The sequence below is a fragment of the Nerophis lumbriciformis genome, linkage group LG21 (genome assembly GCF_033978685.3).
Source record: "Nerophis lumbriciformis linkage group LG21, RoL_Nlum_v2.1, whole genome shotgun sequence".
NCBI lineage: Eukaryota > Metazoa > Chordata > Actinopteri > Syngnathiformes > Syngnathidae > Nerophis > Nerophis lumbriciformis.
The window spans coordinates 13,627,501-13,747,500 of NC_084568.2; the positions used below are offsets into that span (position 1 = coordinate 13,627,501).

Here is a 120,000-nt window from a genome sequence, read left to right on the forward strand (position 1 = left end):
GTAGATTATTTTAAGTATATCTCGGATTTAAGATGGTGCAACATGCTAACATTAGCTAACTTTTGAAGCCAAATTGTGAGCGGTAGACATCATTCTTATAACATGGTACGTTACATATGCTAACTATTAGCATGGTCATTTATTCCTTGAACCTTTTGATACTTGAAGTATGATAATGTTTCCAAGGTTATCATAGTACGATTATCATGCTAACATTTTATGCTAACATTTTAGCTCATTTTCAACGTTTAAACCCAAAATCTATTGGTTTTGAGACATGTCTCTATCTTGTAAGCATACTGACTAACATTAGCTAACAATAGCATGCGCACGTTTTATGCTAGCTTTTTAGCTTCAAAAAGGTTCACAGCACAGACAGCAGGCCCATCAAAATTTATGTGGGAAATTTGATTTAATACCGGATAGAACTATAATTAAGTATGAAACCACATGATGTTCAACACTATATATTATATTTGCACGATGTAAGATCTTGTGCAACAAAAGATGGCCGACAACCCACACACTGCAAAAAACAAAAGGTTGGTAAGATTAAATATCTTAAATGAATGTTTACAATAGTTATTTTGGATAATAAGTGGCATATTTCTATTGCCAGGCACATTCTATTTAACCCCCCTGAAGTAAAAATAGTATCAAAAATAAAAAGGTGTCTGTTTTCTATCGTAATCAGTTCCAAATTATATGATAATACTTCCCCTAAGAAGTAATGTAACGCCCCAAAATATTAGCAGGCAACAAGTATTGAAAATATTTATAGTTTTAAATGTAGAGAACATTGTGAAATACATTTAAATTATTTTATTTTTTTTAAAACATGCACTTTTACTTTTATTGAAGACTCTTGTTGATGGAAACGGCAGAGAGGGAGTAAGGAACTCTGCTACAAGTTCTGACTTGAACTCGATAGTGTTTCTCACCTTCTTCATCAAAGTGCTCGCACTCGCAACTTTCTTTGACCTCGTGGCAGATTATTTTGCAGTTGTGGTCTATCAAAAGTCTTGTGGGATTCTTTGTTTGGGCACTCCAATAAAAACCGACTCGTTCGTGGACTAAAAACGGTGCAAAATTTTGGACAAAGAATTTCGTAAAGCGGTGCGTACGAAAACCGAGGTACCGTGCATGTTTTGACAAAATGTTCTCCCTTTTGTGTGCAGCGGTTCAGGAGTACAGTAGTACCTCAATTTACCAGCTTAGTTGGTTCTGGAACTGAGCTCTTAACTCTAAGCACTTGTATCTCAAATCGTCTCCCGTTGAAATTAATCAATTTAATTGGTGTTGGCCCCCAGAAAACAGCATAATTGTAACATGCAACAGGCCTTTTAAAAAGAAAAACTAACTTCTCGATAATAAATATAAGGAATCTTTGGACGCCTAACGATTCGATCCGATTCTCGATTCAAACCGATTCTCACAAAGTACCGTATTTTTCAGAGTACCGTATAAGTCGCACCGGAGTATAAGTCGCACCTGCCGGAAATGCATAATAAAGATGGAAAAAAACATAAGTCGCACTGGAGCCCGGCCAAACTGTGAAAAAAACTGCGACTTATAGTCCGAAAAATACGGTAATTTTTCATATAATAATTATAGTTAACTTTTCAAAACCTGTTGGAAAATCTCCTTCTGGTTGCATGGAGACGGCCTAAAATGTCTTGTAAAAAATAGTTTCTTATAAATAAACGATTTTTAAAAACTATAAATAAACTTAGAATTGGCATATATAAGAATCGCGATTCGGATTCGCAATTTTTTTGTGCACTGTTAATAAATATAAATATATATATATATATATATATATATATATATATACACACACACATTGGCATGTTGTGTAAATCGTAAATAAAAACAGAATACAATGATTTGCAAATCCTTTTCAACTTACATTCAATTGAATAGACTGTAAAAAATTTTTGCAAATAATCTTTAACTTAGAATTTAATGGCAGCAACACATTGCAAAAAAGTTGGCACAGGGGCATTTTTACCACTATGTTACATGGCCTTTCCTTTTAACACTCAGTAAACGTTTGGGAACTGAGGAGACCAATTTTTGAGCTTTTCAGGTGGAATTATTTCCCATTCTTGCTTGATGACTTTCAACAGGAGACAGTTCTGGACTACAGGCAGGCCAGTCTAGTACCCGCACTCTTTTACTACGAAGCCACGCTGTTGTAACACGTGCAGAATGTGGCTTGGCATTGTCTTGCTGAAATAAGCAGGGGCGTCCATGAAAAAGACGTTGCTTGAATGGCAACATATGTTGCTCCAAAACCTATATGTACCTTTCAGCATTAATGGTGCCTTCACAGATGTGTAAGTTACCCATGTCTTGGGCACTAATACACCCCCATACCATCACAGATGCTGGCTTTTCAACTTTGCGCCTATAACAATCCAGATGGTTCTTTTCCTCTTTGGTCCGGAGGACACGACGTCTACAGTTTCCAAAAACAATTTAAAATGTGGACTTGTCAGACCACAGAACACTTTTCCACTTTGCATCTGTCCATCTTAGATGAGCTCAGGCCCAGCGAAGCCGGCGGCGTTTCTGGGTGTTGTTGATAAATGGCTTTGGCTTTACATAGTAGAGTTTTAACTTGCACTTACAGATGTAGTGACTTTGTGGAGTTACTGACAGTGGTTTTCTGAAGTGTTCCTGAGCCCATGTGGTGATATCCTTTACACACTGATCGCTTTTTGATGCAGTACCGCCTGAGGGATCCAAATTCCGTAATATCATTGCTTATGTGCAGTGATTTCTCCATATTCTCTGAACCTTTTGATGAAATTACAGAACGTAGATGGTGAAATCCCTAAATTACTTGCAATATCTCGTTGAGAAATGTTGTTCTTAAACAATTTGCTCACGCATTTGTTCACAAAGTGGTGACCCTCGCCCCATCCTTGTTTGTGAATGACTGAGCATTTCATGGAAGCTGCTTTTAAACCCAATCATGGCACCCACCTCTTCCCAATTAGCCTGTTCACCTGTAGGATGTTCCAAATAAGTGTTTGATGAGCATTCCTTAACTTTCTCAGTCTTTTTTGCCACTTGTGCCAGCTTTTTTGAAACATGTTGCATGCATCAAATTCCAAATGAGCTGATATTTGCAAAAAATAACAAAGTTTTCCAGGTCGAACGTTAAGTATCTTGTCTTTGCAGTCTATTCAATTGAATATAGGTTGAAAAGGATTTGCAAATCATTGTATTCTGTTTTTATTTACAATTTACACAACTGGTTTTGGGGTTTGTAGTTAATCAGAGAACTGCTACCCAGTGTTATTTAAAAAAATATATATATATATGTTTTAATTCGTTTTGAATCGAGAATCAATTCTGAATAAAGTCGTTACCCCCAAGAATCGAATTGAATCGTGTGGTGCCCAAAGATTCACAGCCCTATTCCTACTACCCCAACTAATGCTTGTCGCTCCAATTTTTGCGTAACAATTTGCCGCGAGAATGCTCTTATCTCAAAACACTCTTAAGTTGAGGTACCACTGTAGAAGACTTCTTTTGAGTCGATCATTTCTGGTAGCTGTTTTTCTTTTTTCTTTTTTACATGTGTTATATCTTCAGATGGATTTTTGAAAAACAATTAGAATTGATTTTTTTTATGCTCTTGTTCGATCATAAAAAGCTGCTATTCTGTATTCAGCCTGTGACCTACTTGTGTGCTGCCATTCTTCTCCGTGAATGTATTCCGTGTAAACACTCATGCATGGTCACGTAAACACACACGCACGCGCACACACACACACACACACACACACACACACACACACACACACACACACACACACACGCATTATTGTGTGTGTGTGTGTGTGTGTGTGTGTGTGTGTGTGTGTGTGTGTGTGTGTGTGTGTGTGTGTGTGTGTGTGTGTGTGTGTGTGTGTGTGTGTGTGTGTGTGTGTGCGCGTGCGTGTGTGTTTACGTGACCATGTGTATTTACCTTCTTGAGACCTGAGAAAAATGCTTACCTCTTTAGGACCACCCTTTCTAGATATATAAAGATGTGTATTTACAACATTAATAATATATACATACTATGTAAATATCAAAAAGCTTGTTGTGAAAATGAGTTGGAATTTCACAAAAAAAAGGTCAAAGTTTCACAAGAATAACTTAGAATTTTGGCAGTAGTGTAATAAAAGTCGCAATTTTACTCAACGCAAGACAACATTTTACAAGATAAACTGAACATTTGTGCAATGTTACGATAAAAGTTGGAATTTGACTCAATAACAGTCGCAATTTTACAAGAAAAGCTTAACATTTTGGCAATATGATAATAATCGGAATTTTACTTGGCAAAATTATGACAAGTCGTCATTTTACTCAAAAAAAGTCACTATTTTAAAAGAACACCACAAATATTGGCAAAGCTGTGGTAAAAGTCAGAATTTCATGACAAATGTCACCATTTTGCATTAAAAAGTAACATCACATAAAGTAATATTTTTACAAGAAAATATTGCAATATTACAGAAACGGAAAGAATATGAGAAATTGTTCCCAATTTTATAAGAAAAAAGTCGACACATTGTGAGTGACTGCTTTTAGTTCATTTCCATTTTTTTTTCAATTATTTATTTATTTCAGGCAATGACATAAAAAAGTACAAAGTTGACAACACATAATAATATAAATTAATATAGAGCAAAAGGTAATGTATAATATGTAATGCATGATTGTCCAGTTTTGCCTGAAAGGGAGTGGGAAGAAGATAATTTATTTAATCCCACCCCCAGTTCTCCATTCAGTGATTATTCACATGAGTTTCACTCTTACTTTGTTCAAGGATTATAATACAGATGTTGTATCATAGTGGCATTACCACATGTAACAATTATTTCACTGTAACAATAATATGTATCAACAATGTAGGAATAATTAATATACCAACAATGGTAATAGACAACATAGCAATAATGGCAAGGAAACATTGAGCACATGTTAACACTTTGAGACAGTATAGCAGCAGGTCAAATTAAAGACCCTCATCTCTATATATGAACCAGACCCCATGTTTGTATAATAGTTTAAATCGATTACTAGTTTGGCATTGCTTGTGTTGTAAGTCCAGTTTGTTCCATAGTTTTACTCCGCATACAGACACACAAAAACGTTTACGAGTGGTTTGAGCTCTCGGCAATAAGAAATATCCAAAGCCTCTCAAGTTAATTTATTTGTTTTGAATTTTTTGTTTGTAATTGGTTTTTAATCTTCATTATTTACTTCAAGTTATTACAGTGTGTCTCTATATACATATTTATCTTTTTTTATTAATTAATTTTGGCCAAAGGGGGCACATTTCAATTTCTTACACACACTTGTTATTACATATGTTGACCAGAGAGGGAGCACTTTTAAAACCGACAGTCAATTTGAAAAATACCTCCTTTTTGGGTCCACCCTTATTTTGATAATTTCACCACCAAAGGTGCAAATGAGATCTCTATTTTTTGTTTTTTTGTAATGTGCTTAAGGCCGATGACAAACGAGTCACGGACCACAGATGGCCCCTGTGCCGCACTTTGGGCAACCCAGCTGTAGAAGCCAACTGTTAATGGCCACTATAGTCTTAATACCGTAGTGTATTTGTTCATCCTATGGTCACATATGGGACGCGGGTTGTCGTAAGTCGTAAAATCAGCTGTTCACCTGGCGGTTTTTTTGGGGGATGAATAGGGAATTCATTCTTTAGCTGCCGTCTTGTTTTATCATATATTGCTGCCAGTGTTTACTTTTGTATGCACATTAAATCAACAAAAAAAATTCTGACTTTGGAGCAATGTTCATGGACTCTAGCATTTGGCTCTCAATGGTTTTCCGTATTGGGACCATGATTTCGGTCCTAACTTGTTCACCGGTCCTCATTTGGAAGGTACTTTTCCTTGTTGATGTCTCAAGAAGGGTAGAAATACAAGAACACACACACACACACGAACATACCCGAACACACACGAACAACCAAAGTGCTCTCTCTTAGAAGGACTCCGAAAAAGAGGCGGGAGGGACAAAAGCGAGCAGGCTATGTTGACAATATTGAGGGAATAACTGTGAAAATATACGCAAGGACTTGTTAAAAAGTGCTGAACTCGAGGACTGCTTTAAAGAAAAACTGCTGTAGGTGGAACACAAATAAACCTTAAAAAGGATACATGGCCATGAAGCACGTCGGTTCTCTCCAAATGATTCATCACAATAGAAAGATATTTGACACGGCTTTCGTAGAACAAGGGGGCGTGTCTTATAGCGACACACTGTGGCCGGAGTACTGAACTACACATGCTCTGAATACAAATGTACAGTAATGCTGTTATATTGCTTAGTCCTTTCTACCTTTATGACTACTCATAGCTGATAAGTGACATCACGATAGTATTCTCCTTCATCGTGACAATTATACATATATATTAACCATGCGGTGAAAGGAAGTTTGGGCTTGAAATGATTTTGTAATTTTATTTTATCAGAGAGAATCAATAAAGTATATATCTATAAACATTACAAATAGTTTCTGTGTGTTTACAGGGAAATGTTTCATCCCAGACCAACTATTTTTGATATATGAGGGATGTGTTTGCTTTTCGGCGCTCTATAGTCAAATACTGTAAGTTTTTACTGTGCCCGAGTTTTTCCAAGTTGATGAAACAAAGTAAAATTAGGAGTTATGTTATAGTTGTAATAAAATGAGGGGATAAATTTGTGATTTTTTTCTTATAACATATTTGTGGGAAACTACAAATATTTCCTTGAGAATTTCGTCATTTTATTTTTTGGCATATTTATTTCTGTAAAAAACATTTTCTCAGTTTTGAGTTTATTTTTCTAATCGTTTTTTTTATCCCTGTAAAATGTATAAAAAATGTTGTCACAAGATTACGTTTTCCTCGTAACGCTACTTTATTCCTGTAAATTATGAATATTTCCTTTTGTTCATGTTATATTTTTATTGGCTTAACATCAGCATTTTATTTCTGTTAAATTATTCATGTTAAAGTTGTAATAAAATGAGGGAATAAAGTTGTGATTTTCATGAGTAATATTTTTTTTTTAATACAACATATTTGTGGGAAATTATAAATATTTCCTTGCAATTTTCATAATATATATTTTTTGGCATATTAGCGCCTTATTTCTGTAATATTATTCTTTTTTTTCTCAATATTTGTTTTTTTTATTCCTGGAAAATGTACAAAAAGTGTTATCACAAAATTATGTTTTCCTTATAACGTTGCTTTATTCCTGTAAATAATATTTCATTGCAATATTGGGAATATATGTTCATATTATATTTTTATTGGCCTAACATTAGCAATTTATTTCTGCAAAATTATTAAATTATGAGGGAATAAAGTTGTGATTTTCATGAGTAATATAATTTTTTTCTTAACATATTTGTGGGAATTTATAAATATTTCCTTGTGATTTGTATATATATTTTTTGCATATTAGCGCTTTATTTCTATAAAATTATTCCTTTTTTCTCACTGTTTTGAGTTTATTTTCTAAATATTAGTTTTTTTATTCATGTAAAATATATACAAAGTTTTATCACAGTATTACGTTTTCTTCATAACATTATTATTATGACTTTATTCCTGTAATAATTTTTTTTGGCATAATACCAACAATTACTTTCTGTAAAAAAAAAAAAAATGTTAAGTTTTTTTTCTTAATTTTACCGCTTTTTACTCATAAAATGGCAGCTTTAAACCTGTAAAACGTATAAAAAATGTTTTAATACATTTATAGATTTACTTTTGATATATTCTAACTCTTTTCATCCAAACAATTTCACCTTCATAATATCCCAGCTTGATTCCTGGAAAATTAAGATTTATTTAATTACGATTTTTCTCTGAATAGTAAAAAATTGTTTTTGAAAAATTACCATTTATTGTGTTTCCCTCTTACTGTATACATTGTGTATGCATCTTTAAAAAGTTAGACTTTTCCTTTTTCAATATTTAACATTACTTTGTTCTTAATATTACATCTTTACTTTTTCCTTAATATCAAATCTTTACTTCAGCAAAATTATGACTCAGGAAAGTACTATAATTTTGTGTGTAGAAAATTGTGAATATTTCCTGGAAAAATTAGGAGTTTATTCTTGTTATATTATATATTTATTGGTATAATATTAGCTCTTTATTTCTATAAAATATGTTTTTTTTCTCTATGTTGGGAGCTTATTTTCTTAACATTAAAGCTTTTTTAACCATGTTATTACAGCTTTATTCATGCAAAACGTATAAAAGGTTTATCGCGATATTAGAAGTTTATTGTTCTAATAATAATTTTTAAAAAGTGTTTCTGTAAATTTTTCTGTAGAGTAGCATGTTTTTTGTTTTAAAATTCTAACTAAATTGTTACTTACTTTTTTATACTTTTACAAATTTACTTTTGATATAATCCATTTTTGTAATATGTTTTTACTATTTATCACCACCTGCGTAATATTCTAGCTTGATTCCTGAAAAAATACAATTTATTTACTATTTTTCTTTGAATATTACCCATTTATTCTTGCAAAATTACTAATTGTTTCTCCTCTTAATGTATACATTGTATATGTATCTTTAGAAAAAATCATACTTTTCCCTTCTCAATGTATTTTTGTTAATATTACATACTGTATTTACTTCCAAATATAAGCTTATTATAAGCCTGAGTGAAAATAACATCAGAATGAACAAATTAAAAACATTTTACTTAATTGCTGGGAAATTATGAATATTTCCTTGCAAAATTTGAAGTTTATGTCCTTAAAATTACATCTTTATTGGCGTAATATTTGTGCTTTGTCTGCAAAATTACTTTTTTTCTCTCAATGTTAGGAGTGAATTTTATTTTTGTCATAGTACAGTTTTATTCCTGTAAAATGTATAAAGTTTAACCGTGATATTGAAAGTTTGTCTAAATATGAAAGTTTTTTCCCCTATAATATTAGACATTTTGCTGTAGAATTACAATTGTTTTCTTTTAAAATTCCACATACCTTATTTCTTTTTAAAATATATTTACCGATTTACTTTTGATTTGCTTTTTTGTAATCTTTATTTATATAAGATAACAATTTCACCTGCATAAAATTCAGTCTTGACTCCTAAAAAACACAACTTATTTAATTATGATTTTTATCTGAATATTACAAATGTATTCTTGCAAAATGACAAATTATTTTGTTTCTCCTTTTACTGTAACTTTAAAAATTCAGACGTTTTCGTTTTTCAATTACTTTTTGTTTATTACATACTGTATTTACTTCAGCAAAAATATAGGAATAATATAAGACTGAGTAAAAAATATATATATATTTCAGAGTGAACAATAAAAACATTTTATTGTATAATTACTTTATTCTTGGTAAATTATAAATATTTTCTTGCAATTCCAGGAGTTTATGTTCCTAATATTATATATTTATTTGCGTGATATCAGTGCTTTGTTTGTAAAAAAAAAAAATTTAAAAAAATAAAAATTACAAATTTAAAAAAATTCCTTCACAATGTTGACATTTTATTTTCCTTTTCTCATATCATTAAAATGTATAAAAAGTTGAATCGTAATATTAAGACTTTATTATCTAAATATTGTTTTTCCCTATAATTTTACAGACACATTGCTGTAGAACTACATATTTTTGTATTTTAAAATTCCACATACCATAAGTTATTTACTTTTGATATACTATTTTATAATTTTTATTTATGTAAGATAACAATTTTACCTAAATATTCCGTCTTGATTCCTGAAAAATTATGACTTATTTAATCACGATTTTTCTCTGAATAATATGAATTTATTCTTGCAAAATAACAACTTAATTTTGTTTCTCTTCTTCCTGTACACATTATTCATGTATCATTTTTCCTTTTGTAACATACCGTTTTTTTAATATTACATCTTACTTCAGCAAAATTAAAATATTAATATAGGGAAAAATAGAATTAACAAAAAAATTAACATTTTATAGTAGTATTACAAAACATTTTTTCCCCCAAAAAATTGCCTAAAATGTAACATTGTTCCTTAATACTCCTAATAATTGGAGTGTATTCACACTAAATGTTATTTTCCTGTTTCTCCTTGGTAGAATTCATTAAGTAGGCGATACGAGTGGCCTTGAAAACAAACAAAGCGGATGAGATGTGTCAATTTTGGTGAAAAAAGAGGAAAATGTTTGAATATCTTCCCACTCTCCGGCAGCTGCATTCCAACCATCCCATTAAAAGTTGTGAAATGATTTGCATCTTGTCTGTACAACGTTCAGAGCTATTAAACATCATCCAATTACTTGATAGCACTAACGTTTTCATTTGTTGTCGTGCGGCGTGACTTCATTGTTGTGATGGAGGACAATAATATTTATTTGCCAAGAAAGTGTCCTGTAAATCAACGGGGGGTTATGTCAACGAGGTCAGGTGAGCAAAGGTGTGCGTGCATGGCAGCCTGAGGCGCTGCTACCAGCAGGATGAAGATCCGCTTGCGGCTTGAAATTGAAATAATACTTTATCGTGAAGCAAAGTTGATCCCGCACATTTTCTCGCTCCTTTTGGACATAGGTAGGTAGGTCTTTATTGTCATTGCACAAGTATAACGAAACTTTGTTTACAGCACTAACCCATTCAAGATTAGACAAACAAACAGTGTTCAGGGTTACGGAACAGGAACGCTGATGGATCGCCACAAGGCGCCCCGTAAAAAATGGGAAAAAGGTTAACGCTGGGGGAGGATGAGTAAAAAAAATACAATACAATGTGGGGGAAAAAAAACTCCATAACAAAGCACATATACATATTACAACATACAACTCAAGACTTGCAACAGAGGGGAGGGAGTGGGGGCTATGGTGGAAGGCTGCAGCTCTTCAAGCGCTGCCCATCCGTCCATCACCCCTAAGAGATTCGCCTAAGCTTATTATAAGCCTGAGTGAAAATAACATAACGTCGAGGGCGTTTGATGGGGTTTGGGGTTTGTGTATGTAGCGTATATTTTTCGTGGATGCATGTGTGTGTGTGTAAGCCTGCAGCGTGTCTCTGTTCCGCGGCCTTGGTGTTCTTGCAGCCGCCAGTCAGTCCAAAGTCAACAACAGTTGTGTGTCCATGAGAGACAAGGAGTTTGTTGTCTTCCAAATTAGAATGTTTGGTATGCGAGTGAAAATAAAATTAGCTTTTCACTCTAAATTGTCTGACTGGTCCTCAAATTCATCCTGCAGGGCAGACAGTCCGATGTTATCCAAATCACAAGAGTGTCCACAGTTCTGACCGCATCCTCCAATTATTTGTGCCAGCTTTGGGGTACTTTGAAGACCGCCAGAAACTTCCAATTTGTCGAGAAACCAGAGCAACACTTACTCCAATCAGCAGATGTCCTGTTGTCATATTTCCAAATAAGTGGATATCTTCACGTCCTCTACTGAAAGGGTCGCCAGGCACGCGGCACTCCTTCTTCTACCAAGAGTCCGTTGTGTGTCCAGCAACAACCGCTCCGTCACGACACGCAGGTTTCCCCAAACACAAGATCTTGTCAATTTCGTTGAGGCCAGTTAATTAGTTCCAAAGTTTAGATTTGGAGAGCAGTGCAAAAAAAGGGCAACAAGAAAGTTAAGACAAGACAAAGAAGCAAGCAGGAGAGGAAAGGGGAGCGTCCGCCCTCAATGAGTGACAGTGAGAAATTAAAAATGCTGGGAAAATATAGAATAAATCAAGGATGCGAGGGGCCACTTTGATACACCTGTGTGACGATCGCCCCCGTTATCCTTGCAAATATTAAATTAGCCCTGCCATTCGTTTGGGCTTCTCTGCTTCGGCTGCTGCCCCCGCAACCCGACCTCAAATTAGCGGAAAAAGATGGATGGATGCAAATTGTTTGTGCCGTAAAATGTTTTCATTTTTAAGTTATTCTAAAATAAGTTTTCTGACTAGTGACGTCATCCAGCGCCTCCCCCTCTTTCCAAAATCTCCCCAAACATGTCCTTGTCGTTTGTGCTGCAAACATTTTTTTAAATATATATATATATATATATATATATATATATATATATATATATATATATATATATATATATATATATATATATATATATATATATATATATATATATATATATATATATAATTTTTATGTTAATGTTTTATTGCAGTGTTTCTTAACCATTGGGCTGGGGGGTGCTCGCGGCATTGTTGGGCCGCAAGCACCCCCGAGAGGTAAATATCGGTTTCTCAGCTGTGGTGCACATTGGCCTCAGCCGTACTCGGTTGTAATACATTTTTCCACCACTTGTGGCAGTAATGGCAATCGCATATGAAAGTCATAGAGGTTTCTTAAGTGCAAAAAATATGACTAAAGTGGTGAAGCTGTATGTTCATTTGCACTTAATTTTTTCCCCCAGTTTATTTAAGAAACATATATTATTATTTATTTAGTTAATTCATTTTAGAACTGCTTAATTGTATGTGCATGTATTTTTCATTAGTTTTTATGAGTCCCTCTTTTGCAGTATATCTTAATTGTATATATTTTTAAAATCAGTCTGATGATGATCTTCGTGATGAACACATGCTTTCATGTCATTGGACACGGTATATCCTGTTAAACTGTAAATAGGGTAGATGTAATTATTGTGTAGAATCCAAATCAAGCGTAAGATTACTAATTAACTATTAATATTTGAGTGTGCCCCAGACCCCTTTGCAGAGGAAAAGTTAGACAAAAAGGTTAAGAACCCCTGTTTAATATTTTTTATATTATTAACGTGTGATTATTCATAACGAGCACCACCCCCTTCTTATCGAAATTTCCCCAAAACTGTACCATTCGTTTGTGCTTTAAAAATGTTGGACTACTATACTTTTATTATTCATAACCAGCCCCCTACTTTGATTTAAAAAAAATCCCCCCAAATTTGTCCCAATAGTCTGTGCTGCAAATGTTTTTCTATTGTAGTTTTTATTATTGTTTTATTATGTATCATCCCCCACCACCATAACATGCAGACACCTTGTCAAAATCTCTCCAAACTTGTCTCAAACGTTTGTGTTGCAAAGTTTTTTGTCTAACTATTAGTTTGTTTGTTTTTTACATACAATTATATTTTTTAAATTATTAAAACAAACGTGGCACAAACTTTCCAGTGGAAAAGTTGGGCAAAAAGGTTAAGAGCCCTTGTTTAATGTTTTTTTATATTATTAATATGTAAATATTCATAACGCCCCCCCCCCCCTTCTTATCAAAATTAACCTAAACCTGTCCCATTCGTTTGTGCTTTAAAATGTTTTGTCTATTATACTTTTTTGTTAACGTTTTATTATTCATAACCAGCCCCCTTCTTTGATTTTTTTAAAATAAAATAAAAAATAAATAAAAAAAATCCCCCCAAAGTTGTCCTAATAGTCCGTGCTGCAAATTTTTTGTTCTATTATGGTTTTTATTATTGTTTAATTATTCATCATCCCCACCACCACCACCACCATAACAACCTTGTCAAAATCTCTCCAAACTTGTCTCAAATGTTTGTGCTACAAAGTTTTTTTGTTTATTATAGTTATTTTTTTAATATATAATTATATTTTTCAAAATGTTGCAAAACCAATGTAGCACAAACGATTGGGACAAGAGATTTTGACAAGGTGGGGGTGGTTATGAATAATAACACATTAATACCACAAAACCTATAATAGTTCATAATGTAAAAACTATAATGGACAAAACAAATGTAGCACGAAAGAGAGGCACACACTTGGGAAGACTTTAAGAAGGTGGGGGGGGGGGCCTGGTTATGAATAATTACACAATAATACAATAACCTATAGATGTTAGCATAAAAAAACTATATTAGACAAAAAAAATGTGTAGCACAAATGTTTGGAAGTTTGAGGAGATTTTGACAAGGTGGGGGAGCTGTGTTTTGTCACTAGTTTGAAAATGTATTTTAGAATTTTAATAATTGAATTAAGGAGGACCAACTTCACACGTTGATACAATTTGGGCTTTAAAGTCCCTCAAACTAATGGAATATGCCAAGACTTGGTGTCATGGTCCCATTTCACTCAATAATTGAGCCAAAAATATATTTATATTTGCAGACTGATTGCACAATAGAATACGTTTGTATAAGACATTTGTGATTTTTGTAATGTAGATTATCGGCACATAGCTTTGTGTCAAAGGTGACAAGGCAAATGACTATATCTTATTAATAAAGGATTTATTTAATTTTTAGAATATAGACAACTAAAATAGAGCTGAAAATGGGGCGCACTTTGGTCACCACTGATCTAAAACTCTTCCGTGTCAGCAGCATAACGTGGCCTGCTTCCCGTTTCCCCGGCAACCACAGTTGGCAACACGTGCAGGTCCGTACATGAATGTGCGTGTTTGGGTGCAAAGGCGAGAGTGGGCAGAAGAAGCAAGATGGAACGAGGAATGATGTTGAACAGGACAAAATAAACCCACACAGCTTTGAGGAAAGGCAATCAAACCCGAGCGCTCGTCTTCCTATGTTGACTTTATTCTTCTTTACACTTTATGATGTCATTACTGATTGACTTCCTTATGTTCAAAATGTGTCATAGCAAATAATGTAGTACAGGGTTTATTATTCTCCCCACCAAAAAAAACTGTTTTTGCAGCTGTCACAATCTCAGCTTGGACTCTTGTGTTGTGTTCCTCTGTTTCCTGTGCTGTGCTCTTAATTTGGTGGATTGGTTTCCTGTTTGGTGCCGTTTTGCAGCTGCTTTACTGCTGGCTTGGGAAGTTGCTGGAGGCAGCTGTGATTGTTGGAAAGCATGTATTTGATTTTTGTTGTGGTTTTTACTTTTTACTAATGTATACATATGTATGTATGTATGTATGTATGTGTGTGTGTCTGTGTGTACAGTTGTGGTCAAAAGTTGACATACACTTGTAAAGAACATAATGTCATGGCTGTCTTGAGTTTCCAATAATTTCTACAACTTATTTTTTTTGTGATTTGGTGATTGGTTCTTTTATGAATTTATTATGGGTCTACTGAAAATGTGAGCAAATCTGCTGGGTCAAAAGTATACATACAGCAATGTTAATATTTGCTTACATGTCCCTTGGCAAGTTTCACTGCAATAAGGCGCTTTTGGTAGCCATCCACAAGCTTCTGCTTGAATTTTTGACCACTCCTCTTGACAAAATTGGTGCAGTTCAGCTAAATTTGTTGGTTTTCTGACATGGACTTGTTTCTTCAGCATTGTCCACACGTTTAAGTCAGGACTTTGGGAAGGCCATTCTAAAACTTTAATTCTAGACTGAATTAGTCATTCCTTTGCCACTTTTGATGTGTGTTTGGGGTCATTGTCCTGTTGGAACACCCAACTGCACCCAACCCAACCCAACCTTTGACCACATAACTTTCCTCCAGAAGGTCTTATCTTTGTCCATGTGATATCAGATGGAACAAAAACTGAGCTGTTTGGCCACAATACACAGCAATATGTTTGGAGGAGAAAAGGTGAGGTCATTAATCCCAGGAACACCATCCTACCGTCAAGCATGGTGCTGGTAGTATTATGCTCTGGGCCTGTTTTGCTGCCAATTGAACTGGTGCTTTACAGAGAGTAAATGGGACAATGAAAAAGGAGGATTACCTCCAAATTCTTCAGGACAACCTAAAATCATCAGCCCGGAGGTCGGGTCTTGGGCGTAGTTGGGTGTTCCAACAGGACAATGACCCCAAACACACGTCGTCAAAAGTGGTAAAGAAATGGCTAAAACAGGCTAGAATGAAGGTTTTAGAATGGCCTTCCCAAAGTCCTGACTTAAACATGTGGACAATGCTGAAGAAACAAGTCCATGTCAGAAAACCAACAAATTTAGCTGAACTGCACCAATTTTGTCAAGAGGAGTGGTCAAAAATTCAAGCAGAAGCTTGTGGATGGCTACCAAAAGCGCCTTATTGCAGTGAAACTTGCCAAGGGACATGTAAGCAAATATTAACATTGCTGTATGTATACTTTTGACCCAGCAGATTTGCTCACATTTTCAGTAGACCCATAATAAATTCATAAAAGAACAAAACTTCATGAATGTTTTTTGTGACCAACAAGTATGTGCTCCAATCACTCTATCACCAAAAAATAAGTGTTGTGGAAATGATTGGAAACTCAAGACAGCCATGACATTATGTTCTTTACAAGTGTATGTAAACTTTTGACCACGACTATGTATGTATGCATGTATATACAGTATGTATGTATATGCCTGTATGTATATGTGTGTATATGTATGTATGTATGTATGTATGTGTATATATATATATATATATATATACTAATGTTAACAAGGATATGTTTTGCATAGGTGTTATAACAATTTTATTGACAAATTATATCAAGTATAGATGTGGCGGAGAGTTGCGGTGGGGGCACAAAATAGCCACCGGAAGAAATATAAAAAAGTTAACACAAAGACATTAGCACAGCAGCTCTGTTGGATAAGATTATAAAAAATATATATCGTGAAAAACAAAATAATGTAAACAAAAATGTACACAAACAGAGGAAACCCATGTCACAAATAATTTTTCTATCAGCCATTCAAGTGTTGTCTCTGGACAAAGTCACTAGTAAATGTGCAAGCAATGGTTAGTTTATGTTTCCACTTAAACAGTTCTACAGAAGAAGAAGAAACAGCATTATTTCATGAGTGCATGGGAGGAGACGCTCTCATTAAGAAGCTTTTGAAGAGGATGGAATTATTCTTTCCAACGAAACTCTTCATTATGTTGTACAGGATATGTACAGAAAAGCTATGAATGTATAATTGCCCATCAAATAACTGGCTGGTCTTTTTCGAAACGAATACTGAGCATTAAAATCTCACATCAGATCCACGCAGCAATGCAGAAAATCTATAAATGTTAAATTTTAATGTCAGTACGAGCCCAACAAATATTTATACATGTTTGACGCTTAATTCCATCAGCTTCAAAAATGTTATCTCCATGGAATTTCACAGGCAACAACAAACAACGATTTCAATTTAGAATGCGTAAAAAAAGAAAACGTGTGTTCTTGTCTCACATAAGGTTTATGAATGATGGGCAAAATTTTAAAAGTGACGTTCCCTTTAAGGATGAACACACTGTATTAAACATAATGCTCAAATGTTCTAATCCAGGGGTGTCAAATTCATTTTAGATGGGGGGGCCACATGGAGAAAAATCTACTCCCAAGTGGGCCGGACTGGTAAAATCACGGCACGATAACTTAAAAATAAAGACAACTTCAGATTGTTTTCTTTGTTTAAAAATAGAACAAGCACATTCTGAAAATGTACAAATCATAATGTTGTTGTTGTTTTTGTTTTTTTACATGTCGCAGTTAAATAGTATTCTCTTTATTTGTCGTTATTTATACTTTTGGATAAATTATGTGATAATGTTCATCAGTCAGCTCATTGGTGTTAATTTTCAATCTATCAAGATAAAAAAAATATCAAAATCAAATTACAGGATGTTATTTATGTAGTTTGCTTATTTTCCTCGACTGATGTTTTTGTTGTTTTTTTTACATCATCGACAAAGATACAAAGAATTGCTATTGTGACATCTACTGGACACATTTAGAACAGCAGTTTATTTCATTCAAAAATTACAGCTAATTTTTATACATAGCAAACTCATCCCACAGGTTGGATAAAACTGGCCGTACGTTTGACACCCTTGTTCTAATCATTTCAAGGGGTTGGGTGTATTGATATCCCGGACTAGCCCCCAATAATCATTACAGTAAACAGACAGACACGGGGCAAGCCTCTTGATTTCCGTGGCAATGGACGGAATCCTGGAATTGGCCAATAAAAACGGAATCTTCTATTAAACACAAAGTCAGGAACATTGACACAATGCGACTGAAATGCTGTCATTGTGAGGAGAAGGAACCTTTCGGGAAGTCAAGAGTTTACGGGATCGTGCACTTCACACAGCGGGGGACAACAGCACTCTAGCCGCAAGCCTTGTCCCCTTTTTGGGGCCAGGACACTGTCAATCAAACCTCATCTCAAACACGTGTGCGGAAAAATTAAGAATTTAACTACAAAAACAGCTCTTTGTTTTGCAAATTTAATCATAGATCAAACTATTTATAAGGCCACTTTTCATACATAGAAGAAATACTACATTAGGTGCTTTACAGACTTAAAAACATTGACCCACATCATCGATCACATAGACACACATGTAGATAAATGCATGGCCGAGTACAGAGGAGCAAGGTGAAGAAACACTATCATGATTATTTTTCGTCCAAAAGCTGCCTGACAAACTCATGCTAGCCAGTTGGCTGCTGTGGACTCGTTTTAAAGCTGGGGTACTTAAGTGATATTCTTTATCTAAAAAATAAAAAAAATCATATTAGCGTCGTAACAGTAATCATTTCTGAAAAAAATCATAGTCTGCCTGCTGTCTGTGCCGTAGAATTAGGTTTTTAAGTAAATAAAACCCTGGAAGATAAAATAATTTGGTGGTTTACCCCTACAGATCCAACCACATGCGTGCACGGTGCAAACTTGTTTTCGGTAAAGCACGGCTGCCGAACATCCACCTGCAAAGATCGTATACAAGACGTTTAAATATCCACAGAAGAGCCAAAAGTCGAATAAATATTGGTCTGACGTATTCAAGATGGAGGGCATTGCGGGCCAGTCTTGGACTAACTTTGGACGCTGAAGTGGCTGTTTTCCTTCTCAACAGGTCATCTAAAGTTCCGTTTTCCTACGTTTTGTGTGTAGCCTTTTGCATGGCGACGTGTGTTACCGATTAGTCATTTATTTTCTGAGACAAAATACGAACAATGTGGGTGGGATTTACAGTTTGACTTCTGCTTGGTGACACAAGATTTAAGTTCCCCAGTTTTAATTGGTAGTTTCAACCATCCATTTTCTACCGCTTGTCCCTTTTTGGGGTCTCAGTGTTGTTGAAATAATATCTGATGCATCTTTGTGTGCCTTGCATGGCTACATTTTGTTACTAGGCTTTTTTTTTATTTATTTCATTTGCTTCCTTTACCCAGTATGTTAACAAAATGTTGAACTAACTCGATGCTTTAAAACTGGCAGGTTAAAAACAATATGAAAAGTTGTGATATTGATATATATATGTATATATGTATGTATGTATATATATATATATATATATATATATATATATATATATATATATATGTATATATATGTATATGTGTATATATATATATATGTATATGTGTATATATATATGTATGTATGTATATGTGTATATATATATGTATGTATGTATATGTGTATATATATATGTATGTATGTATATGTGTATATATATATGTATGTATGTATATGTGTATATATGTATGTATATATATATATATATGTATGTATGTATATATATGTATATATATGTGTGTATATGTGTATATGTATGTATATATATGTATATATATGTGTGTATATGTGTATATGTATGTATATGTGTATATATATGTATATGTGTATATATATGTGTATATATATGTATATGTGTATATATATGTGTGTATATATATATGTATATATATGTATATATGTATATATATGTGTATATATATATGTATGTATATATATATGTATATATGTGTGTGTGTATATATATATATATATATATATATATATATATATGTATGTATATATATATATATATATATATATATATATATATATATATATATATATATATATATATATATATATATATATATATGTATGTATATGTATATCAGTGACGTGCGGTCACTAGAGAAATCATCATGGAAAGAAAAAAAATTTAAAAAGAAAAACAATTAATTAAATTGTTATATGTATCCAGTGATTATATTATAAAGTTATTTTCCACTTAACTTCACCAGTTTTAGATTATTTTTATTCAAAATCGCTGAATTTTCACATTTGCCGTTCAAATACTGAGAAGAGACGGTGCGGTGATCAGCAGCCAGTTGAAGCACGTCACTCAATTGTGCCTCACCATGGATTGCGCAATGACTCGGCTAACTGCTGGCCTGCTGTGCAGTGAGATCATATTGCTATATGAATTATATTATACATTTCCATAGTTTAGTTAGCTGAGGTATATAATGTACAGTGTATTTTGTCAACAACTGTATGTGTGTAACGTATTTATTGTGCTGAGCAATCATAAAACTGCTGCAAAGACGCACTGTGTGAGGCTCGCATAATCCCGCCTCCTGGTGCCGGTTAAGGCACCTCCGCCGCAGAATGCACCCCCCGACGGGAGCGCCACACCAACCAAAGCCCACACCCAAACCCTCCACGTGCAAGACCGAATCCACCCAAAAAAAGTCACTTAACAAGAAGCCAAAAAGTGCAAAAACAACATTGCTCGCGCCGGAGGAGCCGTGAACAACTGCAGGGACACCACATTAGGTACACCTGCAGACTGCAGCACGGATTTCACATTTCATTCATTCACAACTCCTCCAACACGAACACCACTGTTCCCGCACTTATAAGTAAAGGTAAGACCATAATAACGTTTTTTTTTAAATTAAATGTGCTTTTTTGTGTGCTACAGTTTGTATGTGTAAAGTTAAAGTTAAGTTAAAGTACCAATGATTGTCACACACACACTAGGTGTGGTGAAATTTGTTCTCTGCATTTGACCCATCCTCTTGTTCACCCCCTGGGATGTGAGGGCAGCAGCGGCGCCGCGCCCGGGAATCATTGTTGGTGATTTAACCCCCAATTCCAACCCTTGATGCTGAGTGCCAAGCAGGGAAGAATGCTGGTATGAGCTTTTAAACATAACCCGTTAACTGCTGCCAATCAAATGGTGAATAAGATACTCTTTAGGGTTCATATGTTTGTAAATTTGACTGTGATGAAGTCAGTGCTTCACCAGTAATGAACCTCACCGCACGTCACTGATGTATATACAGGTAAAAGCCAGTAAATTAGAATATTTTGAAAAACTTGATTTATTTCAGTAATTGCATTCAAAAGGTGTAACTTGTACATTATATTTATTCATTGCACACAGACTGATGCATTCAAATGTTTATTTCATTTAATTTTGATGATTTGAAGTGGCAACAAATGAAAATCCAAAATTCCGTGTGTCACAAAATTAGAATATTACTTAAGGCTAATACAAAAAAGGGATTTTTAGAAATGTTGGCCAACTGAAAAGTATGAAAATGAAAAATATGAGCATGTACAATACTCAATACTTGGTTGGAGCTCCTTTTGCCTCAATTACTGCGTTAATGCGGCGTGGCATGGAGTCGATGAGTTTCTGGCACTGCTCAGGTGTTATGAGAGCCCAGGTTGCTCTGATAGTGGCCTTCAACTCTTCTGCGTTTTTGGGTCTGGCATTCTGCAACTTCCTTTTCACAATACCCCACAGATTTGGCACCCCAAACCATCACTGATGGTGGAAACTTTACACTAGACTTCAGGCAACGTGGATCCTGTGCCTCTCCTGTCTTCCTCCAGACTCTGGGACCTCGATTTCCAAAGGAAATGCAAAATTTGCATGGTTGGGTGATGGTTTGGGGTGCCATGTCATCTGCTGGTGTCGGTCCACTCTGTTTCCTGAGATCCAGGGTCAACGCAGCCGTCTACCAGCAAGTTTTAGAGCACTTCATGCTTCCTGCTGCTGACCTGCTCTATGGAGATGGAGATTTAAAGTTCCAACAGGACTTGGCGCCTGCACACAGCGCAAAATCTACCCGTGCCTGGTTTACGGACCATGGTATTTCTGTTCTAAATTGGCCCGCCAAATCCCCTGACCTTAGCCCCATAGAAAATCTGTGGGGTATTGTGAAAAGGAAGATGCAGAATGCCAGACCCAAAAACGCAGAAGAGTTGAAGGCCACTATCAGAGCAACCTGGGCTCTCATAACACCTGAGCAGTGCCAGAAACTCATCGACTCCATGCCACGCCGCATTAACGCAGTAATTGAGGCAAAAGGAGCTCCAACCAAGTATTGAGTATTGTACATGCTCATATTTTTCATTTTCATACTTTTCAGTTGGCCAACATTTCTAAAAATCCCTTTTTTGTATTAGCCTTAAGTAATATTCTAATTTTGTGACACATGGAATTTTGGATTTTCATTTGTTGCCACTTCAAATCATCAAAATTAAATGAAATAAACATTTGAATGCATCAGTCTGTGTGCAATGAATAAATATAATGTACAAGTTACACCTTTTGAATGCAATTACTGAAATAAATCAAGTTTTTCAAAATATTCTAATTTACTGGCTTTTACCTGTGTGTGTGTGTGTGTGTGTGTGTGTGTGTGTGTGTGTGTGTGTGTGTGTGTGTGTATATATATATGAAATACTTGACTTGGTGAATTCTAGCTGTAAATATACTCCTCCCCTCTTAACCACGCCCCCCGCACCCATACCCCACACCCCACCTCCCGAAATTGGAGGTCTCAGGGTTGGCAAGTATGATGTATATGTATACATGTATGTGTATACATATATGTACACGTATATATTTATTTATTTATTATCTGTCTTGTCCAGCCACTCAGGCAAATCATTATGTTGTAGATGCCCATATTTGCTGTACATATTTACTTTAGAAAATAAGTGTTGGACACTTGACCTTATTAAATGTTTGGGTAGAATTGTATTAAACAAAACCAGTTGCTTTCTAAGTAATATGAGCGGTTGCTATGCTAGCTGAACATACAATGGTGACCATCATCTCCATAGCAACCAACGAGTCCCCTGCTTACAGTATATAGTAGGCTGCATGTTCGGGGACACGCCGTACCAGTGAACGTGAAAAGAGGTTTTTAATTGACCTATTTTTCAGACCACTTGAAATTACTTGAAGGGAGAAGAGGACTGCTTATTTTTAATGATGCCGCCGGGGACTTGTGTGCCACTTCTCCCCTGACAGGACTCCTACTGATGCCACTTCCACTGGCACTACCTGGAAGTCCCCTGCACAGCACAAAAAAGCACATTCCTACTCTTTGTGTCTGATGTGTGTGGCCCTGATAACTTAAATGACTTTTTGCCTGTAGTATGCGGCTTTCACCATGGAGACACTCATTTACTGCACATTCATTATCATGCTCCTCCTACCTGGGGTGTTCTGCTGTGGTTTCAGATATGCAGCAGACAAATATAGTATTTACCACTTTTTATGGGCATTTTAGATGCAGTCCTGCAGTGTATTTACAACAGAACCCCTGGTTTTAGCTCTTGGAAGATGTTGGCACTAGCTGGAATGTTCCAAACATAAGAAAATGCATATTTCAATAAGTAAAGGTTTTTGAAATTAGGGATGGGCACTGGTCACATTAGAACGGATACGGTATCAATTCTCAGTACCTGGGAATCTATACCCGTACTCAACAGTACCAATTTTTGGTACTTGTGTGTTTTAATAAATATTGTTTTTGATAATCCTTTTTTTTTTATCACATTTCCGAGTCTCATTTGCAAGTATAAGTTGTAATTATGCGATGAGGTGGCGACTTGTCCAGGGTGTACCCCGCCTTCCGCCCGATTGTAGCTGAGATAGGCTCCAGCGCCCCCCGCGACCCCAAAGGGAATAAGCGGTAGAAAATGGATGGATGGATGGAAGTTGTAATTACAGTTGCACGTCCTATATGTTAGGTGTGTTGGCTAATCAGTCTTTGCTGAGTTTTTGTTGCGCCCTAAAAAGTATGCCTACTGTAAGGATTGTACTTGTTGCGCACCAGCTGTTTGATTGTAACGTCCATCTTAGTTGTAGTTTTCATTAACAAATTGGAAGGTGTTGAAATCGCCATGTACAATCGCTAAGGCTAATCAGTAGCATGTCAAAGGCAAAGCCAATGTATATTAGCGTCAAGCTAGCGCATTTTTGGAAAAACTTAAGTTGGAGCATTTTTTTGAGTCAATTACTTTGTTGGCATTGACGATTGCAACAAAACCTAGGAGGTAGTTTGGCTGAGTCCGCTCTCAGTGCTGCTGGAGTGATCGCCAAGGGCTGAGTTATGCACAACCTAGGTATCGTTTGATTGATTGATTCTTTTACTTGTAGATTGCACAGTACAGTACATATTCCGTACAATTAACCACTAAATGGTAACACCCGAATAAGTTTTTCAACTTGTTTAAGTCGGGTTCTACGTTAATCAATTCATAGTACAAATATATACTATCAGCATAATACAGTTATCACACAAGTTAATCATCAGCAGAGTATATACATCGAATTATTTACATTTACAATCCGGGGGGTGGGGTGTGGAGGGGGTTGGGGCGGGAGGTGGGGGGGTTAGGTTGTGTTGCTATCAGCATATTTCAGTCAACAATTATATCATATGAGAAATGGACATTGTAACCATGTTGGTCTGACTTGGTAGGATATGTACAGCGAGCGGTGAACATAGTGAGCTCAGAAAGCATAAGACCAAGTATATACATTTGATTATTTACAATCCGGGGAGGTAGGATGTGGTGGGGGAGGGGGTTAGGCTAGGGTTGTAGCTGCCTGGAGGTGTAACATGGTACAGTTGAATTTTACGTGAATCGGTGCCCAGTAGGACCGGTGGGATTCAGTACCCATCTCGAATAATATCTCTTCCATATGAAGGCACCAAAACACATAAATTCAATTTTTTTAAAAGCATCCCCTGTAAGTCATCCAGCAGTGATTAAATTATAAAATTATGTTGCTGAATAAATTTGTTGAATATTTGTATTTTTGACAACCCATATATGCACAATTGCCTCCTGCCAGTTTGCACGTACTTTCAGTACGTACTAAATAAAGACGCAAAACTGCGGCCGCAGAACAGTTGTAGTCTTGATAGATCACAATGCATATGCTAAATAATTGTATTTGCATCGTCTCCTCCCAGTATTGATGATAAGCATATAGTCTGCAAGATCTAAATGGGTTGCACTCACGTTTAGTAGATTATCTTTGCGTGTGCTGTTGAGTTTGCACTTGTTTTAGTACACGCAAAACCTTATATCAGGCCCTATGTTTATCAAATGAATAACATTTTTCCGTACCAATTCATTGAAATACGATCATGTCTCACCGTAATGACTGACCTGACAATAACAGACATTAAAATTTGCACCTCGAAACACTTTAAAAAGCCTAGCTTTTAAAAGCTGATTTCCTTGCATTTTTAGTGACTCGTAACGTTCAATTTGCATTTCACGAGCAAGGCTCAGGTTCCCGGATACCCACTTACATGTGTAATTAACATAAACAACATTTTTTGCATCCCTGCCAATCAGCGTGCTTTTAAATATGGATGATAATCAGGGCTGGCAAGTGAAGCAGCTGTCATGATGGAAAATAAAAAAAACAAGAACATAATTACTCATATTGGACAATTGATGTGCTATAATGTATTTTCAAATGATTGCAATCATTATTTTTTTAACAATTGCGGAACATTTCCATTTCCAGGTTATGCTCTGAATGCACAGTCCACTACAAACTGTTTTTTTAAGTAGGTCCTCAAAATAATATGTATGTATTACAAGTACCGTATTTTTCAGAGTATAAGTCGCACCGGCCGAAAATGCATAATAAAGAAGGAAAAAAACATATATAAGTCGTATTTTTGGGGGAAATTTATTTGATAAAACCCAACACCAAGAATAGACATTTGAAAGGCAATTTAAAATAAATAAAGAATAGTGAACAACAGGCTGAATAAGTGTACGTTATGAGGCATAAATAACCAACTGAGAACGTGCCTGGTATGTTAACGTAACATAGTATGGTAAGAGTCATTCAAATAACTATAACATATAGAACATGCTATACGTTTACCAAACAATCTGTCACTCCTAATCGCTAAATCCCATGAAATCTTATACATCTAGTCTCTTACGTGAATGAGCTGAATAATATTATTTGATATTTTACGGTAATGTGTTAATAATTTCACACATAAGTCGCTCCTGAGTATAAGTCGCACCCCCTGCCAAACTATGAAAAAAACTGACTTATAGTCCAAAAAATATGGTATATCCTTTTAGATGGTTACTTGCATTATTATATCAATTTTTATTTTGGTCACAAAATAACACTGACAATATAGTTTGTCTGCAATTTGTGAAGACAATAGAGAGAAGTCAGAAAAATACCCTCACTGTATAGTTATCAGATATTTCTTCAGTTATAGAACATGATGTACACAAAAGCTCTGGGTCTTTCGGCATGAAGCCAAATATTTTTTTAAGTAAATGATTGCATATTGTTCTCATGTGTGGCACCTGAAGTCTATAAGTAACATGTCTTCCTTAAATCGTTATTTTCGCAGTTTTATGCAATTTCATGGACAAAATGTAAAAATAGCAAATCGAATCGCAATCTCGGAGAGAGAAATCGCAATGAGGTTTTTCCGCACAATCATGTAGCCCTAATGTTGACGCTAATAACAAAGTTGAAATGTAGGTTTCCTTCTTAAAAATTTTTTGTATTATTGTCTTGGTTTTGAAAATAAGAAAATGCTTTTAGCACACAAGTGGAAATGGATTAGACATGCATACAGTGGAAATAGTTACAAATTCAAACACAAACATTTTATGGGGGAAATATTCCTGTTTTTTGTATGTGCTGACACAAAGCGTGATTAATTACCATAGAAGAACTGGAAAGCATCTTAGCTATACAGCACATTATGACCTATTTGTTTAATATATCATATTTTACTAAGATGGTGTTATTGTAAATTATATATACAGTTAGAAGTATCCACAATTTCTTGCAATTCACCACTAGGTGCCAGCATTAATCCACAAGCTTCTATCATCCCTCTTCACTGGTCAAGAGACATTGGGGGGTAGTTTTACAGTTAATTAGTCCTAGACCTAGATGTTCTAATGGTGCCATCTCTACACTGGAACAGATAACATGTATCACACATTAACACACAAAATACTTTGAAAGTACAAGAGACAGAATATTTTTGTCCCACTATTGAAGTTCTACTGAGACTAGACAAGGGCACACAAACTATTAGATTCAACTTTATCCAGGTTTTATTTGGTCAATAAACATGGCACACACATACACAACATAAACAGCATAAAATATTAAGTACATTTTGTTCCTCTTATATGTTTAGCTAATGATTTTGTGCAACTGTATAAAAACTTTTCACAAGAAACTTAATTAAAAGTGGCAAACTGTTAAACAGTTAGAAAAAATTCACCACCACCAAGTCTTTGTGTCAGAGGGCAAAAAGTCACATGGCCCACCCTAAATCCAATGTTGACTTTAATGTTTACTTACTTTAATCTTCAAGAGTCATGCAATAATCCGCTTTTCATACACACAGCAATTGTAATTTAAAGTTGAGCCACAGTGTGTCTCCCTTCCCTAAAATGACTATTAGACATCTGAGTTTGTCTCATCTTTCCCTGATAGTCTGTCCACCTCCATTTAATTTATCTCATGCGCAAAACGATTTGTGACACAAAAATGTGTAAGTACGATGATTGGATAATGAGCATCACATGCTTCCCTGCACCAAATCCCCAGCAGTGACACTTGATGACAGAGCTCACGTTCTTCTCAACTCCCATCCTAGCTAGTGTTGTTTCCTCCTGAATGAACATCCTGGAAGACATGGACAAAGACCTTTATTCAGTTAGGCGCTGTATGATTGACACATATACTGTGCTTTGTGTGTGTGCGTGCTTGTGCATGAGCAAGCATTCTGTGGATGTACGTTTTGTGGTAGTTTAATATTTATTCTTATTTATGACGAAGTTGCAATGAACTGGCAGAAGGAGAGATCACATTCATTCTACGATACATCTATGTTGCATGAGTGTACTATCGGGCTTTGACTGCTTATATATTTTTCTTTAATGCAATATTTTATCAATAACTGGTGGGAGGCTAGAACTACATGAATACATCCACGCCTTGTGCGCACGTGCCTGAGCGGGCGTACTATGCATTTTCTAGTAGGGCTGGGCGAAGAAACGATAATATACATCGTAGGGATGTAACGGTACGTGTATTTGTATTGAACCGTTTCGGTACGGGGGTTTCGGTTCGGAGGTGTACCGAACGAGTTTCCACACGGACATATTAAGTAGCGTAACGTAAGTTGTGTAAACAATGCACACCGAGGCACAACACATGGCATGCTAGCAGCTAACGGGCTACGATAGACTGACCATACGTCTTCTTTTCACCTGACATGTCCTCTTTTGCGGAGCTGTCAGGGCGGGGTTTCTTATATGTCTCAAATGTCCGGCATTTTGAGTTAGGGTTGCGTGTATTTTCAATGTACGTTCAGGGTTAAGAAGGGGTTAAAAACAAAAGAAATTATGCGCGCAGCAGCATCCGTGAGGGAGGGGCAGAGACAGAGAGAGCGAGAGAGTTATAATAAACGTGCATGCGTCGCCAGGCTCTGCTTTTTATCCATAGATTTATCACATTTAATTTTTTATTATCTATAGCAGGGGTGTCAAAAGTGTGCCCCGGAGGCCATTTGCGGCCCACAGCTAATGTTTTAAAGGCCCACGGCACATTCTAAAAATACTATTAAAATAAACAAAAACATAACAAAAGTGAAATAAAAAAGCTTAAAGGTTAAATGTAATTTAGAAAAAGTTGCAATGTTGACCAATAAAACAAAGCTGTTTTTTTTCTTTCAAACTGTCATTGCGCAAAACATAATATTGAATCAAAATCAATGTTATTATGAATTATTGACCTATCCAAGGTTCCCATTACTTCCAATCAAATATTACACTAAGAAAAATATTTTTGGTGGAAGATTTTGCAAATTTGGTAAATAAATAACCCAAAAATGTATATTTTGTTGTTTTCTTACTGTACTGAAAATGAACCGAACCTCTAAACCGAGGTACGTACCGAACCAGAATTTTTGTGTACTGTTACACCCCTAATATATTGTGAGACAATCGATATAATAAAAAATGTTTTTGATGAAACATTCAATAGTTTTTTTTCTCTTCGTAGGGAGAAAGTGGAAGTTGCAAAGCAAGGTTCGGTTGCATGAACAAAGGCACTCGCTCTCTGGTAACCGAGCAAGGCAGGAAGTGACAGTGGGAGTGGCACGCTAATAGCCTAACAGATAACAGTATCAACCATCACGTTTGGTTGTGCCATCTTGTCTGATTCTTTGCATGTAGAGAGAAAAAGAAAAATGAAGCAATTGAGGATAAAACGGGAAAAGTCAGATCACCCTTTAAAGCACAGTTGTAATTTCCTGGTGCTAAACCTGCAGACAATAGTTCTTCTCAGGTTTCTATGTTTAAAGTTTCACACTTTTGTTACATTTTATTAAGCATTTTTTACATATTCCTAATTTTTGCACCTTCATTTTAAGAGGCTATTAAGTGTTCAATGTGATGTTTAAATTGAGTGTTTTCCAAGTTTGTGTTGCCATTTCCTTTCCTTTCTGCCTTGATAGCTGAGGGGATTATAATCAGATGAAGGTTACATTTGAAATGAAACATATAATATATTTTTCTCTTGGTCCTTATATTCCATGGGTCATAATTATCAATATCACCCAGCCATACTTTTTTTTTTAAGTCCATTTTAAGCATAGTTGCAGTAAATAAGTGGCAAAAGCAGAATCGCAATTATACAATACATCTATGTTGTGTGTGCATGGCAAGAAGCAGCATGTTTTTGGCATTGTGGTTTGTTTCTGCAATGCGAGGCTGTAGTCAATAACTGGCGGGAGGATCAATCACATTATGGATACATCTGGCCTTGGGATGAAACAGTTTATGTAAAAAAAAAAGTTTTATTCCTCAGTATGTCTTGCATGTATGAAAAATAGAATAATTTTGAAGTCTAGAAGTATGTGAACTTTGTCTCGGTGTTGGCCCTATGATGAGGTGGCGACCCGTCCAGGGTGTACACTGCCTTCCGCCCGAGTGCAGCTGGGATAGGCTCCAGCCCCCTTGCGACCGCGAAAAGGGAAAAGATGATGGATGAAAGTAGCAATGGTCATGTTCACACCTTTATGTAAATAATGGCATGCACCTTAATAACCCAAAGTGACAGTATGGAATTAAGTTTCAAGTGTCCTTATGTATGTAATATTAGTGTCATTTTTTGCTAGATTTAACTATTTTTTGTATGTAACTATGCCGCAAACATGGTATATTTCACACATAAGTCTATCCTACCCTTTAACTTTTTTTTGCACTGAATGTTGTGTTTACAGGACATCTTATACCAGAGGTGCCCAAATTGTGATTAATCTGCATATATGATTTGTTAATGCAATAACTTTTAGTGATTAATCACATTAGACAACTTGGTTTTTTTTAACCACCCTAGTTTTGACCTTATTTTTTGTGAATGTTTTGTATCTGCCGTGCAACCACATACCGGTAATTTCTCCATCGCGGGGTAAATTTATTCAATCAAATCCAAAGTAGGTATTGTAAAGTTCACATAATCATTGATTGCATTATTTGCAGGAAGTTTATTTGCATTTAGCAAATAAAATCACTGTTTGGCCTGTGGCTCATATTCACTTTGGCCCTTGGAAGCAAAAAGTTTGGGCACTTATATTTATCTGCGGTAATATACTTTTTGTAGTAAATTAAAACCATTAGGTCCCAAGTAATTCATGTTTTTAAATACAATTTACTGTGATAGCTTTTGAAATACGAGTTGAAATCTCGGCATGGACTCAAACGGGTACATAAAAAATACGTAATAACCGTCTGACTAATCGAAAAGATAATCGCTGACTCGTCAACTTTTAAAATAATCTTTAATTTGCATCCCAAAGTGCTCTCCCACTAAGACAAACCTGGCTTTAGAGCACAGATTGCCCTCTTGTGAGCGTGTCCTCATTCAATCTGCCTGATTACAATGCCAGCCTGACAAATGTAGTGTCTCCTTGTCACCTGTCATGGCAGCAGGATAGGAGGACAAAAACCAGGCAGGATGCTCCACAACTAACTCTGACCGGAAACTGTTTCTGAACGCCTTTATATGGCTCACAACTTAACAACAGCCTCCTGAGTACATTCCCTCCGTTCCCCCCCGTTTACCCTCGTAAACGTCGCGTCTTGTTTGTGCTTGCAGCACACGGTGTAGAAACGCATCGCTGATGATGAATTTCTGTCACAGCTGCAAGAATCAATATCTGCCTTTGTTGACACCCTGTTCACGACTGATGCATTGAAAGGGCAACACAAAGGCAATGGTTTAAAACTCTGATGATGGATTCGCCACGGATTGGCTATGTCACGCTACCCCAAAATACCACAGAATTAAAAACCTTCACACTCTTTTCCAAGGTTTTCGAATTTGCATTAACTGTAACTGTTGAGAGGTGCACACTTGGTAAACATATAAACTTTTGTATTCGAGAAAGCCAAATTATTTACAAATATATAAGTAGATATTGCCCAACTCTTAATTATCCATTCCGATATCAACCGATGCCGATATATACAGTCGTGGAATTAACACATTATTATGCCTAATTTTGTTGTGATGCCCCGCTGGATGCATTAAACAATGCAACAAGGTTTTCCAAAATAAATCAACTCAAGTTATGGAAAAAAATGCCAACAGGGCACTGCCATATTTATTATTGAAGTCACAAAGTGCATTATTTTTTTATAACATGCCTCAAAACAGCAGCTTGGAATTTGGGACATGCTCTCCCTGAGAGCATGAGGAGGTTGAGGTGGGCGGGTGGGTAGGGGGTGGCGGGGGGTGTATATTGTAGCGTCCCGGAAGAGTTAGTGCTGCAAGGGGTTCTGGGTATTTGTTCTGTTACGATGCGGATGTTCTCCCGAAATGTGTTTGTCATTCTTGTTTGGTGTGGGTTCACAGTGTGGCGCATATTTGTAACAGTGTTAAAGTTGTTTATACGGCCACCCTCAGTGTGACCTGTATGGCTGTTGCCCAAGTATGCATGACATTCACTTGTGTGTGTGAAAAGCCGTAGATATAATGTGATTGGGTCGGCACGCAAAGGCACTGCCTTTAAGGTTTATTGGCGCTCTGTCATACCTGCCAACTTTTGAAATCAGAAAAACCTAGTAGCCAGGGTCCAGGGGCCGCAGGCCCCGGTAGGTCCAGGACAAAGTCCTGGTGGGGGGTTCACTTCGCCCCCCGACGCAAAATGATTATTAGCATTCAGACAGGTTAAAATGTTGCTAAAACCATCACTTTTCTATCAGTCACAGTGACTTTTCAAAACAAAAATATTACAACAAAAATCATATGGGTTGATTGACATGTTTATTCTGTAAGCTAACTTCAATAGTTGGAAATTATTTTGACAGTTAATGCCAGTTATCCTGTCAACCTTTCACAAAACTTCAATTTGTTAATTGAAAGTATAAACAGTATAAACACTTTTTACAGTAAACAAATGGTAAAACAGTACTAAACAATTCCATTAAAAAAAAAATTGGTGTCATTAACTTTCTGTCCAAGCTTGTATAATCTACTGCCTTGTTCAATTGTTAAAAATATTCTGTGCCTAAAATTCACATTTCTATCACAATTATCATACTGTAAACATGGTAAGCTAACTTCATTAAAATTAATAGTCCTGTCAATAGCATGGAATTACAATTCAAATGTAGTTTTTTTGTAAGCCTTTCAAAAGAATTCAAAATATGAAAAATTAATGAAAATTAATTTAAGCCATCAGACACTTGAAAAGTGGCACATCACATCTCTAATGTAATCATTTTAACTTTTCAACAGAAATAGCACTGCAAAAATATTAAGGACATACTTCTGTATTTTGGTAGTTATGCTGTCAACATTTAACAAGATTTCTTCAACTTGGACTTGAAAGCATAAATAGTATAAACACTTAACAGTATAACAGTACTAAACAATTCTAATAGATAACATTGGTGTCATTACCTTTTTGTGGCTAAAATCCAAATTTATTCTAGTCCATGCTCAATTATTGCCTCCGTAAATAAAACTTCGGCATTTATCACATCCAAAGAATCTGTTTGGGCGACGAAAAACGGTGAAAGTTTTCCACTTGTATCATTAGCAACGGCATTAGACTTGTGTTTTTTTGTCCCAACGTGGTATTTTACATCGCTAATTCCTCCGTGTCCGATCGAAAAATCTTGTCTGCACAAGGTGCAATTCGCGTAGTTTTCACCCTTTTTGGAACGGATAATTATTCCCGGATAGGCTTTTGAATATTCTTCACGGAATGACTGCAGTTTTCTTTTCGGTTTTCTCCGGCTGATTCCATGATCGTTCGCTCGTTTGGAAACTCGTGCTTGGCAGCGGTGCTATAAATAGCCTCGCGCATGGCATTCGGAATGGCTCGATAGGAAGTTACGGGAAGCAGTGTCGATTGTCATTGTTGTTACGCGATTTCGTGAATAAAACTTAAAAAAAAAATTTTTTTTAATTAATGAAAAACCGTATTTTTTTATCACTGCAACCGTAACCCGGAATAGGTTGATGAAAACCGTACTAATTACGGGAAAACCGGAGTAGTTGGCAGGTATGCTCTGTACTTCTCCCTACGTCCGTGTACACAGCGGCGTTTTAAAAAGTCATACATTTTACTTTTTGAAACCGATACCGATAATTTCCGATATTACATTTTAAAGCATTTATCGGCCGATTAATATCGGCAGTCCCTAGTATCAAGATATCCCATTTTATTTAAGGACAAACTTGCAATAAGAAACATATGTTTAATGTACTGTGAGATTTTTTGTTAAAATAAAGCCAATAATGCAATTTTTGTGGGTGCCCTTTATTTAGAAAAGTACCAAATTAATTTTGGTACCGGTACCAAAATATTGGTATCGGGGACAACACTAGTTCTAACTTATATTAGAAATGGCAACAGCGAAGGACAAATGCACCACAAGAAGAGGTTAAAGAAAAAGGAGCTTATTGACTACGGCTCAGGTTACAATGGCGGACTTATGCAAATCCCAAATACACATCAGCAGGTACCAATGGGTAAGTTTTGTATAATATTACAAAACACCATATGTCTCCTAATGTGTGCCATTTTGGAGTCCTTACACACACCATAATAATAATACCGTATGTTGAAGCACAGTACGTCTGACTACAGTAGCCGTAATGCTCCGTGTTCCATCAAGCGGTGCGGTTTCGTAGCATATCAAAGCCGCACTAAAACATTGACAGACTTTTGAGCGCCATGTGTAATGTTCTAAATGAAACATCAAAGTTTTAGTGTTACTTGCTAGCGTCATTTGTTGAACACAGTCAGGGTCGGAAAGCACAACCAGAATGAATACATACATACGGCGCACCTGGTTAAAAGGCGCACTGTCGATTTATGAGAAAATCGATATCTTTGCATGGAATGAGAAGAGAAAGTAAAAACGATTGCTGCGTGAGTGATTAAATTGTGGATTAAACAGGAAAAGTAACTTCAACATTATGGCGGTTTTTCAAACGGGCCGTAGTCAGACCAACGTGGTCTAAATGATGCAAGACGCTTGTTCCCACTAATACCACACCCCCTGCAAATACTTACTTTAAATGTCGTTTACATGGAGATTGAACAAATTTGGTCCCAGTATTGATCCCTGTGGTCCGCCAAAAGATATTTGTAGCGTTGTGGACGTGTGTTCGTTGAGCTTCACATATTGCTTCCTGTTTGTTAAATAGCCTCTTACCCAGTTTAAGACCAACCCTCTAATGTCATACCATTTTAATGTCTTAAAAAAGATATAATTATAATACATTTGAAGAGTTTCATACCTTCTGTCAGACGTGCTTTACCCCCCGTAGGCTGGCAGAGGACCGTGGAGCAACCGACACACAACACCACAGTCTGTGCGTGACTGAACACGGTCGTAATTTTGTAGCAACCTGTAACACAGAATAAAACATTACATAAAAGGTACTTTAATGTTGGATGCTTATGACACATAACACATATTTGTGTGCTTGTGGCAGCACTTGTAAAGGAGTCAGGAATCAAACTCATTTTTTAATGGCAGCCACAAAGATTCTGTATGCCTTATTTGACACCCTCACCACTACTGACATAAATGAGAGGGCAACACATAAAGGCAAAGTAACCTCAGTAGTAGGGCTGGGCGATACATTGAGTGTGTATCGATATATTTTTAAGCAAGATAACAATTAAGAAAATATCGTAATATCGATATAATTAATGTAATGTTAAAATTACAAACGCCGCTTATTTGTTGTGTTCCTTGTTCTGCCCCGCTCCCCCTCCATTGGCTACTAGACCCCTACCCTTCCTCCTTCCAAGATGTGCTTGCACATATAAGAACATCCATGATTGGTTGCTTGTTTACTATGATGAGTCACGAATAGTAAGGGACAGGCCTATCAAGAGGCAGGTTAGGGCGGGTCATCGAACCAGGAAGGGAAATCACAAAGTGCCTGCCTGCAAATGTATTTTTTTATCTTGATTTGTATACATTTTGTATTATTTCCACAGCTATGTTATTTATTTTACATAGAAATAATATTTTTCTATTTTATTTATGTTATGTAATTCTGTACTACTTAAACAGTTTATTTTCTGTGCTGCTATTACCCATCTCGACTAACTGGGTAAAAAAAGGTGCCATTGACTGTTTACAGAACAGTTGTCATTCACTTCAATTTTACTGAATATCGCTCAAAAATGAATTGAACTTTATACTGTATGTATACTTTCACCGAGATATATATCAAATATCGAGTTTGAGTAAAAATATATCGGGATATACTTTTTCGTCCATATCGCCCAGCCCTACTCTGTATTAAATTTCCGCTATATTTTGTAATGTAAAAATATGGGACATGAAAAACATAAGTAGGGCTGGGCGATATATCGAGTTTGTAAGATATATTGATATTTTTTAAACAAGATAGTACTTAAGAAAATACCGTAATATCGATATAATTTATTTCACTTTAAAATGACCAAACGCCACTTATTTGTTGTGTTCCTTGTTTTCCCCCGCAACACACCATGGGCTTTTAACCCCCCTTCCCCCTTCCAAGACGTGCGTGCCATTCCCCCCCCCACTGCAATGACCCATAACCACACATAAGCAAATATGGAGTCTGACTGTGCCACGAGCGACGCGTGTGCCAGTCACAAACTAGTAAGTAAAAACGCCAACTTCTGCATACTCGCCAACAACTCTGGTTTTCCCGTAATTAGTGCAGTTTTTGATAATCCATTCCGGTTCACGGCTGCAGTGGTAAAAAATACAATTTTACTTAAAATCGAAGCTACGGAGCTAAACTACATTTCCCAGTAGCTTCGCTACTTTTTAGACAAGTAGCGATTTCCACAGCTTAGCTATTTTTAGACCCATGTAGCGGTTAGTTAAGCTACATGCTACAAAAGTAGAGAGAGGGAGAAGAGAAAGAAGTGGACTAGTGTAACTCAAATTCTTACCATGAATTGATTAATGTGGACCCCGACTTAAACAAGTTGAAAAACTTATTCTGGGGTGTTACCATTTAGTGGTCAATTGTACGGAATATGTACTCTACTGTGCAATCTACTAATAAAAGTTTCAATCAATCAAAAATCCACGGGCAAAGGACAACATATACGGGAAAGATCAATGATGATTGGTTGGTTTACGTATTAGAACACCCATGATTGGTTGGTTGTTTACTAAGATGAGTCACGGTTGATTGAGATTTGGGCGAAACATTAGGGACAGGCCAATCAGAGGCAAGATAGGGCGGGTCATGGAACCAGGATGAAAAATCACAACAGAGACCTACCGTATTTTCCGCACTATAAGGCGCACCTAAAAACCACAATTTTTCTCAAAAGCTGACAGTGCGCCTAATAACCCGGTGCGCTTTATTACGATTCATTTTCATAAAGTTTCGGTCTCGCAACTTCGGTAAACAGCCGCCATCTTTTTTCCCGGTAGAACAGGAAGCGCTTCTTCTTCTACGCAAGCAACCGCCAAGGAAAGCACCCGCCCCCATAGAACAGGAAGCGCTTCACCCGCCCCCGGAAGAAGAAGAAAAAACGCGCGGATATCACCGTACGTTTCATTTCCTGTTTACATCTGTAAAGACCACAAAATGGCTCCTACTACGCGACAAGGATCCGGATCATAAAAAGACGCAATCTCTCCATCCGCACACGGATTACTACCGTATTTCACAGCAACTGATATTCCTGTGAACTGCACTGTGGAACGGGAGCACGTACGGTGAATATTCGCACCACAGGGAATGAGGAGTCATCCTTCACTGTGGTTCTAGCTTGCCATGCTAACTTCCACCCATCCAAAAGAGACCTTTCCAGCCGGCGTCATCATAAAAGCTAACTCGAAGGGATGGATGGATGAAGAAAAGATGAGCGAGTGGTTAAGGGAAGTTTACGCGAAGAGGCCGGGTGGCTTTTTTCACACAGCTCCGAAGGCGAACACACCTTCACTAAGACGGGCAGATAGCGCCGGTCGACATACGCCAACATCTGCCAGTGGATCGTAAATGCCTGGGCAGATAGTTTCGGTCACAACTGTGGTCCGAGCTTTCCGGAAGGCAGGATTCACAGAACTGCTGCACAACAACAGCGACACTGACTCCCGATGACTTCTACGAGACGGAACCGGCCATTTTTGGATCCCACGCTTGCGCAACTTTTCAATTCGGACACCGAAGACGAAGAATTCGAAGGATTTACGAATGAAGAATAACTTCAGAAGGTGAGCGCTATGTTTATTTTGTGTGTTGTGACATTAACGTTCGAGCAACATTATGTTGCTATTTATTGCTCGACACCATTTTGAATTTTACTATGTTTGTGATTGCACATTTGCGTACATTTTGGGACAGAGTTGTTAGAACGCTGGTTTTCAATATATTATTAAAGTTTGACTGAACTATCTGACTGTTTTTTTGACATTCACTTTAGCGCAGCGTTTTTTTGACATTCACTTTAGCGCAGCGTAGGCGCGGCTTTTAGTCCGGGGCGGCTTATTGGTGGACAAAATTATGAAATATGTAATTCATAGAAGGTGCGGCTAATAATCCGGTGCGCCTTATAGTGCGGAAAATACGGTACATCCAAAATGACGACGAGAGTCGGTGAATAGATGACAGAATTTTCACCCATCTATTTTCTACCGCTTGTCCCTTAGTGGGCAATTTATATATTCAGGAAAAACTAGTGGAATACAGCAGAGAGATTCTTAGATTGTACTTTTAGCGATGCAGACGACGTCCAGGAAATCCACAATGCGTCTTCTTGGCCACATTTGGACAAATGTATGCGTCTGGATGACTCAGTCATTTGAGTTGTTTACCATGTAAGCCCAAATAAAAACTGCTCTCGATATGGAATACACATGATTGTGGCAGACATGATGACTTTTACTACAGTATAGCCTGTCTAAATGCTACATTTCATTTTCATTGGTGTTTAAGAACAAAACCTTAGCTGGGAATTAAAAAGTGCCTGCCTGCAAATATATTTTTTATCCGAGTTTGATAATTTTTTATTATATACACAGCTATGTTATTTATTTTATGTAGAAAGAATATTTTCTATTTTATGTATACATTGTGTTTTTCTATTTTATTTGTTATGTAATGATGTGCTACTTAAACAGTTTATTTTTTGTGACGTCAATATCCATCTTGACTAACTGGGTTAATAAAAGTGCCACTGACAAACATGAATATATTTTATATTTATATTTTCACGGGGAGATATTTATAGAATATCGAGTTTAAGTAAAAATATGTAGAGATATACCTTTTCGTCCATATCGCCCAACCCTAAACATATGTAATATTTATAAGGGGAATGTATCAGTTTTAATAGGAATAGTATAAGTATTAAACATAATATACACTTTTTTTTTTTTTACCAACCTGGACATTTAACATCCATAAAGTATGAATTCGGACACTGGACGAGACGTTTTTTCTTGTGTGTCCTCCGCTCCTCCTCGGGGCTGGGATGCAACAGATCCTTTGCAAGCTGAAAAACAAAGAAAACGACGTGGAAACACAAAATCCTGCCACCACGCAACGTGGGCCGCTTTGTTGGCTGTCCACGTGTTACGCCATGTTGCGTCCAATCTCCGTGATTTAGTTCCACACTTTTGTGCACGCCAACTCGACGGCAACACAAAAGAACAGACGTCGTTGCTCAAAATGAAATAAAATACCAGTTTAGACACTTTTAAAAGGTGGATTCGTACTTCAGCGAACGTTAAGGTACTTACGGGCATGTCTGGGCTTGTTTGGACTCTCACCGGAAAGGGACGCGGCAATGACGTAACGGAAGTTGGTCGTGGGATAGGCACCGCCTCCTGTCACATGACCCAGAAATAGCAGTTATTTTAACGCGCTTGGTTTCAAAGCAGGAATCGTTGGGACCGCTATCTAAAGTAGTAAAACCTAACTATGTGGGTGTAATTGTGTTTTAACAAGAATAGGTAGCGAGGCTTGCAACGAACTTTATTTTTATTTTTTTTAGCAATTTTAGCATCAAACGTTTAGGTAACTAGCCAAAGGAGGCTAGCACAACCATAGACATCTTATAAGTAAACGCATCATTAGCTTCTGTGACGTGAGAATTTCGGCCGCCATCTTGAAGTGGTGAAGAGGAGCCGGCGAGCAGCCTAAACTGACAGTTGACAGGTAGAAAACAAAGATGCCGGGCTGGTGTTCAGAGTTTTCCTGCTCAAATGAGCGGACTGTTGAAAATAGGAATCGGGGGATTACTTTTCACAAGTAAGATTTAACATTAACGTACTATTGGTTGTATTTTGTGAAAATAATATTACCACAGAGTTGAGATGGAGCAAAGATCTTCAATAGTACTGAAATCGTAGCCGCTAGCAAACAAGAGTATGACCATAATAGAATTGCTTGTCAATTAACTTAATTAAATTTAAAAATGTCATACTTGAATAACATAAAGTTGAAATAAATGATGAAGATAAAGATTGTAAAAGCCAACAGGGTAAAAGTTAGGACCACAGTCCAGATTGTGTGTGTGTGTGTGTGTGAACTAGACAATCAGATGGACAGTGGCTATACAGTATTATACAAGTCTAAATTTAGTCTAGCTTTCCAACCCAATTTTATTTAGCCCACCTTTGTGAAATGTGTGGGACAAAATATGTGACAAACAGGAAAAGGCCCAGCCACACTTACCTGACACCTGGAATGGGGTAATTTTTGGGATTACTGATGAACTACTCAGCTATGAACTATAGGTTATACTACAGGCTATAGGTCCCTAAGATATATAGACATCTAATGTATTCATACATTTTTTATGTAGGATATACGCATGTACAGGTATATATATCACCCAGTGACGTGCAGTCACTAGAGGCAGGTGAGGCGTGGCCTCACCTGCCATCATGGAAAGAAAAAAAATGTAAAAATGAAAAAAATAATAATTAAATTGTTAAATGTATCCAGTGATTATACTATAAAGTTATTTTCCATTTAATTTCACCAGTTTTAGATTATTTTTATTCAAAATCGCTGAATTTTCACATTTGCCGTTCAAATACTGAGAAGAGACGGTGCGGTGAACAGCAGCCAGTTGAGGCACGTCACTCATTTGTGCCTCACCATGGATTGCGGACTAGGCTAACTGCTGGCCTGCTGTGCAGTGAGACCGTATTGCTATATGAACTATATTGTACATTTCCATAGTTTAGTTAGCTGAGGTATATAATGTACAGTGTATTTTGTCAACAACTGTATGTGTGTAACGTATTTCTTTTTTTTTTTTTTTTTTTTTTTTTTGTGTCCTGTCCAGCTTCTCAGGCAAATCATATAGTTGATGTAGATGCCCATGTCGGCTGTTCAGATTTACTTTACAAAAGAGAAGTGTAGGGTACTTCTCTTGTTGCCTTATTTGTATTTGACTTTATTAAATGTATTTATATTATCATTTAGTGCAGCCGGGCCGGAGCAGGAGGGGATAGAAAGAGAGAAAAAAAGAAGACAGAGGGGGAAATTGTGGGGACAAGAGGGGGATTAGACAGAGAGACAAAAACAACAACAGCAAACAACAACAACAACAACAATAGAGCAACATCAGCAAATATGACATGTACAAATATGATGGTAAAAGTAATAGCAAATAAGCAGTTAGCGAAAAATAAAAAATAATACAGAAATGACAATGAGCATTATTACACTACAAATGGATCAATACAAATACCAATAGAAATAGCGCTATTGATAATGAACAATACCAATAATTTACCTTTATTATCAACAATACAGTTGTTTAAATGCAACAATACATATACGTAATGATAACTTGAGATACGAAAGAATGCAGAAAAATGGAGGGGGAGAAAGAGAAGCAACCTACATTAACCTTGTAGATTGTTATAGTCACAATAGGTTAAGCTTTGTCAGTGTGCCATGTGTTACACCCAGTTTACCCTAGGGCAACAACGTTAATATATGTTTGATGAAACGTGATTATGTGCATGAGTGTAAGTATGCATATGTACTTGTATATGTACAGAATGTGTATATGTGTTTGTACAATGAATGTATATGTACAGAAAGTGTATATGTGTTTGTACAGTGAATGTATATGTACAGTATGTGTATGTGTATGTTTGTATATTGAATGTGCGTGTGGATGTACGAACATTAGGTAGGTAAATATGTACTGTATTTGTGTATGTATGTGGGAGCGTAGGTACCTATGTACGTATGTGAGCATATGTGAATTTGCATGTACAATACATTCGACTCCCAGAGTGCGTGGGAGCCAGAGCACGGCCCCATCACCCCCGAGAGCCCAACCCACAAACAGGAGGCGTGGTGCCCAGGGAACCAGGGACCACCGCCCCCACGCAGCCAAGCCGGCCAGCGACAGGAACCCCAGAGCCTGACCCACCGTACCGCCCACAAGGGCCAGCAGCAGGCCGCAGACAGACGCACCCGGCAGAGGACAGGGCACGAGAAAAGCAGGGGACAGCCAGACCCCAAGCCAGCGAGAGACCACACCCCACACGGGCAGAAAGGCGAGACGCCCCGCCCGAGGGACCCAGAGACTCCCCGCAACCGGACGGGAAGACCGCCCCCGCCCCACCGGCAACCGGGCCCCCACGAGCCCACCCCCCACCCCCGGAGAGCGCGGCGAGGCCAGCCCCCGGCCACCCCACCCAAACCGGCCGCCGCAGGACCACCCAGGCACAGGGCCACGGGAACCACCCACCCCACCCGCAGGGACCCCAACGATGGAGATGGAACAACCAGCAACCGCCCCGCCGAGCCCCCCCCCTGAGGGAGGGGAAAAATTAAAAAATAATATTAATAAAATATATTAAAAAAAAAAAAATAATAATTAATTAATTAATAAATAAAAAAAAGAATTAAAAGAAGATCACAGACATGCTGACAAACAAGGTCACTACCCCAGCAACTGGCCGACTCGCAGCACCTCGGAATACCTTGCAGCACCAAGCTACCACAATAGACGCAGGGACTAGGCCCAACAGGCCCCAACCAAGACGCCCCAACCAAGACGGGCACCCGGAAGGGATGGACAGCGGGACCCAGGAGCTCCAGACACGCAGTTCGGATGCAGTAGCCTGAGGCGTCGACCCCCGTCTGACAGGCAGGCCCAGAGCGTACCCCCAGAAATATACATACATACATACGTATATACATACACATACATGTATACATACCCACACATACACATATATACATATACATACACATATGTACACATACACATATATAAACATACATACATACACACACATATACATACATATACACAGTTCGTCAGCCCCGACAGCCATCACGCGCGCGCGCTGCCACCAGTCACAACATCAGCCACACCCCTGCACCAGACCCAGCAGCCACGGGCGCCCACACCACAAACAAACGGCAGCAGAAACAGCAGCCGCAATAACCCCAGACAGCCAGCACCAGCCAATCAAATCAAAGCGATCAAAAAAAAACTGCGACCAGCAACCACACGCCACCAGGACCACGGAGACCAGCCGGCGCCAGCCCGCCAGTCAGCCCGAACGCCAACACGCAAACAAGAGACACCAACAACCCCCCCAACCAAAAGGCCCCCCACCCCAACCCAAACCCGCACAAACACACCACCGCCCAAACAACCGAGACACAGCATCCAGACCAGACACGGGGGCTGCGCCGCCACCACACCAAGTCACCAACAGAGACCCCACAGCGCAAGGTCGGGCCACACGGGCACGGACCCCACCCAACAGGAAGTGAGACCCGCGCGACACCACACACAAATAAATAATAAGATTAAAAAAATTAAAAATAAAATAAAATAAAAAATAAAATAAAAAAAATAAAAATAAAATAAAATAAAAATAAGTAAATAATAAAAATAAAAATAATAAATACATTAAAAACAAAAAAATATATATAACAATAATAAATGAATAAAAGCCTGGCAGGCCACCAGACCGCAGTCCCCGCCGGCCGACGAGGCAATGAGGGGTGCGCCGAACCCCAAACCCCCCATGCATGTGTACAAGGCCCCCAGAGTGTCTACTGTGTAGTTAAAATTAGGAGGTCAGCCGTTACAGCCGACCTCCAGTCCCTATTGATGTGTGTACTGTAGTGTGAGTGAGATATGTATGCTTGTGGGAACTAATAATGCGATTAAAATTGGGGGACATCAAGGTCATGGTGGGTCCCAACCAAACCAAGCCCCCCAAATCCTAAGTGTCTAATATGCAGCTAAGATTGAGGGATGGACGAGCAGGGGACAAGACAGGAGGACTGGAGCCCCATTGGAGGCATCCTCAACCCCCCGCCATGCCTCCCCGCAGGACAATCCCCAAAGTCCTATATATGTGTGACTGTGTGCGCTATAAGTAGGAGGAGTAGAGGGCCCGGACATCCCCCCAGTCCACGCGGCCGACAACCAGGAACTACGGCCAGGAGGCCGCCACCCCCCGTCACAGCCCGTGACCCACACCAGACCACTTTAACGTGACGCCACGCGAGCCCTCCCCCCGCCAAACAAAGCCAGCCCCCGCCCGCCCGCCCCAACCCAACCCTGCAGAGCCCATACCGGCAACCAAACGCAGAAAAACCGCACAGCCCCCACGCCCAATGCAAACACCGCATCCCGGCCATCCACACAGCAACGTGCCCATACGAGTCCCGGCCAGGGGAAGGAGCCCCCCAACGGGGGAAGAAGCCAATGCATCCCGTCCGCCCGCCAGCCCCCAAACCAGCCGGCAAGCCAACGCCAGCCAGCCCCACAACCCCACAAGCGCACAGACACCAGCCACAGTCCCCCAACCACTCCAACCCAACACAGCGATGCCAACCGCTGGTATCACCGCAGCAACCATCACCACCAAAACGTATTTCTTGTGCTGAGCGATCATAAAACGGCCGCAAAAGACGCACTGGCTGAGGCTCGCAGTAATCCGCCTCCTGCACCACCGCCGTAGAATTTGCACCCCCTGACGGGAGTGTTATATCAACTAAAGCCCACACTTAAACTTTCCACGTGCAAGATTGAATCTATTTAAAAAAGTTATTTCATAAGAAGCCAAAAAGTGCAAAAACAATAATGTTCGTGTTGGAGGAGTTGTGAATGACTGCAGGGCCACAACATTAGGTACACCTGCAGACTGCAGGTGTACCTAATTCACAACTCCTCCAACACATTGTTTTTGCACTTTTTGGCTTCTTATTAAATAACTTTTGTAACCTATTTTTATGGGCTTTCCTCTTTGTGATGTTAAGTTCCTGTTATGCGCTGTTATACAGTATATGCCTTGAGCTCTTATTTTGAAGGTGCTAAGAGCGGAAGTGATGACACGTTGGAGTGGAGCGGATGTTTTTGAAAGAAGGTAAATAAAGTGGTCCTCGTGTAAACTGGAACCTCCGTGTTTGTTATTTTGTAGTTTCATACAGTATAGGCGACATTTATAAACCCTCGGTTACACTTTTTTAAATAGATTCAATCTTGCACGTGGAAAGTTTAAGTGAGGGCTTTAGTTGATATAACACTCCCGACAGGGGGTTCATTAATCCAGCACAACAGCGGACTTCATTTATAAGTAAAAGTAAGACCATAATAACGTTTTTTTATTAAATGTGCTTTTTTGTGTGCTACAGTTTGTATGTGTAAAGTTAGAGTTAAGTTAAAGTACCAATGATTGTCACACACACTAGGTGTGGTAAAATGTGTCCTCTGCATTTGACCCATCCCCTTGTTCACCCCCTGGGAGGTGAGGGGAGCAGTGGGCAGCAGCGGCGCTGCGCCCGGGAATCATTTTTGGTGATTTAACCCCCAATTCCAACCCTTGATGCTGAGTGCCAAGCAGGGAAGAATGCTGGTATGAGCTTTTAAACATAACCCGTTAACTGCTGCCAATCAAATGGTGAATAAGATACTCTTTAGGGTTCATATGTTTGTAAATCTGACTGTGATGAAGTCAGTGCCTCACCAGCCATCAACCTCACCGCACGTCACTGATATAACCTAATCATATTGTTTCTTGAATTTAAAAATAGCTGACCGATATGTGTCACTTATTATAGCTACATGTATGACAAAAAAACGCATGAAAATCAGTGGTATTCAGTGAGGTAAGATTAATTAAATGCGCTGACAGTTCATTGCTCCTGACAAATTAATTGCGCTGAGTGGAGCGGATCACCACTCCAAGATGGCGGCCCCGCGTCTCGTCAGCGCCAGTAGGCAGTAGCGGTCGATGCTGCGTACCCTTATAAGATGTCTATGAGCACAACGGTCAGTGTATGTTTTGGGTTCATTCATTCTACATCCGTTTTGATCCGTTTTCCCTTTCTATTTACTTGGGGTTTTAAATTTTGTTATATTAAATATAGAATAAAATCCAAGTATTTTTAGTTACAGTTGTTGCTTTTCGACAACAATAACAAAAAAACCCGCATTTAAAAAAAAAAAAAAGAATTTCGAATAAACCAGTCGTGTTTTGTTTTTCAACTTCCAATTATGAAAAGAAACGTCAATGACCAAAATGGTCCGTGTACCTCCCGTTCTATTCTATTTCCAATTCTGAAACCCAAATCAAAATATAAAACTAGGGCTGTTTTTGATTTTTATTTCAGTATGGCAGATTTTAAAACAAACAAAAGGGGGTTGATTTTCATTCAAATATTGCCATAAAATTGGATTTTGTGCTGTTTTCCTTCTATGGAATTTAATTTTTCAAGATAAACACAAAAATCGAAAAAAATATATATGTTCATCCAAAATGCAAAACATGCGTGGTTATCTGTGTGATGACAAATTGAACCGGAAGCAGTATTTTAGCTCATATTTTTAGCATTACGGTAACATCTTTGTTCAGCAGGAGTCATATTGTCGTTTTAAAAAAAAGTGTCATTAAATAGTTGACCAACTTTTGTTTCAGAAATGAAAATAGAAACAATGGCCCGAAATTAGTTTTTTGATGTGCATTTAAGAATTGGAAATACAATGACATTTTGGTCATTGACGTTTCTTTTCATGAATGGAAGTTGAAAAACAAAACACGACTGGTTTATTCGAAATTAATTTTAAAATGAAAAATGCGTTTGTTTTTTTTGTATTTGTCGAAAAGCAACAACTGTAACTAAAAAATATTTGAATTTACTTTTATATTTGATAAAACAAAAGTTAAAATCCCTAGTAAATAGAAAGGGAAAACAGACCAAAACGGATGTTTTTTTTAAACGCTTACACCGGAAGTTTTGTTTTCAAAGTAAAAGCGGGGATACTTACAACGGTGTCAAACGTCTTTGGAGCCCGACAGAAATTATTTTAGACATGGCACAACGAGGAATGACAACTCAAATCTCTATGCACATATCAACAAAAACAAAAAATTAGACCAAAACGGATGTGTTTTTATATTACTAAACCGGAAGTAGAGATTTTAAAGACATGACAGCGGACTGGCCTGTAAGAAAATATATATTGTAGGGTTGTATGGTGCGTTATTAATCCCCTTTTGCCACCTCTTTTGTGTGATATGTGTGTAGAGATATCTGTAGGTATCAGTCGGCGTTTTACCATGTCTAAAATAACTTGTGTAGGGCTCCAAATACATTTTACCCAGGAACACGGATGCCATAGTTTCTCCGCTTTACTTTGAAAATAAAAACAACTATATAAACTGTATAAAAAGTATACGCATTTTTGGTCTGTTTTTCTGTTTCTGTTTTAATTTTTGTTAAATTAAATATAAAATGATAGTCAACGTGTTTTTATATTTACAGTGTTGCTTTTTAACACAGAAAAAGAAGAACGCGTTGTTTTTAAATTTTTTGTCTATATTTTGAAATGCAATTCAATTTATATTTATGAAAAGAAAATTCAATAACCAAGAAATATACTGACCTTCAACAAAGCGCTTTAACAAAAATTGTTGTTGCACAAGTTTTTATAGACGCGATCACACACCTATTATATTAATAGGTGTACCGTGTACCTTCCGTTCATTCTATTTCCAATTCTTAAATGCGAATCAAAAAACAAATTTCAGGCATTTTTTTCTATTTTCATTTCTGAAACAAAAGTTTTCTGAAACAAAACTATTTAATGACACTTTTTTTTTACTCCTGCTGAACAATGTTAGCGTTATGCTAAAAACATGCTAAACGCAAAGGAAATGCTAAAATACTGCTTCCGGCTCAATTTTTATTTTTATTTTTTATTTTTTATTTTATTGAACAGCAAACATACATTTATAATGCACACAAAAGTCAAGGCACTTTCAACATAACCAACAATCTACACATCAAGTTGAGCAAATCACGACATCAGCAAAACATGTCAAGGAAAGAAAACAAAAGCAAATACAGAGAGTATTAAATATTAATAAATAATAATAATAAAAATATGGAGAAAAAAAAGACAAAAAGGGTTATCTAAATCACTTTAAATGTTTTTAACAAAGATATCAATTTAAGGGCTTTTTATCATCCTCCAAGATTTGATTGATAATTGTAAACCATTAAGCCAATTAGAAAATGTAGGCCTTACTTTCATAAATCAACATTTATGTAGAATTTTTTTTGCCTGGAGCATAATAATGTTGACAAACATTTCTATGTTGCTCCCAGTTCAATTTGTCATCACAGAGATAACCACACATTTTTATATTTTGGATGAACATATAATCGATTTTTGTGTTTATTTGGAAAAATAAAAATCTGTCAAAGAAAAACAGCACAAAATCAAATTTTATGGCAATATTTTAATGAAAATCAACCCTTTTTTGTTTGTTTTCAAATATGCCATAGTAAAAATGGAAAAACAGCCCTAATTTTGTTTTTTGATTTGTGTTTACGAATTGGAAATAGAACGAACAAAGCTTTCGACACAATTAATCACGATATTTTAATCAAAAAATTAGAATGGTACGGCATCAGAGGGTTGGTCTTAAACTGGATTAGAAGTTATTTAACAAACTGGAAGCAATACGTGAAGCTAGGCGAACATACATCTACAACGCTAAATATATCCTGTGGTGTACCTCAGGGATCAATACTATGTTCAATCTCTATATAAATGACATTTGTAAAGTTTCAAAAGATTTAAAGTTAGTATTATTTGCGGATGATACAACAGCGTTTTGTTTAGGAGAGAACACACAGAAGCAAATACAAATAATTATAGAAAAATTTAACAAATTAAAAAGATGGTTTGACAAAAACAGACTATCTTTGAATCTCAGTAACACTAAAATAATGCTGTTTGGTAACAGTAGAAGAGAAAGTCAACTAGAAATTGAAAGAGTAAATGAAACCACATTTCTAGGTATAATGATTGATGATAAATTGAACTGGAAATCTCATGTAAAAAAATATACAACATAAAGTAGCAAGAAACACGTCAATAATGAATAAAGCAAAACATGTTCTAGACCAAAAATCACTTCATATTTTCTACTGCTTGCTAGTGTTACCATATCTAAGTTATTGTGCAGAAATATGGGGAAATAACTACAAAAGTACACTTCATTCATTAACGGTGTTACAAAAAAGATCAGTTAGAATAATACATAATGTTGGATATAGAGAACATACAAACCCTTTATTTATTGAATCAAAAAAAACTAAAATTCCACGACATAGTGAATTTGCAAACAGCTAAAATTATACACAAAGCAAACTATAACCTGCTACCCAAGAATATACAACAATTCTTCTCAAAAAAAGAGGAGAAATATAATCTTAGAGAAAAATGTAATTTAAAACATTTGTACGCACGTACAACACTTAAGACATTCAGTATATCAGTATGTGGAATTAAATTATGCAATGGATTAAGCAGAGAAATCAAACAATGTACTAATATGATCCACTTCAAGAAACTCTTCAAACTTAAACTGTTTACAAAGTACAAAGAAGAAGAACCATGATAAACATTCTGAATGTATCTCATCCATCCATTCATTTTCTAGATAATCTTACTCATCTCACCCTATGAAATATAACTTCCATCCATCCATCCATTTTCTACCGCCCATTCCCTTTTGGGGTCGCGGGGGGCGCTGGAGCCCATCTCAGCCACAATCGGGCGGAAGGCGTATACACCCTGGACAAGTCGCCACCCCATCGCAGGGCCAACACAGATAGACAGACAACATTCACACTCACATCCACACACTAGGGCCAATTTAGTGTTGCCAATCAACTTATCCCCAGGTGCATGTCTTTGGAGGTGGGAGGAAGCCGGAGTACCCGGAGGGAACCCACGCAGTCACGGGGAGGACATGCAAACTCCACACAGAAAGATCCCGAGCCCGGGATTGAACCCAAGACTACTCAGGACCTTCGTATTGTGAGGCAGATGCACTAACCCCTCTGCCACCGTGAAGCCCTTGAAATATAACTTACTTCACCAATTATTATTTATTTATTGTTATTGTTATTGTGGAGTATATTGTGAATAAATTGTGAACAGGGAGTGAACAAAAGTGTTTGCAACTGCTATGTAAAGGTGGTATTAAATAAGCTTTGCTTCTTCCTACTCCTTTTCGAACATGTCGAATAGAGAAACTGGAAATTGTGATGTATCATGTTGTATGCATGCATGTTCCAAATAAACTCAAACTCAGAAGGTGCACGTACGTATTAAGTGCATTGCTAACTATTTTTGCTTCTATTTCTGTAAAACCAGATAATATTGCAGTAATATTAGTTAAACCGCCGTTTTATTGTATCGCCCAAAGATGGTCAAGTGGTGACATCGTGCGTTCAATCCGAGTACTGCATGCCCCAGAGTCACTCCCCCTACGTAGAATCTGGGCCGACTGCGACACAAGTTTTTTTTAGGGGGAGAAAAGGCTGAGAAAACCCCACACGTAGACACTCTGGTATGTTTGCAAATGGTTGAAAGACGATGTATCTTTATTTTTGGAACTAAGATCACTTTTATCTGGCGATGAAGGCGGTTGTGAAGTCCACGTCAACTTTGGATGCGATGGATTTCTCGATCGGACAGAAGTGAGAGGCGCTAAGGGGGATCAAAGTGGACCGGTGTTCAAGTTTGACAAGAAAGAAAACGAAAGGGGAACGTATCAAATAGGGAATCGTGCCGACTTTTAAGGATCTGGTCCGTAGTTGAAGGGAGTGTCTGTGAAATATGGCGAAAAAGTATGATTTTCTCTTTAAATTGTTGCTCATCGGGGACAGTGGAGTAGGAAAAACATGTCTGATCATTCGCTTTGCTGAGGACAATTTCAACTCAACCTACATCTCGACCATTGGTAAAGTTCTTTTAACCTTTTTCTCATTCAACTCCACAATGCTGACACGTTTAGACATGCCTATCCTTTTTTTTAGCTCCACTCTATTATGTCCCATTTCTATGTACTGACTGCACACACACACATTCTTGTATTTTTTACATTCTTGAGACCTCTGAAAAATGCCTACCTCTTTAGGAACACCCTTTCTAGATACATAAAGATTCATATTTACAACATTAATAGACTATACATACTATGTAAATATGAAAAAGCTTGTTGTGAAAAATGAGTTGGAATTTCACTAAAGAAAATGGTCAAAGTTTCACAAGAAAAACTTAGAATTTTGGCAGTATTTTAATAAAAGTTGTAATTTTACTCAACGCAAGTCGAAATTTGACAAGAAAAACTGAACGTTTGTGCAATGTTATGATAAAAGTTGGAATTTGACTCAATAGCAGTTGCAGTTTTACAAAAAAAGCTTAACATTTTGGCAATTTTATGAAGAGATGTAATTTTACTCGACAAAAGTAACATTTGTATAAGAAAACTTAAAAATGTTGGCAATATTATTGTAATAATCGGAATTTTTACTTTGTAAAATTATGGCAGTTTTACTCAAAATGTGTCACTATTTTACAAGAACAACCAAAAAAATTGGCAATATTGTGATATAAGTCTGAATTTTATATGACAAATATCTCCCTTTTGCAATAACAAGTAATCATTTTAAATAAAAAGTAATCATTTTATGAGAAAATATTCCAATATTAAAGAAGCAGAAAGAATATGAGAAATTGTTCCCAATTTTATAGAAAAGAAGTCGACACATTGTGAGAGAAAAAACTGCTTTTAGTTAATTTATTTGTTTTTAATTTTTTGTTTGTAATTCGTTTTTAATCTTCTTTTTTTTTACTTCAAGTTATTACAGTATGTCTCTATATACATATTTATTTAATGGGTTTTTTTAATACATTTTGGCCAAAGGGGGCACATTTCAATTTCTTACACACACTTGTTATTACATATGTTGGCCAGAGGGGGAGCACTTTTAAAACCGACACACAGTCAATTTGAAAAATCCCTCCTTTTTGGGACCACCCTAATTTTGATAGATTTCACCACCAGGGGTGCAAATGAGACATTCTCTATTGGATGCAATGGTTTTCCGTATTGGGACAATGATTTATGTCCTAACTTGTTCACCGGTCCCCATATGGACGGTACTTTTCCTTGTTGATGTCTCAAGAAGGGGAGAAATACAAGAACGCACACACACGCACACACAATCTAACTCTTCTTCCACCCACACTCATTCCTATCTTTCTGACAATCTCTCAGTCATTTTCAACCAGTCTCCACCCAGCTGACTGTGACCTAAATATGATACTCTGCACTGTGTGTGTACACGTACAGTACAGGCCAAAACTTTGGACACACCTTCTCATTTCAATGCGTTTTCTTTATTTTCATGACTATTTACATTGTAAATTGTCACTGAAGGCATCAAAACTATGACACCTGTGAAGTGAGAACCATTTCAGGTGACTACCTCTTGAAGGTCGAGAGAATGCCAAGAATGTGCAAAGCAGTAATCAGAGCAAAGGGTGGCTATTTTAAAACATGTTTTCAGTTATTTCACTTTTTTTTGTTAAGTACATAACTCCGCATGAGTTCATTCATAGTTTTGATGCCTTCAGTGACAATCTACAATGTAAATAGTCATGAAAATAAAGAAAATGCATTGAATGAGAAGGTGTGTCCAAACTTTTGCCCTGTACTGTATGTGTATAGTGAGGTATTTCAGTCATTGTTTGTTTCTCACCATCTTTTTTTCCCCAGGCATCGACTTTAAAGTAAAAACAATTGAGGTGGATGGCAAGAAAGTGAAACTGCAAGTATGGTAAGTGATGATGTCTGCTTGTAAATTGTGCTGACGGTGGAATCTCATTGTACAAAGTTCAATGGTTCTGGAACAGGGTTAGTGAAAAGAAAAGTTTGTATAGAGAAGCACAATTCTCCATAAGAAACAATGTAAAAAAAAAAAATTTAAAAAAAAGAATAATGCACTACAGCCTTGACAAAAGTCCATTATTTAGTGAAGGTTTGTATACTTTGAACACAAAGTGAAATACACGTATAGTGATAGTACTGTATATCAAACAAATATAACACGTGGGTGATGGATCAACGTTCTATCTAATAGCTAAAGTAAAACAACAACAATACTGAACTGTTCTGTATGCGCTGCTCTGTCAACACACCCACACACTAGTGTTGTCCTGATACCAATATTTTGGTACCGGTACCAAAATTATTTCGATACCTTTCTAAATAAAGGGGACCACAAAAAATGGCATTATTGGCTTTATTTTAACAAAAAATGTTAGGGTACATTAAAGGGGAACATTATCACCAGACCTATGTAAGCGTCAATATATACCTTGATGTTGCAGAAAAAAGACCATATATTTTTTTAACCGATTTCCGAACTCTAAATGGGTGAATTTTGGCGAATTAAACACCTTTCTATTATTCGCTCTCGGAGCGATGACGTCACAACGGGAAGCAATCCGCCATTTTCTCAAACACATTACAAACAGCGAGTCAAATCAGCTCTGTTATTTTCCGTTTTTTCGACTGTTTTCCGTACCTTGGAGACATCATGCCTCGTCGGTGTGTTGTCGGAGAGTGTAACAACACGAACAGGGACGGATTCAAGTTGCACCAGTGGCCCAAAGATGCGAAAGTGGCAAGAAATTGGACGTTTGTTCCGCACACTTTACCGACGAAAGCTATGCTACGACAGAGATGGCAAGAACGTGTGGATATCCTGCGACACTCAAAGCAGATGCATTTCCAACGATAAAGTCAAAGAAATCTGCCGCCAGACCCCCATTGAATCTGCCGGAGTGTGTGAGCAATTCAGGGACAAAAGACCTCGGTAGCACGGCAAGCAATGGCGGCAGTTTGTTCCCGCAGACGAGCGAGCTAAACCCCCTGGATGTCTTGGCTCACACCGTCCCTTATGCCACCGAAGATGATCAAGAGAAGAATATCGACCCTAGCTTCCCTGGCCTGCTGACATCAACTCCAAAACTGGACAGATCAGCTTTCAGGAAAAAATAGCGGATGAGGGTATGTCTACAGAATATATTAATTGATGAAAATTGGGCTGTCTGCACTCTCAAAGTGCATGTTGTTGCCAAATGTATTTCATATGCTGTAAACCTAGTTCATAGTTGTTAGTTTCCTTTAATGCCAAACAAACACATATCAATCGTTGGTTAGAAGGCGATCGCCAAATTCGTCCTCGCTTTCTCCCGTGTCGCTGGCTGTCGTGTCGTTTTCGTCGTTTTCGCTTGCATACGGTTCAAACCGATATGGCTCAATAGCTTCAGTTTCTTCTTCAATTTTGTTTTCGCTACCTGCCTCCACACTACAACCATCCGTTTCAATACATGCGTAATCTGTTGAATCGCTTAAACCGCTGAAATCCGAGTCTGAATCCGAGCTAATGTCGCTATAGCTTGCTGTTCTATGCGCCATGTTTGTTTGTGTTGGCTTCACTGTGTGACGTCACAGGAAAATGGACGGGTGTATATAACGATGGCTAAAATCAGGCACTTTGAAGCTTTTTTTAGGGATATTGCGTGATGGGTAAAATTTTGAAAAAAACTTCGAAAAATAAAATAAGCCACTGGGAACTGATTTTTAATGGTTTTAACCCTTCTGAAATTGTGATAATGTTCCCCTTTAAACATAAGTTTCTTATTGCAAGTTTGTCCTTAAATAAAAGTGAACATACAAGACAACTTGTCTTTTAGTAGTAAGTAAACAAACAAAGGCTCCTAATTTAGCTACTGACGTATGCAGTAATATATTGTGTCATTTATCTTTCTATTATTTTGTCATAAATATTAAGGACAAGTGGTAGAAAATGAATTATTAATGTACTTGTTCATTTACTGTTAATATCTGCTTACTTTCTCTTTTAACATGTTCTATCTACACTTCTGTTAAAATGACTTATTCTTCTGTTGTTTGATACTTTACATTAGTTTTGGATGATACCACAAATTTGGGTATCATTCCGATACCAAGTCGTTACAGGATCATACATTGGTCATATTCATATTTCCTGAGTTTATAAACATAATATGAATTGTTTTAAAACGAAAGATGTTGTGATGCCAAAAAATATCGACGTAATCATAGTAGTATCGACTCGATACGCTACTGTACTTGGGATCATTACAGTGGATGCTGCAGGCTGAATGAATGAAGGAAGCACTCTTACATAGAGACATACTTCGCAAACAGAGGTGTATTTAGCTTAATCTAATACTTTGTAAATCGAAAAGGTGGCAAATACAAGCGTTCGTAAATGGAGGTGCCACTTCACACGACATGATCTCCTGCACAATCCAATGTACGGTGGCCCGCAGCCACACGCTCCGACACAGAAATGATCCAAAACCAAAAATACACAAACACCATGAAACAAATTGTAAGGGGGAACGCAGCAAATGCCAAAAACACACTGCAAAGAATGACCGTAAAACTACGGCAAGCAATTGTTAAATGGCAACAGTAAAACATTGAAAATCAAAAATAGTTTATCAGAGTAGTAAATGTAGTGAACTCCCGCAAACCAAGAAACAGTAGATAACCTAAACTACCATGGTTATAATACATAGAAACCACATGACTTGACTGTGAAAATAATGAAAAATTGTACAATGCATTTGCAAATACTGAAATGTCACAAGCATGCAAATACTCAAAAAAAGTACGGTACTATTCTGACTAAATTAAATATTTTGCAGATTGTACATTTTAATTGGTTTGTGTTAAAGCATTAACCGAGTTACCTTTTGGTTAACAACATGTTTTCTGTTTATTTTTTTTCATTTTTGTGGCAAGTGTTTTAGACATTGAGTGTTTATGTTTATGTGCTTCATTGTAAACTGCATCGACATGTGTGGTTAAGTGTGCTGGAACTGGTTGCGAGACGCTATTTAAAAGACACGGTTCATTTTTAATAGCTCACTTGAAGGAAGTGAAGTGAAGTGAATCATGTTTACATAGCGCTTTTCTCGAGTGACTCAAAGCGCTTTACATAGTGAAACCCAATATCTAAGTTACATTTAAACCAGTGTGGGTGGCACTGGGAGCAGGTGGGTAAAGTGTCTTGCCCAAGGACACAACGGCAGTGACTAGGATGGCGGAAGCGGGAATCGAACCTGGAACCCTCAAGTTGCTGGCACGGCCACTCTACCAACCGAGCTATATGCCGCCCAAGGAACGTGTTGCGGAAGGCCATGTTGTGAGTTGTCCAGTGAAAGGTTGTACAAATACTTTCAAGTTGAAATCCTAATGTACTGTTAACGTGTCTCAGAAACACAGGCATTTTGCAGACACTAGTATTTGTGACAGGGCAGCACGGTGACACTTTGGTTAGCGCTCGGGCCTCACAGTGAAAAGGTCCGTGGTTCGATTCCCATTTTTTTAAATTAAAGAAAAACTGTTCAAGAAAGTAGGAAAACTCCCAATGTGGGTCTGAATTGTACAACTTACTTGTTTGTGTCCACACACATTCTCGGCAGCCATGTCCCCCCCACCCCCCTCCCTTCATGCCACCATTTGAAATAAGGCACGTCAGACGTTGTTTTGACCTCTTTGTCTTGTGCAGGGACACAGCAGGCCAGGAGAGGTTCAAGACCATCACCACTGCCTACTACAGAGGAGCCATGGTGAGCCCTGGCCGTGACGTCTTTGTGCTGGCTACTAGACGACTGCTGGTTGACCTCTCTCTCTCTCTCTCTCTCTCTCTGTGCCAGGGCATCATCCTGGTGTACGACATCACTGACGAGAAATCCTTCGAAAACATACAGAACTGGATGAAGAGCATCAAAGAAGTGAGGCTGTGTTTCTACTCAGTAAATATTTTTAATAGTGCTTAGTTCAGACCTGGGCAAAATACGGCCCATTAAGATTTTCAACGTTCTACATCTTTTTTTTTTAATCGTTAACATCAAAACGGTCATTATGATGTGCAGTGCTGTTTTTAAATGACCCTAAGTCTTGAACTATAGAAAGTATTTCAATGGTCGAAATCTGCGCTTTTGGGTGTTATACGAGTTATTATGGCTTAAGGAAAATCAGAAGTATGAGCACTAGAACTGGACAAATCGGGCCAATTATTTTCAATGTGTTTTCATTTTTGTACTTGTCTTAATCCAGTTGAATGTGTTTTACACTTTTCTCAACTTTTTTTTAAAAAGCCTAACCAGGGACAAGGGTTGCAAATTAGCCTGTGGCTAGAAGACCTCATACTTGCCAACCCTCCCGAATTTTCCGGGAGACTCCCGAATTTCAGTGCCTCTCCCGAAAATCTCCCGGGACAACCATTCTCCCGATTTCCAGCCGGACTTAAGGCACGACCCTCCCGGTCCGTGCGGACCTAAGTGAGGACAGCCTGTCGTCACGTCCACTTGGCCAACCAAAAAGTAACCACAGAACACTATACCGTGTAGTGTTCTGTGGTTACTTTTTGGTTGGCTAACGGTTTACGTTGTATTGCGCACCCTGACGGCAAGTGTAGGAGTCGGTTCTGAAGTATGAAGCAGAGGTGTGGACTCGAGTCACATGACTTGGACTCGAGTCATACTCGAGTCATGAATTTGATGACTTTAGACTCGACTTGACAAAATGTAAAAAGACTTGCAACTTGACTTAGACTTTAACATCAATGACTTGTGACTTCACTTGGACTTGAGCCTTTTGAATTGACATGACTTGACATGACTTGCTACTTTCCCCAAAACCCAAAGATGAAAAAGTTATTCGGGAGCGCTCCGTATTTTTCATTGTGTACTTGTCTATCAGCGTTGCGTGTGTCAGCTGGTGTGCTGTCAGTACAACAGCCAATCAAATTAGATCTACTTTGTTTTCATCACACAGCATTCATCCAATCAAATTGCAGGACAACCAACGAAGAAGACATGTCCAAACCACACGCCAGTGAACAAAAAATTATGCCTAAAATAATTTCGTTTGGGTATAAAAATTACGAGGTGGTCAACACAAAACAGTTTGCAGTATCAACACATGCGGTTCGAAAATTACTGATGGAGAGGCAACAACTTCCAACTTCGTCTGGCATTTGAAGTTGCACAAAGAACGGTAAGTTTTGAATGTAAGATAACGTTTATTGGCTAAGTAACGTGACTTTTATTTGCTGTGTAGTTAAATCAGTGAGGCTGTAAACTCACTGCTAACGTTATAACGTTATTGCAAACACGGGAATCTGTTGCAGTTCACTACCTTATTCATACTTTTTGTTCAGTGATTTTTTTAAGCAGGGTTACGTTAGTCAATATATCACACGTAATGTTAGACGGCGGTCAGCAGCACCGCGTATTTTAGCCACCTAAAAAAAAGACAAAAATAGTAAAATAAAGGTCAGTTAAAATGTATACTATATTATGAATATGTGTACCGTTTTAGCTAGCTTTCTGACATACTGTTGGTTGTTTACCTCAGCGGTCCCCAACCACCGGGCCGCGGCCCGGTACTGGTCCGTGGATCGATTGGTATCGGGCCGCACAAGAAATATATATATATATATATTTTTTTTTTTAATTAAATCAACATAAAAAACACAAGATACACTTACAAGTAGTGCACCAACCCAAAAAACCTCTCTCCCCCTTTTATTCTGGGCATTGAACATGAAGACTCTTCCTTCACTGTTCCGAGTGGCCATGAGAGTCTTGGCAGTGCCTGCCTCCAGTGCTCCAGTGGAGCGAGTTTTCAGCCATGGTGGCATCATACTACGCCCCCATCGTGCACAAATGACTGACAGACTCTTGGCTAATTTGGTCTTTTGCAAATGCAATGCAGCATAGGGCCCTGACATATAAAAAGTACAACTTTTTTGTTATGTTCACGTATATGTCATGTTTTTTCAATGTTAACACTTTTGTACAAATAAGTACATTTGCACTTTATTTTTCAATGTGTTTGTTCTGTAAAGGAATGAGTTAATGTTTAAAATGACTGGTTAATAGTGCTATTATAAAGTGCAATGTCAGCACAATTTTCTTTCCTGCAATTTAAAATGCACTTGTTTTAATAAATAAATACAGCATTTGAAAAGTATACACAATCTGTGTTAATATATTAGTCTGTGGTTAAAAGGACTTGAAAGGACTCGAAACTCAAAATGCAGGACTTAGGACTTGACTTGAGACTTTCCAGTCTTGACTTTGGACTTGACTCGGGGCTTGCCTGTCTTGACTCGGGACTTGACTCGGACTTGAGGGCAAAGACTTGAGACTTACTTGTGACTTGCAAAACAATGACTTGGTCCCACCTCTGGTATGAAGTAAAGAGACGTAACTTCCTGACTCCAACCCAGAATATTACACTGCCCATACCTATGCTCCTTCAAAGGCTGTGCTACTGGCTGCAAAGCATTGCACTTTAAAATACAAACAATGAGTAGAGAGGAGTGTTATGGGTCTATATGTGTAAATAAATGAACACTGAAATTCAAGTATTTATTTTATTTATATGTATATATATATACTGTATATATAATAAAATACATATATATGTATATATATATATATATATATATATATATATATATATATATATATATATATATATATATATAGCTAGAATTCACTGAAAGTCAAGTATTTATATATATATATATATATATATATATATATAAGAAATACTTGAATTTCAGTTAGTTCTAGCTATAAATATGCCCCGCCCACCGCGACCCCGCCCACCTCATCCCCCCCAAATCTCCTGAATTTGGAGGTCTCAAGGTTGGCAAGTATGGAAGTTCTATGTACTTTGACGTCGGTTACCTGTCGGTAGCAGTGTTTAATTGTACTGTCCCTGTCAAATAAATACCAGAGTGGGCGGGGTTTGTTTTCAGAGCAGCCAGCCCGAAACGAGTGTGTCAGAAACAGATGCGGTGTTTATTACCCTTTGCATTCATATTTAGCTGTTTTTTTAATATATATTTTTGTTGCGTTTTGCTTGGTCTGAGAAGTAAAAGAGGAGCGACGTTCATTTGTTGTTAATATTCAGTGTTTTACTGTTCATAGTTAATATTGTATGTAACGGCAACTAACTTTCCTTTGCCGTTTCCTCGGCAGGGCGTAAAGTTTCTGACGCGTGGGTTTTCTCTTGATCAGCTGTTCCTGCGTCCCACAATAACAACAGGCTGACGCCGATCCAAAGTATAAGAAAGTGACGGGGTTTATTTCCACTTTTCTTCTTGACAAACGTTCACAAGAATAGCATAAATAATACGGATGCCGTTAGCACAAACACGTCATTGATGCGCGAGGCCGTCCTTAGCCAAATTTGCATACGTTTAAACATGTTTAAAACACGGTCAAAAAGCTGTTGCTCCATGCCCTGTTCGACCTTTCAAAACAAAAACATTGCCACATTCACGGCAGTTGCTGACAATTTACGACAGTTACTGGAACTTTACGACACCCAGTCTAAACAGAGCAAACTAATAGAGCACAACTACATTGACAGGAAGTGAAAGACACTATTTTAAACTATATATCAGTAATATAGCAAAATACCAAACTATTGTAGGCTATTGCTGTATAATCAAATTTACTTAAAACAAAGCGTAATATGTAAATGTAAGAAATATGTGTAATTATGTCCGAAATGGCCCTAACATTGTAAATCAAAGCTCCGAACCATGGGAGACCGGGCTTTCTGCTCCGCAAGCTCCCAGTCTATGGAACACTCTCCCTGACCACCTGAGGGCACCACAGACTGTGGATGATTTTAAATAAGGCTTAAAAACCCATCTTTTAAAAAAAAAAAAAAGCCTTTTGTTAGATTTATGTGTGCTAGTTTTTATTTTATTTTACTATTTATCTTACTTGTTGGGGGCAGCTATTTGTTGTTCTAGCTTTGTTTTTTTAAAATGCACTGTAGCACTTTGAGATTGTTTGTTCAATGTAAAACAGGCTAAAGAACAGCTTCTTCCCCAGGGCCATAACCATCCTGAACGGACTGCCCCATTGTCCCTCATAACTGCCTTCTCTTCGGTGCAATAACCCATTCCACCAACCACCCTGTTTTTGTTTTGTTTTTTCATGTATATATTCATTTCACACCATATTCATTGCACTTCTACATTTTTTATATTTCTATATATTTGCACATTGTTTTTCTAGCATGCACACATCGCACTGTATGGAATGGCCTCAATCTCGTTACCTTGCGTAATGACAATAAAGCTGATTCTGATTCTGAAAGTACTTTTACAAATAAAATCTATTTATCTATTTTCCAAAATTTTCACCATCCAAAACATATTACAGAGGAAAAACAAAACACACAAGATAAAGTAAATAAAACCAAACAGAATAAACCCCCCCCCCCCCCCCCCCCCACTCACACACACATTCACACATCTATTGAGAGAAGCTTACATGAACTAGAGAAAATCAAAAATCAAAAGAAATTTAAATAACAATAGCAAAAAATGTATAATAATAAAAAAAATAGATAATAATAATAACAACAATTCATACATTAACTATCTGACCAAACCAGTCTATTGACTTTTGCAGTGAAGATATTTCATTACAGGGCCCCAAGAGTCCTCCCATTTTCTTTGAGTGAATTGTCTGCTGTATCGCACTTTCTTTATTTTAATGTACATTTTGGGTGTTTCATTCAGTTAAAAAAACTGTAAAATTCCATTCTGTTTTTCTGAGGTGTGGTCTGTCATAACGTTTTTAGAACTCTATCGGACATTGTGACTTTTGGTATTAGTGTTCCTGGGGAAAAAAAGGGACCCAAACACACATACACATACCTTGGCCCCCCCAGACACATTTTATTATCTCAATGTGGCCCCCGAGTCAAAATATTTGCACAGCTCTGGCTTAGTTCCTCAGTTGAGTATTGGCCGTTAGTCACTGCTAGTACTACAAACATCTTACTCTCTCTAGTGCAGGGGTGTCAAACTCATTTTAGCTCTGGGGCCGCAAAACTATCAAAATCATGGCATTAAAACTAAAAACTAAAGACAACTTCAGATTGTTGTCTTTGTCTTACTTTGACCAAAAATACAACTAACACATTCTGAAAATTTTACAAAAAAATATATAGAAAAAAATACCGGCAGCGGTAAAGTTTAGATCCATGAAGGAAAGCAGAAAGTGAATGAATGTTTATAACTGAATACATTTACTTATGCATAAAAATGTGTTTTCTTTTGTATTATTTTTTTGGTAACATTTTAGTATGGGGAACATATTCACCATTATTAGTTGCTTATTAAAGTAACAAAGACTCAATTTAGAGTTATTTTGACACTAGGGAAACATATAAGGGTTAGGGCTAGGGTTACTAATAAGCAATAATTCTGAGGTTATTGAGGGAAGACTCTTAGTTAATGGCTTACTGGTTGTATAATAAGGCCATGCAGAAGAAGGCATTAATAAGTACTTAATAATGACTAATTAAGAGCCAATATGTTACTAATTTGCATGTTAATAAGCAACTAATTAATGGTGAATATGTTCCCCATACTAAGGTGTTACCATTTTAAAAAAATGAATTAACGTTTATGACAACCTTTTCCCAAAACACAATATAGAATGTGAGATACAACAGGATAATGCATACATGTATCATTTGTTTTCAAAACAGTTACAAAAAAAGTGGGACCCCAAAAATGTATTGTGGGACCCCATTTAGAAAATTCCTAGCGCCAACACTGATGGAGTATTGGTGCGTGCAAAAGAGCAGTAGGCGGCTGTGGCCTGCGGGCCGGTTCTAATACTAATCAAATATCATCCCGGGGGCCATAGATAATTAATTCGGCCCACGGGCCTTGACTTCGAAACCTCTGATCTACAAAGAATTGCTATTGCGACATCTAGTGGACACATTTAGAACAGCTGTTTCTTTCATTCAAAAATTTCAGGTTAATTTTTATACTTGGCAAACTCATCGCGTGGGCCGGATAAAACCGGTCCGTGGGCCTGATCCGGCCCTCGGGCCGTACGTTTGACACCCCTGCTGTAGAGTAATTTGTGCAGAAGCTTTAGCAACAAATGATTCATGAGGCAAAAAAAATAGGTATACAACTTCTCATGAGGTCCAATGCAAGAGCTGTGTGAAAAATGCTGCATCAGGTTTTGTCTTAAAGTTGACTCATTTTCTTGTGGCTACCAACATATTTACAGTGGAACCCATTTAGGCCAGTCCTCGGTATGCCGAAAACCTGTTAACTCCTCAAGCACCAATCCACAGAGATTTGAACCCTCAGTCTCCTGACTGTGCAGCCAGTGTGCTAATCACTAGGACAGTGTTTTTCAACCTTTTTTGAGCTAAGGCACATTTTTTGCGTTGAAAAAATGCGGAGGCACACCACCAGCAGAAATCATTAAAAAAACAAAACTCAATTGACAGTTAAAAGTTGTTGTCGCAATCGTTGGATAGGACTTTAAACCATAACCAACCATGCATCAATACAGTTCTTGTCTCAAAGTAGGTGTACTGTCACAACCTGTCACATCACGCCCTGACTTATTTTGAGTTTATTGCTGTTTTCCTGTGTGTAGTGTTTTAGTTCTTGTCTTGCACTCCTATTTTGGTGGCTTTTTCTCTTTTTTTTGGTGTTTTCCTGTAGCAGTTTTCATGTCTTCCTTTGAGCTATATTTCCCGCATCTACTTTGTTTTAGCAATCAAGAATATTTCAGTTGATTTCATCCTTCTTTGTGGGGACATTGTTGATTGTCATGTCATGTTCGGATGTACATTGTCTTTGCTCCACAGTAAGTCTTTGCTGTCGTCCAGCATTCTGTTTTTGTTTACTTTGTAAGCCAGTTCAGTTTTAGTTTAGTTCTGCATAGCCTTCCCTAGGCTTCGATGCCTTTTCTTGGGGGCACTCACCTTTTGTTTATTTTTGGTTTAAGCATTAGATACCTTTTTACCGTTACGCTATCTCCCGCTGTTTCCGATATCTACAAAGCAATTAGCTACCTACTGCCACCTACTGATATGGAAGAGTATAACGTGGTAAGTCTGCCGATCTCCAGACAGTACAGAAACTCAACAACAATACATAATTTGCAGACTATAATTACTCGTTTGCAAAAAATATTTTTAACCCAAATAGGTAAAACTAGATAATCTCCCACTGCACACCAGACTGTATCTCACGGCACACTAGTGTGCCGCGACACAGTGGTTGAAAAACACTGCACTAGGATACTGTGCAGCCATTTATATCAACATGGGTTGCATATGCAATTGTATTGTTGCCGTCATCATTATCACTAAGCAGTGATGGGCAAGCTACTTGGAAAATGTAGTAAGCTAAGCTACAAGTTACTCTCGATTAAATGTAACTAAGCTACAGAGGAAGCTTTCCCGGGGAATTGTAGCAAACTACACTACTACAAGCTCCACGGCAAGAGTAGCTTGCTACATCAAAGCTAGATACACTATATTGCCAAAAGTATTTGGCCACCCATCCAAATGATCAGAACCAGGTGTCCTAATCACTTGGCCCGGCCACAGGTGTGTAAAATCAAGCACTTAGGCATGGAGACTGTTTCTACAAACATTTGTGAAAGAATGGGCCGCTCTCAGGAGCTCAGTGATTTCCAGTGTGGAACTGTCATAGGATGCCACCTGTGCAACAAATCCAGTGAAATTTGATGGAGGAGGAATTATGGTGTGGGGTTGTTTTTCAGGAGTTGGGCTTGGCCCTTTAGTTCTGGTGAAAGGAACTTTAAATGCTCCAGGATACCAAAGCATTTTGGACAATTCCATGCTCCAAACCTTGTGGGAACAGTTTGGAGCGGGCCCCTTCCTCTTCCACCATGACTGTGCACAAAGAAAGGTCCATAAAGACATGGATGACAGAGTCTGGTGTGGATGAACTTGACTGGCCTGCACAGAGTCCTGACTTGAACTCGATAGAACACCTTTGGGATGAATTAGAACGGAGACAGAGAGCCAGGCCTTCTCGACCAACATCAGTGTGGGACCTCACCAATGCGCTTTTGGAAGAATGATCGAAAACACACTCCGCAACCTTGTGGACAGCCTTCCTGACCTACTCAGTGGCCTAGTGGTTAGAGTGTCCGCCCTGAGATTGGTAGGTTGTGAGTTCAAACCCCGGCCGAGTCATACCAAAGACTATAAAAATGGGACCCATTGCCTCCCTGCTTGGCACTCAGTATCAAGGGTTGGAATTGGGGGTTAAATCACCAAAATGATTCCCGGGCGCGGCCACTGCTGCTGCCCACTGCTGCTGCCCACTGCTCCCCTCACCTCCCAGGGGGTGATCAAGGGTGATGGGTCAAATGCAGAGAATAATTTCGCCACACCTAGTGTGTGTGTGACAATCATTGGTACTTTAACTTTAACTTTAACTTAAAAAGTGCACCCCTATATGTTGTAATATATGTTATAAAACTTTTTCAAAACAGATTACAGGTTAAAAAAGCTCCTTCTGGTTGCATGAAGATGGCCTAAAAATGTATTTAATTTTTTTTATTGTGATTAAAAAAAAAATTTTTTTTAATTAAAACCCTTTTTTATTTTTATGTATTTATTTATTTAATTTTTTTTATTTTTATAATTTAAAAAAAAGTATTAATCGATTTAGAATTGTGATTATATAAATAAATGATAAATGGGTTGTACTTGTATAGCGCTTTTCTACCTTCAAGGTACTCAAAGCGCTTTGACACTACTTCCACATTTACCCATTCACACACACATCCACACACTGATGGAGGGAGCTGCCATGCAAGGCGCTAACCAGCACCCATCAGGAGCAAGGGTGAAGTGTCTTGCTCAGGACATAACGGACATGTATTTAATAATTAACCACATTTCTAAGTCTATAAGTCTTTTGTCTGTTCACTTCCTGTGTTTAACATGTTCACATATTACCTTTTTCTAACAGGGAAAGAATAGGCTAGACGCTTTGCAATAGTAAAGTTAGGAGATCGACTTTGCAGATGCAGTAACTAAATGATAAAGACAAAAAGGGGAGTTGAAAACTGACATTTTGCCTGAAAAAGCCATTGTCTTGTTTGTTTGCAGACATCTGAATGCAGCTCAACCCCACCTAATCAATCACTTTCACCCCCCTCTGTCCTCCCCAGAATGCATCTGCCGGAGTGAGTCAAATGTTGCTCGGCAATAAGTGCGACATCGAGGCGAAGCGGAAAGTTACCAAGGAGACGGGAGAAAAGGTGAGGCGACCCCGGCAGAAAATGCAGCGTTGGAAATAAAAGAACATTTCTTGCCTGTATGATAAATATAGGCAGGGATTATTTATATAAGGAGCAGGGTGGCTCAACTTTCAGTTTACTCCAGATAAGCAACAGGAAGTGATTATCGTCACATCCTGGTTCAGTGGATTCATGCCCTGTTTGTGTTTACAGCTGGCGAAGGATCACGGCATCAGGTTCTTTGAAACCAGCGCCAAGTCAAGTATTAACGTTGAGGAGGTGAGCCGCAATGACATCAACTTTAAAAAGGAACAGCACTTTTTTTATTTATTTGGCCTATCATTCACAATCCTTATTTAAGACAAGAACACACGTCTTTCTTTTTTTTAATGCATTCTAAATCATAAATAAATGCTAGCAAGAGTCAGCAAACAATGCAGATAATGAGATTTGATCTATTCCACCTATAAAGCGCTCTAAAAACATCGAAAAGCTTCAATCAATGATTTATAGACATAAGTAGGGATGTCCGATAATATCAGCCTGCCGATATTATCGGCCGATAAATGCGTTAAAATGTAATATCAGAAATTATCGGTATCGTTTTTTTTTTTTTATCGGTATCGTTTTTTTTTTTTGTTTGTTTTTTTTTAAATTTGATTAAATCAACATAAAAAACACAAGATACACTTACAATTAGTGCACCAACCCAAAAAACCTCCCTCCCCCATTTACACTCATTCACACTCATTCACACAAAAGGGTTGTTTCTTTCTGTTATTAATATTCAGGTTCCAACATTATATATCAATACAGTCTGCAAGGGATACAGTCCGTAAGCACACATGATTGTGCGTGCTGCTGGTCCACTAATAGTACTAACCTTTAACAGTTAATTTTACTAATTTTCATTAATTACTAGTTTCTATGTAACTGTTTTTATATTGTTTTACTTTCTTTTTTATTCAAGAAAATGTTTTTAATTTATTTATCTTATTTTATTAATTTTTAAAAAAAGTATCTTATCTTCACCATACCTGGTTGTCCAAATTAGGCATTATAATGTGTTAATTCCACGACTGCATATATCGGTTGATATCGGTATCGGTAATTAAAGAGTTGGACAATATCGGAATATCGGATATCGGCAAAAAGCCATTATCGGACATCCCTAGGCATAAGTATACATGTAATGTAGTAACAAGCACATTCATAATGACATTTAAAAATGTACGTATTTTGCTCATTGATTTCACAAACATATCACGTTCACTATTCCCTTCAACAACAACACTACTAATCATGGCTGACCTCATTAAAGCCACAAAAAATACTATTTTGGGACAAATTATGGTTCAGGAACTTAAGTTTTTGAGCCTGAATATACCGAGGATGACTTACTAGTTTTAGAATGATAAGCAGATCCAGCTCTAGTGATTGCCAAGTGCTATACAAGAACATAATAAAATAATCACTTACTGTACAATGTCTGCCCTCACTGGGATGCTGACAAATGGCATGTGTCTATCTTTCTGCACAAGACTTGTGTTCTCCGTTTAGAAGAAGAGTTCATCATCATCCTCACTCCTAAGCAGGGATGGGTACCGGATCTAGTACCTTTTTTTTTATTTATTTTTTTTAGCTCCGACCAAATCGATTCACGTAAAATCTAACGGTGCTATACTACGGTAAATGGGTTGCGCGTGACGTCACGCCCGGTTGCCGACTCTCAAGTGCACTTCGGCATTTGGCGATCAATCCAGCAGCACCGAGAGCGGAGTCAGCCAAACTACCTCTCGGTAATGATGAAATTTTCAGTTCTCCAAACAAAGTAAATAATTAAATAAGCCGTAAGTAAAGATAGGCTTCACTTTTCCATAATTGTGCGAGCTTGATGCTAATATACATTGACTTTGCTATCGACATGCTACTGATTGGCATTAGCGATTTTACATGGCGATTTCAACACCTCAGAATTTGTTTATTCATATTACAACTAAGATGCTCCTTAGAATCAGACAGCTGGTGTGTAGTAAGTACAATACTTATATTATTAACACCTTTTAGCGCGCAACTAAAAATTACCGCCATGTAACGTCTTGGACTTGCAACTGTAATTGCAATTTAATGTCATACTTGCAAATGATAATCTGATGATAATAAAACAACTGGATAGCAGTTGTCATAATCAGCAAATTTTTAAATGTTGCAATAAAGAAAAAGATTGTATCATCAAAAATACTTAATAAATGTTAACACACGCAAAAGTACTGAAAACGGGTACCGGTATTGATTCTTTGATAAAAAGGTAAAAATTGGACACAAACGAGCATCTTTTCGTGTCTCTCTTGCAATGTCTTCAGGGCTGAATTGAATTTCAAAGTCTACCAACTTCTCCATTTATGGCCACAACCCTTCACTATACAAGTGTGATGTAGGATTTATAATCTAGCGCAAACTTTTACCAACTCAGAGGCGATGCAGCAGCTCAGTAGTCAATATTGACCTCTGAGATCAGAGCGCCACTAAAAGTAGTTCCTCGGCGTTAGCACTTATATTAACTATATCCCTAATATTTGGTTATTATTCATGTCACAAGATGTAAACTGAGTATTGTTAGCCTTTTTTGGATGTCTTTTTCGAGGTCCCAAAGGGCACTAAAAAATTAATCCCATTAGCTACATCGTTAGCCGTGTAGTACGAGTCCTACGTTACAAGTTAGAATGCATTAAAAAATAAAAACACATAAGATTGTGAATACTAGGCAAAAAAAAGTGCACTTCCCCTTTAAGCCATGACTGACTTCTTCATGACTAACATTCACCATTTTGCCAAATGTTGTAGTCCTTTTTGGCGTTGGCACGGGACATACTTCAGATATCCAGCAGGAAACCGGTAAGTGTTGTATTTTACTGCATCGCCATGACAACACACGTGCGCATGACAAACACTGCCTGGATTGATATGGCCTCTTTTTAAATTTAGAAGTGTGCGTAACTTAAAGGGCGTAGAAAAACACCTAAGCACAAACAGGAGAATAGGGCCCCTAATGTTTTGGATGGCTCTGCACGCTGTGTTCTACAGTATATTTTTTTTAAAAGTGGGCTGGCATTGACGTCAATGCTTGCCATACGTACTTATATGGGTATGGCCATGTATAAGCTTTGGGCCTCTAAGCCAGGGGTGTCCAAAGTGGGACCCGGGGACCATTTGCGGCCCCGCAACTAATTTTTTAATGGCCTGTGGCACATTCTGCAAATACTATTTATTAAAAAAAAATAAAATAAATAAAATAAATAAATTAATAAAAATAAATAATAATAATACAAATTAAAATTAAAATTAAATAAAAAAAAAAAAGAATGATAGAGCAAAGCTGCAGGCTGTTTGTTTGTTTCTTTAAAGCTGTCATTGCTCAAAAATGAATAATGAATCAAAATCAATGTTGATATGAATTATTGACCTATTCCAGTCTCCAATATACTTTACATTTAAAAAAAATCCACTTTGAAATCATTTTTGGGGGAAACATTGCATATTTAAAGTTGTATTTGACAAAAAAATACATTAAACAAACAAATAAAACCATGAAAACATAAATGACAAATAAATCTGAAGTTGATCTATAGCAGGGGTATAAATTATGTGCAGTCGTGGTCAAAAGTTGTGAAGGACATGATGTCATGGCTGATTTACTAATGGTTTCTAATGTTGTAAAAATGTGTAGAATAAATATTAAATGTCAACATTTCTGTCAACAAAGATTTGCTTCAGCCTGCGACACATAATCATTTTGATAGTAGGCTAATATAGGTAATATAGACACTGACATCATGTGTTGTCTTCATTATAACACTTATATACGACTTTTCATTTTTTTGTGGCTCTAGACAGATTTTATTTTTGGTATTTTTGGTCCAATATGGCTCTTTCAACGTTTTGGGTTCCATTTCTATTTTTTTTCAATCGAGGTTGTCGTACACCAGGGGTGTCAAACGTACGGCCCGAGGGCCGGATAAGGCCTGCGAACAGGTTTTATCCGGCGCACAGCACGAGTTTGCTAAGTATAAAAATTAGCCTGAAATTTTTGAATGAAAGAAACTGCTGTTCTAAATGTGTCCACTAGATGTCGCAATAGCAATTCTTTGTATCTTTGTAGATAATGCTACTTATGTACAAAATAAACCACATGATGTTCGTGCACCAGTCGAGGAAAATGATCAAACTACATAAATAACATCTTGTAATTGGATTTTGATATAATTTTTTTATCTTGACTGATGAACATTATCACATAATTTATTCAGAAAATATAAATAACGACAAATAAAGTATATATACTATTAACCGCAACAGGTAATTGTAAAATAAAACCCAACAACATTATGATTTGTGCAATTTCAGAATGTGCTTGTTCTATTTTTAAACAAAGAAAACAATCTCAAGTTGTCTTTATTTTTAAGTTATCATGCCGTGATTTTAACAGTCCGGCCCACTTGGGAGTAGATTTTTCTCCATGTGGGGCCCCCTATCTATAATGAGTTTGACACCCCTGCCGTACACTTACCCTATCCCACCTTCATCCATTCATCCATTTTCTACCGCTTATCCTTTTCGGGGTCGCGGGGGGTATCGTAAAATAATGTCAACATGTAAAAAAAACATTAGATAGAAACACCACAAAATTTAAGCTTTTCCTTCTGTCTTTTCTGTGTTCAAAAGGGTCCCGCTGGTCGACAAGTGAAGATCACCAGCAGAACTGAGAAAAAAACTTCCAAATGTGCTCTTCTTTAGACAAGACACTACACAAAAAGAAACACACTTGGCAAATTTAGAATGTCTCCATCTGGTGGCGTAGATGTCAAACACAGAATCAGAATCAGAAATATTTTAATAATCCCCGAGGGGAAATGAAGATTTTCAGCAGAATCAAATTCAAGAGCAGACAAACATTACAGGGAGACAGAACAGGATCGCTGGCGGGTCTGCCAACTTCCGGCCCCCCTTACAAAAAAGGTGAGAAACAGGTAAACGCGGGGGAAGGGGGGTGAGGAAAAAAAAAATCAGTCTAAGTCTGGGCCCAAGGAAGAAAAAAAAACCTCAAAGCCATAGCACACATAAACATGTGTGTAAGAGGGAAACATCAAAGAACACAAAGGACATTAAAGACATTAAAAGAGCAGAGCTGATGCAACCAGCCACTTCTACACACAGCCACAAAAGTAAAACAACAACAACAACAACAACAAAACATACACTGTGGTGGCCTGTGCAGTGTTCCACGCCATCTTCTGCTGGGGTGGGGAGAGCATGGCCAGAGACAGGAGCGGACCCAACAAAGCAACCAAGAGAGCCGACTCCACACTCGGCCGCCCACCAACTCTCGGCCGGAAAAAAAGGAACAAAACACACACTACTAAAGGATGTTCTGAAGCATTCCATACATTTCTACTTGTAGCTTGTGCAATATTTGTCGCCACCGAACCGCTTAAGTCTTTATTTGATGTGATTTTGGCGCCCACTGTAGTCCAACATTTTCAACCATCTTTTACTGTTGAGATGGACCTTGAGCATTTCATCGCTTCTACTACATGTTGAGAATCAAAGCAGAAGTAGCAATCAGATCCTGAAACTTTTTTTTTTTTTTTACAGAGCATTTTTAAATCAAGCAACGGAAAGAGACGAGACTGAAAAGGCTTGCGAATGTGAAAGTTTGTGCAATAGAAGCTGTAGGGACGAGAATGATGGATAAAGCAAAGTGAACGTGTAATTGTGAGTAAGGTTTTATCGGTAAAATGAGAGGTAAAGTTCCTACTCGGATGATCACCACGTCCTGTATCCAAGTGGAGTTCATGTAGAATCGGTTTATGGCCACACTTGCTCAATAAAAACTGAAGACAGTTGACTGTGTTGGAATTTGTAAACAATCTATTAACGCTGTATTGATAAAATCGGTGATGTGAATAACTATGATCGGATAGTTCAGGGGTTGGCAACCCCAGCTGCATACTTGCCGACCCTCCCGATTTTTCCGGGAGACTTCTGGATTTCTCCGATTATTGAGGGCGTGCCGTGATGGCACTGCCTTTATTAACGTCCTCTACAAACTGTCGTCGCATCCGCTTTTTCACCATACTATCTGCGTGCCGGCCCAGTCACATGTTGTATGCGGCCTCTGCTTACACACGTAAGTGACTGCAAGGCATACTTGGTCAACAGCCATACAGGTCACACTGAGGGTGGCCGTATAAACAACTTTAACACTCTTACTAATATGCGCCACACTGTGAACCCACACCAAACAAGAATGACAAACACATTTCGGGAGAACATCTGCACTGTAACACAACATCATACTTGCCAACCCTCCCGGATTTTCCGGGAGACTCACGAAATTCAGCGCCTCTACCGAAAAGCTCCCGGGACAAAATGTCTCCCGAAAATCTCCCGAAATTCAGGCGGAGCTGGAGGCCACGCCCCCTCCAGCTCCATGCGGACCTGAGTCCGCTTTCCCACATTATAAACAGCGTGCCTGCCCAATCACGTTATGAATGTAGAATGATCGAGGGCGAGTTCTTGGTTTCTTATGTGGGTTTATTGTTAGGCAGTTTCATTAAGGTCCTCCCAGCACGGCAACAACACACAACAGCAGCAGTCACGTTTTAGTCTATCGTAAAGCAGTTCGTCTGCCGTAAACAGCAATGTTGTGACACTCTTAAACAGGACAATACTGCCATCTAGTGCATTTGATGAAAACACTTTTGTGCGTGCCACACAGCAATGCATCATCAGAGAGGGTGTTCAGCATGGTTCGAAAAATAGTGACAGAGAATAGAACAAGGATGGACAATTCAACCCTTAACTCAACAATGAGTAGATGAGTGTTATGTGTGTGTAAATGTGTAAATAAATGAACACTGAAATTCTCCTCTCTGAGCTGCCACCTTAACGTGGTAGAGGAGTTTGCGTGTCCCAATGATCCTAGGAGCTATGTTGTCCGGGGGCTTTATGCCCCCTGGTAGGGTCTCCCAAGGCAAACTGGTCCTAGGTGAGGGATCAGACAAAGAGCAGCTCGAAGATCTCTATGAGGAACACTGACAAGGAACCCAGATTTCCCTCGCCCGAACGCGGGTCACCGGGGCCCCCCTCTGGAGCCAGGCCCGGAGGTGGGGCACGATGGCGAGCGCCTGGTGGCCGGGCCTGCCCCCATGGGGCCCGGCCGGGCACAGCCCGAAGAGGCCACGTGGGTCCCCCCTCCAATGGGCTCACCACCCATAGCAGGGGTCATAGAGGTCGGGTGCGATGTGAGCTGGGCGGCAGCCGAAGGCAGGGCACTTGGCGGTCCGATCCTCGGCTACAGAAGCTAGCTCTTGGGACGTGGAACGTCACCTCGCTGGGGGGGAAGGAGCCTGAGCTAGTGCGCGAGGTGGAGAAGTTCCGGCTAGATATAGTCGGACTCACTTCGACGCACAGCAAGGGCTCTGGAACCAGTTCTCTCGAGAGGGGCTGGACTCTCTTCCACTCTGGCGTTGCCGGCAGTGAGAGGCGACGGGCTGGGGTGGCAATTCTTGTTTCCCCCCGGCTCAGAGCCTGCACATTGGAGTTCAACCCGGTGGACGAGAGGGTAGCTTCCCTCCGCCTTCGGGTGGGGGAACGGGTCCTGACTGTGGTTTGCGCTTATGCGCCAAGCCGCAGCTCAGAGTACCCACCCTTTTTGGATTCACTCGAGGGAGTACTTGAGAGTGCGCCCCCGGGTGATTCCCTCGTTCTACTGGGAGACTTCAATGCTCATGTTGGCAGCGACAGTGAAACCTGGAGAGGCGTGATTGGGAAGAATGGCCGCCCGGATCTGAATCCGAGTGGTGTTTTGTTATTGGACTTTTGTGCTCGTCACAGATTGTCAATAACAAACACCATGTTCAAACATAAGGGTGTCCATATGTGCACTTGGCACCAGGACACCCTAGGCCGCAGTTCCATGATCGACTTTGTAGTTGTGTCATCGGATTTGCGGCCTCATGTTTTGGACACTCGGGTGAAGAGAGGGGCGGAGCTTTCCACCGATGACCACCTGGTGGTGAGTTGGCTGCGATGGTGGGGGAGGATGCCGGACAGACCTGGCAGGCCCAAACGCATTGTGAGGGTTTGCTGGGAACGTCTGGCAGAGTCTCCTGTCAGAGAGAGTTTCAATTCCCACCTCCGGAAGAACTTTGAACATGTCACGAGGGAGGTGCTGGACATTGAGTCCGAATGGACCATGTTCCGCGCCTCTATTGTCGAGGCGGCTGATTGGAGCTGTGGCCGCAAGGTAGTTGGTGCTTGTCGTGGCGGTAATCCTAGAACCCGTTGGTGGACACCGGCGGTGAAGGATGCCGTCAAGCTGAAGAAGGAGTCCTATCGGGTTCTTTTGGCTCATAGGACTCCTGAGGCAGCGGACAAGTACCGACAGGCCAAGCGGTGTGCGGCTTCAGCGGTCGCAGAGGCAAAAACTCGGACATGGGAGGAGTTCGGTGAGGCCATGGAAAACGACTTCCGGACGGCTTCGAAGCAATTCTGGTCCACCATCCTCCGCCTCAGGAAGGGGAAGCAGTGCACTATCAACACCGTGTATGGTGAGGATGGTGTTCTGCTGACCTCGACTGCGGATGTTGTGGATCGGTGGAGGGAATACTTCGAAGACCTCCTCAATCCCACCAACACGTCTTCCTATGAGGAAGCAGTGCCTGGGGAGTCTGTGGTGGGCTCTCCTATTTCTGGGGCTGAGGTTGCTGAGGTAGTTAAAAAGCTCCTCGGTGGCAAGGCCCCGGGGGTAGATGAGATCCACCCGGAGTTCCTTAAGGCTCTGGATGCTGTGGGGCTGTCTTGGTTGACAAGACTCTGCAACATCGCGTGGACATCGGGGGCGGTACCTCTGGATTGGCAGACCAGGGTGGTGGTTCCTCTCTTTAAGAAGGGGAACCGGAGGGTGTGTTCTAACTATCGTGGGATCACACTCCTCAGCCTTCCCGGTAAGGTCTATTCAGGTGTACTGGAGAGGAGGCTACGCCGGATAGTCGAACCTCGGATTCAGGAGGAACAGTGTGGTTTTCGTCCTGGTCGTGGAACTGTGGACCAGCTCTATACTCTCGGCAGGGTCCTTGAGGGTGCATGGGAGTTTGCCCAACCAGTCTACATGTGTTTTGTGGACTTGGAGAAGGCATTCGACCGTGTCCCTCGGGAAGTCCTGTGGGGAGTGCTCAGAGAGTACGGGGTATCGGACTGTCTGATTGTGGCAGTCCGCTCCCTGTATGATCAGTGCCAGAGCTTGGTCCGCATTGCCGGTAGTAAGTCGGACACGTTTCCAGTGAGGGTTGGACTCCGCCAAGGCTGCCCTTTGTCACCGATTCTGTTCATAACTTTTATGGACAGAATTTCTAGGCGCAGTCAAGGCGTTGAGGGGATCTGGTTTGGTGGCTGCAGGATTAGGTCTCTGCTTTTTGCAGATGATGTGGTCCTGATGGCTTCATCTGGCCAGGATCTTCAGCTCTCACTGGATCGGTTCGCAGCTGAGTGTGAAGCGACTGGGATGAGAATCAGCACCTCCAAGTCCGAGTCCATGGTTCTCGCCCGGAAAAGGGTGGAGTGCCATCTCCGGGTTGGGGAGGAGATCTTGCCCCAAGTGGAGGAGTTCAAGTACCTCGGAGTCCTGTTCACAAGTGGGGGAAGAGTGGATCGTGAGATCGACAGACGGATCGGTGCGGCGTCTTCAGTAATGCGGACGCTGTATCGATCCGTTGTGGTGAAGAAGGAGCTGAGCCGGAAGGCAAAGCTCTCAATTTACCGGTCGATCTACGTTCCCATCCTCACCTATGGTCATGAGCTTTGGGTTATGACCGAAAGGACAAGATCACGGGTACAAGCGGCTGAAATGAGTTTCCTCCGCCGGGTGGCGGGGCTCTCCCTTAGAGATAGGGTGAGAAGCTCTGCCATCCGGGAGGAGCTCAAAGTAAAGCCGCTGCTCCTCCACATCTAGAGGAGCCAGATGAGGTGGTTCGGGCATCTGGTCAGGATGCCACCCGAACGCCTCCCTAGGGAGGTTTTTAGGGCACGTCCCACCGGTAGGAGGCCGCGGGGAAGACCCAGGACACGTTGGGAAGACTATGTCTCCCGGCTGGCCTGGGAACGCCTCGGGGTCCCACAGGAAGAGCTGGACGAAGTGGCTGGGGAGAGGGAAGTCTGGGCTTCCCTGCTTAAGCTGCTGCCCCCGCGACCCGACCTCGGATAAGCGGAAGAAGATGGATGGATGGATGGATGAAATTCAAGTATTTCTTTTATTTATATATATATATATATATATATATATATATATATATATATATATATATATATATATATATAATAAAAGAAATATATATAGCTAGAATTCACTAAATGTCAAGTATTTCTTATATATATATATATATATATATATATATATATATATATATATATATATATATATATATATATATGAAATACTTTACTTGGTGAATTCTAGCTGTAAATATACTCCTCCCCTCTTAACCACGCCCCCACCGCCCGAAATCGGAGGTCTCAAGGTTGGCAAGTATGCACAACATAAACATCCCTTGCAGTACTAACTCTTCCGGGCTACATTATACACCCCCGCTACCACCAAACCCCGCCCACCTCAACCGACGCACAGAGGGGGGCGTTCATTTTTCATTTTTTCATTTATTTATTTATTTCAGGCAATGACATAAAAAAGTACAAAGTTGACAACACATAATATAAATTAGTATCGTGCAAAAGGTAATGTATAGCACCGTATTTTTCGGAGTATAAGTCGCACCTGCCGAAAATGCATAATAAAAAAGGAAAAAAACATATGTAAGTCGCACTGGAGCCCGGCCAAACTATGAAAAAAACTGCGACTTATAGTCCGAAAAATACGGTATATTGTCCAGTTTTGCCTGAAAGGGAGTGGGAAGAAGATAACTTTGTATATATTCAGTCGAAAAAGCAATGCATTCAACAACCAAAATAATAGCAACCAATGGTTTGTTGCATGGGGCAGCACGGTGGATGAGGGGTTAGTGCATCTGCCTCACAATACGAAGGTCCTGAGTAGTCTTGGGTTCAATCCCGGGCTCGGGATCTTTCTGTGTGGAGTTTGCTTGTTCTCCCCGTGACTGCGTGGGTTCCGTCCGGGTACTCCGGCTTCCTCCCACCTCCAAAGACATGCACCTGGGGATAGGTTGAATTGGTCCCTAGTGTGGATGTGAGTGTGAATGTTGTCTGTCTATCTGTGTTGGCCCTGCGATGAGGTGGCGACTTGTCCAGGGTGTACCCCGCCTTCCGCCCGAATGCAGCTGAGATAGGCTCCAGCGCCCCCCGCGTACCCCAAAAGGGAATAAGCGGTAGAAAATTGATGGATGGATGGGTTCGTTGCATTAGCCATCTTGGATCACGTTATCAATCAAGTGTCAATGCCACTGTGGGCAGACAGTAGTTCTGCCACCGCAGCTGTACCCTTCCCAGACATGGTGACATCACTGTCAAAGAACAGGAAATGGCATCATCTTGTGAGATTTTTATGAAAACAAAAGCCAAATTAGATTAGATTACTACACCAATACAGACACTATTGTCTGTATTGGTGTAGTGTCTACATTTCGATTTATTGACCAACATTGTATCTTATTACTGACACTGTCAGGTTTGTCACTGACAGTTTAGTTATGTTTTGGTTTTTCCTCTGTCTGTTTTTATTTCCTGTCAGCACTCTTATTTTGGTTCAGTTTCCTGCTTGTGCCAATCAGCTGCGGCTGATTAGCACCTGGCCACACCTGGTGTCAATCAGCCGGCTGCTATTTAGAGCTGCCTTGCCCTCCAGTCAGCGCTGGAGTGTTGTGTCAAGTGACGAACCCCGAGATGCAGAGATGGCAGGTTTGGTGCAGGAAAACATCATTTAATGTCCAAAATTCAAGAAAAACACAAACCAGGAGCAGGCAAACAGGAAACAGGAACCAGTAAACAGGAAATGAACAAGAAGCAAACAGCTGCAGGATACAGTCCCTCCATACCTCCATCACTTCTTTTCTTCCTCCATTCTTTTTTCCTTCCTTCCTTTCTTCCCTTCGTTCCCTTCCTTCATTCTTCCTGCTTTCCTCTTTATTCCTTCCTCCCTTCCCTTCTTCCTTTCCTCCTTCTCTCCCTTCCTTTCTTCCTTTCTTCCCTCCTTCCTTCCCTCCTTCCCTTCCTCTCTCTCTCCCTTTTCTATAGTTTCCTTATCATTCCCTTCCTTCATCACTCCCTTCCTTTTTCCTTCTTTCCTTCCTTCCTTCCTTCCTTCCTCCCTTCCTTTCATCCTTCCTCCCTCCCTCCCTTCATTCTTCCTGCCTTCCTCTTTATTCCTTCCTCCCTTCCCTCCCTCCCTTCATCCTTCCTCCCTCCCTCCCTTCATTCTTCCTCCCTTCCCTTCTTCCTTTGCTCCTTCTCTCCCTTCCTTCCTCCCTCCTTCCCTCCCTTCCTCCCTCTCCCTTTCTAGTTTCCTTCTCTTCTTCCTTATTCCGTCCCTCCATACCTCCATCACTTCTTTCTTTCCTCCTTTCTTTTTTCCTTCCTTTCTTCCCTTCGTTCCCTTCCTTCATCCCTCCCTTCCTTTTTTCCTTCTTTTCATCCTTCCTTCCTCCCTCCCTCCCTTCATTCTTCCTGCCTTCCTCTTTCTTCCTTCCTTCCCTTCCTCCCTCACTCCTTTTCTAGTTTTCTTCTCTTCTTCCCTATTCCGTCCCTCATACCTCCATCACTTTTTTCCTTCCTTCCTTCCTTCCTTTCGTTCATCTCTCCCTTCCTCTTATCCTTCCTTCCTTCCTCCCTCCCTTTGTTCTTCCTGCCTTCCTCTTTATTCCTTCCTCCCTTCCCTTCTTCCTTTCCTCCTTCTCTCCCTTCCTTTCTTCCTTTCTTCCCTCCTTCCTTCCCTCCTTCCCTTCCTCTCTCTCTCTCCCTTTTCTATAGTTTCCTTATCGTTCCCTTCCTTCATCACTCCCTTCCTTTTTCCTTCTTTCCTTCCTTCCTTCCTTCCTTCCTCCCTTCCTTTCATCCTTCCTCCCTCCCTCCCTTCATTCTTCCTGCCTTCCTCTTTATTCCTTCCTCCCTTCCCTCCCTCCCTTCATCCTTCCTCCCTCCCTCCCTTCATTCTTCCTCCCTTCCCTTCTTCCTTTGCTCCTTCTCTCCCTTCCTTCCTCCCTCCTTCCCTCCCTTCCTCCCTCTCCCTTTCTAGTTTCCTTCTCTTCTTCCTTATTCCGTCCCTCCATACCTCCATCACTTCTTTCTTTCCTCCTTTCTTTTTTCCTTCCTTCCTTCCTTTCTTCCCTTCGTTCCCTTCCTTCATCTCTCCCTTCCTTTTTTCCTTCTTTTCATCCTTCCTTCCTCCATCCCTCCCTTCATTCTTCCTGCCTTCCTCTTTCTTCCTTCCTTCCCTTCCTCCCTCACTCCTTTTCTAGTTTTCTTCTCTTCTTCCCTATTCCGTCCCTCCATACCTCCATCACTTTTTTCCTTCCTTCCTTCCTTCCTTTCGTTCATCTCTCCCTTCCTCTTATCCTTCCTTCCTTCCTCCCTCCCTTTGTTCTTCCTGCCTTCCTCTTTATTCCTTCCTCCCTTCCCTTCTTCCTTACCTCCTTCCTCCCTCCCTCCCTTCATCCCTCTCTCCCTTTCTAGTTTCCTTCTCTTCTTCCTTATTCCGTCCCTCCATACCTCCATCACTTCTTTTCTTCCTCCTTTCTTTTTTCCTTCCTTTCTTCCCTTTGTTCCCTTCCTTCATCTCTCCCTTCCTTTTTCCTTCCCTCCTTCCCTTCCTCCCTCTCTCCCTTTCTAGTTTCCTTCTCTTCTTCCTTATTCCGTCCCTCCATACATACCTCCATCATTTCTTTTTTCCTTCCTTTCTTCCCTTCGTTCCTTTCCTTCATCTCTCCCTTCGATTTTTTCCTTCTTTCCTTCCTTTCTTCCTTCCTCCTTCCCTTCCTTCCTTTTTCCTTCCTCCCTCCCTCCCTTCATTCTTCCTGCTTTCCTCTTTTATTCCTTCCTCCCTTCCCTTCTTCCTTTCATCCTTCTCTCTTTCCCTTCCTTCCTTCCCTTCCTCCCTCTCTCCCTTTCTAGTTTCCTTCTCTTCTTCCTTATTCCGTCCCTCCATACCGCCATTACTTTTTTCCTCCTTTCTTTTTTCCTTCCTTTCTTCCCCTTGTTCCCTTCCTTCATCTCTCCCTTCCTTTTTCCCTCTTTCCTTCCTTTCTTCCTTCTTCCCTCCCTTCCTTCTTTTCGTCCTTCCTCCCTCCCTCCCTTCATTCTTCCTGCCTTCCCTTCTTCCTTTTCTCCTTCTCTCCCTTTCCTTCCTTCCTCCCTCCCTCCTTCCTTCCCTTCCTCCCTCTCCCTTTCTAGTTTCATTCTCTTCTTCCTTATTCCATACCTCCATCACTTCTTTCTTTCCTCCTTTCTTTTTTCTTTCCTTCCTTCCTTTCTTCCCTTCGTTCCCTTCCTTCATCTCTCCCTTCCTCCCCCCCTCCCTTCATTCTTCCTGCCTTCCTCTTTATTCCTTCCTCCCTTCCCTCCCTCCCTTCCCTTCCTCCCTCTCTCCCTTTCTAGCTTCCTTCTCTTCTTCCTTATTCCGTCCCTCCATACCTCCATCACTTCTTTCTTTCCTCCTTTCTTTTTTCTTTCCTTTCTTCCTTTCTTTCCTTCATCTCTCCCTTCCTTTTTTCCTTCCTTTCTTCCTTCCTTCCTTCCTTCCTCCCTGCCTTCCTCTTTTTTCCTTCTTCCCTTCCCTTCTTCCTTTCCTCCTTCTCTCCCTTCCTCCCTCTTTCCCTTCCTCCCTCTCTCCCTTTCTAGTTTCCTTCTCTTCTTCCTTTTTCCGTCCCTCCTTTCTTCCCTTCGTTCCCTTCCTTCATCTCTCCCTTCCTTTTTTCCTTTCCTTCCTTTCGTCTTTCCTCCCTCCCTCCCTTCATTCTTCCTGCCTTCCTCTTTATTCCTTCCTCCCTTCCTCCTTCCCTTCATTCCTTCCTTTCATCCTCCCTCCCTCCCTCCCTTCATTCTTCCTGCCTTCCCTTCTTCCTTTGCTCCTTCTCTCCCTTCCTCTCCCTCTCTCCTTCCTTCCCTTCCTCCCTCTCCCTTTCTAGTTTTCTTCTCTTCTTCCTTATTCCGTCCCTCCTGACCTCCATCACTTCATTCTTTCCTCCTTTCTTTTTTCCTTCCTAATTTCCTTTCTTTCCTTCATCTCTCCCTTCCTTCTTTCCTTCCTTCCTTCCTCCCTTCATTCTTCCTGCCTTCCTCTTTATTCCTTCCCTTTCTTCCTTCTCTCCCTTCCTTCCTTCCTTCCCGTCCTCCCTCTCTCCCTTTCTAGTTTCCTTCTCTTCTTCCTTATTCCGTCCCTCCATACCTCCATCATTTCTTTCTTTCCTGTCTTTTTTCCTTCCTTCCTTCTTTCATCTCTCTCTTCCTTTTTTCTTTCTTTCTTTCCTTCCTTTCGTCCTCCCTGCCTCCCTTCCTTCATTCTTCCTTTCCTCTTTATTCCTTCCTCCCTTTCCTCCTCCCTCCTTCCCTTCCTCCCTCTCTCCCTTTCTAGTTTCCTTCTCTTCTTCCTTATTCCGTCCCTCCATACCTCCATCACTTCTTTTTTTCCTCTTTTCTTTTTTCCTTCCTTCCTTCCTTTCTTCCCTTCGTTCCCTTCCTTTTTCCTTCCTTTCTTCCTCCCTTCCTTCCTTCCTTCCTTCCTTCCTTTCGTCCTTCCTCCCTCCCCCCGCCCCACCATCGTCAACATCCGTGCACTCAGTGCGCTCTGCCGCATCTCACGGGTCCCACGCAGGCGTTACGTGCGTCGTCATCACGCACGGGGCAGGTTTGGGCTCAGACGTAGGAGGACAAAACACGAAGGAGGACTAAAGCGTGACGATCGTAATCGTTGCTAAAAAAAAAAAAAAAGACGCGTTCTCACGGGTGGAGTGTTCCGCGAGTGGACGCGATGCCCACGTGACCGCGGGTGCGGGAAGAGAAGCGGGACGTGAAGGTGGACTTCATGGTCGACGTCCGGAGCGTCCGATCGCCGCCTTTGCTGCAGTTTGAGCAATCGATGGACGCCGTCCGCGTGATGTCGTCCACGTCGCGCTGACGAGCAGGTGATGCTTCGCCCGGGAGGACGCGCCAGTGGGGCGTCGTGTCCGAGACGTGAGCGCCGCACACGCGTCCGCACGTGTCCCGCTTTGTGATGATCGAGAGCGTGCGGCCCGCAGCGCGTCTTGCCGCAATGCCGACGGGAGGGAGCGCGTGGAGGCACGGCTGCGGACAGCCAGCAGCGTCGTGGAAAGAAGACTTGTAGGACCGTCATGGCGGGCCGATGAGGCGGACTGTCAGTGGGCCGCCTTCTCAACCTCAGCTCCAACCAAAGTGGAAGCGCACCTGAACTTGTCCACGCATCATCATCATCATCATCATCATCATCATCACCATCATCATGCCCTCGCCGTCCGACTCCAGCAGCGTGGCGTCCGCCTCGGGGTCCCGCGGCTGGTCGGACAGCCGGCGGGGCATCTCGGGTCGAGGCCCCGGAGGCGCCCGCCTGCTTCTGTACCTGGGTCTGTGCCACCTGGGCCTTGGGGCCATGGTCCTGGCCTTCTCCTTCACCAGCATGGCCTTCACCTCGTCTGCTCGGGTCAGGCAGTCCTGTCCCTTCTGGGCCGGCTTTTTTGTAAGTCCACTTCAAATCCCAATCTTTTCATCACATGTACAGCTTTGAACAACCCGTGTCCGCTGCAGTGGCCAATTGGACTGGGATGTTTTTAACACAAATGTCCACTACAGTGGACAATTGGACTGGGATGTTTTTAACACAAATGTCCACTACAGTGGACAATTGGGCTGGATAGATTTTTAACACAAATGTCCACTACAGTGTACTATTAGACTAGATTGGTTTGTAACACAAAAGTCCACTACAGTGGACAATTGGACTGGATAGGTTTTTAACACAAATGTCCACTACAGTGGACTATTGGACTGGATTGGTTTGTAACACAAAAGTCCACTACAGTGGACTATTGGACCGGAGAGTTTTTAATGTAATTGTCCTCTACAGTGGACAATTAGACTGGAGGGTTTTTGACACCAATGTCCACTACAGTGGACAGATGGACTAGAGAGTTTTTAACGCAAAAGTCCACTACAGTGGACAATTGGACTAGAGAGTTTTTAACGTAAATGTCCACTACAGTGGACAATTGGACTGGAGGGTTTTTAACACAAATGTCCACTAAAGTGGACAATTGGACTGGATAGTTTTTAACGTAATTGTCCTCTACAGTGGACAATTTGACTGGAGGGTTTTTGACACCAATGTCCACTACAGTGGAACATTGGACTGGATAGTTTTTTAACGCAAATGTCCACTACAGTGGACAATTAGTCTGGAGGGTTTTTAACACAAATGTCCACTACAGTGGACAATTGGACTGGAGGGTTTTTGACACCAATGTCCACTACAGTGGACAAATGGACTAGAGAGTTTTTAACGCAAATGTCCACTACAGTGGACAATTGGACTGGATAGGTTTTAATGCAAATGTCCACTACAGTGGACAATTGGACTGGATAGTTTTTAATGGAAATGTCCAGTACAGTGGACAATTGGACTGGCTGTATTTTTAAAACAAATGTCTACTACAGTGGACAATTGGACCGGAGAGTTTATAACACAATTGTCCTCTGCAGTGGCCAATTGGACTGGATAGTTTTTAATGTAATTGTCCACGACAGTGGACTATTGGACTGAAAGGCTTTTGACACAAATGTCCACTATAGTGGACAATTGGACTGGAGGGTTTTTAACACAAATGTCCACTGTAGTGGACAAATTGACTGGACAGTTTTAAAATAAATGCCCACTACAGTGAACAATTGGAATGGATAGATTTTTAACACAAATGTCCACTGTAGTGGACAATTGTGACAGGATAGTTTTAACCGCGAGAGTCTACTACAGTGGACAATTGGACTGGATTGTTTTAACACAAATGTCCACTACAGTGGACAATTGGACTGGATTGTTTTTAACACAAATGTCCACTACAGTGGACAATTGGACTGGATAGGTTTTCAACACAAATGTCCACTACAGTGGACAATTGGACTGTATAGGTTTTTAACACAAATGTCCACTACAGTGGACAATTGGACTGTATAGGTTTTTAACACAAATGTCCACTACAGTGGACAATTGGACTGGATAGTTTTTTAACGCAAATGTCCACTACAGTGGACAATTAGACTGGATTGTTTTTAACACAAATGTCCACTACAGTGGACAATTGGACTGGAGGGTCTTTACACAATTGTCCACTACAGTGGACAATTGGACTGGAGGGTTTTTAACGCAATTGTCCACTGCATTGAACTATTGGACTGGATAGGTTTTTAATGCAAATGTCCACTAGAGTGGACAATTGTATTGGATAGATTTAAAATAAATGTCCACTACAGTGGCCAATTGGACTGGATAGTTTTTAACGCAATTGTCCACTACAGTGGACTATTGGACTGGATAGTTTTAACGGCCAGCGTTCACCACAGTGGACAATTGGACTGGATAGGTTTTAATGCAAATGTCCACTACAGTGGACAATTGGACTGGATAGGTTTTAATGCAAATGTCCACTACAGTGGACCATTGGACTGGATAGTTTTTAACGCAAATGTCCTCTACAGTGGACAATTGGACTGGATCGTTTTTAATGCAAATGTCCACTACAGTGGACAATTGGACTGGATAGGTTTTAATGCAAATGTCTACTACAGTGGACCATTGGACTGGATAGTTTTTAACGCAAATGTCCTCTACAGTGGACAATTGGACTGGATAGTTTTTAATGCAAATATCCACTACAGTGGACAATTGGACTGGATAGGTTTTAATGCAAATGTCCACCACAGTGGACCATTGGACTGGATAGTTTTAATGGCCAGAGTCCACTACAGTGGACAATTAGACTGGATAGTTTTAACGGCCAGAGTCCACTACAGTGGACAATTGGACTGGAGAGTTTTTAACGCATATGTCCACTGTAGAGGACACTTGTTTATTAAGAAGACACAAGGACCTGTCCTAAGTATTATAGTTTTTATGTTATTAAAGTTGTTAACATACCCACATTAGTCCAAAATGTTTGTGCTACGTTTGTGCTGCAAACATTTTTTGTCCAACTATTATAGTTTTTATATTATTAAGGTTGTATGGTTTTCTTGTTATTAATATGCTCAACATTTTCTGTCTATTATATATTTTTTTGTTAAAAACATGTTTTTAATTATCCAATTTTTTTGTTGTCTATTATAGTTTTCATTTAACCTTGTCAAATTATCCCCAAAATTGTCCCAATTATTTTGTGCTACATTTCCACTGCCAAATGTTTGGTGTAACTATTATAGTTTTTATCTTATTAACCTTTTATGATTCATAACCAGCTCCATAAAAGGTTAATAACATAAAAACTATAATAGTTAGACTCAAAAAATTGCAGCACAAATGAATGGTGACAAGTTTAGGGCGGTTCTGACAAGGTGGGGGGTCCAAGTTCACACAGGTGACACAAGGTCACCGCTTGTGTTGTCTCTTTTTTGTTTGTTTTTTACAGGTGGTGGCATCGGGGATTGTTGGCATTATTTCGTGGAGAAGACCTTTAACATTGGTGGTACGTGCATTAGTACAGTCAAATTTCCGTGACACACGTTTTTGTTGCTTTATTTGTATTTTCTCGGAATTCTAAGCACAAGACTGTCATTTTGAGGGAAAACTTATATATATATATTTTTTTTTACAAAAGCACACGTTCCAAGCAGAACTCACTATCTGTACGTTGGAGAACACACTTACAGATTACCAAATCCAACATGTCCGATTTCTGGAAACAAATCACGCTGACATGCTAACGGCTATCGTGCTTATAAGGGGTAACAAACAGTGTGGTAATGTCGACAAGGAGACAAAGCTAATGTTACACTGAATACGTCGTTCTCAGGATGTTTCTGTTCGTAAAAATGTCACTCATATCTTGCGTTTGAGTATATTTTAATGTGTGGGTGTCAAACTCTGGCCCGCCGTGTAATTTAATTTGGCCCTTGAGGCAATATCAAATTAGAGCTGGCCCGCCGGTATTATACAGCGGCGATGTCGCTGTAACACCGCATTCACCGCTAATACTCATACTTGCCAACCCTCCCGGGAGACTCCCGAATTTCAGTGCCCGTCCCGAAAGTCTCCCGGGGCAACCATTCTCCCGAATTTCTCCCGATTTCCACCTGGACAACATTATGGGGGGCGTGCCTTAAAGGCACTGCCTTCAACATCCTCTACAACCTGTCGTCACGTTTGCTTTACCTCCATACAAACAGCCAGTCACATACTATGTGCGGCTTTTACACACACACAAGTGAACGCAACGCATACTTGGTCAACAGCCATACAGGTCACACTGAGGGTGGCCGTATAAACAACTTTAACACTGTTACAAATATGCACCACACTGTGAACCCACACCAAACAAGAATGACAAACACATTTCGGGAGAACATCCGCACCGTAACACAACATAAACACAACAGAACAAATACCCAGAACCCCTTGCAGCACTAACTCTTCCGGGACGCTACAATATACACCCCCGCTGCCACCAAACCCCGCCTTCGCCCACCAAGTTAATGTTGATATTTACCTCAGAAGGCTGCAAATAGAAAAGTGGCATTCAATTTTTTATTAACATTTTATTTGATATACCATTGATGTTTTTTTGTAAGTTGATGTTGCACTATTAAGTTATATAAGCGTTGCTTGTTCCATATTCAGTGTTAAAGCAAATCAGTGGAGCAAACTGAGCAATAATTAACGTTTTATTCATGCACTTTCTCTTGCTACTTCAAGGCTTGAATGTTTGATGCATTTATTATTATTTCATTTTCAAATGTCTTATTAGCCTGTGGAAAAAGTGTATTTTGATATTTACCTCAGAAGGCTGCAAATAAAAAAGGGGCATTACATTTTTATTTAAATTGTATTTGATATGCCATTGATATCTTTTAATTATTATTATTATTATTTGAAACTCGATTTTGCATGTCACTATAAAGTTATATAAGCCTTGCTTGTTCAATATTCAATGCAAAACTTGTTTGGGTCCCTATCAAAAGGTTCATTTGTTCAACCTTGGCCCGCGGCTTTGTTCAGGTTTAAATTTTGGCCCACTCTGTATTTGAGTTTGACACCCCTGTTTTAATGGAATACAAATAATTTTGATCAGTAGTTGTGAAGGAGTAGGACAAACCGGCAGTAAAATGGAAAATTTTGAACCAACTATTGGGTCAAGGAGCGTTAAATTGCGCAACCCAATAGTTGGGTTTGTAATAACCCAACATTGAGTTAGCATAACTCAGCCTTTGTGTTAAATAAATTCAACCCGATAGTCGGGTTATGAATCAACCAACATTGAGTCAGCATAACCCAACTTTTGGGTTAAATAATTCGACCCAATAGTTTGGTTGGGAACAGAGGTGGGTAGTAACGCGCTACATTTACTCCGTTACATCTACTTGAGTAACTTTTGGGATAAATTGTACTTCTAAGAGTAGTTTTAATGCAACATACTTTTACTTTTACTTGAGTATATTTGTAGAGAAGAAACGCTACTTTTACTCCGCTACTTTTATCTACATTCAGCTCGCTACTCGCTACTAATTTTTATCGATCTGTTAATGCACGCTTTGTTTTTTTTGGTTTGTCAGACAGACCTTCATAGTGCCTGCGTTTCAACAAATACAGTCACTGGTGACGTTCACTCCGTTCCACCAATCAGATGCAGTCACTGGTGACGTTGGACCAATCAAACAGAGCCAGGCGGTCACATGACCTGACTTAAACAAGTGGAAAAACTTATTCGGGTCTTACCATTTAGTGGTCAATTGTACTGTGCAATCTACTAATAACAGTTCCAATCAATCAATCAAAAATGTGAAGGAAAAAAGACCCTTTTTTTATTTCAACCATACATCCCGTCAAAAGCCTAAAGACTGACTGCACAGTTCCTGTCTTCACAATAAAAGTGCCGCTCCATCGCGCCTGCGCTTTCAAAATAAGAGTCTCCGAAAGCCAGCGCAAACAAGCTAGCAAGCTACGGAGTTTGTCGCCAATGTATTTCTTGTAAAGTGTATAAAAACGAATATGGAAGCTGGACAAATAAGATGCCAAAAACCAACCACTTTCATGTGGTATTGGACAGAAAGGAAGACTTTTTTTCTCTTCCATTCGAAAATGTGGACGTTATCATCACTACTGTCTGATTCCAATCAATGCAAGTCATCAGAATCAGGTAATACCGTACACCAACTTATATTCTTGTCTTCATGAAAGAAAGGAATCTATATGTGTTAAACATGCATGTATATTCATTAAAACACCTTTAACATGTAAACAAAAACGGCAAAATAAATAAATATAAATTATATACTGTATATATCAATGTATGTATATATATATATATATATATGATATGTGTGTGTATGTTACTCATTAGTTACTCAGTACTTGAGTAGTTTTTTCACAACATACTTTTTACTTTTACTCAAGTAAATATTTAGGTGACTACTCCTTACTTTTACTTGAGTATTAAATCTCTAAAGTAACAGTACTCTTACTTGAGTACAAATTCTGGCTACTCTACCCACCTCTGGTTGGGAATAACCCAACATTAAGTTATCATAACTCAACTTTTTGGTTAAATAATTCAACGCAAAAGTTGGGTTGAAAAAAATTAACCCAAAATGTTGAGTTAAAATAACTCAAATAAGGGGTTTGTCCTTTTCTGAACCAGCAGTTGGGTTAAAATTGGGTTATTTTTTAACCCAACATTTTTTATTGTGCAGAAATATGGGGAAACGACTACAAATGCACATTTAATTCACTAACTGTGTTACAAAAAAGATCAATTAAAAATAGTACATAATGTTGCATATAGAACAGACTTTATTGTCATTATATTTGCATATAACGAGATTAAGGACTCCAACTTAAGGTGCGGTAGTGGAAACAAATATGAAATAAAAATAAATCACATAAGTAATAAAGATAAAAAAATAAGAATTTAAATAAACAGACTACTATCCAATAAAAACAATAAGCAATCCTGTACAATATACAAAACAATGTACAATATGCAGAACAAAACAGGAGTACTGGAGTAATAAAGTAATGAAACAGGAGTACTATTTTGTGGATATACAAACCCTTTATTTATTGAATCAAATATATTGAAATTCGACGACTCGGTGCATTTGCAAACAACTCAAATGATGTATAAAGCAAACTATAACCTGCTACCCAAGAATGTACAACAATTCAACAAAAGAGAAGAAATATAACCATAGAGGAAAATCTCATTTAAAACATTTGTGTGCACGTACAACACTTAAAACCTTTAGCATATCCGTATGTGGAATTAAATTATGGAATGGATTAACCAAAGAAATCAAACTATGTACTAATATGATTCAGTTTCAAAGTACAAGTGTTCACAAAGTACACAGAAGAACAATTATGATAATCATCTTGAACCTTTAAAAAAAATATGATAATGAATATTTATTTTTGTTTACTGCATTTTTCGGAGTATAAGTTGCACCGGCCGAAAATGCATAATAAAGAAGGAAAAAAAAACATATATAAGTCGCACTGGAGTATAAGTCGCATTTTTTGGGGGAAATTTATTTGATAAAACCCAACACCAAGAATAGACATTTGAAAGGCAATTTAAAATAAATAAAGAATAGTGAACAACAGGCTGAATAAGTGTACGTTATATGAGGCATAAATAACCAACTGAGAAGGTGCCTGGTATGTTAACGTAACATATTATGGTAAGAGTCATTCAAATAACTATAACATATAGAACATGCTATACGTTTACCAAACAATCTGTCACTCCTAATCGCTAAATCCCATGAAATCTTATACGTCTAGTCTCTTACGTGAATGAGCTGAATAATATTATTTGATATTTTACGGTAATGTGTTAATAATTTCACACATAAGTCGCTCCTGAGTATAAGTCGCACCCCCGGCCAAACTATGAAAAAAACTGCGACTTATAGTCCGAAAAATACGGTACTTACTTAAGGTATATTTATTTGTTATTTATTTATTCACTGTTTAGTTACAAAGTACAAGGAAATGGGATAAAATTGCTATGGTATGAAAAGGGGTAGGATTAAATAAGCACTGCTTCTTCCTACTCCTTTTCGGACGTGCTGTAATGAAACAAGTGTAAACATGTGATGCATTACATTGTATCGGATGCATGTTCCACATAAAAACCGAACTGAATCATTTTATCACCCAGCCCTACCGTCTTATATTCCAGATGTAGAGATTTGCGCATGCAAACCAACAAATGGCGGCAAATAGTTCTCATCCAGCGGGTCAGAGCTTTTCTTCCTGTCACTCACACGCACACTAGTGACCCTGGAGAGATGCAGTAGTCGATGTTCGGTGTATAGTTTGCTTCCGGTCTTTCCATCACTGCGTATCGTACTTTTGGATCAATAAAAAAAATAAAAAATGCATTATCATTTGCGAAGGCTTTTTTTTTTTTTTTTTTTTTTTTTTTTTTTCTTTCCATCGTCCTCAAAATGTTTTGCAACAGCCAATTTTATGTTATTTTCCAGACGCTGTGTACAGCAATTGAACGTGACAGGCCACACGCGGGAGTCTTGTATTATTAATAAATCTCACGAGCACCCTCCCTCCCCCCTCCACTACTCCCTTGCAGATGGATTCTCTTGTAGCTGTAAATTATTGATACGTTGCCGTGCAAGATTGCATGTAAAATATAGATTCTATATTTGTAAAGTTAATGCACACACCTGCTTGGAAACTCATTCCTCTGAGCGCAGGAATGCGACGTGTATTTTTTTATTTGAAACCTTTAAATAAAAACAAATCAGATAGAATGTAGTGCAAACAAGTACAGAAGTAATGCGATAATAATGTACAGTATTTACCTTTGACACGGTATCTTCTTCCAGCTGCTTCAAGCAAACCATCTGCAGCTACTCCATAATTTCTTGGATAAATATCAACATAACATGCTTTATCAGTATTAGTGTTGTCCCGATGCCAATATTTATATTATTTTGATACTTTTTGGTACTTTTCAATACGTTTCTAAATAAAGGGGACCACAAAAAATGCTTTATTTTAACAAAATATCTGAGGGTACATTAAACATATTTTTCTTATTGCAATTTTGTCCTTTTAAATAAAATAGTGAACATGCAAGACAACTTGTCTTTTAGTAGTAAGTAAACAAACAAAGGCTCCTAATTTAGTCTTCTGACATATGCAGTAACATATTGTGTCATTTATCATTCTATTATTTTGTCAACATTATTAAGGACAAGTGGTAGAAAATGAATCATTAATCTACTTGTTCATTTACTGTTAATATCTGCATACTTTCTCTACACTTCTGTTGAAATGTAATAATCACTTATTCTTCTGTTGTTTGATACTTTGGATTAGTTTTGGATGATACTGTCATAAGGGGGGGGGGTCGCAACTTACTGCGAGGTTTGTTCTCCCAGGACGCAAACGGACTATTCCGGACAGAACTTGAAGGTAGGAACATATTTATTAATTAATTAATCCTACACAGGACAAAAGACCGGAACTAAAACAAAAGGAAAGCGTGCCGATTGCACGAGATGCTAAGGAACATAAAACTTAACGCAGGAAACATACGCTAACACTTAGCCTGAACTATGGACATAGAACAAACAAAACTTACTGTGGCATGAAACAAATAACTAGCAAAAAAACTTGGAATAGGACATGGAACGAGCAGCATGAACTAAGCATGAAACTGTGGCATGACACGAGCAATGTCGCCAGGACGACTAACTGGCAAAGACAGGCTTAAATAATAGTCTCTTGATTAGAGCAGGTGTGTGTCCCTAACACATGAGGCAGGTGAAACTAATAAGTCGCCATGGTAACTGAACAAACAAGGGAGCGCAAATAGGAACTAAGAGTCCAAAACTAACAAAAAATATCAAAAACGTAATCCAGACCACAGATAATGACAGATACCACAAATTTGGGTATCAATCCGATACCAAGTCGTTACAGGATCATACATTGGTCATATTCAAAGTCCTCATGTGTCCAGGGACATATCTCCTGAGTTTATAAACATAATATACATTAAAAAAAAAACGAAAGAAGATGTTGTGATACCAAAAATAATTGACGTAATAGTAGTAGTATCGACTAGATACGCTCCTGTACTTTGTATCATTACAGTGTTAGGTGTAGATCCACCAATGGTGTTTGTTTACATTACATCCTCGTCCTGCAGGGATGATACTTGTAAGAAACTTACTTTATTTGTCGCCATGGAGGCGAGGATTGGTGATTTAGAAGTAGCTACAACACTACAGCCACAACTTTACCCGCTAGCTAGCTAGCCATGTCTTAAAGCACCTCTTCCTGAGGGCGTTTCAGTTTTATAACTTCACCTTTATCATTAGTTTTTAAACCAAAATGCGTCCGTTCTCCCTTTTCTGTCTACACACTGTGTCTGCTTGTAAGTACTACGTGAGTGTGCGCTGCCGAACATGCTCGTCTGCTCGTAAATTAGCAATGTCATGAATTGACGACGAAAGGGGGTGGACCGGTACTTTTCAGAGGCGGTATAGTACCGAATATGATTCATTAGTATTGCGGTACTATACTAATACCGGTATACCGTACAACACTAATCAGTATCATGCTTCAAACCCACTTCCAAAAGCTGTGCACTACAAAACGTGCTCATGGTAGTCAGTAACCTGGAATTCCTCATATTGTTTAAGTAATTTTTGTTTTGTAGGTTTTGTATATCGTGCTCCTAAGCAGTGCTGTCAAACGATTATTTAAAAAAAATCAGAATAATCACACACTTTTGATTAATGGCGATTAATGGCAGTAAACTACTTACTGTCATCATTTTCATGAACTTTCAAAAAGATCACCATATTTTGTTTGCTCGTCATACACAAACATTTAAAAAAATGTTTTACTTGAATGCTCGTCATTTATTTGCTTCAAACTCTACGGTTAAAATTGCGTAATTAACCCACGTATAGACTTGATTAATGCAATCATTTTTTGCGATTAATCGTATGGGTCAAGGGTCGGCAACCCAAAACGTTGAAAGAGCCATATCGGACCAAAAATACAAGAAACAAATCTGTCTGGAGCCGCAAAAAATGAAAAACCGTATGTAAGTGTTACAATGAAGCTATATCAGCTATTATAGCCTACTATCAAAATGACTATGTGTCGCAGGTTGAAGCAAATCTTCGTTGACAGAAATGTTGAAATGTAATATTTATTCTACACACTTATATAACATTGGAAACCATTAGTAAATCAGAGGCTACTCAGAAGATGAGATAACTCCTGGAAATGACTGGCTTTTAATGGCCAAAGGTATAGATGTGTGTGTCCAAGTTAAAGGAAACTGTCTTCTTTTAATAGATTTATTACAATCTTTTGCAAGCTATTTAACGTTTGCTGTGGTCTGGACCAACGATCAGGAATGCAGCCAATATTACAAACAGATAATGTGTCATGAGACATGCAAAACTAAATTATATACAAAGAGGATACAAGTAAAGGATATTAAATGAGCTCAAATATAGCTACAAATGAGGCATAATGATGCAATATGTACATACAGCTAGCCTAAATAGCATGTTAGCACTGATTAGCTTGCAGTCATGCACTGACCAAATATGCCTGATTAGCACTCCCAACAAGTCAATAACATCAACAAAGCGCAACTTTGTGCATTCATGCACAGCATAAAACGTTTGGTGGACAAAATGATACAAAGAAGGAGTGGAAGATTTTACATGTAAACAAACAGTCCACACTATGGTGAGCTAAAGAACCTCCGAAATTAGTAGGACAAAACGATGTTCACTAATTACTCTCATCAGTGAAACATACACACAAACATATTAAACAGTGGGCTTTCTAACTATTTGTCTCATGTTTGTCCTCAAACAAAAAACATACTAAAACAAAATATTTCCCCCCCCATCTTTTTCCATTTTTAATCCTTTTTTAAAAATGGTTGCTGACCCCCGGTATAGGTTCATGTTGACAGCCTTATTTCTAAACACGCTTGTTGTTTTGCTTTTTCTGTTTATTGCTCACTTTGTGTCCATCCCGCAAGTTTATAATAGTGTATGAATAAATCAATAAAAGTTTCTAAATATATATTTATATTATTCTCAAAGCGCTTGAAGGACAAGCTGCTACTGTGTTTATGCTTTTTAAGTGGTTAACTTCTTTTTGGGGAGTCTGTGGTGGGCTCTCCTATTTCTGGGGATGAGGTTGCTGAGGTAGTTAAAAAGCTCTTCGGTGGCAAGGCCCCGGGGGTAGATGAGATCCGCCCAGAGTTCCTTAAGGCTCTGGATGCTGTGGGGCTGTCTTGGTTGACAAGACTCTGCAACATCGCGTGGACATCAGGGGCGGTACCTCTGGATTGGCAGACCGGGGTGGTGGTTCCTCTCTTTAAGAAGGGGAACCGGAGGGTGTGTTCTAACTATCGTGGGATCACAGTCCTCAGCCTTCCTGGTAAGGTCTATTCAGGTGTACTGGAGAGAAGGCTACGGCGGATAGTCAAACCTCGGATTCAGGAGGAGCAGTGTGGTTTTCGTCCTGGTCGTGGAACTGTGGACCAGCTCTATACTCTCGGCAGGTTCCTCGAGGGTGCATGGGAGTTTGCCCAACCAGTCTACATGTGCTTTGTGGACTTGGAGAAGGCATTCGACTCTGTCCCTTCAGGAAGTCCTGTGGGGAGTGCTCAGAGAGAATGGGGTATCGAACTGTCTGATTGTGGCGGTCCGCTCCCTGTATGATCAGTGCCAGAGCTTGGTCCGCATTGCCGGCAGTAAGTCGGATCCATTTCCAGTGAGAATTGTTCTCCGCCAAAGCTACCCTTTGTCACCATATCTGTTCATAACTTTTATGGACAGAATTTCTATGCGCAGTCAGGGCGTTGAGGGGATCCGGTTTGGTGGCTGCAGGATTAGGTCTCTGCTTTTTGCAGATGATGTGGTCCCGATGGCTTCATCTAGCCAGGATCTTCATCTCTCACTGGATCCGTTCGCAGCCGAATGTGAAGCGACTGGGATGAGAATCAGCACCTCCAAGTCCGAGTCCATGGTTCTCGCCTGGTAAAGGGTGAAGTGCCATCTCCGGGTTGGGGAGGAGATCTTGCCCCAAGTGGAGGAGTTCAGGTTCCTCGGAGTCTTGTTCACGAGTGAAGGAAGAGTGGATCGTGAGATTGACAGGCGGATCGGTGCGGTGTCTTCAGTAATGCAGACCCTGCATCGTCTGTTGTGGTGAAGAAGGAGCTAAGCCGGAAGGCAAAGCTCTCAATGTACTGGTCAATCTACGTTCCAATCCTCACCTATGGTCATGAGCTTTTGGTTATGACCGAAAGGACAAGATCACGGGTACAAGCGGCCGAAAGGAGTTTCCTCCGTCGGGTGGATTGGCTCTCCCTTAGAGGTAGGGTGAGAAGCTCTGTCATCCGGGAGGAGCTCAAAGTAAAGCCGCTACTTCTCCACATCGAGTGGAGCCAAATGAGGTGGTTCGGGCATCTGGTCAGAAGGTACCCCGGACGACTCCCTGGAGAAGTGTCCGACCAGTAGCAAACTACGGGGAAGACCCAGGACACGTTTGGGAGACTATGTCTCCCGGCTGGCCTGGGGATGCCTCGGGATCTCCGGGAGGAGCTGGACGAAGTGGCTGGGGAGAGGGAAGTCTGGGCTCCCGACCTCTGATAAGTGGAAGAAGATGGATGGATGGATATATATATATGTGTATATGTATATGTGTGCAGGTGTCTCTGTTCATGCTGCTGTCCGCAGTGTGCGTGATCCTCAGCCTGGCAGGCTCCATGTTGTCCTGTCAGAACGCGCAGATGGTCAAGTCCATGCTCACCTGCCAGGTATGAAGGCGCTAACGCACCCCTGGGAGCAGCCAAACATTGCCGGAATCTCTTCAGTGTGGCTGTCATGCGTGTGTAGGCGGAAAACGGCCGCTGCGTGTGCTGCGCGCCCACCGAGTCCTGCTCCAGCAAAGAAGACGGAACCCTGGTACTGAACCTCAACTCCGACTGCCACTCAGTTCGACACCAACTAAAGGTAGCGTGTGGTATAAATCTTGCATAAATAGCGGCTAATAATCAGCACCACTTCTGCCTGCAGGACTTGTTGTTTAGCGCATGCGGTCTCAGCATCCTTTCCACCATCATCTGTACTCTGTCCACGGTCACCTGCAGCATCCACATCTTCTCCTTGGACCTGGTGCACCTGGTGAGCACACACGCACTATTTCATTTTCACGAGCGTGTGTGCATGTCCGACATTGTGTAACGCCCCCTACAGTTGGCGCCGCATCGCTCTCGCTCCGTCAACCCAGAATGCACCACGCCTCAGGACGCTTTCCTGACCAACATCATGGACTTCGAGGAGTTTGTGCCACCTATTCCTCCGCCTCCTTATTATCCTCCGGAGTACACCTGCAGCTCCGAGACAGACGCTCAGAGGTAGCGATCAGCGGACACTTAATTAGGTACCCCTGTATCAACAATCCTGCCGACGAAAATATGCAACTAATCTTAGGTGTTTGTTTTTAGGGACAATAAAACCACAATCACAAACACAATCTAGATTATTTCTATATCCAATGTGATCGCTCAGTTATTAAAGATAACCACCACCTTTCACATTACAACTCGTCAGAACAACTACAACTAATGCCAATGTACTTGGAACTCTGACATGTTATATAATCAATGTGATTGCTCCTCCTGCCAGTTATTGATGACAACCACCACCTTTCACAATAAAAATTGTCAGGAAAAACTACAACTAATGCCAATGCACATGGAACTCTGACATGTTATATAATCAATGTGGTCGCTCCTCCTGCCAGTTATTGATGACAACCACCACCTTTTACAATAGAAATAGTCAGAACATATAAAACTAATGCCAATGTACTTGGAACTTTGACATGTTATAAAATCAATGTGATCACTCACCCTGCCCGGTATTAATGATAATCACCACCTTTCACAATAGAAATAGTCAGAACAACTACAACTAATGCCAATGCACATGGAACTCTGACGTGTTATACAATCAATGTGATCGCTCCACCTGCCAGTTATTGATGACAACCACCACCTTTAACAAAATGAATAGTCAGAACATCTAAAACTAATGCCAATGCACATGAAACTTTGACATGTTATATAATCAATGTGATCAGTCCCCCTGCCAGTTATTGATGACAACCACCACTTTTCACAATGAAAATAGTCAGAACAACTACAACTAATGCCAATGCACATGGAACTTTGACATGTTATATGATCAATGTGATCACTCCCCCTGCCAGTTATTGATGACAACCACCACCTTTCGCAATAGATATTGCCAGAACAATTACAACTAATGCCAATGCACATGGAACTTTGACATGTTATATAATCAATGTGATCGCTCCTCCTGCCCATTATTGATGACAACCACCACCTTTCGCAATAGAAAAAGTCAGAACATCTAAAACTAATGCCAATGTACTTGGAACTCTGATATGTTATATAATCAATGTGATAACTCCCCCTGCCAGTTATTGATGACCACCACCACATTTCACAATAGAAATTGCCAGAACTACAACTAATGCCAATGCACATGGAACTCGGACATGTTATATAATCAATGTGATCGCTCTTCCTGCCAGTTATTGATGACAACCACCACCTTTCGCAATAGAAAAAGTCAGAACATCTAAAACAAATGCCAATGCACATGGAACTCTTGACGTGTTATATAATCAATGTGATCACTCCCCTTGCCAGTTATTGATGATAACCACCACCTTTCGCAATAGAAAGTCAGAACATCTAAGACTAACACCAATGTACATGGAACTTTGAAATTTTATAAAATCAATGTGATCACTTCTCCTGCTAGTTATTGATGATAAAATAGAAAAATAGTCATAACAACTACAACTAATGCCAATGCACATGGAACTTTGAAATGTTATATAATCAATGTGATCACTCCCCCTGCCAGTTATTGATGATAACCACCACCTTTCGCAATAGAAAAAGTCAGAACATCTAAAACTAATGCCAATGTACTTTGAACTCTGACATGTTGTATAATCAATGTGATCACTCCCCCTGCCAGTTATTGATGATAACCACAGCCTTTTGCAATAGAAATACAACATCTAAAACTAGTATGCATGACCTATATCCTTCTAACTAGTTATCAATGATAACAGCCACTTTGCAGGTTTTTGATCGTGTGAAGTCATTGCTGTTGATTACTCAGGTGTACCTAATGTTCTGGCAAATCAATATGTAGGTTTATAAAATCCTGGATAGGATGATTGTTTGATATCTTTGTGTCGTGTCCAGTATCACTTACAACGGCTCCATGGAGAGCCCAGTTCCTCTGTACCCGACTGACTGTCCTCCTCCGTACGAGGCTGTGATGGGACAAAGGGCCGCCAGCCAGGTGAGCAGGAGTGTCCGATACAACTCTTTCACTTCCGATACCATACCGATATTGGACCCTTTGAGTGTCCAATATCAAAGGGTCCAATATTAATCCGACAAGATATCAATAGGAATCCTAACGCATACTTTAGTCTTGGAGGCTTTGTTTAAGTAATATGTGTGAGGTTCAAACACTGATGACCTCTATTAAACAAGACAAGAAGCAAGAGAGACAGAATTAAATTTGGCTCAATTGAGGAGAGCGCGTACACTTGTACCCTTGTACAGTGTCTCACCACGCTCTGACGAAAGATTGTACGCCTCCTCTTTTATTTGGACTTTCCCTGATTACGTGGCAACAGCTGTTTCTAAAGGAAGGGGGTCGTAAACAGGTGCTGCCTTTGGCCACAAAACAGTTTAAAGAAAAGGTCGCCTGGAGGGGAGTCTGGTCCTGCTTTCTCTCCGCTTTGTAGTTCTCGGGTCAAGACCAAATCTTTCTGTGGATAACAATACATCAAAGAAACAGAACACCTTCATGTTGCTTCCCATCCTACAAAGTGGAGTTTTACAAGCCTTCTGCTTGGTAGGATCAAAGACAGCTTTTGTCCTCTCGCCGGGCGAGCTGAACTCAATGTAACACAAAGTTTTGTGATAACTCTCATAGTTATTCACATCGACGTCCCACTGGGGTGAGTTTTTCCTTGCCCTTATGTGGGCTTTGTACCGAGGATGTCGTTGTGGCTTGTGCAGCCCTTTGAGACACTTGTGATTTAGGGCTATATAAATAAACATTGATTGATTGATTGAACTTAGATACAATTATTCTAACAATATGCAACAATAATTATTTGATACTTGTTTATGTTGACAAATAAGCAAAGGACGCTTTTTACACATGTATAGCTTGTGTGCTTAGCTGTTGTGTAGCTGCTTTTGTAGCCTTTAGCCTACCATGTTAACTCTTTGTAAATGACTAACTGAAAAGGAACAATCAAATTTGTGTGCTTATTAGAGGACATTTATATGTTAACATGCGATATCATTCAACCCCTAATATCGGGTATCGGTCCGATATCGGGTTGGAACAGCCCTAGTTATAAACATGATTGTATGTTGAATGCTGCTAATGATAATTGTTTTGGACCATGAAGGTGACAATGTTTGACCACCACGGCGCTGAGCTATCTGGAGAAAGGGGAACGTCCACAGCGTTCAGTGGAGAAGGTGAGAAGTGATAGCATTAGTATGCTACCTTTTATTTTTGAAAATTTTGCAAAGAGGCATGTAATTTTGAAGTTGACATATGCTAACTGTTAGCATTCTAACTTTTTTCTCAGAGCCATATAACGTGGTACTTGACATATGTTAACTGTTAGCATGCTAAAGTTAGCATGCTAACTTAAAAAAAAAAAAATATTTTGCAGCCGTGGCACTTGACATATGCTAACTGTTAGCATGCTTACATTAGCGTGCTAACTTTTTGTTTGCCAATTTTGCCCCCTGCACACTTCAGAGTCCTATAACTTGCTACATGACATGTATTGTTAGTTTGCTGATGTTATCATGCTAATATTAGCATGCTAACTTTTTTTTAAATGTAATTTTGCAGCCGTACACCTTCCTACTTGATATATGTTAACTGTTAACATGCTAACATTAACAGTTCAGTTCCACTCGCGCATATTGGCGAGTCATACCATGGCAGTTGACATAAACTCACAGTTAGCAAGCTAAAATTAGCATGCTAACCTTTTTAGCCAATTTTGCCGCCATACACCTCAGTCGTATAACTTAGTATGTGACATATGCTAACTTTTAGCATGTTAAGGTTAGCATTCTGACTTTTTTTTTTACCTAACTTTGCATCTGTACACCTCAGAGTCATATAACTTGGTATGTGACATACCGGTATGCTAAATTTTAGGATTTTAACGTTAGCATGCTAACTTTTTTTTTTTTTTTAGCTAACTTTGCATATAACCAAGTACTTTACATTCATCCTAACTTTTTTAGCCAATTTTGCCGCCGTACACCTCAGAGTCATATAACTTGGTATGTGACATATGCTAACTTTTAGCATGTTAACGTTAGCATTCTAACTTTTTTTTTACCTAACTTTGCATCTGTACACCTCAGTCATATAACTTGGTATGTGACATATGCTAACTTTTAGCATGTGAACTTTAGCACGCTAACTTTTTGTTAGCTAACTTTGCATCTGTATGCCTCCGAGTCATATAATTTGGTATGTGACATATGCTAACTTTTAGCATGTTAACATTAGCATGCTAACTTTTTTTTAGCTAACTTTGCATATAACCTAGTACTTTACATTCAGCCTAACTTTTTTAGCCAATTTTGCCGCCGTACACCTCAGAGTCATATAACTTGGTATGTGACATATGCTAACTTTTAGCATGTTAATGTTAGCATGCTAACTTTTTTTTTAGCTAAGTTTGCAAATAACCTAGTACTTTACATTCAGCCTAATTTTTTGGCCAATTTTGCCGCCGTACACCTCAGTCATATAACTTGGTATGTGACATATGCTAACTTTTAGCATGTTAACATTAGCATGCTAACTTTTTTTTTTTTTTTTAGCTAGCTTTGCATGTAACCTAGTACTTTACTTTCGGCCTAGCTATTTTAGCCAATTTTGCCGCCGTACACCTCAGAGTCATATAACTTGGTATGTGACATATGCTAACTTTTAGGATGTTAATGTTAGCAAGCTCACTTTTTTTAGTTAACTTTGCAAATAACCTAGTACTTTACATTCAGCCTAATTTTTTGGCCAATTTTGCCGCCGTTCACCTCAGTCATATAACTTGGTATGTGACATATGCTAACATTTAGCATGTTAACATTAGCATGCTAACTTTTTTTAGCTAACTTTTCATATAACCTACATTCATTCTAACTTTTTTAGCCAATTTTGCCGCCGTACACCTCAGAGTCATATAACTTGGTATGTGACATACGCTAACTTTTAGCATGTAAACGTTAGCATGCTAACTTTTTTAAGCTAACTTTGCATCTGTATGCCTCAGAGTCATATAACTTGGTATTTGTCGAATTCTAACTGTCGTCATGCTTGGTATGTGATATATGCTAACATTTAGCATGCTAACATTATGATGCTAACTTTATTTTCAGCTAACTTTGCATATAACCTAGTACTTAACATTCATCCTAACTTTTTTAGCCAATTTTGCCGCCGTACACCTCAGAGTCATAACTTGGTATGTGACATATGCCAACTTTTAGCATGTTAATGTTGGCATGCTAACTTTTTTTTCAGCTAGCTTTGCATCTGTATGCCTCAGTCATATAACTTGGTATGTGACATATGCTAACTTTTAGCATGTTAACGTTAGCATGCTAACTTTTTTTTAGCTAACTTTGCATATAACCTAGTACTTTACATTCAGCCTGACTTTTTTAGCCAATTTTGCCGCCATACACCTCAGAGTCATATAACTTAGTATGTGACATATGCTAACTTTTAGCATGTTAACGCTAACTTTTTTTAGCTAACTTTCGCAGAGTCATATAACTTGGTATTTGTCGCATTCTAACTGTCATCATGCTAACGTTAGCATTTCGATTCCACTAGCGCATATCGGCGGCTCGTGCGTGTCTCCCGAAATGGCATATTGTAGCTCCACATGATGATGATGATGGTGCACCCTTAGCAGTGTTTAATAAATTTAACAACTTTTTTTCCAGTCTCGATGGATAGTGGATCTTTGCTAATGTCGGAGATCGTGGACATCCCAGATGATTCGTCCCCGTCCGAGGACTCGTGTCTGCTGGAGGTGGGGCTGAGAAACCAGGGAGGCAGAACCAGCAGGGCGGCCAGCGAGCTGAGCGACGGGGGAGAGGGAGGCGGGGAGCGCCTCAGCCTGCGCTGTCCCCGCTCTCAGACGCCAGAGAGCCCTTTGGCCGGGGGACCCAGAGCCCGGCGCTTTCTCAGAGGCGAGAGGTCCAACTCTTGCTCTTCGCCGAGCACTGCGACCCCCACGTACAGGTGAGCGAAGGGTCATTTCATCAGGTACACCTGCGCAAGCTCACCTCATTACCAGACTCGTTCAATTTTTCACTGTTACAAAAAAACTATGATTCATCTACAATGCGACAACTTCATTTCCTTTTTCAAACTAAAATAAATGTGTTTTTATTATTTGTCAATTATTTTGTATTCAAGTGGAATTAAATGTGTTTTTTTTAATCAAGAATAAAATACACAAGACAATCAACATATATATATATATATATATATATATATATATGTATATATTTTTTTAATAATATACATAGTATGTAGTTTTCAACATTTATATTAATTTCAATTGAATTAAATGTTTTGAGTGTTATTAATCTAATAAAAATACATGTATTTTTAATATATGTAGTTTATCAAACATTTATTGCAACAAAAGTTTTATTGAAATTTAAATAAATATTATTGAAGTTTTATTGAAATTGAAGTAAAATACATGTATTTATTTAATGAAATGATTAATATCTCAGTTTAAAAAAAAAAAAAAAAAAAAAAATATATATATATATATATATATATATATATATATATATATATATATATATATATATATATATATATATGGTTGTATGTAGTTTATCAAACATTTACTTTTAACAAATTGAATTTATATTTAAATACTTTATGTACAAATTAAAGTATGTTTGTTTACAAAAATTAATATCAGTAGGTTCTTTAATAATTATATACATAGTATGTCGTTTTCAACATCTATATTAATTTCGATTGCATTAAATGTTTTGAGTGTTATTAATCTAATAAAAATACATGTATTATTTAATATATGTAGTTTATCGAACATTTATTCCAACAAAAGTTTTATTGAAATTTAAATTAATATTATTGAAGATTTATTGAAATGTAAATAAAATACATGTATTCATTTAATAAAATGAATAATATCTCAGTTTGTTTTTTAAATAATAATATATATGGTTGTATCTAGTTTATAAAACATTTAATTTCAACAAATTGCATTTATATTTAAATATATTATATACAAATTAAAGTATAATATGGGTGTTTGTTTACAAAAATTAATATCAGTAGGTTTATATTAATTTCAATTGAATGAAATGTTTTGAGTGTTGTGCCGATACCAATATTAATCCAATAAAAATACATGTATTATTTAAAATATGTAGTTTATCTAACTTTCAAATTAAAGTGTAAATACAAGTATTTATTTACAAAAATTGATAATATCTCAGTTTAAAAAAAAAAAATATATATATATATATATATATATATATATATATATATTGTAGCTGAGATAGACTCCAGCGACCCCAAAGGGAATAAGCGGTAGAAAATGGATGGATGGATGGATGGATGGATATATATATATATATATATATATATATATATATATATATATATATATATATATATATATATATATATATATATATGGTAGTATGTAGTTTATCAAACATTTAATTTTAACATATATTGAATTTTATATTTAAAAACATTATATACAAATTTAAGTATTATGTGTATTTTTTTTTTTAAATGAATATCAATGTTTTTGATAATATACATATGTAGTTTATCAAACATTTAATTTGAACATAAATGGAATTTATTTTACTTACTACATTATATACAAATTAAAGTATAAAATTGTGTATTTATTTACAAAAATGAATGACACATCACGGTGTTTTTAATAATAATATACACAGTATGTAGTTTATCAAACATTTAATTTCAACATTTACATTAATTTCATTTAAATTAAATGTTTGGAGTGATACCAATATTAATCCAATAGGATGCCAGCAGGAATCATATCACATATTTTTGATCAAGTAAAAATTACTCGGGGAACAAATAGTAGATACAAAAAACACAAAAACTTATGAGAGATTTATGCTTCTGAAGTGCAGTGTTGATTTGTGTTTTTGCGACACCTATGGGACACAATAGTTCATTACATTAAGGGCAGTTACTTGATACTTTGTACTGCTCTTCTGCCTTGAATACTTTGTATGTGTTCAGTAATATGTAACTGTATTAGTTGATACTTGTTTGTTGGAAAATATGTGGTGTTTTAATGATGCGGACACGTTTTTTTACTGGATACTTTCTACTGCTCCTCTGCCTTGGAGACTTAAGTAAAATGCAACTATAATTATTTGATACTTGTTTGTATTGAAATATATGTTGTTTTAATGATGCGGACACGTTTGTTACTGGATACCTTCTACTGCTCCTCTGCCTTGGAGACTGTTAAATAATATGCAACTATAACTATTTGATACTTGTTTGTACTGAAATGTGTGCTGTTTTAGACTGCAATATTGTGTTTTTATAGTGTTTTTAATATTAACAATATAAGTTGTATGTAGTTGAACAAACATTTATTTCAACACACGTTTTATTGAAATTTAAAATCAGTATTATAAAAAAAAAAAAATTACATGCATTTATTTACAAAATAGAATAACATCTCATAATGTATGTAGTTGTATGTAGTTTTTCAAACATTTAGTTTGACATAAATTTAATTTAAATAAGAGTTTTTACATGTATTTATTTGCAAAAAATAATAACATCACAGTGTTTTAAATAATAATGTACATAGTGTTTAGTTTATCAAACATTTAATTTGTTAATACATTTAATATAGAGTATTTAGGTGTATTTATTTATAAAAATAAATAGCATCGCAGTGTTTTTTAATAATAATATACCCAGTATTTGGTTTATCAAACATTTAATTTTAACATAAATGTAATTAGAATCCAGTATTTAATCTAGAGTATTCACGTGTATTTATGTACAAAAATTAATAACATCACAGTGTTTTAATAACAATAATATGTACAGTATTTAGTTTATCAAACATTTAATTTTAACAAACATTTAATCTGGAGTATTCACGTGTATTTATGTACAAAATGATTAACATCACAGTGTTTTAATAATAATATATATATAGTATTTAGTTTATCAAACATTTAATTTTAACATACATTTAATTTAGAGTATTTACATGTATTTATTTACAAAAATAAATAATATCAGTGTTTTTATAATAATAATATGTATAGTATTTAGTTCATCAAACATTTCATTTTAAAATAAATGTAATGTAAATAGAGTATTTACATGTATTTATTTATAAAAATAAATAGCATCGCAGTGTTTTTTAATAATAATAATATACATAGTATCTGGTTTATCAAACATTTAATTTGAACATAAATTTAATGTGAATAGAGTATTTACATGTATTTATTGACAAAAATTAATAACAGTGTTTTAATAATAATAATAATATATATAGTATTTAGCTTATCAAACATTTATTTTGAATAGAGTATTTACATGTATTTATTGACAAAAATGAATAACATCACAGTGTTCTAATAATAATAATAATAATAATGATATATATAGTGTTTAGTTCATCAAACATTTAATTTTAACATTTAATTTACAGTTTTTACATGGATTTATTTACAAAAAATAAATAACATCACAGTGGTTTTTAATAATAGTATAATTTTTAATACTAATAATATACATAATATTTAATTCCTCAATTATTTAATTTCAACATTTAGAATGATTTCAATTGAATTGAATGTATTTTGTTATTTACAAAAAAAAACACCAATTCTTTCATTGATTTTATTAAACACAATTATATCAAAAATAATCTCCATCTAGATCATTTCAAATAAAGCACGTACTACTAAAACCAAAGAGTCATCTGGAAAAATAAAAAAAAGGAATATATCTGAAAAAGAGCAGGAAGAAGAAACATTTCATGGTATCCTGCCTCATCGCTCAGACAAAATGATGTACATTATTATTTCTACATACTAACCTGATCCATAACTAAGTACAAACGCAATATATAATCAGCTGATATACAACGATAGGCAATATTTTCTTACAGGATACATAATAACATCTCGGCGTGATCACTAACATAAACTCACACATAATTTTAATGGTTGTAGAAAATTTCAACAAGTTACACCACTGAGATATTCAATGTTTTCACTTTAGTGATTATTTGTTTTCTATTTCTTTTCAAACAGAATAACTTCATCTAACATTTTATTTCCAAATGTACATTGGAATAACACTTAATTAAATAGACTTACATTCTGTTTCTAAATTTGTACTATTGTACTGTATGTTGCATATACAAAACCAGTGAAGTTGGCACGTTGTGTAAATGGTAAATAAAAACAGAATACAATGTTTTGCAAATCCTTTTCAACTTATATTCAATTGAATAGACTGCAAAGACAAGATATTTAATGTTCGAACTGGAAAACTTTGTTATTTTTAGCTCATTTGGAATTTGATGCCTGCAACACGTTTCAAAAAAGCTGGCACAAGTGGCAAAAAAGACTGAGAAAGTTGAGGAATGCTCATCAAACACTTATTTGGAACATCCCACAGGTGAACAGGCTAATTGGGAACAGGTGGGTGCCATGATTGGGTATAAAAGCAGCTTCCATGAAATGCTCAGTCATTCACAAACAAGGATGGGGCGAGGGTCACCACTTTGTGAACAAATGCCTGAGTAAATTGTCGAACAGTTTAAGAACAACATTTCTCAACGAGCTGTTGCAAGGAATTTAGGGATTTCACCATCTAAGGTCTGTAATATCATCAAAAAGTTCAGAGAATCTGGAGAAATCACTGCACGTAACATTATATGCCCGTGACCTTGGATTCCTCAGGCGGTACTGCATCAAAAAGCGACATCAGTGTGTAAAGGATATCACCACATGGGCTCATGGACACTTCAGAAAACCACTGACAGTAACTGCAGTTCGTCGCTACATCTGTAAGTGCAAGTTAAAACTCTCCTATGCAAAGCCAAAGCCATTTATCAACAACACCCAAAAATGCCGCCGGCTTCGCTGGGCCCGAGCTCATCTAAGATGGACTGATACAAAGTGTAAAAGTGTTCTGTGGTCTGATGAGTCCACATTTCAAATTGTTTTGGAAATGGTGGACGTCGCGTCCTCCGGACCAAAGAGGAACAGAACCATTCGGACTGTTATAGGCGCAAAGTTGAAAAGCCAGCATCTGTGATGGTATGGGGGTGTATTAGTGCCCAAGGCATGGGTAACTTACACATCTGTGAAGGCACCATTAATGCTGAAAGGTACATACAGGTTTTGGAGCAACATATGTTGCCATCCAAGCAACGTTATCATGGACGCCCCTGCTTATTTCAGCAGACAATGCCAAGCCACGTGTTACAACAGCGTGGCTTCATAGTAAAAGAGTGTGGGTACTAGACTGGCCTACCTGTATTCCAGACCTGTCTCCCATTGAAAATGTGTGGCGCATTATGGAGCCTAAAATACCACAACGGAGACCCCGGACTGTTGAACAACTTAAGCTGTACATCAAGCAAGAATGGGAAAGAATTCCACCTGAAAAGCTTCAAAAATGTGTCTTCTCAGTTCCCAAACGTTTACTGAGTGTTGTTAAAAGGAAAGGCCATGTAACACAGTGGTAAAAATGCCCCTGTGCCAACTTTTTTGCAATGTGTTGCTGCCATTAAATTCTAAGTTAATGATTATTTGCAAAAATTGCAAAAAAAAAAGGTTTCTCAGTGTGAACATTAAATATATTGTCTTTGCAGTCTATTCAATTGAATATAAGTTGAAAAGGATTTGCAAATCATTGTATTCTGTTTTTATTTACCATTTACACAACGTGCCAACTTCACTGGTTTGGGGTTTTGTAGTTTGGTGCTTTAAATGAGTTAGTGCAGGTGTACTGTTGAGTGAATGCTAAAATCATAATTTGCATACAGACTATGATTGATATAATATTCCGTACTGTATGTACTGTATATTCCGTGTCGGCTCCTCCAGGTCTCCGGTGTTACGGCGCCAGGCCACGTTGGCTCGAAGCTGTTCCCAGCTGGAAGCGATAGGGGGCTCCACCTCACAACCGCGCTGCTCCATCCCAGACATTCGGGTTCGACCCTCCACTCCTTTGCGCCAAGTCGCTGCCCGTGACCCGTCCGCTCCCTGCGGGGGTCAGAATAGCGGGCCGCCGGCACAACGTTTGCCCTTGTACCTGCGACGACGAGCTGCGAGGAACGATGGCAGAAGCCTTGTAAGGTCACACAGCGAACCCGACCTCAGTTCCTCTCACACAGGTCATCACTATTTCCTCGACATTGTTCTTTAATATTGCTTTTTTTCATAAAATAAGTCTTTTTTTCTTACTTTTTCCCCCCCAGCTGACTTTGTCTTTGGATGCAGTAAGGCTTACCCAGATACAGGTAAGTACAACCCCTTACAAGATCTTCATTCAGTTGTTTCAACTCGTAGAAAAAAGACGACATGACACAAATCTATAAAGCAGGTGTTTTTTAACGGCTTGTGGTACTTTCTACAAGAACTATACAAATTAAAAATAAACATAAAAAAAGCCTACTAAAATTGCAAACAGGTGAAATGTAACAAGAGCAACTAGAAATGTTGAATCTAATAACACACACTAAAAAATGCTGGGTTATTTTGATAACCCAATTTATGAGTTGCGAGTGTTGGGTTAAATTTTGGAGTTATTTAATGAAGAGCAATCCATTTTTAGGGTTATAAGGGTATTTATTATTTTAACTCAATTTCTGGGTTTTCAAAACTATGACCTAGTGTTGTCCCGATACCAATATTTTGGTACTTTTCTAAATAAAGGGCACCACAAAAAATTGCATTATTGGCTTTATCTTAGGGTACATTAAATATATGTGTCTTGAAGGGAATTGTATTAATGAATAATCTCATTAACATTATTTACAATCACAATTATGTACATGAAAACATATGAGCATGCTGTAGGACTACTATGACCATACACAGCAATTCTTGTAAAAAAAAAAAAAAAAAATGTCATTTATATCTTGCTTTTGAGTATATTTTATTGGAATAAAAATTATTTTGAGCAGTAGTTGTGAAGGAGTAGGACAAATCCGCAGTAAAATGTATAGTTTTTAATAGAAATGTCCAATAATATCGGCCTGCCGATAAATGCGTTAAAATGTAATATCGGAAATTATCGCTATCGGGTTTTTTTTTATCATCGGTATCGTTTCTTTTCTTTTCTTTTTTTTTTATTAAATCAACATAAAAAACACAAGATACACTTACAATTAGTGCACCAACCCAAAAAACCTTCCTCCCCCATTTACACTCATTCACACTCATTCACACAAAAGGGTTGTTTCTTTCTGTTATTAATATTCTGGTTCCTACATTATATATCAATATATATCAATACAGTCTGCAAGGGATACAGTCCGTAAGCACACATGATTGTGCTGCTGGTCCACTAATAGTACTAACCTTTAACAGTTAATTTTACTCATTTTCATTAATTACTAGTTTCTATGTAACTGTTTTTAAATTGTTTTACTTTCTTTTTTATTCAAGAAAATGTTTTTAATTTATTTATCTTGTTTTATTTTATGAATTTTGTTTAAAAGTACCTTATCTTCACCATACCTGGTTGTCCAAATTAGGCATAATAATGTGTTAATTCCACGACTGTATATATCGGTTGATATCGGTATCGGTAATTAAAGAGTTGGACAATATCGGAATATCGGATATCGGTAAAAAAGCCATTATCGGACATCCCTAATTCTTAGTTTTTATTGTAATTAGGGTCCAATAAGCCCAAATAGCAAAGAGAAATAAAAAAAAGCATGTAAACAAACAGCCTGGGCCTTAAGAGGTTAATCTCTTAAGATGTTTGGAGATGATGACATCATTTTTTTAAAAGATAATTCATCGTGACATAGAGCAAAAACTGTAAAAACTTTCCTTGAAGAAAGATACATAAGGTCCTTCAAAAAGTGCGTATCTCTATCCAATGTAAAATGTTTGGTGGAAATTGAAGAAAATGCTGATCTGACAACATCAATCAGAGAAAGTTGGCGCTCGATTAATGAAGAGTACTGTTTGTCACTGGTTATAAGTCCATGCCTCACACACTGCAAGATGTTGTAAAATCCAATCAATCCAATCCACTTTATTTATATGGCACATTTAAACAACAAGAATGTTTCCAAAGTGCTGCACAGCCATGTTAAAAACAATATTAAAAAACAATATTATGCTCCACCAATGACTGAATAAAAACAAAAAATAAATAAATATAAAATGTAAAAGCCAGAGGTGGTGCAACAAAGTATAGTGTTGTAGTGTCGTGTTTCTTTGTCTTGATTCCAGCATTGAGTGATTCCATAAGGTTTTTCACTCTGCTTGTTTTAAAAATGACCACCACAATTTGCATTCTTGATTTAAAGCCAGGAACTATTATAGTTTTGTGTCATGTAAGTTATCTGATCATTTTTTTTTCTACAAAATTAAACATCTGAATGAATAGCCTCCAAGTCTGCTGACTCCACCATGCCTTCATGGATAAAAATATAATGAAACATTTTTTTTGCCCCAAAGGTCCATACACTGAGGCGTCTCTGTTGCCTTGCACGCCCTCGCCGCCTGCTGACGCTTTGCCAAGAAAAGACGGCATGAACTCCACAGCTACGAGCGTGCAGGTTCCCTTTAAAGTGCCGCCCGTGTCCCCGCTGCGTTTACCCAAAGAATGCCACCGTTCTCTTGGAGACCTCAAGGTTTGTCTGATAATATTCACTAACACCTTCCATAAATGCACTTTTTTATTTACAAAACCCAAAACCAGTGAAGTTGGCACGTTGTGTAAATGGTAAATAAAAACAGAATACAATGATTTGCAAATCCTTTTCAACTTATATTCAATTGAATAGACTGCAAAGACAAGATACTTAATATTCCAACTGAGAAACGTATTTTTTTTAGGAAAATAATCATTAACTTAGAATTTAATAGCAGCAACACATTGCAAAAAAGTTGGCACAGGGGCATTTTTACCACTGTGTTACATGGCCTTTCCTTTTAACAACACTCAGTAAACGTTTGGGAACTGAGGAGACCAATTTTTGAAGCTTTTCAGGTGGAATTTTTTCCCATTCTTGCTTGATGTACAGCTTAAGTTGTTCAACAGTCCGGGGTCTCCGTTGTGGTATTTTAGGCTTCATAATGCGCCACACATTTTCAATGGGAGACAGGACTGGACTACAGGCAGGCCAGTCTAGTACCCGCACTCTTTTACTATGAAGCCACGCTGTTGTAACACGTGCAGAATGTGGCTTGACATTGTTTTGCTGAAATAAGCAGGGGCGTCCATGAAAATACTGTATATGTTGCTCCAAAACCTGTATGTACCTTTCAGCATTAATGGTGCCTTCACAGATGTGTAAGTTACCCATGCCTTGGGCACTAATACACCCCCATACCATCACAGATGCTGGATTTTGAACTTTGCGCCTATTCCGGATGGTTCTTTACCTCTTTGGTCCGGAGGACTACCACATCCACAGTTTCCAAAAACAATTTGAAATGTGGACTCGTCAGACCACAGAACACTTTTCCACTTTGCATCAGTCCATCTTAGACGAGCTCGGGCCCAGCGAAGCCGGCGGCGTTTCTGGGTGTTGTTGATAAATGGCTTTGGCTTTGCATAGTAGAGTCTTAACTTGCACTTACAGATGTAGTGACCAACTGTAGTTACTGACAGTGGTTTTCTGAAATGTTCCTGAGCCCATGTGGTGATATCCTTTACACACTGATGTTGGTTTTCGATGCAGTACCGCCTGAGGGATTGAAGGTCACGGGCAATCAATGTTGGTTTTCAGCATTGCCGCTTACGTGCAGTGGTTTCTCCAGATTCTCTGAACCTTTTGATGATATTACGGACCTTAGATGGTGAAATCCCTAAATTCCTTGCAATAGCTGGTTGAGAAATGTTGCTCTTAAACTGTTGGACAATTTGCTCACACATTTGTTCACAAAGTGGTGACCCTCGCCCCATCCTTGTTTGTGAATGACTGAGCATTTCATGGAAGCTGCTTTTTATACCCAATCATGGCACCCACCTGTTCCCAATTAGCCCGTTCACCTGTGGGGTGTTCCAAATAAGTGTTTGATGAGCATTCCTCAACTTTCTCAGTCTTTTTTGCCACTTGTGCCAGCTTTTTTGAATCATGTTGCAGGCATCAAATTCCAAATGAGCTAATATTTGCAAAAAATTTAACAAGTTCGAACGTTAAGTATCTTGTCTTTGCAGTGTAAATCGCTACAAAATATAATATATAAGTCTTGTAAGGTAACATGTGACCTCACCACATTTTTCCATCACTCAGGTGACTCGAGTCCTGGTGGCTCGCTTTCTGCAGCGCTCCAAGCGCAACCTGGCGCCCTCTTCTGAGCTCACTGGGAGCGCGGGGCAGGTGCCTAAAAGACGGGGAGGGTCCGAGGGCGCCGCCACCACCCATCTGCCTATGGAGGTCCGTGCACAAAGTTGACGCAGCGAGCGATACGTCCAGATTGTACTCTTGAGCTTGTCTGTCTATCGTCCAGGTGTGGCGGACGCCTTGGAGCGTCAGCCGAGGACCGGCCAACAACCAGCACCTTCATCCCCGCGCTCACCGCCACTCCCACAGCGACGGCCGACACGGCGTGCGTGCCCCAGAAGGGATGCACCTGCGCAGCTGTGGGGATTTAAGCTCCTCCTCCTCGCTATCTTTACGTCGGCTGGTGTCGCCGCACCTGCTGCGTGGCTCATCGGGAGTGCTCTACTCGGAGTCTGCGCTTTGAGAAGGGTTGGCGGCGTTGGGATACTATCAGTTCTGGTATGGTCTTGCAGTGCTGTTCTGGAGTGAAATTACCGCCTAAACTCCACAAACACACAAAAAAGTTTTTACCCACGCCCAATGAGTTGCAAGTTAAAAAAAAAATACATTTTTTGCAAATAAAAAAAATATTTTCTGCAAATAAAAAAAATTAGAATTCGCAAGTGTAAAAACAATTTTCTTGAATTAAAAAATTATTCTAAAGTTTAAAAACAATTTTCTGTAATTAAAAAAAATTATTCGCAAGTATAAACAATTTTCTGCAAGTAAAAACTTTAATTAAAAAGATGTAACTAATCGCACGTAAAACAAATGTTTTTAAGTAAAAAAAAGGTACGCAAGTATGAAAACAATTGGCAAGAATTTAAAAAAAATAAATCTAATAAAAAACAAGAATCACAAGTAAAAAAAAAAATTTCTGCAAGTAAGAACTTAAACTAAAAAATGTAAAGGATTCCAAGTAAAAAAAAAGTGAAAACATTTGATTAAAAAAAGATTCACAGGTAATTTGAAAAAAAAAGACGTTCTGCAAGTAGAACGATTTGCAAGTACATAACAATTTGCAATTTTAATAAAAAGATTCAAAAGAATAAAAACAATTTCCTGCAAATAAAAAGATGATTCGCAAATAAAAAAAACAGAACAATTTTCTGCAAGTATGAAAACGATTCACAAGCGTTAATACTATTTTCTTCAAATAAAAAAAACTAAACGCAGGTACAAACAATTTTCTTCAAGTAAAAACTTTAAATTTAAAAATTAGTAAAACAAATATTTATTTCAGTAAAAAAAAAGTATGATAACAATTCGCAAGAATAAATAGTAAAAAAAACTTTTTCTGCAAGTAAAAACTTAAACTAAAAAATTTTAACGATTCCTAGTAAAAAAAAATTATACATTTGATTAAAAAAAACGATTTGCAAGTAATAAAAAAAAGATTTTCTGCAAGTAGAACGATTTGCAAGTACATAACAATTCGCAATTTTAATACAAAGATGAAAAAGTTTTAAAACAATTACTTCTGCAAATAAAAAAAACACTGGAAATTATAAAAACAATTTTCTTCAATTAAAAAGATGATTTGCAAGTAAAAAAACAACAATTGTCTGCAAGTATGAAAACAATTCACAAGCATTAATACTATTTTCTTCAAATACAAAAAATGAATGGCAAGTAAAAACAATTTTCTGCAAGTAAAAACTTAAATTAAAAAAATGGACGATTCGCAAGTAAAACAAATGTTTTTTTAGGTAAAAAAAAAAACTATTCGCAAGTATAAAAACAATTTTTTGCAAGTATAAAAACAATTAGCAAGAATAGATACTATTTTCTTAGGATAAAAAAACGAATTGCCAGTAATGAAAAACAATTTACTGCAAGTAAAGACTTCATTATAAAATTAAAATGATTCAGAGTTAAAAAAAAAAAAAATAATTTACTTAAAAAAACACTCAAAAGTACAAAAACTATTTTCTTCAATAAAACAATTATTCGCAAATTAAAAAAAACAACTTTCTGCAAGTAAAAAAACTATTTGCAAGTATAAAAACTTTTTCTTGCAAGTAAAACGATTCGCAAGTTAAAAAAAAAAATAAGGTTCCAAAGTTTATCAATAATTTTCTTCAATTAAAAAAACTATTCAAAAGTATAAAAACTATTTCCTGCATGTGAGAAAAAAGATTTGCAAGTAAAAAAAAAAAGATTTACTGGTAAAAAAAACAAAACACTTCTGCAATTAAAAAAAAGATTCACAAGTATGAAAACAATTTTCTGCAAAAGACAAAAAAGATTCACAAGTATAAAAACAATTTTCACGCAAGTAATTAAAAAACATTTGCAAGTATAAAAAATAATTTTCTTCAATTAAAAAAACGATTTGCAAGTTTGGGAAAAAACAACAAAAAAACTATTTCCTTTAAGTAAAAAGTGATTCGTAAGTATAAAATTTATTTTCTTAAAAATAAAAGCTTTTGGCAGTAATATTCCACCCTGGGCGATCCACACACTTCCCCTGAGAGCACCCGTAATTGGCACTCCTCAACGACAGCTGAGTCAATTTAAGGCCGTCAAAGCTACTGTTTTTTGCGCATGGTGCCGTCCGCCAAAAATAACAAAAAATAATTATTGTATGGCAGGGAATAAAATGGCAGCACCACCTGTCGTTGTAGAGTGCCAATTACGAGTGCTCTCTGTGCAAGTGACAGGGTGCAATGTTAATGCCATAAATTTTTACTTGTAGAAAATATTTTTTTTTTAAATTGCGAATCGTTAAGCGTGAGTGAAAACATGTTCGTGGAGTTTTGGCTGTCATTCCCCACCACATGCTGCAGATCAGTGTGACTTTTACCGCGCAACGCTGGCCTGATGGAAATACTGCAAACACTGAGTGGACCTTCCAGCGAAGACAATTACTCAACATAATAATGCATCGCAATATCCTACTGGCCCTTTTGTACATTGGGTTGGATGTTAACCACAAACAAAAACATGTTTTTGTCTTCCATTTAAACAGGAAAAAAAAAAAGACCATACATAGCTAGCTAACGAGAATATAATATAAGCAAATTGGGTTGTGCAATTTTTGTTTGTCTTTTTGCAGCTCCTCATTCGCCCTTGAAAGAGAGGCACACAATATGAATGCACGTCTTCCTGTATTCTTTATTTATGGGTGGTCCCCGGACACTTTTGGTGCATGTTTTGCCGCCCTGTAAACAAGGCAGAAAGCGTGTGCATCAAGACCCCACCCCCGTCCAATTTTTGCAAGTATCCTTAAAAAATCTCTTTAATTTGCATGGTTACGACAGAAGGCTTGAACTTTTTTTTTTGTTTTCTGGTGAAAGCTACCGGTGGAAATCAGATATAAGAAGAGAACGTGGATATTGCGACAAGCGTGTGTTCTTGTGCACGAAGCATATCTGCAGTCAGATCCTGTGAGATACTGTCGATTGCACTGAGACTCTGATGACATGAGTTTCTTGCAATAAATGTACAGGTCACACAAAAGTTTGTTTTTCCTCTCCTCGTGAAAAATGTGCAAAATGGCGCATTTTGTATGCACACACGATACATATTTTTGATCCATGTACATATAGACTACAAGCACTCTTGTGTTTCTACCTCCTCCCGTCTTGTTGCATTATTATTGCATTATGTCTTGCATTATTCATTTGAAGACATGTTTATCTGTATGGCAGGCGTTGCAGGATGCAGCCTTAACCTGAATAAATGAAGTATGACATCTATTTTTAGGGTACGGTGTTTGGAAGTTTCAGTGACTACACTGCATTATGGGAAGTATTCACTGTGACTTTTTCCCACATTTTGTTATGTTACAGCTTTATTCCAAATTAGGAAACCTGTATGTACCTTTCAGCAACCAACCAAGTTGCCATCCAATCAACGTTATCATGGACGCCCCTGCTTATTTCAGCAAGACAATGCCAAGCCACGTGCTACACCAGCGTGGTTTCATAGTAAAAGAGTGCGGGTACTAGACTGGCCTGCCTGTAGTCCAGACATGTCTCTCATTGAAAATGTGGCGCAATATTGAGCCTAAAATACCACAACGGAGACCCCGGACTGTTGAACAACTTAAGCTGTACATCAAGCAAGAATGGGAAAGAATTCCACCTGAAAAGCTTCAAAAATTGGTCTCCTCAGTTCCCAAACGTTTACTGAGTGTTGTTAAAAGGAAAGGCCATGTAACACAGTGGTAAAAATGCCCCTGTGCCAACTGGTTTGCAATTTGTTAGTGCCATTAAATTCTAAGTTAATAATTATTTGCAAAAAAATATATTTTAGTTACTCAGTTGGACCATTAAGTATCTTGTCTTTGCAGTCTATTCAATTGAATATAAGTTGAAAAGGATTTGCAAATCATTGGATTCTGTTTTTATTTACAAATTACACAACGTGCCAACTTCACTGGTTTTGGGTTTTGTATATATGTAAGTATTTGTATGTATATATGTATGTGTATATGTGTGTATATATGTACATATGTGTGTATATATATATATATATATATATATATATATATATATGTACATATAGATGTATATATGTACTTATATATGTATATATATATGTACTGTATATACATATGTATGTACGGTATGTATATACAGGTATGTACTTATATATGTATATATATATATGTACTGTATATACATATGTATGTACGGTATGTATATACAGGTATGTATGTATGTCTATATGTATATATGTATGTATATGTACAGTATGTATGTATAAATTATGTATGTGTATATATATGTATGTATGTGTATATATGTACATAATATATATGTACTTATATGTATATATACATGTATATACATATATATTCACATATATATATAATGTAAATGTGTATAATGTATAAATATATAATGTAATTGTGTGTGTGTATGTATATATTTTATATAATGTAAATGTAAATATATATATATATATATTAGGGTTGTGAACGATAAACCGATGCGACCGAGTATTCGATTCAACAAGTGAGCGATTAGGCTGCATCGGTAGCAGACTCCTCAATCAATGCGAATAATTCATGAATTCCTAGCTGAATCGGTTATAGAGTCATGGATCGGTTATCGCGAGACTTTGCATGGGTTGGCTAGATTACAATATGCGCCAGCGTCTCTAAAACAACGCGAGAGCTGAAGCTACTCGCCAAACGCGGTAGCCGCCTAGCTAGTATTAGCACGAGTGATAAACAAGGGACAACACGGAAAATGAAAGAGGAGAACGAAAGTGTCAGTCTGACCAAAGGTGATAATGGACCGAGAAAGATTTTCAACGCATCGGGGAGACAGAAATCCAAAGTGTGGAAAGTTTTTGTGTTTTATAAGAAGGAAGGGAAGCTCGACAGAAGCCATGCTATTTGTAAATTGTGTCGAGCATCGTTGATGTACACTGGCAGCAGGTTGAAATATTGAATCTTTGTTACCTACCTCTAGTGTTCAAAACTATGCTCAGGCTGAAATATTGCACTTTGTTGTTACTATTCTGTGCTACTTTTACCTCTGGAGTTCCCATCCTACAATTCAGACAGACTTTTTTTGGTCCATGTCTAAAAATAAATACATTGACATGTGATTTTGTTGTTCTGTTTTTTTTGCCAGTGCCATAAAGCCATAATGCTTGGGGATTTGGAGTCTTGAATATTAACCGTCAAATCGAATCGTATCGTTCGGAATCGAATCCAATCGAATCGGTCTGTAATAAAAGGATATCGTTTTTGAATCGAATCGTAACCTGTGTATCTAGATGCATATCGAATCGTTTATCAGAGAGAGATGTGCAACCCTAATATATATATACACTGTATATATATCCATCCATCCATCTTCTTCCGCTTATCCGAGGTCAGGCCGCGGGGGCAGCAGCCTAAGCAGGGAAGCCCAGACTTCCCTCTCCCCAGCCACTTCGTCCAGCTCCTCCCGGGGGATCCCGAGGCGTTCCCAGGCCAGCCGGGAGAGATAGTCTTCCCAGCGTGTCCTGGGTCTTCCCCGTGGCCTCCTACAGGTCAGACGGGCCCGAAACACCTTCCTAGGGAGGCGTTCGGGTGGCATCCTGACCAGATGCCCGAACTACCTCATCTGGCTCCTCTCGATGTGGAGGAGCAGCGGCTTTACTTTGAGCTCCCCACGGATGACAGAGCTTCTCACCCTATCTCTAAGAGAGAGCCCCGCCACCCGGCGGAGGAAACTCATTTCGGCCGCTTATACCCGTGATCTTGTCCTTTCGGTCATGACCCAAAGCTCATGACCATAGGTGAGGATGGGAACGTAGATCGACCGGTAAATCGAGAGCTTTGCCTTCCGGCTCAGCTCCTTCTTCACCACAACGGATCGATACAGCGTCTGCATTACTGAAGACCCCGCACCGATCCGCCTGTCGATCTCACGATCCACTCACCCCCCACTCGTGAACAAGACTTCGAGGTACTTGGACTCCTCCACTTGGGGAAAGATCTCGTCCCCAACCCGGAGATGGCACTCCACCCTTTTCCGGGAGAGAACCATGGACTCGGACTTGGAGGTGCTGATTCCCATCCCAGTCGCTTCACACTCGGCTGCGAACCGATCCAGTGAGAGCTGAAGATCTTGGCCAGAGGAAGCCATCAGGACCACATCATCTGCAAATAGAGACCTAATCCTGCAGCCACCAAACCGGATCCCCTCAACGCCTTGACTGCGCCTAGAAATTCTGTCCATAAAGGTTATGAACAGTATCGGTGACAAAGGGCAGCCTTGGCGGAGTCCAACCCTCACTGGAAACAGGTCCGACTTACTGCCGGCAATGCGGACCAAGCTCTGACACTGATCATACAGGGAGCGAACTGCCACAATAAGACAGTCCGTTACCCCATACTCTCTGAGCACTCCCCACAGGACTTCCCGGGGTACACGGTCGAATGCCTTCTCCAAGTCCACAAAGCACATGTAGACTGGTTGGGCAAACTCCCATGCACCCTCAAGGACCCTGCCGAGAGTATAGAGCTGGTCCACAGTTCCACGA

At 38.6% G+C, this 120,000-nt stretch overlaps 3 protein-coding genes and 1 non-coding gene across 5 annotated transcripts; 2 read left to right on the forward strand and 2 right to left on the reverse strand.

Moving 5' to 3' along the window:
• Positions 1-27,051: 27,051 nt before the first annotated feature.
• Positions 27,052-39,369, reverse strand: LOC133621092 (small ribosomal subunit protein eS27-like). The gene is made up of 4 exons (XM_061982937.2): positions 39,259-39,369; positions 38,903-39,011; positions 34,787-34,897; positions 27,052-27,649 (listed from the first exon to the last, which is right to left on the reverse strand). The coding sequence occupies exons 1-4, from the start codon at positions 39,262-39,264 to the stop codon at positions 27,621-27,623; spliced, it is 255 nt and encodes an 84-aa protein (XP_061838921.1). The 5' UTR covers positions 39,265-39,369; the 3' UTR covers positions 27,052-27,620.
• On the reverse strand, positions 31,113-31,244 carry LOC133621465 (small nucleolar RNA SNORA13). Its single transcript, XR_009817666.1, has one exon. It is a non-coding gene; the product is annotated as a small nucleolar RNA SNORA13 (small nucleolar RNA).
• A 10,727-nt stretch (positions 39,370-50,096) lies between the features above and the next one.
• Positions 50,097-71,937, forward strand: rab13 (RAB13, member RAS oncogene family). The gene is made up of 8 exons (XM_061982936.2): positions 50,097-50,781; positions 52,603-52,663; positions 56,456-56,516; positions 56,604-56,681; positions 65,964-66,053; positions 66,246-66,311; positions 68,877-68,927; positions 70,755-71,937. The coding sequence occupies exons 1-8, from the start codon at positions 50,658-50,660 to the stop codon at positions 70,824-70,826; spliced, it is 603 nt and encodes a 200-aa protein (XP_061838920.1). The 5' UTR covers positions 50,097-50,657; the 3' UTR covers positions 70,827-71,937.
• A 9,069-nt stretch (positions 71,938-81,006) lies between these two features.
• Positions 81,007-113,583, forward strand: fam189b (family with sequence similarity 189 member B). 2 transcript variants are annotated; one of them, XM_061982906.2, is made up of 14 exons: positions 81,007-82,746; positions 85,685-85,741; positions 95,993-96,100; positions 96,180-96,296; positions 96,360-96,467; positions 96,540-96,700; positions 98,594-98,693; positions 99,826-99,898; positions 102,404-102,704; positions 108,602-108,891; positions 108,976-109,017; positions 111,197-111,372; positions 112,981-113,124; positions 113,198-113,583. In XM_061982906.2, the coding sequence occupies exons 1-14, from the start codon at positions 82,513-82,515 to the stop codon at positions 113,432-113,434; spliced, it is 2,148 nt and encodes a 715-aa protein (XP_061838890.1). In that variant the 5' UTR covers positions 81,007-82,512; the 3' UTR covers positions 113,435-113,583. The 2 variants fall into 2 exon arrangements, with proteins under 2 accessions (XP_061838890.1, XP_061838892.1); XM_061982908.1 differs by lacking the exon at positions 81,007-82,746 and adding an exon at positions 82,777-83,874 and having other exon boundaries at positions 83,965-85,741.
• Positions 113,584-120,000: the final 6,417 nt, after the last annotated feature.

What these genes read in the sequence shown, in the direction of transcription:
- LOC133621092 (XM_061982937.2), bottom strand. An exon ending in TATGGATGTTAAATGTCCAG is followed by an intron (nt 34,898 to 38,902) that starts GTTGGTAAAAAA and finishes TCTGTGTTACAG; the next exon opens with GTTGCTACAAAATTACGACC. An exon ending in TAAAGCACGTCTGACAGAAG is followed by an intron (nt 27,650 to 34,786) that starts GTATGAAACTCT and finishes CATGTCTTCCAG; the next exon opens with GATGTTCATTCAGGAGGAAA.
- rab13 (XM_061982936.2), top strand. Translation starts at nt 50,658, where the DNA reads ATGGCGAAAAAGTATGATTTTCTCTTTAAATTGTTGCTCATCGGGGAC. An exon ending in GGATGAAGAGCATCAAAGAA is followed by an intron (nt 56,682 to 65,963) that starts GTGAGGCTGTGT and finishes TGTCCTCCCCAG; the next exon opens with AATGCATCTGCCGGAGTGAG. An exon ending in CAAGTATTAACGTTGAGGAG is followed by an intron (nt 66,312 to 68,876) that starts GTGAGCCGCAAT and finishes CAAATGTTGTAG; the next exon opens with TCCTTTTTGGCGTTGGCACG.
- fam189b (XM_061982906.2), top strand. Translation starts at nt 82,513, where the DNA reads ATGCCCTCGCCGTCCGACTCCAGCAGCGTGGCGTCCGCCTCGGGGTCC. An exon ending in CAGTTCGACACCAACTAAAG is followed by an intron (nt 96,297 to 96,359) that starts GTAGCGTGTGGT and finishes TTCTGCCTGCAG; the next exon opens with GACTTGTTGTTTAGCGCATG. An exon ending in GACAAAGGGCCGCCAGCCAG is followed by an intron (nt 98,694 to 99,825) that starts GTGAGCAGGAGT and finishes TGGACCATGAAG; the next exon opens with GTGACAATGTTTGACCACCA.